This window comes from Malaclemys terrapin, chromosome 24 (assembly GCF_027887155.1).
Source record: "Malaclemys terrapin pileata isolate rMalTer1 chromosome 24, rMalTer1.hap1, whole genome shotgun sequence".
NCBI lineage: Eukaryota > Metazoa > Chordata > Testudines > Emydidae > Malaclemys > Malaclemys terrapin.
In genome coordinates this window covers 13,004,529-13,119,079 of record NC_071528.1, presented here as the reverse complement: position 1 = coordinate 13,119,079, position 114,551 = coordinate 13,004,529, and the positions used below count along the sequence as shown (strand labels likewise).

Genomic DNA, 114,551 nt, shown 5'->3' with positions numbered 1-114,551 from the left:
GGAAGAGGATGGTCAGATGGGGGGGGGAGCCCAAATCTATGGCTCCCCACTTTAAATGTTGCTCCACAGCCCCTGTGCTGGGGGCAGGCGTTCCCTAATGAGTGCCCGGGCTCGGCTCCCATGGGCTCCCCTTCCTTCTGAGCCCCTCATCACCGAACGCTGAGGGTGGGCGGGGAAGGGGCTCCCAGGGACTGGAAGGCTGCGCCCGCTCCAACTGGCTGGCAGCGCATAGTGCTTCCCTGAAGCATGGCTCCCGCAAGCCCCTGGCCAAGCAGGTCTCTTTCTCCCCAGGGCAGGGGCCTTGCTAGCAGCTTCCTGCCCACTGTCTCACACTCCCTCTGGGGCAGGATTGGCAGCCTTGCGGCGTGCTGGGGAGCAGAGCTGCAGCCAGTGGCTCTGGGCTGCACCGGGCTCCCTGGGGAAGGGAGGTGATGCAATCCGTGTGATTGGATTTAGCCACAGGGCTTCCAGTTGGCAAAGGGAGGGGAGCCTGGGTGGATGAGGATGATGCACTCATTGAGGGGGATGCTGGAGCCCTGCCCCCTCTCCAGGCTGGTCGGTTACTTGTAGGAGGAAATGTGACCTTGGGGCACGGCACCCTGGGAGTCATTCTCTTCCTCCCGGGCCGGGCTCCTCTCAGTTCAGCCCGTAATCGCCATGTCCAGACTGCCTGGGATTGCCAGTGGGGCTAGAACTGAGGGCTGTTGGACCTGAAAGCCCAGGCCTCCCAGACCTTGAGCTAAGGTAAGAGATTTTGCTTCAGCTGAGCCCCCGTCTACACTGGGTGTTTTGTGCACTGAAGTAGCGACACCCAGTGCCAACTCCCAGCATAGACAGGCTTGCACAGGTGTGACATGGGGCTGCACGGGTGTGACATGGGGCTTGCACCAACACAGTGGGCCTATGTGAGGGGTGTAATAGGGAAGGCACAGTGACGGGGTCACACCAAAGCCAGTTCTCCTAGTCTAGACAAGCTGGTTTTCCAGCAGCCAACACACCTCCCCTGGGGATGGAATCAAATGTCCCTGTGCTGTAGCTTAACCCCTGGGATGGGGCAAAGGGAAAAGCAGCCAGTTCACATTACACAATTCCAGGCTGGGATATGTTGCCAGAGCTGTGCCTAGGTTTGTGCCAATGTCATTCACTCTCCTTGATGCCCCGGCAATCCCAGGATCTGCGTCCCAGGGGAGGGTTGCCTCAGTGCCTCCTGGAGCCAGACATGTGCAACCCATGCCATTATATTTCCAGCACCCACATAGAAGAATTAAATAAAACCCTACAATCCTCTTGCTGGAAGGTTGTGATGTAACACAACTTTATTTCGTAGAATCCAGAATGATAATACAGAAGAACCTAAAACAGAGAGAGAGAAAACAGGCTGCTCCCGAAAACAGAGCGGCACAACGCACCCCCACCTTACACTAGGCTGTCTGTCTATAGACTGACTGCTGCTAGTTGAGACCCAGATCTCCCACTTCCCTACAGAGCCCCTAGCTTGTCAGCAGGACCAGGAAACTCCCTGACACTTAAAGTGATAGCTTAAAAATGTAACAGTTTCTATACTTCCCATTCCCATCTCTCTCTCTCTCTCTCTCTGTTCCTTTTGTGACTTCAGGCCTGGTCTACACCTAAAACGTAGGTCAACATAGCACTGTGGCTCAGGGGGGTGAAAATTCACACCTGTAAGAGCCATCATTAAGCTGACCTAATCCCTGGTATAGACCCCACTGGGGTGACTGAAGAATTCCTCTGTCGAGGGGGTGGATTTACTACAGCACTTGAAAAGCCATTCCTGTCTCCACAGTGAGAGTTTATACTACAATGTTCCAGCGCTCCTCCCTTACTGCAGCCCCCCAAACCCTACTTCGTGTCTGTATCCATGGTTATTAATGATCGCTGTAAGGGTTTGCCCTGCTGTCCTCTCCCTGCACATGCTGTGTGCCTGTTGGCTGCTGCACTCCTCCCTAGAGACAGCCGCATTTCCCTGGTGCTGGAGCTCCATCTAGATTAGGAAGCACTTTGGGATCCTTCTGGGTGACAGGTGCTTATAGAATATTGTCGCCCTCCTGAGAGGATCTTCTTCAGCCCCTTGCTCAGGGGATCCCTGCAGGTTATAGACATCTAACCGGTGAGATATGGTCTGGGCAAGGAAGTTTGCAATCAAGGGGAAACAGCTTCCAAACTGCCTGGCCCCTGTTGCATTTTCACCCCCGCTAGCTAGTGCAGCAACCACCCAAGCGCTGCCGTTGCCTTTGATTTATTGGGTACCTGCAATCTTCAACACCATAGCGCAAGGCTCCATCACTTGAGTTAAAGGCCAAACTCCAGGAGCAGTAGAAGGTTGTTATCCTCTGTGTAGCCCACCACACCCACTCGGTGCGGCATCTCTAGCGGTGGCTGGGATGCGTATAGAGGGTGACCAGCCTGCTACCGCCTTGGCCCACAGAGATGGCGCTTTGCTGCATGATCCTCAGGCAGCAAAGGTTCATGCGCTTAGATCCAGAGGGCCCATCTTCCATCCTTGCTACTAGTGTTACAAGCGGTGGCCTGTACGGGGACAAAGCCATGAGCTGCAGGCACCCAGCCACTAGGGACGTGACACACGCTGCCGGCGAGTCACGCCATCCGTCACGGCCCCTCGCAAGGGTGATTCTATTTTTGCAAGCGGCCCCCAAAAGGCGTCCTTCCCGCCGTGCTCTCTTGCGGCTGAGAAGTTGAAAGCTTTGGCTGCTGCTGACGTCCAGGAAGAGCCCTGGCAGCTGGCAGCCCCAGCCCAGCATCAGCAACTTGTCGCTGCTTATTTTGCAATAGAGGAACCAGAGTCAGCAAAGATTCCAATGAAACCCTGGCGGCCTATGGCCCCAGCCTAGCCAGCGCGGAACGGAAACCCGAAGCACATCTCGCCTAAAGGGTTACGTCGCGCTGGGAACACGGAGCCTGATTCTCGGTTACCGCGTCCCGCACTCGGCACAGGGGTGAGGGGGTGCCTTGAAGCCACCTGTGCACTCTATATTCAGGGGCCATGCAGAGCCCCTCCTGGCTTCGGGGCTGCCCTGGCTCCCGGTGGGCACTGCAGAGAACTATCCCAGTGCAATGCACTCCGGTCACTGGGCCCAGGCCCAGAGCAGAGCCTTTGCACCAGCTGGGGACGCCCCCATGGGCAGAATGGGCCTCAGAGGCCCTTTCCACTCGCAAGGCCTCTTGGTGCTGAGAGAATGGCATGCAGCCGAGAACAGGGTCCACGGGGGCTGAGGGCGTCTCCGAGCCGGGTCTCCTGACTCTGGCTGGCACGACAGGACTAAGAATAGCCGTGTAGACGGTCCTGCTTGCACTCCGGGCTCTAAAACCCAGCAAGGGGGTGGGGAAGGGGGGTTCCAGTGGGAATCCCCAACCCCACAAGCCAGAGTCAGATGCCCCTGGCTCTGAGACTCGCTATCATGGGGTGTTTTTTTGTAGTGTAGACGTACCCTGGGCCTCCCTTGGAGTGGAGTCATGCTGGGGTGAGGGAGAGAGGAGGACCATGGTTTATACACCTGGATTGTGAGGGGAGAGGCAGAACATCCATTATTCTAGGCAGGTTCTTTTGCAAAACGGTTGCGCTACATATTGGAGGGGGGGGTGTCTTTTATATAATATTCTCCTCCCCCCCCCTATGATGTGCAATGCTTTCAGCATCCCCCCTCCTTCACCCTCCCGCTGCTGTTGTATGAGCGTTCCATCACGTGACTCCCCCCCCTCCCCTGCTCAGAGGTGGGTGGAACCCGTTTCATTCATAAATCCTCTGGCTTTTAAATCAAAATTAAGGTGCTGGGGATCGTTGGGAGCTCATTGGTTTTCCCCGTATATGGAGCCCATGAATTGCAATTAGGTGAGTGCCTCCCTACCCCGTCCCCCAGCCGTGATTCCGACCCGCGGTCAAAGCTGAGGCGGTTGTTGCCTCTTTGCAAACAGCGATGCCTCAAGACTGTGATTTTTTCTCTCTCTCTCTTTCAACCATCGGGCGCTTTCCGTGGACGAAACAGAGTTTAAACAAATGGGAAGGCAGCAGGGTCCTCTCTTGCACGGATCAGGTGTCTGGCCGAGGAATTGCATGCCTTCTTGTGCGGGGCGTGGGGGGAGTAACCAGGCAGAAATGTTGTTTACAGAGGGAGGGTGTGTGTGTGTGGGGGGGGGGGGGGGGGGGCTGCATGCCATTCCTTCTGGCGATCGCGTTGTTTTTAAAAGCTTGATTGGACTCGCTAAAAGGGGGGAGGGGGCTGGCTCGCCCCCGTCCGAGCGATGCTGACCGGACTCAGCGCATGAACCCGATTTCCGTGCACACTAGGGAACGCGAGCAGGTGAAACTGACTCACAACGCTCAGGACGGGCTTTCTCGCCCACCGCCAGGCAGAGCAGTTTGGGAAGATCCCGGGTGACCGCGATGGGAAAAAGATCCCGAGGGAGCCGGGGTGGACAGGGAGCAACGCGGCTTGTGACAGCTTAAAGAGGGGGCGAGACAGAGCAGCCGGGGGCGAAGGTGCCGCGGAGACCCGGCTGTGTCTGTTTGGTCTGCATGCTGCAGGGCGAGTTCGCTCTGGGGGGGTTTCCCCCCCTCGGCCCGAGGGACCAGACCCAGATGCAGAAGTGTTTAGTGACACCACGACCGACCCGCCATCATCATCATCATCTTCATCATCCTCACAGGCAGCTGGCGAGACATCCCTTATACTAATACATTAAAAGAAAAGAAAAAAAACCCTCCAAGCCCCAGTGAAAAGATGGGTGGCAGAATTAATGGATTAAGATTCTGATCAGCTGATTGTATTACTACTGGTCCTCTGCGTGGGTGATGCAGTCACTTCCGTGTGTGTGGGTGAGAGAGAAAGAGATGGGAGTCGATCGCTTTTGTGTAGGGGGGGGGGGGGAGAAAAACCCTCCAGGGGTCCTGCTGGGGCTGGGGCGAGCCGGGAGGGGTGGGAGTGGGAAGCTGCCTGGCTTTCAAAAATTCCCTCTTTGAAAGGAACGGGAGTATGTGCAGCGAGAAGGCAGCCCCCCCGCCCCAGCATCTCGCAATTGATTTTTGACATCTGGCGAGAGGATGTTTAACTATCCGCTGAAATCATGAGTACAGAGGGAGCCGCGGAGCAGGGAGTCGGCTGAACGTAGGTGCTGGAACTCGGGGGGCTGCCCCCCCCCCGGCTTGACGTGGTTTCCATCCTATCCAGGGTTTTCAGTTTGGTTCAATGGCTCTCAGCCCCCCTTCCCCGCTCTGAGCGAGATGATATTTCTGAACCCTCTCCCCAGGGAGGAGAGATCGCTTTCTTTTTTGGCCATGACGCTAATAGCAGCATATTATTTGTAATGGTCTGTGACCGGAGTCTGTCCACCCTTTTCCTTATTAGCGTAATCGGTTATTTTGGTCTGGTTCAAACAAAAAAAAAACCGGCAAATACGTCTTCGCCGATATTCACCCTGTCAGCTGACCTCGATTCTTTCTCTCCCAGCTGGAGAGAAAAACGAAATGTCAAGTAAAAACCTATCAGGAATCAGAATGTTAAAAAAAAAAATACGAACACAGATTTGTATGTGTTGGATTCATTTGCTAACACAGAGAGAAACCCGCACACAGAGGAATACATACTCAGGTGCAGACACAGAGGGACATATGCACACAGATCTGCATGTGTATCACACACAATACGCAGAGTCACTACACACACACACAGAGATCTGCATGCATATGACACACACAATCTCACAGTACGCGCTGGTTCCGCATTCATGTTACACACATTAACACAATACACCCAAAGGGGGACACACAGATCTGCCTGCATTATAGACACACCATACACATGCTTACACACAGACACGCATGCATGTTATGTCCCTTTACTGCCTGTCACTCACACCACACACACGTGTCCACAGGCACACACACACTCCTCCTTGACACACCCCTCCTCTGCCTACATCCATGCTCACGTTCTCAGGAAGGAATTTTGCTCCTCTTAAGCCCTGAACTGCTCTGCTGGGAACCCCTTGCACACAGCTCTCCTACCAGACCAAGCAACCCCGGTTGCATCATGGCTGATGGCACATAGTGGCTCAGAGCTGGCAGGATCAGCCTCCTAGCATGAAGGCGTGTGCGTGGGTATGAGTGTGTGCGCATTTGCATGTCTGTGACTTTGCTCCTCCCTTTAATCTGTCCATGGTTGAGGTTATTTCACACCCCCGCGAGCGTGTGATGCCTCTGGACAGGAAGTGAGGAATCTTCCACTCTCACCAGTACGGTCTCAGAGGCAGACTGGACAGGTGAACCAGCTCCCCACACCCACCTCATAGGGGGTGTTAGTTCCCTGAGGCTGGTACAGGCCTCCCTTCTGGCCCCATTGCTGAAGGAGGGCAGGCTATGAAGTGCCCCCCCTGCTGCCAGACATGGGGAGCTTCGGGATATGAGTTGTGGCCCCTTTTGATCCCATTACAATGGAGGTACGGGGTGCATGAGCACTGAGCTGTCCAGGCTACAGGAGTAGGTAGGTGGATAGATCCACCCATGACAAGCAGACCCCAAACTCACTGGCCTTGCATCTCTCCTCTGAAGCCCCGTTGCTGGGGATTGGCCTGGGTCTGGAGACCAGTCTCATACACGCAGCACTGATACTCCCCTGAAGATGATGGGGAGTTCGGTTTGCGCCACCCATGGCCTCTTGGAAACCAGACCCCAGATGCCATGCAGTCCCCAGAGAGCCCAACTGAGCTGGCAACTGGCTTGCTACATACACGGCGCTTTGTGCGCGTAACGGGTTTTTGTAGGCCGGCAGAGGAAGCCGTCCAAGGTGCTGGCGGGGGCGGATTGTAAGGAATCAAACAGCGCCGGCTGCCTGGCTGGCAGGATGCTCCCACGGCAGATGCAGCCCACCATGGCATGTTTACTTCTGTTTATCAAAACCTGGGCTGGCCTTGGAGAGAGATGGTGGGTGTGTATGAAGGCCCCAGTGTGGGATTATTATCATCTGCACGATGGTAGCCTCTAACTGTGGCTAGGTGCTGTACAGACAATGTTTTGAGATAGTCCCTGCCCTTAAGAACTGACAAGCTCAATAGACTAGACAGAATTATCCCCATTTCATAGGTGGGGAAACTGAGGCATGGAGCCAGTAAGTGACTTTCCCACAAGTGTACAGGGTAGGAACTGAGCCCACATCTCCAGAGTCTTAGTCCAGCACCGGAGCCACAACTTTCTCTCCATGCTCAATCCTCCCCATCTCTCACCAGCTGGCCTCAGCTCTATAGGAACAACCAAAAGGCTGGAGTCATGGGCTCTGCCACTGGCCAGTTGGGTAACCTTGGGCAAGTCACAGGCCCGCTCCGTGCCTCAGTTTCCCCCACCTGTAAAATGGGCGTAGCGATACTGACGACCTTCGTAACGCACTTTGAGAGCCACTGCCAGATAAGAGATACTGGATCCTTGGCTGGAGTTCTAGACAGCCAGATTCAGGCTGGGCGTTAATGGCCAACGTGACTCCACAGCAGTTTGGGTCAGGAACTGGAAGATCCTCTATCCGAAGGATACTGGGTCTGCCCAGAGCGGGACTGAGAGGAGTAGGATTTAAGCAGGGTGCTGTCGTTAACGCTCAAGAAGCATGGGGAGGGATATTTAGTTACCACGAGTGGCCAGAGCCTTGGGGCGAGGCCCCCTTTGAAAGAGGGGTGCTGGCCACTGGTGCTGTCTTCATGGAAGCTCAGAGCTGATGGCAGTTTGCAGAGAGAGCCTGGCCCCAAATATACCCCAACCTTGCCAGCCACAGGAAACCAAGAACCCTTCCAGTCAGTAAGCACCAGGGCTCCTTGCTTATCATTGCCAGATTCCTTCATTCCTCCTACCCCCTCCTCCTCCTCACATTCCTGCAGCTCCATCTAGCCCTCCGCACGGAGAGGGGATATGCTGGAGGGACTTGGGGTTTGCTCAGCCCCAGGGCTTCCAGACAGGCAACGTATCCCCTGCCTCACCTTGAAGCCAGTCTTGGCAACCTGCCTTGCTTCAGGCTGAGGGCTGCCCATGCAGCCGCAGAAATCTGTGTGTTGGGGGGGGGGGAGAAAGTCGCTTTGATGCCCCAATACCCCGGTGATGTGCTTGTTAAACACATACAGTGAGAAGGAGATGGCCAGAGCCTGTTTTATGTATCATCCACATGGCACTGGGGTCCAGCCATACCGCACGCTGGAGTGTCTCTGAGGATCCGCGCCCACCTTGGGTTCCCCAGAGCCCAGCTTGTAGGGGGGCAGCAGCCATTCGCTCACTAAGGCATGGTGGGCCCAGCCCAGCCCCAGGCTCTGCCCTTCTTGCCCCACCAGCTCGTCCTTTCTCCCTCGGCCCCTGCAGCAGGCGGCGTCGACTGAAACCTGGGTTTCCACTTGCAAGAGTGTGAAGCGGCCTCTTGCCACGCCCCCCGCCCGGGCCCCTTTCATCTGGGGCCAAACATCTCCCGGGCGGCGCCAGCCCAGGAACCTGTCTCCTTACAGTGTCCGGGCCAAGACAATGGCGGCCTTGTTCCCCCTTTCTGTCACCATGGATACGAAATTCCTCCATGATGGGGGGGAAACAGGCCTGACATTCTTCCCATCTGCCTTCAGCTCCCTGGTCACCACAGCCCCCAGGCCCTTCCCCAGCTGCCCCCTTGCAAGGAGGAGCGGGGGGCAGGCCAGCCCAGACCCAGCTGCCACTAGGATTGGGGTGGGAGTTTGGCACCAGCTCAAGATGCCCTGGGCATGGGTGACCTCAGGCCAGTTGAGGCAGAGAGGCCCGGTCCTAGCATGCTCCACAGGGCTGGCATTGCTGTCTCCACCTCAGCCTGCCCTCTCCCTCCATTCTGCTCTCTTCCTTTCTTTCCAGCCCCTTCTCTTTCCTCTTTCGCTGGGGACCCCAGGGTTTTGGGGAGTCAGGGGGTGGGTGGGAATCTTATTCTCCAGCACAGCCTGAAAGCCCAAATCTCTCCGACCCCGCACAATACTAAGTTGACTGGAGCCCAGGGTTGGATGGGAGGGCAGCCAGCCCCTCCCCCAAGAATCTAGAGCCCTGTGCTGGGGGCGCCAAGGGAGTATGGCCAAAGGGGCACAGTGAGCGGATGCGCCCATTGGCACAAGCCCTCCACCCGGCTCTTGGAAGCTCCTGGCACCCACCAGGATGATGATCCAGGCAGTTTGAAGCAGCTTTCAGAGCTGGGAGTGGGAGGCAGCTGGGATCTCCCTCCTGGGGGCAGGGGAGGACCTTGCTTGGCTAGGCTCAGAGTGCATCTCCAGGCAGGGATGGGGCAGAAGGAGCAGCTCCCTGATCTGGGGCCTCCTGCACTGGACTCAAGAGGCTCAGAGGTGCACAGCAGCCACCCCCCAGGATGGCCCATCGCTGGCTAGTCAGTGCCTGGCTGGTGGCACCACTTGGCTAAGAGAGTGGTGCTGTTTAACTCGCTAAGCTGCTGCCACCTTTATGGCCACCCCTCCTGCATGCTCCCCCTTCCAGTATGAGTGGTCTCATCCACGCATGGGGGGAGGGAGGCAGATGGGAAAGACCCAGCCCCTTCTCTCACCCCACCCCCTGAGCAGCTAGTGGAAGAAAGGTTGGTCCAGTGGCTAGAGCAGTGGGAAGCCCAGTTCAATTCTTGGCTCTGCCACAGACGCCGCGCGTGACCCTGGACAAGTCTCATAGCCTCTTTTTGCCTCAGTTTCCCCATCTGTACAATGAGGATAATAACACCGCCCTACCTCGTGAGGGGTTGGGAAGGTACATTAGAGATGGGGAAAATGCACAGGTGTGATAGTAATAAAGACCAGATAAGTAGCAGAGACAGATACTGACATTGGGTTGGGGAGGCCTTTCCCCCCCTGTTGCTCATAGTGGTACACAAATAGGTGCATAACTCCTGAAATATCCAGGATTGTCCGTGGGACATCACCACAGCCTAGCTGGCCCAGCTGTTCCTAAACATCTGTACAATGATGGAGTCATCCTAGGGGAGGTAAAGGCCTCTGTGGCTGAGAATCCCAATCCGGCTCTACCTGAAATCAGAGATCTGTCTCTTTAACTGTTACTATTTGTATGACAGTAGCACATGGAGACCCATCCAAGAGGGGACCTTGTTGTCCCAGGTGTGTCACAGACATTCAGAGAGAGTCCGTCCCGGCAGACAGGACACACGAAAGATGTGAGGGGAAACAGTACCAGCTGCTCGATGAATATTTTATTCCTGATCTGATTTCAAATGGATTTTCAAATATCCCCAACCGTCACCAGAGGAGAGCAGAGATGGGGGGAGAACTCCCCGTGGTTTGAAAACTCCTGTGCCTGGCAACAGGCCACGTGGCTGACGAAACAGACCCATGGCCCCAGGGAGAGGGAGTTCCAAGCCTGCGCTGATTGTTAGAAGACAGTTCTCTCTAGGGAGGAAGGCTCAGGTACAGACTTCTGTATTTTAACACTCAAAATCCAATTCAATCCCCTCCCATCAAGCATCTAAATACCCCCCTCAAGTCCCACCCCCACCATACCTGCCAAATATCCCAGAGATAAAATTAACTTTGCAGCATGCTCAGGAGTTTAACAGGGCCAGGCTCCGCTTGTGCACTGAAATGCAGCCGGCTCTGGGGTAGAACGTTAACAGCACACAGCAACACTATACATCCGCTTTTAAGGAACTAAGGAAGCAGAATGTAATTGCAACCACGGAGCCAGGTTCTCTCACCCCTGTGCTTGTGGAAAGCACCAGCAAGTCTTTAATGACCCTGAGCAATCAGGACATCTTAGTTTCCAATCTGATCCTAAAGAGGGCACCAATATCCCATTGACTCAAAGAAGGGCACCGCTTATTGGCACTGAGTCACTCCCACCGCTCCCTTCCTCTGCTCCTCTCTAGGATACAAGCAACATCCACTGACAATTACAAGCTACAACAGGAGAAGAGGCTACTGCGTTTCTCCTCTACAGGTCTCCTCGTCCAGATCTGAACAGGCCTGATTCTACTTAGCTTATGAGAACTGACAAGATCACAGTCAGGTGGCAGCCGTGAAAGCTACAGTGCCCCTCTCCCTTCTGAAATGTTGTCTGGTTCTCTTCAGAAGTCACCCCCCAGCAATTAGCTGCAATGTTCTTCCTTAAGGTTGGATGCAGAGGGAGAGGCCTGTGGGGTGGTGGCTAAAACACTGCCTGTGAACCTCACCGCGGTGACAGCTAGGGCAGTGAAAGCAAGGAGACCCAATTGTGTTAGGTGCTGTACACACAGATAGCGTCTAGACAAAGGGTTCATTTTACAGGAGGGCAGCTAAGGCCCAGAGAGATTCAGTGATTCTCCCACGATCACACAGAACTGGTGGGAATCAAACCCAGTCCCGCCTAAGTTCCAAGCCAGTACCTGAAGCACACGGACAGTTTTCCTCTCCTAGCTGGGCCCCCCGAATGCCTTTCCCTTACACTGCCACCCTTGCTGAGCCGGGATGGCTGTAAACCAGGACGCCTGAGAATTAAATCTCCATGGACCATCACCAATACCCTGAGCCATCCATTTCTTTTCTCTCTGAGCCACTGACGATGGCCGGAGTGGTTCTACAATCACCCGCCGTTTCAGCTTTGCTCGTGGTAGCATTGGGGGGACCCCTACTGGGCTCTGGGGGCAGGTGGTGGGGCTTCATGCACCAGGCCGGGGTGTTTCAAATGCTGGCACCTTGTCTACTGGAGGGCTCCTCCCGAGGCTGGTGCTGTCGCAACTGGAATGGAGGCTGATTGGGGTGCAAAAAGCCAAGTGCGGACAAGGTCGGAGAGGGAGTTGGTGTTGGCGTGTGTTGCTGTGTGTGCATAAGGAGGTGACCTCACCATGTGACTCATCTTAACCTTTGATCATCCACGCCTGGTCTGTGGAGGCTGCTGTTTGTGTGCGTGGAGCAGGGACAATGTGAGGATGGAGCGTGAAAGAGAACTGGGAAACTTGGTATGCCCCATACAAAGGAGAGGAGGCCATGGGGTCTAGTGGTTAGCGCAGGGGGCTGTGTCAGGACTCCTGGGTTCTACTCCCGCCCTGGGAGGGGCGTGTGGCCCCACCCACCTGCTATCCATGGCATGTCTAGCTCCCATCCCAACAGGGAAAAGGTGGCCCCAGGACCAGTGAGTGAGAGTGGCTAAAGGAACTGCTGAGGTGTCCTGGGGCCTCACCCGTGAGATGCTGCAGCTCCACTCCCTCCACAGGGCGGATTGCTCCCGGGGAGGAGCCGGGGCAGAGTGGGAGGCAGTGAATGGGTCAGTGGGGGCCGCTTTCCCCAGATCCATTCATCCCCATATGTCCCCCACCCTCTCATCCCCATCTATACACCATCCATTCCTCCCTCCCTCTACTCATCCACCCCCATCTCTCTCTGGCTTGACCCCATCAAGCTGTCCCTGTAGCCGCCCCCCAGCCCAGACACTCCCCCTCTCTAACCCAGCACCGTGCCAGCCCAGCCCCCCGGCCTTGGCCTAGGGCCCGGGTTAACCCCTCCCCACGAGCCCCGGGGCGGGTGCCACACGCCCTGGCCAGCGATCTGAGCTGGGAGCAGCCGCCGCCCCGAGTCACTTTCACGCGTGGGCTCGAGTCGGGGCTCTCGGCGTGCAGCGGCTGGGTGGGCGGGTGAGCTCATGGAGCCGCGTGGGGAGGGGACGGCGAGGGGGAGCCGGCGTCTGCGCCGCAGCAGCCTTCAGAGCACAGGGGCTGGCGGCTTCCCTGCCGGGCAGAGGATGAGCGAAGCCCCCGGCGGACTGGAGCAGGCAAGAGGAACTGGGGGGGGGGCAGGGAACCAGAGCGAGAAAGGGGACGGGGGGGGGAACCGACCCCATCACACCCAGTGTTAGGAGCCCCCTGACTCCTACCAGCCTCCGGACGATCCGCCTTGGATCCGATTCTGCCTCCCTTTTCTAATTCGATTTACCTGGGCAGGCGTTAGCCGAGAGGAAGTGCAGGGAAGGGAGGAGACGGTGTGTGCGATGGGGCGGGGGCTGAACACAGGCAGCATCCGAGCCCACCCGCGATTGGTGCTGCCGCCCCAGCCCGTGTGAACGGGGGGCGGCGAACCGGGATCAGATCCGGAGCGAGGCGCGCAGCCCAGCCCCAGCGCGTCCCCTTCACTTCTCGCCTCCACGTGCGGGATTTTCATTCTTTTGTTCCCGGGGTGTCATTTTTGCCTCTTGCTCTTCCCGACTCCCAGGAGGATTTTCCAGCTGGGACAGACCATGAGCAATGACTTGACTGCCTGGGACAACACGACCGAGAGCACAACGGTACGTGCCCCAAGGGGGTGGGGTGGGGTGGGAGCTGGATTCCCCACATCACTCCTGGCCCCTTGCCCTCGGGTCCCGTGTCCCCCCTTTGCACTGGGGTCCCCATGTGAGGCTCTGCACCTGCCTCCTTCCCAGGCAGGAGACCCAGGTTTGAGGCTGTTTGAGATCCATGCCATACCTGGTGGGCAGGACGCCCAGAGCCCCTGGCTTAGCTAAGTCTTCCCCTCCCCAGCACCTCCTGGGAAGCTGTTCTGCTCGGGAAGCTGGAGGGGATCTTCCCCTTGTTCTCGGGAATGGGGGGAGACAGATCTTCCCGTGGGCATCCCAGCAGATTATCCGGCAGCACCTGTCTCCCATGAGCTGCACCTGCTGCTCAGAATCACTCCCTTGCTGTTCTGGCCGGCGGGATGTGGGGCCGGCTGCTCAGGGTGTGGGTCTGAGAGCAGTGGGAGAGAAAAGGCCAGGGGAAGCAGCAGGCTGGGAGCTTTGGTACCTGTCGATATTATTCTTTGAGGGTGGGGTGGGGGGAAAGGGACAGGTCATTTAACAAAGCTTCCCCATCTGTGATAGACACAGCCCTTCCTCTGGGGGTCAGTGAGTCACACACTCCGGCAGGTCACTTGGTGATCGATACGAACATCAGCAGCTAAGCCACCGAATGACGATCAAAGTTCATGCTCCAGGGCCTTGGATGGGCATTTGACCACAGGGGTCAGGAATCCCTTTAACCCCTCCACATGCAACATTGTCACAATAGGCCTAGTGCATTATGGGAAGTGAGGGCCTTTCTGTGATGCCCTGGGTACTGTCCTACCAGATGGAAGTGGCCAAGAGGTGCTAGCCAGGTGCCGTTCCCATGTCCCTCTATCCATAGAACCTAATAGCAGAACTCCCCCCAACTATACCAAGGCCCGGATTTGGCCTCATAAGAACGGCCATATTGGGTCAGACCAAAGGTCCATCTAGCCCAGTATCCTGTCTTCCGACAGTGGCCAATGCCGGGTGCCCCAGAGGGAATGAACAGAACAGGGAATCATCAAGTGATCCATCCGCTGTCGCTCATTCCCAGCTTCTGACAAACAGAGGCTAGGGACACCATCCCTCCGACCCAGAGGGAGCTCTGGGGGCAGTGAGGGGTGGAACAATCTATACCTGCTTCTGGTACCTGCTGTTAGTCTCACTTGCACCATGACCTGGTGCTTAGGTAAAGAGGAAAATAAGCTTAAAGCCCCCCACCCCTCCCCGCAGTACCTCACCCAGGGGACATTGCTGGTGCAAGGACTGCAGGGCTGGGCCTTCTACCTTCCATCCTGGGCTACGTCGGTCATCGCTCTGATGAAGGACCGGGCATGCCACCCTGATGTTTTACAGACCCCTGAGGCTGGGATCAAGGGAGGGATTGATTCTGTGCATGGTTTTGTCAGCTCTGCTGGGTTACAAAGTCACGCCGCGAATGGAAACACCCCACAGCAGGCATTCTACACCTGCTCTGTTGCTAATAATCGGTCTGTGTCACGGGGACCAGATCCTGGTCTTTGACCAGAGTAAATCCAGTTTGGCTCCGATGATTTTAGTGGGGTCACTCCGGAGTCACCCTGACGTAGCTGAGAGCAGAGCCTGTCTTACGTGAGTGTTAGTTGAGGGAGCAGCCAGGGGTCTCCAGACGAGGGGGCTATTCCAGCTTATGCTGGAATCCGGCCCCTGTTCAGATCTTGGGGGCGGCTTCAATGTTCTGTATCCAGCCGGAGCCCCTGGGGTTTTTCCACCCCTCCCTCCCCAGGGCTAGCCCACCCCCCAGGGTATTGGGCACTCCCCTGCCATGACATCAGAGCAAGCCCGAGAAAGCCAGTTGGCTGCCTGTGTCATGTCACACAGCAGCTCCCGCCCAGCACAGAGTGCCACCTGCGAGCGGGTATTTCCAGGGCAGGAAGAATTTGTGTAGCCAGATTGGGAGGCGGGTGGCGCATGGTACTGGGGTCACTGGCTGTCCTGGGAGAGAGGGAGGAGAGGCCAGACTCTGCCAGTGACAGAGAGACCAGACTCTGCCAGTGACAGAGAGACTCAGGGGGAGGAGTGAAAGACAGTGGAGCCAAGGCAGAGGAGAGAGAGCTGATGGGGGTGAAGATACCCAGGGCCAGGCGAGTGGGAGAGGGAGCCGGAGGCCGTAAGACACAAGGGGAGCCACAGCAGCGGCCACCCACTCCGCAGTGGACATCTGCTCAGTGACTGCAGTAGGGAGTTTAAGAGCTCACAAGCAAAGTCCGTGAGTCATCCACCTTCATGCTGGGCCCTGGGGAGATGACTTTGCAGGAGTCACGGAGGAGGGCTGGGCCCAGATGGGTTCCTAGAGCTTAGCTAGATAGAGGCGGGTGTATCGCAACGGGTGGGTATGTTGGGGGAGGGACAGACTGAGGGAGGGAGGGAGGGGTGGGTATGTGGGGAGATGGATGGATACACAGATGAGTGTGTGTGGAGGTAGAGGGATGGATATACAGATGGGTGTGTTGGGGAAGGGAGGGGTGGATGGATGCACAGATGGGTATGTGGGGGAGGGACGGACCGAGGGAGGGAGGGGTGGGTATGTGGGAGGACAGACCGAGGGAAGGAGGAATGGGTATGTGGGGGGGAGGAACGGACAGAGGGAGGGGTGGGTATGTGTGGGGATGGATGGATGGATGGATGGATGGGTGTGTGGCAGGAGGGAATGGTGCATGGATACACAGATGAGTGTGTGGGGAGGGATGGATAGATATACAGATGGGTGTGTGTGGAGGTAGAGGGATGGATATACAGATGGGTGTGTTGGGGAAAGAAGGGGTGGATAGATACACAGATGGGTGTGTGGGGAGGGATGGATAGGTACACAGATGGGTGTGTGAGGGAAGGGTGGGGTGGATGGATAGATGGGATGAATATCCCATCATGCCTTTGTCCGTCTCTGCCAGGGCAGGGGCTGGAGCATCAGACTGGCTGGGCAGGAGGCCGGGGTCCCCTCCCCCATACCATGTGTGATTCCTGGTACCCCCAAGATTCTCCCTTGCACCAGGGCAGCTGATTTCAAGCTACACCTGGCCCAGCTTGCTCAGAGCCCCCCCGGGCAGCAGCGAAACCCTCAAATGTCAGGGTAGGAAACAGAACAGGACTAGCCAGGGTCACCCTCAGCTGCGCTGCAGTCTGTGGCTGAGAGCACTGGGATTCAGTTACCGGTCCCCCCCGGCCTCCCCTCGCTGCTGCCACCAACTGCCCTCGGCCCAGAGGAGTGGCTCCCGGGGGCATGCGGCTCGGGCTCGCTCTGTGGCTGGTTATCATCCCATTTTCCAGCTGAATTAAAAAATAGTCACGTGACTTTGGTTTCCTCCTGACATCACGATGCGTTGCCATGGCAAAGGCTCCCCTGTCACCTGACCAATTTAATGTTACGTTCCTCTCCCCCGCCCCCTCGGCCTCACCTCCCCTGACAGCCCCAGTGCTCCCCCTTTTCCCCCCCCCCCCACCTCAGCTGTCACTTCCGTCCGGTGAGAGAAGCCCCAACTGATCCACGCAGCAGGGATGGGCTAAACTGGGGGAAGTCCAAAGGGGGAAGCCCCAGTGTCCCCCTGCCCCCTGGGTTTGGATTAAGGGTTAATGGCCTCGGTCTGGGATGCAGGACTCCTGGGTTCTATTCCCCGCTCTGGCTCTGCAGGGAGAGTGTGATCTAGTGGTTACAGCAGGGGGGCTGGGAGTCGGGACAGCTGAGTTCTAGCCTTTCCGCCCACCGTGCCCCTCCCCACCCCACTGCATGCTGCCTGCCCCCACTGCATGCTGCCTGCCCTCAGTGCATGGGCCCAGAGGATATGGGAGGGAATCTCATCCCAGGTGAGGTCCAACCAGACTCTGTTCCCAGGAGGGCACATGGGGACCAAGGGGTGAAGGGAGGTCAGTAGAGATCATTGGGGTGAAGTCAGGTCAAGTGAATGCTCCCAGGATCGTGGCTGGGGTGAGACTTCGGCCAGGGAGGAGTCACTGGCTGCAGCCCAGTGGTTGGGGGTCGGGGGAGACACTGGCACCTGGGAGCAGGGATCAGTGGATGAGCCCCCTGGGAAATAGCAGCCATCGCTCTATGGAGCAAACATGCCAGGGTCTGGGGGGAAGGTGGTGGAGCAAACTGGGCTTCTCCCAATGCAGGAGCATCAGCTTTCCGAGTGTGGGGGGGAAAAACCTCTAAACCCCTGGGGGAAGAAGAGACGCCTTCAGTGAGGAGCTCAATGCAGAATGGCCCATGCACGGCCAGCAAGGACTGGACGCTGTCAGAGATGGGCCTCTGCTCTGCCTTCCCAGCTGCCCCCGTGAGCCTCTTCCACACACACTTGCACACGGCCATCTGCTCGTGCCACAGGCGTGTTTCATGAGGACCCACTGCCACCCAGCTGGGGGGGGGGGAGCTGTCAGAGTGTGGGCCCTGCTACCCTCGCGTGCCCCAGGCCCGTGAATGCCTTTACCATGCAGCCACTGGGGAGGCGCCTGCCTGAGCCCAAGGGAAAGCCCCTGCACCGCTGGTGGGAGTGCGCCGGCCCCGTGCTCAGTCTGCTCTGCCCACAGACAGTGCCCGGCGAGGTGAACACGCAAGATGGGTATGTGCTGCTCCTCGTGCTGCTCTCCATCTTCATCGGAGGGACCCTGGTCCTGCTGTCCGGGATCCTGATTATCTGCCGCCGGTGCTGCCAGACGGACCGCAGGCACTCCAGGTAAGGGGGGGGGGGGCTCTGCCATGCACTGCACCACCCACAACCCCCGGAGCCCGTCTGCTTGGGTTGGAGTGGCCAGAGCTTCTGCCTCGGTCCCTACAGTGCCCCCTGGTGGGAGAGGCTGGGACTGGCGTAGCTGGGAGCTCGGTAGCTGGGGTCCCATTTTCTCTATAGTGACTGGTCCAGCACCAAACATCTGAGTTCAGCAACCGCATTGCCAGAAAACAGTGCGAACGAAGGGGCTTCTGATCAGGATCCATCATGGCTGCGGAGACGCCAGTGGAGCAGAAGAATTTAATTCCCTTGATTAGCAGCTCCGTTTCGCCCGGTGACAAACACCCCTGGCCTCTGAGCTGGAGAGACGGGGAAAGCACCTCTCCCAGCTGCCAACGGCTTGAAGCCAAGTCCAGGCTGAGCCGTCCATCGAGCCCGGGGCCTATCCCTGCACCCAAGCTGGCACCCTTGTGCCCCTGCACTGACCCCAACCCTCATCCCCTACACCCAGCCTAGCATCCGGGACCCGTGCCCCCGCGCCGCGTCCGCCCAGCCTGGCGTCCGGGACCCGTGCCCCCGCGCCGCGTCCGCCCAGCCTGGCGTCCGGGACCCGTGCCCCCGCGCCGCGTCCGCCCAGCCTGGCGTCCGGGACCCGTGCCCCCGCGCCGCCTCCGGCCAGCCTGGCGTCCGGGACCCGTGCCGCCGCGTCCGCCCAGCCTGGCGTCCGGGACCCGTGCCCCCGCGCCGCGTCTGCCCAGCCTGGCGTCCGGGACCCGTGCCCCTGCACTGCATCCAGTCCCCAACCCAGGTGCCCCAGCGTTTCTGCTCTGCACCCCAACCTGCTCTGTACCTGACCCAGCACCCCAGGCATGCACCCTGTACCCAGCCCAGCACCCCAGTTCCCTACATCCAACCTGAGCCTCGTGTCCCAGTCCCTGCCCGCAGCTCTGCACCGAGCCCTGTGCCAGCCCGGGTCCCATGGACCACAGCCATCCTAGAGACAAGCGGGTTTTCCTAATACAGATTAAATCCCTGAGCAAAGGCCTGAAATCTCCCACTGTCTCCTGGGATGAGAGACCCCCAGGGCTGCCAAAGTGAGATGCCCCAGAATAGCTTCCCCCTCCCCTCCCAGGGACAGCTGGACTCCAGAATCCAGTCCTAAGACCCTGTGCATGGAGATGTGTACATAATGTGTGTGTACTGTATAGACCGGAGCATGGTGTGCATGTGTGTGCCGTATGGGCTGGTGTGGGGGGGTGTTCCATATAGACCGGAATGTGTGTGCAATGTACGGACCAGCACACTGTACGGCCTGGTGTGGATCAGTTTGGGGGTGCTGTGTAGACTGGCAGTGGGGTATGTGTGCACCGTGCAGACTGGTGGTGTTTTTGCACGTGGTATGGACTAGGAGAGGTGTTGGGGTGTGCCCTGTATGGACTGGCATGGGTGTGGGAGCATGGATGTGCCCTAGAGACTGGCGTGGGAGCTGTACTGAGTGCACCAGTCTGTGAATGTGCAAAACCAGCCCGAGTGCTGCACTGCACTGACTCCCCTGCCAATGGGGTCCGTGGCCCGGTGTCTGGCTCCCTGCCTGTGTGTGCATGTGAGGGGGGGCAGTGATGGCAGCCCCTTGCACCATTGGCTTGTGGAGTGGGGGACACTGTGAATAACCCATCTCCTCTCCTTTCTGTCCATCCTTTGCCCCCTCCCCTCTCTGGGCCCTGCTCCCTCTGTCCCTCCCCATGCGTCTGTCTCTCCCCCTCCCTTTGCAGAGCCAGTGATGACCCTGAGAAAACCAATACCACGTACCTGGATGACTCTCAGCCTCCGCAAGGTGAGCGCCCCCCAGCCCGGCCAGCCCCAGCCCTGCCCATGGGATCGCTAGGGCTGGCTTTGTGTTGTCATGGAAACCGTTTCCCTACATCTCAACCCCCATCACGTGCAAATATACCTGCTGTTCACTGCGGGGGGAGGGGGTGTAGGAGGCTTTGGCTGCCCCCATGGCACTGAAGGATAGGGGTGTGGGGAGTCCCAGGAGCTGCCATCCTAAAGTCACTGGGGCCCTCCGTGCCTCCCCCCTGCAGCCCAGACGCCAAGGCCAAGCCACGGGGGCTGTTCACCCCAGTCAGCTGCCTAGAGCTATCACTAAATACCCGCCATGGGGGAGCAGTGCCTTCTGCTGGGAGGGGCCGGACCGGGCACATATATCCCCTGCTGACACCCCCTGCCCAAGCGCTGCTGGCGGGGACCTGAGTGTGCTGCCATGGGCTCCTTGAGCTCCCCTGGGTGGAGCGAGTTTGCCGAATCTCAGCCCAGGTGTCCCACAACTGTTGGCACTAGCTTGTGCTGCTTCTGCTTCACCCCCTCCTCTCTCCACATCTCGCTGCCCCTCAGCCGTGGGGCCGCCAGTCTGGCCTCCTCCCGAGGCTACTGAACCAGCCGGCCCCTGTGCCCACCAGAGGGGGTTCCCCCGCCACCCCCCTGCCCGGTGAATGGGGTCTGAACCTCCCCTCCCATCTCCACAGAGATCACCATCAAGGTGGACGACCCAGACTGCCTGTCGGCCTCCAGCTACCGGGATGTGGAGACGGAGCGTTTCCTCTCGTCCAGCTCCTCCACCGGGCGCCGCGTCTCCTTCAACGAGGCCGCGCTCTTCGAGCAGAGCAAGAAGACCCAAGAGAAGGGGAGGAGGTATGGGCGGGGAAGGCGGGGAGAGGCTGGGGGAGGGAAGAGGGGTGCAGCGGGGAGAGGGAGGGGGTAAAGGCTGTGGGGAGGGGAGGAGTGGAAGGGGTGGGTCAGGTTTGAGGGAAGGGGGTGTGGGGGTATGGGTCAGGGTTGGGGTGAGGGAAGGGTGTGGGGGATGGGATGGGGAGGAGTGGAAGGGGTGGGATATGGGTGAGGTTTGGGGTAAGGGGGTGTGGGGGTATGGGCATGGGGGAAGGGGTGTGAGGAATGGGTCAGGGTTGGGGTGAGGGAAGGGTGTGGGGGGATGGGATGGGGAGGGGAGGAGTGGAGTGGAAGGGTGGGATATGGGTGAGGTATGGGGTAAGGGGGTGTGGGGAATGAGTCAGGGTTGGGGTGAGGGAAGGGTACGTGGGGGAAGGAGTGGAAGGGGTGGGATATGGTCAGAGTTGGGGTGAGGGAAGGGTGTGGGGCATGGGATGGGGAGGGGAGGAGTGGAAGGGGTGGGATATGGGTGAGGTATGGGGTAAGGGTGTGGGGGTATGGGTCAGGGTTGGGATGAGGGAAGGATATGTGTGGGATGGGAGGGGAGGAGTGGAAGGGGTCAGATATGGGTGAGGTTTGGGGTAAGGGTGTGGGGGTATGGGTCAGGGTTGGGACGAGGGAAGGGTATGTGGGGGATGGGAGGGGAGGAGTGGAAGGGGTGGGATATGGTCAGGGTTGGGGTGAGGGGGTGGGGGACTATGGGTCAGGGGTGGGGTGAGGGAAGGGTGTGGGGGAGGTACGGGGCAGGGCAGGGGAGGAAGTGCAGGTTCCCCAGGTGGGCACTGAGCCGGTGCCCCCTGCAAGGTGGGGTTCAGTCTATCGCCCAGCCGGATGGCCCAGCCTGTGCCCCGGCTCCGTGGGGACAACGCGCTCTGAGGGGCAGGTTGAGGAGCTGGGCCAACGAGGGACTAGGCTGGGCGAGCGCCTCGGGTTGGGCCCGTCCTGGCATGTGTGGCACCGGGGCTGAGGGGAGCGTTGGGAGCAGGGGGACGGCTCCGGCGACTCCCCGTCACCCAGTGCCCGTGGCAGGTACACGCTGACCGAGGGGGATTTCCACCATCTCAAGAACGCCCGGCTGACCCACCTCCACGTCCCGCCGCCCGCCCTCAGAATCATCACCATCCACGAGTGTGAGTCGAGCGAGAACAGCCTGGCCATGTCGCCCCGCCTGCCCCCGCCCAAGCCTGGCCTCGCCATCTTCCAGGTGAGCCAGGGCTGGGGCAAGCACCCGCCCCCGGGGGGCAGGAGAGGGGGGCTCTGGAGGCAGTGAGGGCCCCTCCCAGGGGGGCAGGAGAGGGGGGCTCTGGGGGCAGTGAGGGCCCCTCCTGGTGGGGGCAGGAGAGGAGGGCTCTGGGGGCAGAGATGGTCTCTGCCGGCATGGGGTAGGAAGCACCTTGGAGGAAAAGACAGCCCAATCCCACCTCAGCTTCTGTCCTCTGACCCCCCAATGGTTTCTCTGTGTCTCCGTCCCACAGCCCCCAGGGGGCACCCTGCCCCAGACAGCCCTGACCGCCCACGCCATGTGCCCCAGTTCCGCCCTGCCTGGCGACACCTACAACTCCACCGTGGACACCAGCTTCGCCGAAGCCAGCCCATCCATCTCCTCCTCTTCTGGAGAGAGCCCTTTGGTGAGTGCCCCCTCTTCCCCCCCCCCCCCGCAGACTGGGAGAGAGATCTCAGCACCCATGGGTGCTGGGGGAGCCGAGGGAGTGGGGGCAGGAGGGTGGAAGTGGTGGGGGTGGGGACTCTCTCAGCCCCTTTGCACCCCACACAGACTCAGTGTGCCCTGGAGGGATGACTTAGCAGGCCAAGCATTGGGTGCCGCCCCCCTCGGCTGGGGATCCCAGGCAGGGCCGGCTCAGCTCTTCCCTGTCCCGGCTGGAGACCAGGGAAGCGACTGCGGAATCAGCCCAGGAAAAGCCAACGCCCCTCTGGAACCGTGAGGGGGAGCCCTTGGCCAGCTCCCCCCTCCCCCTGCCTGTTGTGCTGGGCACTGCCTGGCCCCCTCCCTCCCCAGAGGTGGCTGCATTTCTAGAGTTATGTACAGAGTTAAGCATTTTGATGGTCTTTGGGAGGCAGGGGCTTTAGTTGGGGTAGCGACCTCCCCCCGCAACCTGAAGGTTGTGGGACCGTCCCAGTCTTTATCGCAGTGTATGACCCAGGGCCGGCTCCAGGGTTTTGGCTGCCCCAAGCAGCCAAAAAAAAAAAAGCCGCGATCGTGATCTGCGGCGGCAATTCGGCGGGAGGTCCTACGCTCTGAGCGGAAGTGAGGGACCGTCCGCCGAATTGCTGCCGAATAGCTGGATGTGCCGCCCCTCTCCAGAGTGGCCGCCCCAAGCACCTGCTTGCCAGGCTGGTGCCTGGAGCCGGCCCTGTATGGACCCCCTCACACGCACTGGGGAACCCTCGCTCTGCAGCAGGGTGAGCTAAGACCCCTTTGCTGGCGCCGAGGGGAGCTGTGAATAGACCAGAGTGGGCTCTGCCTCCCACGCCCCTTTGTAGGCCCGTGGGGGGTTGGAGACTCCGGCACTCAGCGCACTCCGGGAGCGGGCCGGGGCAGGCGGGAGCTCTGAGGGCATTGTTCACGGCTGGCTGCCCAGGGGGCCCTGGCATTGTGCGTGTCCGCTGTGCCGTGCACAGCTCCCTGCCGCCCCGTCGCCTCCAATCGCTCTCTGCGGCGCCCACCCCCAGGAGTCACTCCTTCCCCCTCCCTCTGTCCCTCCCCTTCCCCGCTCCCAGTTTGAAGGGGCTGCCAGGAGTGCGAAAGGCACCGGAGCGGGCGGCGCCGGACCCGGGGAGCCCCCACCACCCCCTCCCCAGGGCACCGTGCTGCAGTTCTTCACCCGCCTGCGGCGTCACGCCAGCCTCGAGGGCGCCAGCCCCTACTTCAAGATCAAGAAGTGGAAGATTGAGAGCAACCAGCGGGCGTCCAGCCTGGACACCAGAGGTAGGTGCCCCCCCCCAATCCTCGGGGGAGTGAGGGTCAGTCCTGGACCCCGGTGGTAGGGGCCACCCATCCCCCCACCCAGTTGAATACAAACTCAGTGGCCACTCAGGGGCCCTGATGAGCCTTTGGCTTCTCCCCGCGGCTGCCAGCCACAGGGGCTGGCAGTCCCAGTGTCAGGGGTGCTCGTTTCTGTGCCTCATGCGCCCGTCTGCCCAGCTCCCATCCCCTGGCACCCCCTGGGAACGGCTCCCGGTCACTGGCCAGGTGGTTCTGTCTAAGGCCACCTCCGCTGTCGGGAGCGGATCCCACAGCCCAGCTGGGTCCCTGGCACATGACTGAAGGCGAGTGAACAAGCGGCAGGAGACCAGCCCTGTCCAGAGGGGTTAGCCTGTGCGGGGTCCGTTACCCAGCATGCCCAGGGCGCGAACCCCACATTTGCCACGGGAGGTGCTCGGGGTGACGGCTGTAGGATTAGAGCAGTGAGGTGATCCCTGGAAATGGCCAACGAACGCAGCAAAAATGACCCAGAGCCCATTTTGCCTTGTAATTACGTCCCCCCTGCTTCTGCCTCCACCCCCCCAGCCCCTCCCCTCTCCTGGTGCTCCCCCCTAAAACCCCCACTTGCCTTTGCCTGCCTTTCAGGCTCACCCAAGCGGCGTCAGTTCCAGAGGCAGCGGGCGGCGAGCGAGAGCATGGAGCAGGAGGACAGAGACGCCCATCAGACAGGCATCATCCAGTACATTGCCCGGACAGATGACATAGCCTTCCGCCCCATGGCTGGGCCCTTCCTGCCATCCCCCTCCAGCCCCCCACCCTCTCTCGGCAGGTATTTTTCAGTAGATAGAGGGGATAGGGATGGCTGGGGCAGGGGACATTAGCTCAGGGGGTGGGATGGATGGTCTCATTCCCAGATGTCAATGTCCACCCCTGGAAAACCAGGTCATAGGCGGAGAGACATTTCAGCCCCCATTCACACTTCCCTTTGGGCCCTCTCATAGGGCGCTCCTGCCCCCCCACTTCAGGCACCCTCTGGCATGACAGGAGCGCCTGCCTCCATTTCCCATAATTTCAGCTGTACCAAGCACGCAGTCTCTCAATGTCCCATGCAAAGTTGCACCCCTGGGCGTATTTTATTGACAGGCACGTACAATCGTCCGGAGAGTGCTCACAGTGAAACCGCTCTCCCAGTTCCCACAGTAAAGCAGAGGAAGATATTGCAAAAAGCGGGGGAGGGATAGCTCAGTGGTTTGAGCATTGGCCTCCTAAACCCAGGGTTGTGAGTTCAATCCTTGAGGGGGCTATTTAGGGAACTGGGGTAAAAATCTGTCTGGGAATTGGTCCTTTGAGCAAGGGGTTGGACTAGATACCTCCTGAGGTCCCTTCCAACCCTAATATTCTATGATTTTCCACACGCCCTCTCCAGGGCCATCACTTCCAGGTTCCCCCACCTGGGAGTCCCCCAGCGCTCGGTGCCTGGTTCCTCTCTGCCCTTGTTCCAGAGCTCCCTGCAGCCCATCACCCTCAGAGTGACCCATCTCATGACTCCTTGCCAGCCCCCTGGCTCTGATCCTGCAGCAGGCCAGCCCCTCTGCTGGATGCCTCCCCCTTTGCTGTGCTCCTCCCATCTGCCCATGCCTGCCTCTGGGTCTCTCCCTTTGCATGGCCCACCTGGTGCACTGCCCTCTTATTTCTTCAAGGGCCAGAGTCGCCCCATGACAGGCCCCCCCCACAGGTCTGGGGTGAGGCCCCCAGTCCACCCAGGGAGACCTGGAATTCTTCCTCAACAGCTCTGGGGCAGCAGCTGCCTGGAATGTGTCATGCTGGGTGCAGGGCAGGGGAACGGGCTTGGCAAGGAAAGGGACGCTGGCGCCGGACACCCACCCTCCCTCCGGGGTGACTGCCCCCTGGTGCTCTTAGTGCCATCAGGGCCACGCAGGGCAGAGATGGTCATTCCCTTTGCCCGGCTGTAAATGTTGGCACATGGAGCTGTGTAGCGGAGAGTCAGTCCTGCCCCAGGCGTGGGATTGGGGCTGTCTCCTGCTATACCTAAACCCCAGGGTCAGCTGGAGAGATACCCAGGGCAACCTTTATCCTCTGCCTAGGCCTGGACGGGGCAGCAGGGTCAGAGAGGGAGGGGATGCTGAGGGGGGAAGGCGGGGTGGGGGAGATGGGGGCTGGGTGTGTGGGGAACAAAAGGCGTGGGAATTTCTGGTTGCAAGGACATGCAGTTGGATTGTAAGAAATGTCCCTGTAACGTGCCAGGCTGGTGCCAGCCCAATGCTGGTCCAACGCCTGCCTGCTGCTTCCCAGGGCAGCCCCTCTGCCCTGCCCGTGCTATAACATTAGTGGGTTTTGCCCCCAGGTTAGAGCCAGCAGAGGCGGGCGGGGGCAGCGTCCCCGAGGCGCCCAGCACGGAGCAGCAGACCATCTACCACGACATCTGGAGCCTGCGGGCCTCCCTGGAGCTGTATGCCTCGTCCGAGCAGAGCAACGACCGGGACTCCGTGCGCAGCGACGGTGGTGACAGCGTCTGCTCGGCCGGGGGCGGCATCCCCGGCTTCCCTTCTTCCCTGGAGGAAGCTGAGGGCCTGGACGAGCGGCCGTGGGGCCGGCCCAGGCAGGAGAGTGCGGAAGCAGAGCCGGGCACACGCAAGCTGCTGCAGATGGACAGCGGCTATGCCTCCATCGAGGCGCCGAGCCGGGCGGGTGAGGACGGGCGCCCCAAGGACCAGACGGCCTCAGAGAAGCGCATCTGCTTCACCAGCGCTGGGCGCAAGGGCACCATCTTCGAGAGCTTTGAGGGGCATGAGCCCGAGGAAGAGGAGGAGGAAGAGGGGGCGGTGGGGGGGCCACTGCCCCACAGCCCCCTGGCCTGGTCCCCCTATGGGCAGATGTTCCCAGCTCGGGACGCGCTGCCCCGGCGGGACTACAGCATCGACGAGAAGACGGACGCCCTCTTCAACGCCTTCGTCCGTCACGACCCGCAGTTTGACGACTCGCCCCTGCGCGCCAAGCACCGCTCCCGCACTCACTTGCGCAAACAGTGGCAGCGCTCCAAGCAGTACAGCGACCCCGGCGTGCGCTACCCACCCGCCCTGGAGCGCCACCGGACCCCGCTGCGCCGGGGAGACAGCCTCAACTACCCACCGGACAGCCGCTACCATGGCACTCTGCCCCGCATCGTCAGCGCCGAGGAGGCGGGCGAGGCCGGGGACGGCTCCGCCGTGGCTGACGCCGACGCCAAGATCCAGGTGATAGAGGAGGAGCCGTCCGAACTGGCTGGGGACCCCAAGCTGGCTTCCGATCCGTATGACGAAGACTGCCCTGGCAATGGCCAGGGCCCGGGCTGCGGCCCCCAGCCCCTAGGGTCTGAGCTGATGGACAAGATCATGGGGGGGCTCGAGGACAGGCTGTACGGGCACTTGAGAAAATCGAGAGAGAGTCCGGAGTGTCTGGTGGCCGTGGCCTCTCCCGACCACAGCCCCGTCTAGGGGGCGGGGGAGCAGACCGAGCTCGCTCATCCACTGAGTCAGGCTTCAGGGCTTCAACCCCTTCCACAGCTGGCACTGCCACCACGTTCAGGGCGTTCTAAGGGTGGCAGGGGGGTGCGGATCTGCCTGGACAGACGTGCCCCGTTCGAGGGGATCGGGCTCTGCCCGGACGTTCCTGTCACCTTGGAACGGTCCAGGGCGGGGGGCAGACTCAGCCCGCCCTGTTTGTCTGGAATGGGGGGTCCACTTGGATGTACCCACTGCATTCAAGGGCTTTGAGGGGCGCAGATCTGTACAGAGGTACCCGCCACGTGGGCGGGGTCCAGGGGGGCACAGATCCACCCAGATGTACCTACCCCAGGGTCCTGGGGGGCACAGATCCACCCAGACACACCTGCAATGTGGGTGGGTTCCAGGGGGCACAGATCCTCCCAGACCCACCTGCCCCATGGGTGGGGTCCGGGGGGGGATCCCCGGTGAAGCAGCCCCTACCCCCGGGCAGGCCTGGCAGCCGGAAGGGGTTGTTACGGAGGGGAGGAATGTTTGCCAAAGCAGGCGACTCTTTTCAAGGCACCTGTATTAATAACCCCCCAAACTCTTACCTCACGCCGTAGAGCTGTGTAGCACATACGACACCCCCTCCAATCCTGGGGCACGGCCCCCTCCCCTGCACACCCCATGCCCCCCCACCCTCCTCTCTCTCTCTCTGATTTTTTACAAGCAATAACGTCTCTGTCCGGAATCGTCCTCGCACAGAAGGGACCGGGGCTGGGATCCGCGGTGCTGGGAGTGGAGGGGGAGGGGAGATGGGCCAAGCCCCCCCCCCGGAGCTGGCAACAGAGCCACCCTTGGGCTGGCGGCCTCCCCCTCCTTTTGATTTTGTCCACACTGAAGGAGGGGGAGGGCAGCTCCGAAATCGCTCCTGGAGGGAGGAGTCGCTCGGGGCAGCAAAGCATGGGGGGGGCGGGGAGTTTGAGGGCTGGGAAAGCTGCTGCCCCCCTTGTGCCAGTCACTTCCCTCCTCCCACCCTGGGGTAACCTCGAGCCAGGGCAGGGCTCATGGGCTCTAAGCTGGATGCTCTGGTACTAGGACCCACAGGAAAGGGGGCACATGGAGCTGGAGAGGGGCCCAGGCGGTGATGGTCCATAGGGGAGGAAAGGGGGAGTGAAGCTGAGGCTTCCAATGGGACAGGCCCTTCAGCAACTGCTGCTAGAAATATCTCGTTCTCCAGGTGCCAAATTGAGGGCGGGCCGGATACCCACACAGTGCCATGGGGGCAGGAACTAGAGCCTATCCCAGATGTGTCTGCTTCCTGGGGGAGGGGGGAATGCTTGCTCCCCATTCCCCCCAAAACTAACCAGCTCCCCCTTTCTCCCTCCCTAAATTACTGGGCCCAAATGGGAGAGGGGCCTGGATCGAGCATGCCTCGGTGCGGGAGGGGGTGGGGGGGGAGGGAAGGAAGTGGTGGTAAGATGGGGCAAAGGGGGAGTCAGATCTCCTAACTCCCCTTCTCCCCCCAACAACCTTATACCTGGAAAGCCAAGCCCCCCGCTCCTCCTTGAACTGCTCCCTGCCTCCAACTGGCTCCCCCCGATCTCCCCCAGGGAGCAAAGCGATGGGCTTTATTTATTATTTATTGATTTTTATAGAACTGGATGGATTTGCTGCTCCACGGGGGGCGAGTTCAGCTTTTTATTGGGTTTTGTTCATGTCTCAAAGGATGAGAAGCAAAAAGCTTTATTATCCGTAAGACTCGGTCAGCGCAGGGGCGGGGAGATGCCAGCCACATGTGTATCCCCCCCACCTTGGTGCTCTCGTCACCCCCGTTCCCGGCTGCGCTTCGACCTTTGCATGCGATCAAAGAGGCCGGGTCGTTCCTCTGCAGAGTCTGTCCAAAGCACTAACATGAAACCACAACTCAGCCTTTTTAAACCTATAAAGAAAGACCAAGTGTCGAGAGTTTGCCGCGCTCTGTTATTGCCTAAGCGCCTTCCTTCAGCCCCCCAGACGTGGCCAGGGCCAGCCCCTCGTTGGGCCAGGGGTGGGATTGGTTTTTCCAGAGTTTATTGTAAATGACATGGCCCACGCTCCAGTGGCCTCCAGGGCAGCGCGAGGGGCACCAGACGGGCTCCCAGGGCAGAGGAATTCTAGCTAGGACTACAGTGCCAGGTTTTGACAGCAAGGAGGGTGAGTCTTGCCTGGGGCAACGTCCCCAGGGCTGGGGCCCCGGGAACTTTCCAGCCTGGAGGATCCATTTGCTCTTGCTGTCATTTACCTCACTACCAAGGGGGGCAGGGGGCTATTCTGCTCTGGGCATCCCCCAGTGCCCTGGGGTGAATGATGGCACAGCAACTCTAGCCCTAAACCCAAGGGGAGGACGCCTTCCGAAAGACCCATTTTAGTCCAGCCCCAAATTCCTGGCCCAGAAGCAGGACTCTGGCCTATGCTCTGGGGTTCAGAGTGGATGAGCACCCCAGGCCCTTTCAGCCGGCAGAAACTAGGACGTGCACGTCCCCTCTCCCCTGCGACCCCTTCCAGAGCAGAAAACACCAGCATTGGAAGCAATTCCTGCAGGCAGGTAGCAGCTTCCGCTCCTGCAATGGGGGCCCGGGAGCACAAGGCCTCGGCCTGGGCTGAACCTGCCTTTCTACAGACGACCCATCCTAGCAGAGCCCGTTCTGACAGTTGGAACAGAGCCCAGTGAGGCTCAGGGGCTGACCGCTCCTTCCAGGGCTGGCGGTGAACGCTGGGCACTCCCCGGTGGGCCTAGGAGGGGTTGGGCCCAGCTCTCCGGGGCTGGGGAAGGGGCTGCCCTCTCCAAGAAGCTGGCAACTGGTGAGCACCACAGGAGGAGAGAGATGGGCAGGGCCCCCCGGCCCTAGGAGTGCAGCCGCGGAGGGAAGCTGGAGGGTAGGGCCAGGACTCAGCAAAGGCAGCGGAAGCCGAAATTCATCCAATGCATGGAGAGATCTCCTCCTCCAGGAGGATTGACGACGACACAGGCAGCCAGAACCTGCAGAGAATTGGGGGGGGGGGGGGGGCGGCGGCGTGAAGGGAGGCGAATGACGACTATTTACAATTCGCTAGACCAGGGGTCTCAAAGGTCATTGCATCACAACCCCCTTCTTACAACAAAAATTACTGCATGACCCCAGGCACGGCGAGTGGAGCCTGAGCTCACAAGTCCCGGTGAGAGGGCCAAAGGCTGCCCCAGGCAGGGGGGGCACATGAATGCCAAAGCCTGGGGCCGACGCCCCAGGGGGTGGAGCTCGGGCATCAGCCCCAATAGGTCTAAAAGCCAGCCCTGGCGACCCCCTGAAACCAGGGTTGTGACCCCCCCGTTTGAGAAGGGCTGCGTTAGACCTGGCAGCAGGCAAGGCGTGGGATAGATGAGCAGCATTCCTGCGAAGAGCAAGTACAGGGAAGGCCAGGCCCAGCTTCTGCGGCAAAGGCTGATTGCAGGGCCCAGCTGCTCTGCTACCCCGTCCCTTACATGGGGACAGCCCTAGGCCCTTAAGGATTCAGCAGCAGCACTGGCCCCTGCCCCCTACGGCTGGCTCAGGGCAGCTTTGGCATCAAGAACAGCCACAGGATGTGCCCTTTGCCTCTAAGTGTCCAGGGGTGTTCTGCTTGAGGAGCTCGGGCTGAGCTGGGGGGGCTCCCCTGCCACAGCCACCCCAGCACAGCCCCAGCCTTAGCCTTGTGCTGCAGGCTTTTCCACGAAGGAGGAAGCCAGAGAGGAGAGATTCGTCTCTACGCCGGCTCAGGCCTGGACTTTCTCGGGCCTGGCAGGAAGCAGAGAGCGCCCGAGCGGTGCGGTGCCGGAGACACCATGTGCTTTTGGGGACCAAACAAGGGCAATGCCAGAGCTTAGGGGGAAGTCAATGCTCCACCTCCTGAGACTCTGCCCATGCCACTCAAATCCCATCCATCTCTCCCCTCGGCCCCTTTGCTCAGCTCTGGTGGCAGCAAACTGGGCGCGGCTGCTGCAGTGGGAGAAGGAGCCCAGCCCAGAAGGGCACCACTATGGACTGGGGGAGGGAGCCCAGGCCAGAGGGGGAAGACAGCAGTACAACCCCCTCATGCCGAAGGCAGGAACGGGGGTGGGAGGGTTGTGCCACTGAGAAATGCCTTCCCTACCTGAGGAAACCCCAGAGCTCCCAAGCTCTCCCTGTGCTAGCCCCTCAGGCCCCCAGCCTTCCCAGCACTGGGAAGAGAATTCAGGAGACCCCCCCATTCCTCCCCCCGGAGATAGACCAGCGAGCAGTGGCCACCCCAGCCTATGCAGGCAGGACAGCTGGGACGACCAGGAGAGCCACCTCGCAAGATTTTTTTTTTTAAAAAGAAAATAAACCAAACTACTCCTACGAAAAGAAAAGCCGCCGCCGAGCGCAGTCAGTCCCCCTCCCAAGCCCTGGGCAGCATGCAGTTCTTGGATGGTCTCACTACCTGGTTGTTTTCCTCGTCCGGTTTATTTTAAACACATCACGATGTGTAGGAATCTCTAAATATACCGCAAATATAAACAAACAAAAAAAAAAAACAAAGAGGAAAATATATATATATGTATATCTAGAACAGTAGTCTAAAACATAAAGTGCACAGCCATGGCTTTACACAATTCTACTCAGCGAGGGTGGGCAGGGGGGAGACCTCCACCCAGGCCCTCCCCCACCCACCTCACCCTCCAGATCCCAAATTAAAACAGAGGTGGTGTCTTGATTGGCAACGAGTTGATGCAGAGGAGGGGCCAGCATGGGCGTAGCTGGGGGGAGAGATGGGGGGCGGTCGAGGGCTCCTGCCAGCTTCGGGGGCCTGGCGCCGCTGAGAGAGGGTTTGGGGGGGGGGGGGGGGGGCGGTTCTGTTTTCCTCCAGGGTTTCTCTTTTTGGATTGCAAGCATAGTCCGCTCCCAGGAGAGACGGAGCTGGGGCGAGGAGGACGGGGCGTAGGCTGGCCCAGGCTCCAAGACAGACTCTGGGGAAGAGAGGAGAGACGACAATGTTAGAGGTGGATGGTACATGGGCAGCAGGCGGGTGGCCCATGTCTGATTTTCCCCCAGAGCGGCTCTGGCCTGGTTCCAAGCCCAGGGGGAATGGCACTGCTGGTGACTGGGGGCTCCGGCTGACTACAGCAGGGAGCATGGTGTGGGTTACACACACAGGGGTAAAGTGCCAGGCTAAGTCAGCAGCCACCCCGAGGCCCGGGCTTCAACCTAACGCTCTCCCATCGAGAGAGGGAGGAAGGGTCTTGGGTGGGAATTCCCAACAGCAGCAGCCTCCCATCCTACACCAGCCCCTGCAGCCCCCACTTGTCCAGCACGTCTTGGCATAGGCAAAGCCCAGCTGTTAACACACAGGCACCACTGAGCCTTCAAAGGAACGCGGACACAGCAAAGAAAAAACGGTGGCGCTGGGGTCTCTGGCTCACGCCGTGTAGCTGTCTGGGCTGAAAGCCGGTGAGAGGCCTGGATCTGAGCATCCCACTGCCTATACTGCTGGGTTTAACCCAGCCAGATTCGGTGTGCAGTGAAGAGGTACCCCTAGACACTCCTTCCAGAGGCCGGCTCTCACTAAGACGCCCCCGCAGTGCCGAGGGTGAGCCCCACACCGAGCCCCAGGAACGGGTGGGTGGGTGATCAGGGGACCACAGCTAGGGCAGCCCCCTCCAGGCCAGGGCAGGAGCCCCTTCCCCCAGCCCTATAAAATATCCTGTGCGTCCATCACACCTTTCAGCCGTCAGTCTCTCCCAGCACTTCAAGGTGGTCAAGGTGGGGACACTGAGGCACAGAAAGGAGAAGTGACATGCCCAGGGTCGCCCAGCAGGCCAGTGGCAGAGTTGGGACTAGCACCCAGGCACCCTGACTCTGTGGCGTGAGCACGGGCTCTGTGCCTGTTCTGTAAAACAGGGCTAGCGGGGTTTTCTGCCTCACAGCTAGGGGGTTAAATCAGATGGGGGAGGGTCGGGTCTAATTATGACACAGAATTAGATTTTGTTAAAAAAAAAAAAAAAAAAAAAGACTATGAACCCCCCAGTGATGAGAAACATCCCTGTTCAAACCACCAGCAGAAGACACTCTTCCACCCGCCCCCGGCAGCGCCAGCCTGCAGGAGAACCAGAGCAAGGCAGGGTAGGAGCCTGACCACGTGGTTAATGAGCCCTCGGTTCGATTCTGCCACCAACTCTCCCTGTGACCACATGCACCTCCCTGGCCTCAGCTGCACAATGGGGATAACCAACCTTCCTTCCTCTCATTAGCTGCCTTGTCTATGGAGATTATAGGCAGGGAAGGGGCAATGCCTGGCACGCCAGGAGCCCCCATCCTAGAGGGGGCACTAGGCCCCTCCCCAATCACACTGATCCAACTCACTGCTCTAGTCTCCTTCTCCAACATGAGTAGCAGGAAAACGAGTTCAAACAGCTCCATTAAGGGCAAGGAACAGATGAGTTGGTTTGTTTCGTTTTTAAATGTTTCCAGGTGTTAACCGAAGGGGAAGGACAGTGGCCGCCAATCTGATTGTAACCTGCCCGAGCCCCTTTGATTAACCCTGGGGCATTATGCTTTGAGATCTGACTGCAAGGAGCTAGCCAGGCTGGAGGGTCAATCTCCAGCACGGGGGTGGAGGGAGGGAAAGGCTCCAGCACTAGGACACTGGGCAGGAGGGAGAGGAAAGCCAGCGAGATTTCTCCCCACAGTGCTAGTTCCCCGCCAGGTGACTCACTCCCAGCCATGAATTAAACATTAAAGTCGCCACATGGGCCTGGTACGTAGGCCTGCCAGCTGCAGGGGGAGGAACGGGCCTTTATTCCTGGCTTTTTTCACCCCCCAAAGCTGGTCAGGAGGCAGATACCAGCAGCCCGGCCCCATGGAGCGCGTGTGACGAGAGCAAATCAGCACTGCCTACGCTTGTGTATTGGAGCTGCCGGAGTGGGTGGAGGGCAGGCAGGGCTCCGCAGCTTTGCGAGGACCACAGCCAGGAAGCATCATCCGGTGGAGATGGGCAGTGGGATGGCACGGCCGCCGGCCCATGCGCCCACCGACTGGGATTAGAGATACAAACCCCGGTGCTAAAGCCGCTTTCCCGGAGGCATCATGCCCCGGCCGTTTCAGGGGAGCACCAGCTCCCCTTGCTCAAGCAAGTCCTGCTCCACTCTGCCCCTGACCCCTTCGAACTGCCTCAAATCCTATTCAGGAGAGGCAGCGACATGGGAACTTGTGAGCATGTGGTAATGGGAGCTGGCCTTGGGGTGGGCATAGGGGTTTAGCATGGTGGGACCTTAACCTGAGCCCAGGGGGAGGCATGGGGCAAATTCTGTGCTTATGCCAGCGGCTCTGGCCTGGCGTCTCAGCCGTAGGGCAAGGCTTCTTCTGACGCACCAGCTCTGCCGAAGCGGCCCTGTGGAACAGAGGCAAGGCCATGGGGGTGAAGGCTGAGGGTCAGGGCAACGCCCACTCCCTCCCCACAGCCACACGGCAGCAGCTGCAGCCCCTCTTGGCTCAGCCAGATGCTGCCGGGGACGTGTGCATTTGGCACGGTTTCCAGAGGGCAGCTCGGTGCTCAAGGCCCACGGAAAGCCGAGGGAAGTTGGGGACCACGTGTCTCTTTGGCATTCTGCCCCCGTCCCCTTCTGCAGCAGGTGGTGGGGCTGCAGAAAGCAGGGGATCCAACACCCACCTTGCCTGAGCAGAGGAGCAGCTGGGGGATGGAGCCCTGGGCCAGGAGGACTCAGTGGGGCCCCCTTGCTACACCAGCCACAGGGAGGGGGACTGACTTAACCCCTTCCTGGAAGGGGAACGTCCTGGAGGCAACAGGCAGACTCAGCCCGTTCTTCCGGCATCCTGAGGGCGCTGCCCATATGCCAGGGCTACACAGGGTGTGGGGACAGTGGAGGTTCTCCAGGGGTGAATACGATGGGCCTTCCACTGTCCCCCAGGGTTTCCTGTGCACCTTGGGCAGCGCCGCTCTGCAGTTGCCTTGTTGAGTCCCATTCACCCTGGGCCTGCTAATCGCAGCTAGCTGAACTGGCCACTTCCTCAGGAAGCAAGGGGGGGTGGCAGCTGGGGGTGTGCGCGTGGTTGGGATTCAGGTCACGGGAACCTGAGAGGGTGTTTTGCTCGAGTCTGACCCACTGCTCCTAGCCCAGGAGGGAGCAGGACAGGCAGGCTGGTGCAAATGGAGGCAGGTTCTCGGCCCGGTTCCATCACTGTGGGACCCGGGTGCCGGCAATGAGAGCGGAGTGGTACCATCCCTGCCCCCCACACCCGAAGGGCAATGGACGCTGCCCCTCCCTTTGGCTTCCAACAGCTGCGACCAGCCCTGCGAAGGGCAGAGCCCCCAGCGCCCTGGGCCGCCGGGACACAGCTGCAATGGCGGGGCTGGGGTGTCCCTGCCCGGGGTGCTGCTTCCCTCAGAGCTTGGCCATGGCAGATGGAGACACCCGCATAGAGGGGCCCCCCCACATCATTGGGGGAGGAAGCAAATCAGCCAGCTCCCTCCTCCCCCCAGGAGCTGCACTGCTCGTAACCCCCAGCAGGCTTGGCCGTACTCAGACAGCTCCTCCCTCCCCGACGAGGGGGAGGCTGCGGGGGGGGTTTGCCGGTCACCCCCCATTGCCTACGGGCGGCGCAGGCCGCGTACCTGTGAAGAGCGCGCACGCGTCGGGCTCACTGCTGCTTGCAGGTGGAGAGCTTGCGGATCTTGCTGCTGGCAGAGCAGGCCTTGCGCGAAGGGTTGGACGAGGCGCTCGCCCGCCGCTCCGCTTTCGATTTGGTGCTCAGCTGTCCCGGCTCCGTCCCATTCATGCACACCGGCTTGGGCAGCCCTTTGCCGCGGTTCTGCCCGTTTGGCGCGGCCTCCTCATCAGGCACCTGTCCTGGAAGGGAAGCAGGAACCAGGGTCAGGCAGGTGGGAGAGGGGCCAGAGGCGGGGAGGTGGCGTGCTTAGCTGAACACCAGCTCTGCTCTAGTTCAGGATGGGAGTTGCGCTAAGATCCACACGCTTCCTGGGATTCTCTCGACATCTGCTGTTCCTCACAGGGGCATAGGGTAGGGGTAGTGGCCCAAGCCTGGGGTCATTAGAGCAAGGGATTCCCAAGACACAGATGTTTGCAAAACTCACATTGTGGTGTTTTTTTTTTTTTGCACACACCTGGAGCTGAGCTGGTGCCTCTAACCCTCCTAAGAGCAGCTGTACTGGGTCAGCCCAAAGGTCCACCTACCCCAGCATCCTGTCTTCTGACAGCGACCAATGCCCCAGAGGGAACGAACAGGTAATCAAGTGATCCACGTGGGATTTCTTTGAGCCCGGTCCCGGTCCCCACTGCCCCCTTGGGGCAGGAACACAACGAACTTTCCCCTGAATAACGTTTGTAACTCCAGGTCGGCACAAGCTAAACCAAGGTGCCTAAGAGAGAAATGCGCATGTATAGCAAGGCTCAGGCTGTTACCAGCTGGAGGGGTTCCCCGCAGTCTGGTCTCATTGAGCCTGGATGGCTCATGGTGATCTCCTGTGGCCGCTGAACCTGGGTTACCCCCATGCCCTGCCCTCACCAGCTTTCACACATCCTGCAGCGGCTCCCTTTGGAAGCAGCATTTCGGAGCTAGGAACGCGCCCTTCACTGTGTCCCCCCTGGTGGGTCTGAGAGGAGCCGAACCCCACATCCCGGAAGCGTACGAGGCACAACCAGGCAGCCCTACCTTGCTGCAGGGGACAGACGGGTTGATGCACTAAGAGCTCCCGCAGCGGGTTCTGTCATCTAAAGTGAGCGCCACTAACATGACATCTGGGACTCGGGGAGGGAAGCTGCTGGCTCCCCATCTGGAAAAGGGGCTGAGCAACCCAGATCAGGAGAGGGTCGCAGGGGGGAACCAGTGTAAGCCCAGCAGCAGGAGAGGCAGCACGAACTCGAAGCAGGAGCGACTTCAGTGAGGATGCAATTCTCCCCCACGCAGAGGAACTCTGTGCCACTTATGACCCAAGGGTGGGCAGGCGGGGCTTGTGCTGGCCCCTCTGCACGGCCGTGAACTGCACCCCAGCTGCCTTACAGAACCCCGATCGTGGATCACCTCCCCCAGGGCCGAGCGACCCAGCAGCAGCTCAGAGGAGTGACTCAGCGCTGCAGAGAAACTGTTTCCAGTGGAATCAATTTCACAGCCTGGCCCCATTCCGGCTCAGGTAACGGGTGTTTGGCGGGGAACTGGGGGGGTGACATTAAACGAGAACAGCAAACACCCACCCAGCTCAGCGGGGCCCAGGGCGCTGAGACGCGTACAATGCCCGCTGGGCTGCTCACGCTACCCCCGTTGGATGCAGAGCTCAGGAGGAGAGGAGTTGTCAGATAGCTCGTCTCTCCCCCCTCCCTGCCTCGCCACCAGCCCCATCCAAGGTAATTTCCATCTCGCAGGAACGTCACGCTCCAGGGCCCTTCAGTTATGACTCAGAGGGTTGAGTGGAAGCGAAGGCTGGGAGGCGATTATGTGTAATTTTCTTTAAAAGGATGCGCAGATCCTTTCCCCGCCAAGGCCGTGTCACGTCAGCACTATGCTTGCGCCAACCATCACCCCACCTCAGCCGAGCCCCCCGGTAAGGAGGGGAGTGACAGATGGGGGAGGAGGGAGGAGTTGTAGTTTCCATGGGGGTGGGGGGGGGGGGGGAGAGGAATCTCAAAGGGTTCATCTGGAATGGCTTCGACTCTCCAACAGGGGGCGCTGCAATGCACATCGCTCCCAGAAGGGTGGCCCTGTCCTCACCTGGCTACAGCTCCGTCTGAGGCTGCATGTCCACACACTGGGGCAGGCTGGACAGCTCAGGAATTTTACTACGCCAGGCATAGGACACCCACCAAAGCGTCCAAACCCCAGAGAGAAGGGTTGCCCAAGGGCAGCACAGTGCATTCTGCCACACCCGGGCATGTGTCCAGCCTGTGCCAACCCCAAATTTCCCACAGGGCAGTGTATTACCTCATAAGCCCGTGAGCAGGTTGCCTCTCCCCCCAACAGGTCTGCAAATCCCCCCTCCCCCTTGACTTCGCTCTGATCTCCCCTGCCTGCCCCCCACTACTGCACAGGCTTTAACATGTATTCCAGTGGTAGGCATTTCAAATCCTCATGGCAGGTGGAAAAAAGTCATTTAGAAAAGCTGGACATGCACAAGTCCATGGAGACGGATCTAATGCATCCGAGGGTGCTGAGGGAGTTGGCTGATGTGGTTGTAGAGCCGCTGGCCATTATCTTTGAAAACTCATAGCAACTGGAAAAAGGCAAATATAGCGCCCATCCTTAGAAAAGGGAAGAAGGAGAATCTGGGGAACTACAGACCAGTCAACCTCACCTCAGGCCCTGGAAAAATCATGGAGCAGGTCCTCAAGGAATCCATTTTGAAGCACTTGGAGGAGAGGAAAGTGATCAGGAACAGTCAACATGGATTCACCAAGGGCAAGTCATGCCTGACCAACCTGATTGCCTTCTGTGATGAGATAACTGGCTCTGTGGATATGGGGAAAGCGGTGGATGTGATGTAACTTGACTTTAGCAAAGCTTTTGATACGGTCTCCCATGATATTCTTGCCAGCAAGTTAAAGAAGTATGGATTGGATGAATGGACTATAAGGTGGATAGAAAGCTGGCTAGATCGTCGGGCTCAACGGGTAGTGATCAATGGCTTGATGTCTAGTTGGCAGCCGGTATCAAGCAGAGTGCTCCAGGGGTCGGTCCTGGGGGTGGTTTTGTTCAATATCCTCATTTAAGATCTGGATGATGGGATGGATTGCATCCTCAGCAAGTTCACGGATGACACTAAGCTGGGGAGTGAGGTAGATACGCTGGAGGGTAGGGATAGGGTCCAGAGTGACCAAACCAATTGGAGGATTGGGTTAAAAGAGATCTGATGAGGTTCAACAAGGACAAGTGCAGAGTCCTGCACTTAGGACGGAAAAATCCCATCCACTGCTACAGGCTGGGGACTGACTGGCTAAGCAGCAGTTCTGCAGGAAAGGACCTGGGGATTATAGTGGACGAGAAGCTGGCTATGAGTCAGCAATGTGCCCTTGTCGCCAAAAAGGCTAACGGCATATTGGGCTGCATTAGTAGGAGCATTGCCAGCAGATCGAGGGAAGTGATTATCCCCCTCTATTCGGCATTGGTGAGGCCACATCTGGAGTATTGCGTCCAGTTTTGGGCCCCCCACTATAGAAAGGATGTGGATAAATTGGAGAGTCCAGTGGAGGGCAATGAAAATGATCAAGGCTCTGGGGCACATGATTTATGAGGAGAGGCTGAGGGAACTGGGGTTATTTAGTCTGCAGAAGAGAAGAATGAGGGGGGATTTGATAGCAGCTTTCAACTACCTGAAGGGGGGTTCCAAAGAGGATGGAGCTCGGCTGTTTTCAATGGTGGCAGATGACAGAACAAGGAGCAATGGTCTCAAGTTGCAGTGGGGGAGGTCTAGGTTAGATATTAGGAAACACTATTTCACTAGGAGGGTGCTGAAGCACTAGAATGGGTTCCCTAGGGAGGTGGTGAAATCTTCATCCTTAGGGGTTTTTAAGGTCAGGCTTGACAAAGCCCTGGCTGGGATGATTTAGTTGGGGTTGGTCCTGCTTTGAGCAGGGGGTTGGACTAGATGACCTCTTGAGGTCTCTTTCTGCCCTAGTCTTCTATGATTCTATGATCTCAGAGCATTCATTGGTAGCAATAAGCCATGAAGCGCGGGAGGGGACGCTTTGCTCCGACACACACACACACACACACACACACACACACACACTTCTTTTCTTTCCCTTGAACGTGCATGCAGATTAATCTAGTGAAACGGCCACGGGCCTGCACATTGCACTGTATTGCTCTCACTGCCATGCAGGGAATGCATCCAGCCTGCCTTCCCCCAACCCCAGCATTTGCCTTTCACATGGCACGGCATGGAGGGGGGGTGCCCACACGGCAAGGGATGGCAGAACCCACGCAGAGGCTCTGACACAGAAGAGGGAATGTGATAGCATACAAAAGCATGCCATGATCCAAGAGCTGGAAGCACAAGCTAGCCAAATCCAGGCTAGAATTAGGTGTGTGTTAACAGTGAGAGGTATTACCCACGGGAACATCTGACCTGGGAACGTGGCGGATTTGCCATCCCTTGAAGCCTTAAATCAAGATTGGACGTTTCTTTCTAAGAGAGACACTTTGAGCTCAACCCCAGGATATGGGCCTGAGGCAGGAATGACCGAATGAAGGTCCCCGGGCTCCGTTCGCCGGAGATCAGACTAGAACAGCATCATGGCCTTACAAATCTACGGCTGTCAGAAGCAGGTTTAGCTCCTTGCTATCACAGCCACAATAGCAGTTGCCAGAGAGAGTGATGTGGAAACCACGGCCTGTGGCTCTAGAAGGGACGTAAAGCAGGGAAGGCCCCAGTCACACTAGCATGGACTAGCCCTTTTGTTTTCTCTGCGGAGGGAGCACAGAGTGGAGAACACCATTCAGAGCAAAATGGTTTTTGCTCTTCCTCCTGCTGCAGTTCATTAGCTTGATTTTTTAGCAAGACAAATACCCTAGAGCAGGGCCAGTCAGGAGGTTGCAACCACTCTCCCTTTCCCTCGTATCGTCCAATGGGGTGGAGGCTCCCGGCTAGATTTTGGCTACATATGATTTGGGGGGCACAGGTGTCCTGCTCTGGAAGAGATTGAGACCCACTTCTCTACAGCAGCCCATTTAAGACTGAAGATTGGTGCTGTGGGGGGAGATCTCCTAACCTCGGGGTGATTTCTGGACAAGCATTTGCCCACTGCCTGTCTGAAGGGGTCCTTCCTGCACCAGTTTCACATCCAAGGCCATTGTCCCAATGCCCCGCCTTACCTGCTGGAGAACATCCCAGGAAGTTGGTTTTGTTTTGCATTCCGATTCTGGGCAGGCTGTGGGAGTCCGGTTTCAGGCCTATGTTGACATTTTCAGGGATAATTCACTACTTTTGGGTGCCCAACTTGACAGCCATTAGGGCCCAGCGCTGGAACTCTAGCTACCAGCTCAGCACTCCGTGACAATCAAGCCCCCAGAGGTTCAGGGTGAGCACCCAACCCGAGAGGCCAATTTTGGATCACATTGGTTTAAGCGCTTTGCATAGGAGCACACAGGGAAGACAGTGAAACCCAGCTGTCCCAGGTCACGGTTTGTGCCAAAAGCAGTGTGTGATTCTGGGAGGCCCAGCCTGACACACAACAGAAAGTGCTGGGCACCACCCCCCTCTGGCAAATGTGTCACGGTGGGAGCCCCAAAAAATCAGTAGGCTTTGGCCCACCCTGACAGACAGCGTATCACAGCCGCACCTCCCCACGGAGAGAATTCAGGATTTTAACTCACTTCTCGCCAAACCCCAATGATGTGGCTGCAGCACCTCAAATAACCCTGCTCAAAGCAGAGCTGAGCATTTAAAGCTCCCCCCTTCCCTGTTCATCTGAACTCCAGCCAAATCAATTAACGCTTCCAACTGGAAAAAAAATCTGACTCGTTCATCTGTCTTTTGTGCAACGGCTCCCTGCCCCCCAAAGGATTCCAGAAAGCGTCTCTGGATTTTGGGGGGTGGGACACACATGAACATCCCCCAAAGCTAATTTTATCTTTCCTCAATAATTGAGTGTCAGCAGCTCTCAATGAAACTAAAAATTTAACACTTGATGGAGTTCGGCATCTTTCCGCCCACACGGAAGCCTGTGACCCACTGTGCTGCGGCTGTTAGAACAAGCATTATTCTGCCTTCCCATTATCAGCAAAGCGGCGGTACAAAAAGAGAGACGACAGCCACGGAGAGCGTGCGTGTTTGTCCTTGCCACCTTTCGGGCTTGCCAATCATTCGGTCCAGCTCACAGATACAAGAGCGGTTTCAAATGAAAACGCCTCTTTCGCAAAGTACTTTCGAACCGGCTGTGCGCATGTACACAAAGGACAGAAATATACTTTTGCAAACACTTGACACTTATTTTTAGACTCTAGTCTCGGCTTCATTTTCCAGCCCCTTCCTGGATGTCAGGGCGTGAAAACAAACAAACAAACAAACACACACACACAGCGGCCATTTGTCTCTGCATGAACCACAGATTGCAGTTCAGACTGAAGAGGGTTAACAATGGGGGATGGAGGACGTAGGGCGCATCCCCTTTAACCTGAAGTTTTGAGACAAAGCCAGCAAGCAGGATCCCTAACCTCACTTAATGTCGCCCCTGGAGTTGAAAAAGGCGGACACCTCTGGAAGTGATGGTTTGTGATGTGCCAGACACCATAACATGCTCTCTCCAGCAATTTCCTCCGAGGAGACGTTTAACAGATATTGAGCGAGGGACACCATGTTTAAAGCTCTTTGCAGAGCAGCATAAATCTTTAAAGAACCCTTCAAAAATACAGCACATTGTTAAAGCCCCTTCTTCCTCTGATCAATGTAAGGTTTAATGAGGCTCCCTCCCTCCTCCCCCAACAGAGCTCCCACCCCCGCCTATGAGTCACTTCGCTCGCTCTGCTGCCCGATGGAACCACAGCTCAATTGATCAGAGTCATTTGCAAGTTTTCTATTTTAATGGAATTTCGCTCTTAAAAAGTGAAGGCTGGCAAAGCAGAGCGGAGTTCATGAGGCTGGGAAGGGAAGATAATCTGTTCTCTTTGCAAGCTGTCCCTTGATTTCGGGAACACACACACACACACAGTCCAGCTTGTCCTCTCCCTCCTGCTCCCCAAACATCCATTCCTAGGGAAGGTTTCACTCACCGGAACTGCAATCTGCATGTTACAAGTTCACAGATGCCACGGCCGGAAGGGACCAATGTGATCATCTAGTCTGACCTCCTGTGTCTGACAAAGGCCACAGAACTTCCCCAAATAAGTCCTAGGGCAGATCATTTAGAAAAAAAAAAACACCCAATCTTGATTTAAAAATTCTCAGTGATGGAGACCCTGGTGAACTGTTCCAATGGTTAATTATTCATTGTTAAAAACGTACACCAAATATCCAACCCTTTAAAGCGGCTTCCCTGTACATGCAGTTTCACCGTATCCCAGTTCACTGGTACCATTATAATTGCCTTAAGACCCTTCAAATAGGGATGGCTATGAGGGAGCCCTGTGGACTGACCATCCCTCGGAGGGACTGATCAGAAGCCACGGGATACAGTGGGAAGTAGGTCTCTTTAGTCATGTACCCAAACTTGGATCAAACCAGTTTCTGGCAGGCACACGGCGGCGGTCTGTATGTACTTTGCCTTCCAACCTTTGTAGGTCACACACACAGGAGGAGCCAAGCCATAGCTCATTTGTTTGACTTGAGAAGGGTCTGTAACATATTAATCAGGAAGGAACTGTGCCCTTTATTTCAGCAGAGGCATCTCTCCAACAGCTGAGCAGTCAGGGATGGGGCGTTTCAGGCAGACGCTCACACGGCGCTTTCCTGCGCCAGCAATCTGATTACCCCTGTACAACTGTTCTTTAGGTAACTGAGGTTCTAGGAACATCAACACCCAAGTCTTAATACAACAGAAGATGTGTTACCACACCCAGGTAATTGCAGTGAGTGCTGCTCCGTGCAGCTGCTATTAACCAGAGCACTCTATCCCTCTGAAGACGTACAAAGCATGCAAGAGAACTCCAAACATCTTTCAGTAATTTGCATGTCAGCTTGGTGAGTGACAGCTCTTATTTGGGTTTAAATGCTGTTTGCATCAGAAGCACATAATAGCAGAGATGGCTGCTCCAGCTACAATCGTCCCTTGTTACAAAGCACCTGCCTGCCGAGGGCATAACATCCGCTGAGATGAGTGGAGGAACGCTGCTGTCAGGATAGCGCTGATGGAGGCGCAGCCCTGCCCAGCGCAAGGTGCTGCACATGCAAGGTAAAGAGTGCTGAGTACGGGGACCGCAGACCTGAGTCCCTGCTGCGCAGCCACTCAGTGTACATCTACACGTCTACCAGAGATGGAACGCACACCTCCAGCTTGATGTCTGCACCCTAGATCCGATCGACCTAGCATGCTAAAAGTGCAGCCGCAGTGGCCAGGCGGACGCTGGGGCTACCTGTGCAAACACCTAGGGGCCGGGAGGGCTTGTCCTCTGGGTGGCTAGTCATGTACCCAAACTTGGATCAAACCAGCTTCTGGCAGGCACACGGCGGCGGTCTGTATGTAAGCACCAGTGCAGTTGTACCCGAAGCAACTCCTATCTTACAGCAGGTAGGAAGCCTAGGAGGACTGGCAGAACTAAGAGGCACATTAGCAGGGGGGGCTGCACTTAAGACCGCGTCTCCTCAGACATATTCTAGACTTGGGGGCTTGAGGCTTATCGCCGCTCAGTGCAGAGCCTACGCCTAGTGCTTGGCTTTACTTGCACTGAACAGAGGCAACCTTACGTGCCCTGCTGTGCACCACAGAAGGAACCACAGGGCCATGACCTCTCTTGCCTCCGTACAGAAAAGGAACTCAGCACTCCAGCCTGGCTCAGGGAGGTTCTGCAGACTTGTGCGTGACCGGAACCGGAGCACGGGCCATCCCTGTGAACATGTTAACGTGGGATTGCTCTCTACAGCCGCACACGTACGCAGAGCTGTACCTTTTACAGCACCGAACTGTAAAGGAACGAGAAATTCTTCAGTATCTCAGCTGGGGTGACAACAGGGAGGGGAACCCAGAAATACTTCAGGGTTAGGCAGTAAGAATTAGTGAGCCAGGGGGCCCAGGCGGCGTGGGGGCTGTACAGAAAGCAATCAAAGCAGCACAAGATGGAGCTGCCAGTCAGCGAGGGGCTTGGTCTCCCGCGGTGGCAACAGATACCCGGATTAAACAAACCTTTCAGCACTTGACTCCCGATAAACTTTGTTTTAAAAAAAGCTTCTGTATTAAAAATAAGACTCAAAATAGCCAACTGCAGCGTTTCACTGTAGCAACCTATCGACAGAACTAACTAAGAGGGCGCAAGGCTGGTTAGGGTATGCAGTAGTCACAGCAAGTGCCATTGGGACCTTCAATGCTGGTTCTCTCTCAGGTCACCTGCACTCTGGAACCTTATGGCTAATCTTTGTTTAACAAAAGGAGCAGACTCCCTCCTGGAACAGATGTGTGGCTTTTTTACAGTAATGGTGCCCTGTTAGTGGCAGGAAAGATCCTGCTGGGGCGCGGAGAAGTTAGGAGATTCCAAGCCAACGCTATAGTTCAAGCATAAACGCAACTATCTGTTCTCTCCGGTAGCTGTAGCAAACTAGGCTAAACTCCGAATTCCTCTTCAACGTTCCCGTCCGCCGGCAGCTCAGCTTCCTCTCCAACTGGCTCGGCAAGTTCCCTCATCTGCTCTGCTCTGGCCTCTCTAAGCCCTGCCTCAGCTGCCTCCTCTGAACCTGGGGAATGCACAGGAAAGCAACAGACCGTGGTTAGAAAGAGACGCTTATTCTCTACACTGGACCCTGGGCAGTGATGGCCCAAGGAGCTCGGCACGGTGGGCCCTTCGCTCGGCTGGTGTGAAGTACAACAGATCCATCAGGGAGAAGAAACGCTAATTTAGGGACTAAATTCACACGATTCAACTTCTCTGTCGAGGAGGAAGAGAGCTGGGTGGGAAGAGGGGAAAGTGGGGGCTCCGATTCCCACCATTCACTGCTCTAGTCCTCCAAGGGCTGCCACGGGAGCATGTGGCCCCATCAGACACAGGCAGGAGTTAGGGGGAAGAAAATATTGGCCAAGAATTTCAAACCTGGCTGCCTCAAGTCAGGCTCCTGTTGGAGCTGCTGGGTGTGTCTCAAAAATCAGGTCCCTTGTGTAGGTATCTAAATATGGCTATAGGGACCCAGCTTTAGGCTTCCAGGTTTGAAAACACTGACTGCAGCCTCATAAGGACCCTCAAAGGAACAGAGGAGGCGTCAGCAGAATCCCTGTTCCAGGTCCCAGACAGTACAGGAAATATTCTGGCAAATTCTCTTCTCTCCTCCCCACCACGCCTGCTGTTAGAAAGGCTCTAGAGAGGAGGCAGTTTCAGGAGCCTACCAAGTTTTTACATGGAACTGAAAGAGCCTCCATAAAGATACCCAAGGAAGCCCTGGCTTAGTGAATGGTCACCTTTCTAGACCCCAAACATTGGTCAATGGTACTGGTGGAGCGTGAGGACAATGGGAGAGAATGCAGCCTTCAGACTAATCAGAACTTCTCAAGGTGTTGAGAGCTCTGCGGTTTGCCCAGCTGGTACTGGTACACAAGTCCTTATTAGAAAGCCTAGTTATTAGGAATGACCGATTGTCACAGGGGAACCAGCACTTGAAAAATTTCACTCTGATGAAACTCCCTTAGTCTTGGAAAGCCAGGCTCCACCTTGCCCAAGTACACGTCCACTTGACTGGACGTTTGCATGGACACTCCTCTGGGGGGGATTTTACAAGGAGCTAAGACACTGCCGGCTTAGCTCACTTTGATCACTTGCCAAGGCAGCAGCAAACAAAGGAAAATCTTGGGTACGTAGCTGCCAGAGAGGTCAACCTAGGGCTGGGTTATTACCCTACGCCTTTAAATGCATAGGCCACTCAAAGCTAAAAGTTGCCAGGGTTGCCTTCACGGCACTCTGAGCTCCCAGGGATGAGTTCCCGGATCACACGCAGTCAGGAAGGACCCACAATCTGATCAAGGAGCCGAGGCACAGTTTGTCCTAAGGTCTAGCTTCTGCATTGAGGACACTGATCTCACCTTTATTCATACCCTACTCAGAGGAGACGTGGGAGGGGGCGCATGTGGGGTCATGTGCCCCCCGGTTTGCTGCTTGGCTTGTACTGAGCATACTCAGTAAGACTGCTGAAGCCAGCTGCCCTCCCTCTGTCTCCCCACTATCGGCAGGCACAGGTCATCTCTGACCCTACTGAAGTCCATGAGAATTTGGCTCAGTCTGGCAATCCTACACCCCAGGAGCTGGAAGTCTTCCCAAGAGCAGAGATGACCTATCCTCAGACACTTAGGATCACCTTGTCGTAGAGGAAGTCATCTCCTGTACCCTCTCCTTGCAAAGTCACTATCAGACCATCCATACCTGGATGAAGCAGAATGAAGACAAGGGGGCAACTGACAGACATTTATCGTACATAGTTTGTAATTTATTAAACAGGTAAAATAGGAGCAAGGAGGTTGAGCAACTAATTTGATCGCTGCTGGTGTTAAGAAAGAAAGTGATCAAGCCAAGCCTTTGTACTGTGCCCTCCCAGTGCCTTGGCCTGCCGGCTCTCAACATAGCCTTCGTTTCTTTCTCTCCAACCAAGTTTCAGGATTTATATGCACCCAGTCATTGACATTTCCAAAGCCAACTGGGGGTATTCAACTACACAATTCCCACTGATCAGCGGGAGTTGCATGGTTAAATTGACTATCTGGCTCTGAAGATCTCAAGCTCTTTACCGATTTTTAGAATTTGAGATTTTTTTCCTGTAAGGCAATTCTGTAACTAGACAGTTTCAGAGACGGGGGCAGGGGAAAATAAGCTGCAACAAAGCTGAAAGTTAAGCATAACTCTCTCAATGTCCCCTCCCCCACCCACAAGTACGCCATCTGCTATGAATACGGCGTCATTATACCGGGCTTCAGAATAACTTTGAGATGGTCTTGTAAAATTGGCTGTGGAATGAAGCATGCTGAACAATAAAATCCAGCGGGTAGCGGCTATTACTGGATGCAATGAAGGAAATTGGAAAGGGTATCCTATTTAAGAAATCAAGGACCGATGCATCCGGATCACTATGGCTGGCTCAAAGATCGTGCATCATCTAATAATCAACAGGCTTCTCAGCTACTGAAAGCATTTGGCCATTCAAACCATGTTTTCTCTCCGGAAGGTTTTAAAATTGGCCTGAAACGTTACCTCCCCCTCCCCCATCCCATCCCCTTCCTCTTGCTTACCTGGTACTGTGAAGTCCTGAGTGTAGATGATATCATCTTCAATGTCATACAAGTCATCATCCTCTTCCTCATTGTAGCCATGGAGATCTTCCAGATAAGGCACCACCGTCATACTCCTCCACCTATCCTTTGTCTCTGGGCTAGGAGGTATGGGGACCAGAGCCTCTGCCTGAGTATGTTTCTTACGAAACCAGCTGCAAAGAGTCCAAGGCACAGAGTTTCAATGGTCTCCCTTTCGACAGGAAGCCCCAAGAGTCTGAGGTGCCCCCTACCAATCATATCAGAGCTATGTGGGTTTTTTTAATTAATTGAAAACATCTTGCACTGTTTTTTTCCCCCTCGTAGGCTTCACCATAGGGCATAGTCTGGGGAGGCCAGTGGCAAAAAAAGGTGAATCCTGGGGCCTCTCGTCTCCGCTGCTCTGCGGCAGGAAATAAAGTACGAGGTGAGCGCGCCACTCCTGAGGGCACCCAGGCCACGGACTGCCGTTGAGCTAAGGAGAACCTCTGATGGATCTACAAAGCCATCTCCTGCGTTATTGCAGCAATGGCTATAAACCGCTAGATACACATGACCATGACAAATCCCCACAATAGGATGGCTCAGGGGACCAGAAATAGGATACGAAGCCTTTCGCCTCTCGCTCACCGATTCCAACCTGGCCTGAATGAACATAGCGAATGAATTACCGCCACTGCATATATACAGGGGGCTTCTCAACAGCAGGGGTGGCACTGAGCAGTGTGAGGGAAGCCGGCACTCACTGCTGCTCTCTGAGCTGTACCTGATCTGTGGACAGACAGATTTTTGTCTTTAGTGCTAAGAATCCAGCACTTTCTCCCAGCTTTAGAGAGTCATAAAACAGCATAACAGGAAGAAAAGTGAACTTGCAGCCTATGAGTTTAAGGGCTATGGATCTTAACCCCAATCTCCCCCTTTATGGCAATATTCAGTGGGATCATGGCAAAGTCCCTTAATATTTTATCCTTCCACCTCACCCCTGTCTTGTTGGAATTCTACCACCATTTCATCCATCACCCATAGTGCTGTTCTAACTTGCCATCTGCCCAGAGAAGAATCTCAGCGCCAAATGCCATTATTAATCAGATCAAGAGTCTAACGGTCTTGCATTACGTCAATATCTCAGGAGCCAGATGGGTGGCCTTTCCCATTTTTCACTGCCCTATAACAGACATACTCCTGTACAGCTCTCAGGGCTGTGCAGCCGAGTTAAAAAAACGTTTCCTAGAAGTATCATTGGAGTCCCTGTACACCTAATCTACAGCACAGAGTAATCCAATGCACTTGGGTTCTCAACTACATTCCAAATACCATTTGCCTAGAACAATTCATGGAGTCTTCAGCATGCAGGTTTCTCTGACATGCCTTCCCCAGCCTTCACACATTCAGCTCTCCGTAACAAGTGCCTGTTCCCCCAATCATGCACCCTGATGACCCCACCAGCCTGAAGGATCAATGCCTATGGATTAAACATTCAGAAGGTCAGGCTTTGGTCATCCAATTGCTTCGTCCAACATCCTGTGTGAATCATGCTGCTGGGCGGCTTCAAATCTGGCATGCAGAGCAGCACGTCCTCCCCGTTTCAACAGGCAGTTCTGTGGGCTTTGCCCAGGAGGGTGATCCCACACACAGGAAGTGATAGGGGAGTTCAAAGCATTCTCACCCAAGGAGTGTCGGGTGTAGAGCAGCTGGGTCCCCTGATGGGCTGCTATCCCAGCATTAAATATTAAACCCCTGCTTTTGTGCCATCAGCTGAATGGTAATTAATCCATGAAAGCCAATCCTTCCCAGCACTAGCTTGGTAAAGACAACTGTGCTGTTTATCAGGGGCTGCCTGTGAATAGCAGGGAGGTGCCCCTCACTTGCTGTGAAAGGACGCTTTGATCAATTTGTCATCGTAAGCGGATCTGGTCTAATGAAACTATACGATTTCTCCTCCAGCCTATTAGCGTCTCTTTAGGGCTCATGAAAGGTGCTGCTTTAAGTCAGAGACTATGTTCTCTACCCACAGAACGGGTATAGAATGGGCAGCACGAGCCCCCCCACCTCCACGCTACACCCCATTTTCCACCAACGTGCCTCAGTCCTGATGTGGTGGGTCCATGAGTTCTGCCTTCATCTCCCATTCAGTGCTCTGGTCTTTTTCTGAGGCTGCTGCCAGGGGCGGCTCTATGTTTTCTACCGCCCCAACACAGCAGTCAGGCGGCTTTTAGCAGCGCGCCTGCGGGAGGTCCGCTGGCATGCCGCCGAATCCGCGTTACCTGCGGGAGGTCCGCCAGTCCCACAGCTTCAGCATACCCGCCGCTGAATTGCCGCGGGACCGGCAGACCTCCCGCAGGCATGCCGCTGAAGGCAGTCTGACTGCCGCCCTCACAGCGACCGGCAGGCTGCCCCCCGTGCCTGGAGCCGCCCCAGGTGCGCGCGTGGTGCGCTGGTGCCTGGAGCCGCCCCAAGTAGTACCAGGTGCAATATGAATGCTTAGCTACTTGGTCACATATGTAGACATTAGAAACAGGTTTTGGCTACTACCAACCTGGGATGGATTTGAACTGGTCAAAGGGGACGGGAGAGCTCCAGAATGGGCTCTTGGAAACGTATGCCATCCTGTTTTGTTTTAAATCCCCCCCCACCGCCCCGACCTGGAATTAAGTTGGAACATAGATCTCCTCCACAACACAAATGCAATCATGATTGGGTTAAAGACTTAAGCTGGTTAGAGAGTAAGCCTAAAAAATGTGAGGTTTTAGCAAACCTGTCCAGTGAAAACAAGCAGTTAATTACATTTTCACACACGTCTCTCGTTCTACCGGGACGGACCAATCGGTATTCAAAGGAGGAGCAAACCTTGTTCAAAACCCAGCTTTGTGAACATGGTTGAAAATAAAGTTATGAAGCAGCCTGAAGGGGAAATGGATTCAAGTTTTAATATGATCTGTCTAGAACGATTCTCCCCCCTCCCCATGAAAAAGGGGTTTGATCTTTTCGCTCCTAAGACTGCTGTCATTTTAAATGTATGTATCACTGCTTCTTATCCAATGGTAGAATCATTTCCTAGTCCTGTTTTTTGGGGCGCGGGTGGACAAGGCAGACAAGCAGTTATACCGGAGACCGTGGAAATTGCCTCTTTGAAGTGTCTGGTGCACTGGGTCAGCATTTTAAGTAATTCGCACTGGCAGCTTTTCAGGCCAAGAGTTTGAAGATGGTTCTCAGAGGAGCAATGGCAGATGTGGGGTTTCACGGATGGGCAACGAAGTGAGCAGCGCTCCACTGCAGGAAGTACCAGCTCCATGACCTCCCAGCAGCGCTTCACGTGTGGGCTCCATGCAGTTCTGAACCAACCGCACCTTGAGGGGGATGGGAGACCAGCACTGGCTGCTTGGAAAGTTAAGTAGCAGCCTATGCTGCCGCTGCATTGTGGGAAAGATGAGATAGGAGTACCAAATGCCGCCAAAGAGGCTGAAGGGGAATTCTTGGGTGAGCGCGGATGGGAAAAGCCCAGGTTTCATCATTCTGGAATTCTAGATACTGACTAAACTAGAGAGGAATGTGGAAGAGATGCTCATGTATCGGAAGTAAAGGCTCCAAGATCTCTCAACGGCCTGGGAAATCCACACTTCTTGTGAACCTTCAGACCTCTTGCACAGTAGGAAGATTGTTTCCAGATTTCCAATGTTATATGGGAAGCTGGAATGCAAACACTCCTTCAATATATTGCCCATTATCTGCGTGGAACTCTTAGGTTTAAGATCAGTCTCTCACTCCCCCAAAGAAGAATCGCATCACCAATAATAGAAGATACTTAAATTCACTGGCTCTTTCCTGTTCCCTAAAGTGTTGCAGGCAGACTTATTTTTGTTGAGCGTTGACTTGTTCGGGGCTACGCAAGGTATAGGATTCCTGCCCTCAAAGCTTGCTATCTGAGTGGAAGAGGCCACACAATACAGACACAAACTGCCCTGGATGACTGGAAGATTAAGGTGTTCCCATTTTGTATTGATGCAGGTCTACAGGTATTTCTACCTTAGGTGGAACAAGAGTGGCAGGCTTGGTGGAAAAGGAGGGATTCGAACGCCACTTTGGTTTGTCAATTACGTTTAGTGGGCCAAATGGTTGTAACACCGCTAAAATGAACAGCGAGACTTTCGGGGTACTGGGCCACCAAAGCAGAAGTGGGCAGGTCCACCCCAATTGCATTTTAGTCAGCAGTTATGCCTAGCTCTGAGTATGGGGTCTCTTCAACGTACATGGTACACAAAACCCTGTACCGACTTGGTTGCTGGACTGTCTTTCCGTGGGAGACTGCTCTCATCAAGGAAGCGACTGTACAGATACAACTTCACTCTGGGCTGATATGTGAGGGTCATCTAGCAGAGCTACTGCAGAGCCATTGATTTTTGCTGTGGGCATTGGGGCTGGAGGGAACCAAGATATAAATGCTAGCCACTTCAGGAGAATGGAGAACAGGGGGCAGAAGTGAGAAAGTGGAAAGATGCTCAAGTTTGCCAATAACGAAGGAATTCTGAAAGAAGGGCTAGAAATTTCTAGCAGCTAGTGATGTTTGTTTTGCTGTATTTCAGCTCTGCCTCTTTCCTGCCTCCTGTCCTACTTTCCAGGAGAGTAAAAATAGGTTTTATTAACAACTGAAACCTGAATCACTGTACTGTAGTCATGTTGATTCCATCCTCTGGGAGATGAATTCAAACATTTACATATGTATCTATGCTAATCGGAATGTAAAGTGAGAGGAGAGATTCAATGAAGAACAAAAGGAAACCAAAGACCTGTTGGAAAGAGCCCCTCAAGTAATTTGACATGAAGAAACAGACAGTATTTCCTGTCAAGCCTCAGACTGGGCAGAGACAATTCTCTGATATGGCTCGAGGTTCCGCCTGTCACTCTGCATTTTCCGCATATCTCAGTATGTTGGTAGCGGGCAAAGGGTTTTCTATTGCAGGTCAGGCTACTGCTCCATCGAGTTTGAGCCTGGCTTGAGAAGTTATTGGCCACAGCTTTGTCGCGAGGCAACCACTCATTCTGTGCTAATCTAGGCGGGGTAAAAATCCCTGCCTGACCCTGCATTGATCAGCTGACACCCTGAAGTGTGAGACTGGATTCGAAAGCTTTTGAGAAGAGAAACAGGCTTTATCTCACTGCCTAATCCCAACCACCATTTTACTGCTGCTTTGTCGGGGGACTGCACCAGGACACAAAAGCATGAATTCACTCAGTGCTAAGAGGCTGATGCTTCAGTGACAGTCACATCCTCCCTTCTTGCTTCCCATTATGCGGGTGGGAAGGAGAAAAGCTTTTGTAGGTCTCAAAAGCACCACTCACAGAAAGCAGAGTCTCTGGGAGAGGCAGATTCACCTGTTGCTTCTCTTCCCCACCTCCAACAATTTGCAACCAAGTGCAGCAGCAGGAAGGGGAAGAGACCCTTTCTGGCCATTTTGCGGGCGGGGGGGAGGAGGGGGAGGTAATACATGAAGCACAAACCTGCTGGGGGAGGAGCATTAGTGACAAAGCAGCCGGTTATGCGGAATGACGTACAGCAGGGCTGCTGTAATCTACAGGGAGCTAAAGAGGGCAAAACTTGAGGACAGAGAACCAAGGCTGGAATGAAAACTAAGGCTCTGAAGGCAGACTGGTGTTTAATGAGCATGCCTGGCTTGCAATCGGAGCTCTAAACCAAGCCTCATTCTTAGCCGACTCATGATTCCCTGCTCCTTTCAAGTCACATTTTCTCTTTGCTTGCACCCAGACTTGCTAGGCATGGCTGGAGCTCTGAAAGTGCTTCCTGGCTAATACACTACTTCTGGGTCACAAATATTTTAAACTTGCTTATTTATGATAGGGAAGAGACTCTGACAACCAGATGCCTAGCTGCAGGCTATTCAACCCTTATCAAAAGGGTAGGTTACTTGCATTTCCCTACCCTCTAGTCATATGGGCCATGAACACAAAGTGGGTTACGAGAAGGTCAGCACCATTGCACAGAGCTACTAGCAGCATTCTGATTTCATCCCACAGATATTATGCAGGAGCTGGCTGGAGAAGGAAGTCATAAAATAGTTCTCTGCTAGGAATGGCAAGCTAATCAGATGTGTATTCTGATGGGGGGGCACTAGCTACTCCTACTTAACAGCCAGAAGATGTAGGGGGCAAACCCTGGTTTCTCCAGCCTCAGTTCAGTGAACACTGGAAGTAGAAAAGAAGAGGGGAGCCGTTTCCCTAGCTGATACTGGACACAGAGGTCGTACTTCAGACTCCAACACAAGAGCGGTGCAGGAGGAAGAGTGGTGCTCAGAGCACAGATGGAGGCGTTAATGCCTTTAACACGCTCGCGTTAAGAGACTCATTTGCAGAGCGTGGGTAGAAGAATTAAAAATTCCCACCTCTGCGCCACACACTGAGAAATAAGCGAGACCCAGAGGGCTGAGCAGGAGAAGAGGAGCAGGTGCTTTCCCATCAGTACCTTGCATCCAGGGGAGAATTTGGGGTTTGCATCCTCCCACACCACCACAGATGGGAAAGGCCTATTAGACCTCAAGCCCATGGCCCCCTGAGCACTGGATAGCCCCATAGGATACCTCGAATATAGGCACATGCATTATGAAGTATGCTCAGAGCCTTTGAAGGGCAGTACTGTGGCAATATGAGAACAGATTCATTAGGCTTTTAGTCCATGTATCCAAGCAGCAAGGAAAGCCTTTCCGCACACCCCCTTTGCATCTGCTGCTGAGGACGTTTTGGTGAGTGAGAGAAGAGGTGGCCCACTAGCCTCTGCGAGGTCACAGGCCCCTGCACTAGCGTAACAGGCCAGCTTCCACTTCCACCAGTAAAGAGCCAAGTGCTCCCTCTCGCTTGCTATGAACCGTTGCAATCATATCTATGGCTGAACAAATTAAGCGTGACGCTTCTGGGGAAGAAGGCAAGATGGTTGCCTTGGAAACCAGGGGCAGAGGTAGGATTCTGCAGCCACTTCATCACTTTCGATTTTCTTTGTAAGTGCTGCTGCAGGGTCATTGAATTAAAGTTACCAAATGCAGTTTATGAGCATTAAGCCCTTCAGTAACAGCGCAGGGCAGAGGGTTAGCAATCCACAGGGAACCAGAGGCTCTGCCTCCCTGGCTCTGGGCAGCGTGTCTGCACTGGGCCATGTTTCTACACCAGCACTTGTCTGAGAAGCTTACAACAAAGGCTGTTTTAAAAAAAATTCATAAAGATGCACTACCAGGCTGGTTTTCCCCAACCAGCACTGCCCTGGAGGCAGCAGGCTCCAAGGCTCTGTCGTTATTACTCGTGGGTCGACTATGGTCAGCTCAGACTGAATAATTTGCCCTGGCTGGCGGGCTAGGAGAATTTTAATTCATTCCAGTTCAGTTGATGGTTCATGAAACTGCAACGGAGAGCGGCTAGTTTTGAGAGAGCTGCTGGAGTGCGGAAAGGGCTTGGAAAGGTTAGCACGTCCCTGTTGAACTACAGATGAAACAAACCCCAACACTGTAAATACAAATGTAATGCAAGAGAATTAATTTAGTTTGGGGGAACGAGGGGAAGGCGTTTGGCAGAAACCAGAGAGTCTACGGCAGGCTCTGTTCCCATTCACAGATGTCATAGGCCTCTACTCACCCTCTCCAGGTCATGTGGTGTGAGGAAGCTGCCATGTTAAGGGGGGAAGCAATAGCCTTGGGAAGAAAGTGTGGAGGAATGGCAGTGGCTGAGAGGGTGGACAATAAGTCTGCACCAAGTGTTACCAGGCCCTTTCTACCTCCATCGGCTCTGCCGTGTTAAGAGAATAATACCAGGCACTTCCACAGCGCTTCATTCGATCCATCGTTGGTTCTCACATCTGCGCCCGCACCCAGGGGGCAAGTAACTGCCATTTTGTAGCTGGGGAAACAGTCCCAGAGAGGAGAATTGGCTTGTCCAAAGTAACAGCATATCTGCTGAAGAGCTGGGAACAGATCCCAGGTCTCCCAACTCCCAAGACTGTTTCAACCAGATTGCTAGTTCCCTTAACAGCATGCAGCTTCCGGCACCACAGAGCACAGAACAGAATGAGGACAAGGATGACTCAGGGAACATTTCTCCACTCTCACGCACTGATGGGAGCCTTGTTCTAGCTCACACCCGCCCAATTCCAAGCTGGAGAAAACACTGGCCTGGACGCCAGAGGCTATTCCTGCAGTCTTGTTGGAATGCCCAAGGACCTTTACCTTCTGCATGGGCAATCACCAGTGACATCAGTTCAGCATCTCAACCAAAGGATCAAACTTCTAGAAACAGCGTACCAGGGATAAGGAGAGACGCCAGCTATCTCAGGCTTGAGTTGGGATCTATTCCCAGCTCAGCTGTGGGGCTTTCGGGAAGTCACTTCAATTGCTCGATGCCTCAGTTTCCCACGTGTAACATGGGGATAAATATCAACTTGGTGGGCCAGGGGCCGGAGAGAGGAGGTGTAAATATCAAGCCGTTACTGATTGTGACGGAAGGTGTTGGAGAGGGCAAAGTGTTATTCTAAAGGTCTGAGAAGACAGAGGGCCAGCCCTGCCCCTGGGAATTAAAACGGATTATTTTAGGAATGCACTTGAAGAAAAGCTGTCTGCCAATCAACATATGGATGAACACCCACAGACTCGCCACTGGCTATGGTCAATTGCATTTAACTTGATTGCAGCTTATTTAGAAGTTGGGACTAAGTCCTTCCATTTAATTTGTTAAAACAAAGCCAGGAGGCGTGAATTCTTCTCCAAGCACATGCTTTGCTGCCATGCCAGCATTCGCAAGAGGGCGACGGACAGACCCGCCCTGGGCCCAAGGGTGTCAGTTTGCGGTGCCCGTTGTAATTATTGGGATTCACAGCAGGAGCAGGGAGGCATTTACTAATGGGGAGGGGGAGGTGTTGGGAAGCCTATTAAGAGGTACTGGCTAAGCCAACAGAAAACTAAGACTAATCCTTGGAAATACCAGCTACTGTATTTGCAGGAAGAGAGGCTCTTTACCCTTCCTCTCTGTCCTGGAAGGGTTAGAAGCCTCAAGAGCAGCAGTTGTGCCCAGTTAGATGAGACGACTGCCATTCGAGCATGTGAGGTTTGCCACGGCCCTTTGCGCCCAGAGCTTGCTCTACTTTCTCCTCTCTCCTGCTTGCTCTGACTATCTGCAGGGTCTCTAGAGGAACTCTCTCTTCGCTCGCAGCCTAGCGAGGCAGACTCAAAAGCTCTTTGCCACCAGGGAATCAAGTGTACAGAGAGTCGGCTAAGCAGCTCAAATACCTGGCAGCTAGCAACACATGGGAGCCAGCGGCCCAGCCCCACGTTTGAAGGGCCCCACAATCCTGCAGTACAAAGTAGCAGGGACAATGGCAAGCAGTGCATTAATCCTCTTCAACCTCTATTAGCCCATTTCACAGACAGGCCAAGACATGCTTCAATGGGGGGGAGGGATAGCTCAGTGGTTTGAGCATTGGCCTGCTAAACCCAGGGTTGTGAGTTCAATCCTTGAGGGGGCCACTTAGGGATCTGGGGCAAAATCAGTACTTGGTCCTGCTAATGAAGGCAGGGGGCTGGACTCGATGACCTTTCAAGGTCCCTTCCAGTTCTAGGAGATAGGATATCTCCATTATTTTTTTTTTTTTTTTTTTTTTAAATGCAGCACTCATTGACAAGGCGCTGGTCTGACTGCAGGAGCCTAGCACCAGCAGTGATGAACTAGCAAGAGAGTAGAACGGGAGGGGTCCTGAGAAGGGAACAGCAAAAGCATTTGACACTGAAGGAGTCAATGGTGGAAAGGGGAACCGAGTGGCTGGTGGCAATATTAGGGTGCAGCAAAAATAAACTAGCATGGACTTGCAGGAGCCACTGACCCGAGAGTCATGGTGCCATAAAGTCAGATGCTTCCTGCTCATGCAGAGTTCAAACCGTCACCCCAAAAACAGTCCCCTCTATGGCCCAGGACTAACCCGAGTCTCCTCCCCTGCAAGTGCACATTCCTCTCTCAGGCCCAGTCAGACAACCAGCATGCGCATGTCTCAAAAAGGGGACGGTCTACCCTGCTAGTAAAGGGTCAGTGTGCCTGTTAATTTAACTGACCAGGCAGCTGTCTCTTAAAGGCAGCTGCTCTTCACACTTTTGCTCTTTCTAGGCATTAGGTTGATGTAGCTGTACAGAATACAAGTTCAAATCCCTCTCTGGTTCTGAGCCAAGGTTTCTGCAAGCCCCCTGCTCCGCACTCCCTCATGACATTCACCAGGGGATCGAATGACAGCACCTGGTCTACAGCTTTAGCTTTTCCATAGAAAAGACCAGGGGACACGTGCTTCTGGCCACAGTCACTAGGAGCAGACCACGCCTAGCACCTTGCAGAATCAGATCCTGGTCTTTACAGGGTTCCCAAAAGTGTGCAGCGGCATCCTAGCCCTCAGGAACACTTCCTAGTCAAACAGGAGACAAGCTCTCACTGCCTCCTCGCTGAAGCATCCTTAGAGCACTTTTTGTTCTTGTACTTTTATCCAGCCAGGAAATCTCTGCTCAGAGGCAGCACGTTTGAACAATTTGTTAAAAAGGGCAGACAAAAGATTCCCTGTCCTGGAATCCTTCCTCAATCTCTGGATTCCATATTGAGCAACCACCACTCAGGGTCACTTCTGCCACTACGCTGAAATCCAGTTGTTCCGTCTCCTGGACGTAAAGAGACAGAAAGCATTAATCCAAATCCCTACTTCAATATCCTCAGCTTCAAGGATTCCCCCAAGCCCACCTTCCCTGCCCACGCTGCTACTATCTGGCCCGTGAAGCTCATTATTCGTGCTAGAAACACATTTTAAACACCTTCATTATTTACCAGTTAACCACTGAAATGCTCCAGCAAGACGCTTAAAGAAAAAAAGAACGCCAACTAGATTTACATGCAAGTTGCCAGAGCTCCAGCAGAGTTGGGGGAAGGATATCTAGTGACTTCCATGTGCGCTGTCAAAAGAAAAAATAAGTTCACAGCGATAGCACAGGTACATTAGCATAAGAAGCAGAAAGAGAATGACTAATAGGAAGAACTGAACACTCACTTGTGCTGCCTTATCTGCTGTATTGAAAATCTCTTGGCTGGGTCATATTCAAGCATCCCTGAAAAGGAGGGAAAAAAAAATCCAGGTGTGATTCACAGGCGCTCTCAGCCAATTTAGAGGAAGGAAGCACAAAGCCCCACCCCTCCCTTTCCCCCCATAACAGCACCCATGGTTTCCAGTCCCCCTGGCCACGGGATTTGAGTGAGGCCTTCCTCTTTAAATGAGAGACAGCAGCATGGGATGGAGAGAGGGTCAGGAAAGTCAGTGTTTAACCCCCAACTCCACTGCCGTGCGGATCTGAGCAAGGCTGTGCCCCACCTTCAACGTGGGGCTAACCCTTCCCTCCTTTGCAGTGTGAAGACTGAGGTCAAGTTCTCTCTCCCATCCCCAGCCAGTGAAGGGTTAGGGGCTCTAATTTCACAGATCAACAACGTTGGGCAAACTTTACCCAAGAGGAGCCAACGGCTTTGGAGTGGTGCATACACAACTACGCAACAAGCCAGAGGCTGCATTCTAGGCACAGATCTCCCTGAAGCCCCTCTAAGTGGGGACTCTTCAACAATGCTCTTCCCTGCTCGCCAGACCTCCTGTAGTCTGCTATCACTTATAGGAGATGTGGGCATGGGAAAAGGAGCTGGCCAATATATTCTCTCGCACCCAGACCATCCAGCAGAGAGGGGGATAGATTCCCTTCAGACACAGGTTGCCCCCCATCCCCAGAGACTCATTTATTGCAACTTCTGCCCTTCAAACTCTTTAAAAAGAGTCACAGTTCAAGGGGAAGAGAAATAAAAAGTTCTCACACTACTCCCCGGAAACTGGCCAATGAGGCATTAACCAGTCCAGTGCCCTGCACCTCCATTAGCTGCATGCAAGATACAGGCATTCCCCATGGAAACCACCACTAAGTTACTAATCCTCTGAACACCAACAACATGCTTGGTGCTGTACATAGATTACAATACAGGGACATGATAGTCTAGGAACAGAAGCCAAGGGAACTATAAATAGGGTTCCAGGCACCATATGGTGGGGGATGCAGCTGCTGCCGCATTGTGCTTTTTTGGAGTGAGGAATTCCAAGCAGTTCTGTTTTCAAATGAATCGTAACAGTTCAAAGAGCAGAGGGTTAACACCAAGAACCTTGCAGCAGTAGGGCAGGGAGGAGGGATTTCGAAAGGAGGAAAGGACTGCAGAGGGCAGTGACTTCAAGCATTAAGGAAAGGGTGGGAGAAGGCTCTGAAATGAGAGTGGAAGAAGTGATGGGAGTTAGACAAGCAGAGCAGAAAAGGTAAGAGGAGACTGAGAGTTCTGCTCTGGTCTTCTCTCCAAGGTCAGGACAAAGGGTACAGACTTGATGCAGAAGGCAAGGGAGAGTCAGAGTGGAGGGACATAGTCAAAATAACAGCAGAGAAAGCACTTCTGGCAGTAGACTGCTGGGCTGACTACAGGGGAGTTGGGCAAGCCAGAGAAGAGGCTGCTGAAGTCCAGAGAAGAGGTTGCCAGGGCCTAGATTAGAAAATGGGTTTCTGTGGTACAGGTGGACAAAGGAATGGATTTTTGTGACGAGGTACGGAGGACAAGACACAGGACTGAGCAACAGCATGTACATGTAGCATAGAATGAGAGGGCCCCGAATGACAGATTTTACTGCCAGGTTAGATAACAGGGAGAATGGTTTGGTTGTCGGCAACAACAGACAAGGGATATTCTGTTGTATCAAGTAAGGGACACAACAACTGCCTTCAGCCGTCACTTGCATGTCAGTTGATTCCCCTCACACACACTTTTAAAAAAAAATAAGACGTGTCCTGTGTGTAGGAATCATTTTTTTGCGAGGCTTAACCCAAGAAGAGAGATTTTTTCCAGCAACCAGACCAAAGGTCACCTAGAAGAGGCACTTGAAACCACAGAATGTCCAACCATGAGATACACACATTTGCACTTTGCCTTTAACGAAGAAAGAGGTATCACTGTTCTGAGTCTGAAAAGAATCAATGCCCCAGGAGCCGCCCCCACCCCCCAAAAACACCTACCTCTAGAAACACTGAGAAAGGTTAGCAAAGTATGCAATGAAAACTTAACCCACTGCTTCACAGCCAATGAGATTTTTAAACAAGGTATACACGGTGGCCAATCCCATTACAGTTTTTGCTAGGCCTAACAGGTTCTCTGAGCAAGAAGGGCACTTTATGCAGAGAGGACAAGCTAGCGGGTGGGCGGGGGAGATCCTACATTTCCCCTCAGAAATTGCAAGGTAGCATTGGGTGACCATTGTGCCAGAGCCATGCGGCCATAAAGTTTATTCCAAAAAGATGGGGGGAGATCCCTATAATTAAAAGTGCTCCTATGCGCCACCTCCTCCACTTCCCCTCCTTCACCAAAAAAACACCCAACACAACCATGAATTACAGCTAATGCCATCAGGGTTCAAGGCTCTAGACGGAGCAGAATGAGTATTTTTCATTTGCTCTGCTGAGACAATACACTGATCAGTAGTAGGCTCCCCTACATTCAGTAGAGCAGGGCTGAGGGGAAGCTATGCTAATCACGCCCCGGCATGTGGGCATGCACCCTTGGAATGGATACCTCAGATCAGTTTCTACTGGGCAGGTGTCAGCCTAAGACAGAGTTTCTCAAATGCAGCCACCGTGGTCACATGTGGCCACCTGGGACTTTTCTTGCAGTGGCAGCCTCCTGGACTGTGATGTGTGTGTGTGTGTGTGTGTGTGTGCGGGGGTGGGGAGGAAGCAGTAGCCCATCCCACTCCCTGGTGCTCCTAGATGCACAGCCTTGGTGTTGGCTGCTGGGGTTTCCAGTTGGGCCCTGCCCCGCTCTGGAGACACCTGGGGAACAATGCTGGAGGAGCAGACAGCTGGTGAGTTCCCCACCTTCCCAGGGGTGGTGCGGCTCAGGCTTTGGGCATCAGCCCAGGGGTGGCATGGACGGCAGGCTTTGGCTGCAGGGCTTTGGGCTCCAGCCCCAGGCTCTGGGTTCTGTCCCCCCACTGCCTCCCTATACAAACCCCCTGCTGCCTCCCTCAATCCCCCGTCCAGGGCTTAACTGGTCCCCAGACTTGCTAGGGCTGAGTAAGTCTGCTGTGAAAAGTGATACTTGTATGTTTGTTAATATCACTTTTCACAGCAGACTTATTAGCTAGCAATAAATAAGTTACAGTGATTTGGATGTATAGTTGTGCATATTTATTTGTTTTTCCTAAAGGTAATTAAGTATTTTAGAAAAAAGTGAGAGAGCGGTCACCTGCAAGAGTTGGTGGCCACACTCTGAGGCCACCAAATAATCGGTCCTGAGAACCCCCGGCCTAAGAGCTGGTATTTTCCGTCAGAAACAGGCTGAAGCCACGCCCCGATCCCAAGCGCATTTTGAGGAGAAGGGCTCACCTTGTTCAATTTGGCGATACCTTCAAAGCTCCATTAGCCTATTATTTCTGCCCCTCTCCAGAAGAGTCCCTGGAAATGTAACCAATTCCTTCTTTCGGTGGTACGTGCAAAGAAGTAGGTTTTACTGGCAAAGATGAAAAATCCATTCAGAACCAGTCCAATGGGCTTTTTAGCCTCACTGAGTTAGGTTCATCCCTTGTGTAATGGCACTAAACCACGGAGGAGTTTGGCTCATGCACTTAGGGCACAAGCGTAGTGATTCTAACCCATGCTCTCCCTCTCCAGGCCTAGAGGGTCTGACTAGGCTCAGACACAATTAATAGCTGCCTAATTAGAGCCAGAGTCTTAATAATGCCTACCCCTCCCTTCTCCATTGGGATATTAGCTATGTTTAAATTATTAGAGAGACAGGGAGGGTGAGGTAATATCTATTATCGGACTGACTGCTGTGGGTGAAGAGGCGAGCTTTCGAGATCCACAGAGCTCTTCTTCAGGTCTGGGAAACGTACTGAGGGCTTGTACACACTAGCACTTATTTTGGTATAACTTAAGTTGCTCGGGGGTGTGAAAAAGCCACCCCGAGCAACACAAGTTACACCGCCTTAAACGCTGGTGTGGACAGCGCTATGTCAGCAGGGAGGTGGAGTAATTATTCTGATGGGAGAGCTCTGTCCTGTTGGCATAGAGTGTCTGCACTAGCAAGTGATATATCGGCGCAGCTACATCGATACAGCTGCACCGCTATCGCGATTCTAGTGTAGACTAGCCCTCAGAGTGTCACACCTAAATCCAAGGATTTGGAACAGATTGTTTAGCACAAGTAGTTAACAGATATTTCAAGGGACCATTCAAGGTGAAGCGGCCCATTAACACCCCTCCAGTCATGGAGGGAAAGCAGCTGGGGTGGTTGTTGGTGGGTTATAGATTTTGTAATAAGCCATAAATCCATATCCTGGGGCTGACATCTTTAAGTTGTGTCACTTTCCATGATCATTTTAAAGCTGTCGTGGGGCAGTGCCAGAGATTCACAGGCTTTCTGTGCCTTGAGAAGGAGCGTCTCAGGAAGTCACCAGGTCACTTGTTTCATCTCATCACTGTTGTTCCTAGAGAACAGCTCCCCCATGATGTGAAGACAATTCCAGCTTCTTAGCTACCGTCAAACCTGTTATCAGCTCAATATTGGATACAGACTTGATCAGGGGACTCTTTTGCCAAACCAGAGCTTCTTCGGGTGGGTATTTCCCCTTTCTTCTATAATCAGACATGCATATGTTACAGCCCAGCAGCTTTCTCCCTCCCTATTCATCTTACAAAAGTAGTAATTGGAAAAGCGGTTAAAAAACCCCACACCTAAGAAAGATTATTAGATGATCACTTCACAGCTGAACTGCCCATGCTGTTTTATTTAAAAAAAAAGAGATGATGATTGGGATGAAGGCAGATTGTACGTGAGGACCAGAGACACTGAAATCTGATACTGGCTGGCTTATTTTTTTTAATGCAGTCAGAATCGGGTGACCAGAGGTCCCGATTTTATAGGGACAGTCCCGATTTTTGGGTCTTTTTCTTATATAGGCTCCTTGTACCCCCCCCACCTCCCGTCCCGATTTTTCACATTTGCTGTCTGGTCACCCTAAGTCAGAAGGGGATACGGTCAGGTAAGACTCTATTGTGGAGACTTTTTTTAAAAAAAAAAAAAGACCACCACATTTCAGGAGGGCATTTCTGGAGACCTGTCTGTCATCAATTTCAGCAGAATTTTCTGCAAGCCAAACCATGCAAAACTGCACAGGACAGCACAAAGATCCCAGAGACAGCGGGATTGTCTCAAAGCTGCGGTGCTTTTTCAGAGCAGCTACGGGTCTGAGACTATTTTGCTGGGGTGCTGTGGCTTTTGGGAGGAAGCATCTTCAATTCCAGCCTGCTCAGATCTGAATAATGCACAAGCATCAACTCAAAGACTGCTTGGAAATTGCCAAGAGATTTACAGCATTTACTAGATGGAACAGGTACAGGAGAGGATGTGGGCAGGCAAAAGAGGAAGTAAGTGTCTAAAATAGGTTATAAAAAGGGGGAATAATAGCACTCGTTACAAGCAGCTGTGGCGCAATACATTGTTCTCAGACAGGGTCCAGAAATTAAAGGAGCAATGAAGGTAACTTGAGCCAAAAAGCCTTTAGTTAAAGGGAAAGAACTGTATTTTGGGCAATGCTAGAAGAAGAAAATCAAATCAGTGGAAATTAAAACTCATGGATTAATCTATACTCATATATAGCAGTTGTGTGGCTAAAGCCCAGCACCGGAGAGAGACTCCATAAAGGCAAAACATCATGTACTATTCACCAGTCAAATCATCTAAAAGTGTCTGCCCACAATAACCACACAGCTATTCTCTACCATTTACGGTAAAGATTTCCATTTATTTGGGGGGGGAGAGATGAAACACTGGAGCAGTGAGATTCTTCGGATGGACGCCCAGCTCTCAGACCTCTGCTCCCACAGCATTTCAGATGGGTTAAGCGTGCCCATACCCAAGTCACTTCTGATCCTATGCCCAGCACAAAATACAGGTAGCATGAATCCCCTTTCCAGTAATGCCAAGGACAACCAGAGCACATAAGACCTTAAATCTGTCCTGCCTCCTTGCCACTGACAACCACCAGTGCACCTTTATATAGTCCTGGACAAGCACAAAGACACAGCAGGATATGGTTGAGTAACTTCTGACAGCCAGGAGCCTCTTCAGGTACATGTTAATGGGCAAAGGAGGCAACAGCTGTAATTCAGGAACTAGGTTCTAGCCGGGAGTGCCACTGACTCAATGCCACACCCTGGATGAGTCATCGCCCTCATCAATTCCTCCGTCTGTAAAATGGGAACAATAGTATCTCTCTCAGAGGTATTGCAAGGGTTAATACACATGCAATTCTGGTTGAAAGGGTGCCCTCTGCAGTACATGCAAAAGTATTAACCCATTAATGCTTAAAGGCCCTTTTTGTGAGGGAGCATGAAGAGAAGAGCTCTGCTCCCTCCACCTCCTGGGAACACCTCTAGAATCGCCCCTCCTCAAGCTTGGGCTCCCCTCCTGCACGCTGTGAGGCCAGCAGTCTCTCTCAAATGACAGACGCAGGGATCTAACACAAAGTGACACTGGACTAGTTTCTAGACACCAGTAGGTCAACTGTGGACTCTTATAGCCCACATTTCTATAGTATTCAAGCACCTCAACCTCTCATCACCCTTGTTAAGATCATGTCCTTTTTACATGGGGGGAATTGAGGCACAAAAACTCACCCCAAGATCACACAGCCAGTCAATGGCTGACCTAGGAATTGAACCTACGTCTTCCAAGTGCCAGGCCAGTTCCCTAACCACTGGGCCGACCTTTCTTTGGAGCCTGGCTGTAGAAGCATATTTCAAAAGAGGATTTGGCACACAGAAGATTTTTAAAACCTCATTTTTCTTGCCCAGAAATGGGACACATAAGTTATGCAATGGTGATGTCAGAGCTTAAGGTCACTTGGGGAGGCTTATACCTTGATGAGCTACCCCCACAGACAATGGGGGCCTACTAGCGCTCTAATTTCCATCAGTGAAAGTACGACAGATTCATTCCCATCTTGAAAAGCAGCATCCCAACTAACCTGTACTAAAATACTACAGTACTGCTCTTGCTAGGAGTTTGAAACAGGCCAGTGAAGGGGCTAGCAGCCCCTGAAACTCCTGGCCTTCAGCAATCTTGCTTCCTCTCTGGAAAGATAAAGGCTGGTAAAGGCAAGCTCAAGGGGTGAGGGGAAAAACCACACAACAGCTTGAGCAGCTGCAAAAAAGTAGTCAACAGAAAAACAAAGCTTTAAAAAGCATCTTCTTGAATCTGCTTCCCAACCAAGCTGGCACCCCGCTCAATGCAGCACTTCCAGCCAGAGGGGAAACAAACACTTTGTAACATACTGTAGCCTTCTTTACGATGAAAGCAGGATGAGTGCTCGTGGCTCTGCTATGTGCTAGAAGAGTCCTCTTGAGGCAATGGAAGGGGGAGTGCGCCAAGATATGGGTATCTGCTGCTCATTCCAAAAGCTATCAGACATGCACTGGCAAGCCTGCAAACAGAGCACACTTGAGTTCAATTTCACCAGCTGCAGAAGATGCAGGAGCATAGCAGGAAATGGGGATGTACTGCATAGAAAAATAAGGGCCCGTGGCAAAAATCCTCTGCCTTTGTCACCAGTGCTACCCACGAGGGGACGTGGCAATGCTGAACGCTTGGATTCCCGCAAGCTGGGTTACACTTCATGCCTTACTACTGCGGTTTGTGATGCCCACGGTATCCCCACAGCAAAAGTGGGAAAGGACACCACAGAGTGAAAATCACCTCATATCTATTTGGTACATTGATCCCTATGGAAAGGGAAGGGGCTCAGAGTAACTCAAAAGCACGTTGAGAGGCTCTAGCCAGCTCTGAAGCGAGCCTATTGCTGCAGGGAGTAAGCATGTGGAGTGGGAGGGGTGGAAGAAAATTGAAGAGCTCCCCAGGACTTCATCAAGGGGACAGAGGAAGAATGCTTGGTGCAGACAGGTAGGGCCATCTCCTGCACAGAAAGCTTATCTGCTTTAGCAGTTGCCCATTAGGTAGCGTACAGTTGCCAGTAACTGAAAACAGAAGGCAGCAGGAGAGACATCAGCTAGGACAAAGGGAGCAAAGAAAATAGGCTGCCAACTTAAACCAAATCTTTTGAGGTCATGGGACCTCAGGGATGAAGATGCCTTTGCTGTTTAAAAGTAGCATAAAGAAAGGCAGGAGATCTCCAAGAGCAATGACAGAACCGATCATTACAAGGAAAAGGCAACTCAGCTAGGACAAAGGTTTAGCAGTTATTCAAGCCACATGCTTCAGAGCACAAGCGACTGCACCTGGACTGAGGAAGAAAATGCCACACCCACCACACTGGAGTTCAATACCAAGGGCACTAGAGAGGCTTATTGCCTACCTCAGAAGCATCCAGCAGTTACTGGAGATCCAGCCGGTATCAGACCGGACACCAGTCTAGATGGGCCAGTGGGTTTGCTCCAGTTGGTCAATTTTCATGCTCCTATGAGAGGGGCTGCTTTTCTGAGTTAGCATTTGCCGACCAAAATGCCACGTATAGATCTGGACATCACTCACCAGCACATGTGAACATGACACGAGACATGCATCGGTCACTAGCTCCAAGCCTTAGACAGTCGCCACGTTAGTCTCGGCAGCATAGCCAAGATGCCAGCTGCACCAAGAGCAATCTCTAGCTATGCCTTACATAACTGTTTCTGAAGCTATTACAGCTGATTAACGCTTTGCAAAATGCAGGGAAATAAAACTTATTTCACAATCAGTATGGAGCCAGAGAAGTTAAAATCGTCTCCAGATTACTTGGATGGTGGGGGGTCAGCAACATCCTAGAAAGGAAGATAAATAGGGGCTGTTCGAAACAACAGGGAAAATCATCTCCTCAAAATGCATTAAAAGCTACAACCTATACAGATAGCACCACCTACTGCTCTACTACGGAAATGCAGCTGAGAACCGTACGCTTAGGTCGCTAAAAATGTCAACAAGATTATTTGGGAGTTTGGAACTAGAACTTTCAGGCCCCGTGAAAGGTGAATGCTCCATCATGTAAGAGATTCAAGTTTGTTTTGTAGTTGTCGCTTGCAGCAGATGACCTATCCACACCACAGACACAACCAAGTCTGGGAAACTGGTTACAACACAGTGGGGCCCCCATGACAGGTTACAATTTGTTGCATTGATGACCACAGTTATGAAATGCTTCAGAAGGCAGCTAAGAGTCCATCTAACTACAAATTGCAACAGTGTTGGAACCAGGCCAGAGGAGAAACAGTATTGTAACCCAGTGCTGTATTTGTAGCGTGGGCAGGCTTGCAGTGCTCAACCACTAACCCACCCATGCTTTCCTTCTAGGCTACTTCTGGGGCTTGCGCCAGAGGAGAGCAGATGTTCAAGTGTGATCAGAGTCGTGTCTGAAGTTCGATCACTGTTATTCTGCATCTTTCCCGTCACTGACTACTATCAGTGTCTTTTGTACGGTAAGACGGAGGAGACGACAATAAGCCCATCCTATGGAGTGAGTGGTGTCCTGAGACGTTGCTCATTGTATCGTGGTAGCACCCAGAGCCCCAGTGCCAGACCAGCACTAGGCACAGGCCACGCTGCTCCTAAGCAGACACCACTGATTCAGCTGCTATATTAACATGCAACTGCTCTCCATGTTGGCATCCTATTTTATGCAGGAGCAAAAATATCAATGATCATCCCAACCCTCAAAAGAAGAGGTTACACTTGCCTTGTGCAGTAACTGTGGTTCTTCAAAATATGTCCCCCCGACGGGTGCCCCATTTCAGGTGCACATTTGCTCCTGATCAGAGATTTTCTCTTAGCAGCGTCTGTTGGGCCTGCGGGTGCGCTCGATACAACCTTGTGGAACACGTCAAGGGGCTACTGACCTGCATGGGCACACTGCCCTCAGTTCCTTCTCTATCCAAATGTCCAACAAAGAACAGTCCAAAGCAGGGGGATGGGAGGTAGGTAGTGGAACACCCAGAGGAGGACACATCTCAAAGAGCCCCAGTTACTGACCTCTTCTATGAGTCCCTGTGGGTGCTCCACTTCAGGTGACTCCCAAGCAATATCCCCCACCGGGAGGAGGAAGCTTTGGAACGGAGTCTAAGACTGAAGACAGTAACAGCAGCACCGAGTGCTGCATCAGATCTGATGGCATGGACTGAGGCATAGTGTCTAGAAAAAGTATATGCGGAGGCCCACATAGTATCTTTGCATATCTCAGACATTGGAATGTTCTTGACTAGAGCTGTGGCAGCTGCCTGTGATCTGGTAGAGTGCTATTATCCTTTTGGGGGAGCGGAGCATCAGCTGCATCATAGCAAGCGATGATACACCCAGAGCTCCAACTCAGAAGTCTCAGAGTAGAGATCGTGGATGACGGGGATCTCTCTACGATGGAGATAAACAGTCTAGTCAATTTCCAAAATTGCTCAGTCCTATCTACGGAAAAGGCCAATGACCGTGATACGTTTAATGTACGAAAGGAGGTCTCACGCGGCGATTGATGCAGTTTGGAGATAAATATTGGTAGATGAATGGGCTGGTTAAGATGAAAATTCGACAGCACTTGAGCTAAGAATTTTAGCTGAGGCCGTAAGGAGACCCTGTCCTTGAAAAATACAGCAAATTGGGGTGCCATCCAGGCTCCGATCTCCCCAACCCTGCAAACCAATGTGATAGGCATTTGAAAGGCCATCTTCACAGATAAATGGAGCTATAGGTTCAAATGGAGGTCCCAGAAGTGGAGGTTCCCTAAACCCTTAATAAGTCTAGAGGACAGAGTGAGCAAATATTGAAAACCCTTCTAGTGGGGGATGAAATGCTAGTATCACAGCCAGATTAATCCTAACAGAGCTAATTAATACCTGTTGGATTTGAAGAACACATGGTAATTCAAGAAGGCGGAGAGTGAAGAGCTCTACATAGCCTTGGTGTGTGGCACTAGTTTGCACAGAGCGCATGTGCGGGCCAAACAGACACTGCTAACCGAAAATCTCTGATCAAGATCTCAAGAGGCACATGCGCACCTGAAGTGGGGCACTACTTGAACAACATTCTTGCATCAAATGGCTGGAGCAGTGAGACTAGGACTCCTGAGTTCTGCTCCTAGTTCTTCCGCTGATTTGCGGTGAGTATGGGCATGTTGTTTTGCCTCAGCTTCCCCACCATTACTCCTGTTTCCTGAAGGGGAAACAGGCCCAGAGAGGCAAAGGGACTTGCTCACCTTCACACAGCTAGTCAGTGGCAGAAGTGAGAAGATGAAAAAGCTTTGCACAAAGCAGAGATACTCCCCACAATAGAAGGTCAAAGTATTAATCTCAGAATTTATTTTACATAGAAGCAGTGCTTTAAGAGCAGGAATATCCCACAAGTCAGTGGATTTGAAGCCTGCACACACAACTACTGTTTAAAGTTGATTCCCACCGTTACTTTATTCTACAGTAGTGCCAGAACCCCCAAACGAGGTCAGGGCCCCATTGTGCAAGACGCTGGACACACCATATGTGACCACAAAGCTTACTGTCTAAACAGATGACAAAAGGTGGGAAGGGAAACAGAAGCTCACAGAAGGCAAATATCTTTCTCAAGGTCAACCAGCAGGTCAGTGTCAGAGCTGGGAATGGAACCCTGGTCTCCTACGTCCCAGTCAAGTCTCCTATACATTGAACAGTGCTACCTCTCCCTGGTCTCTACCACGGGAAGCTCAGCGGATGACTATACTGCTCACAAAGTTCTTCCAAAAAACTGAGCTGCAGAAGGAAGAGCAGACTCACTCCTCAGGCCTGTATGTTGAGCACCAAGCAGACCCGAGAGGAGTCTCCCTCGGTCATGAGCACAGCAGGAGGCAGCTCCTCAGAATTAGTACACTTAATACCAAGTGAAGCATTTCATATGGCAAGCCACAAAAGACAGTATCATTAACACCCTGTCTCAGGCTCCAAGGGAGGAAGTTCAGAGCAGACGTTGAAAAGAACGCGAGAGCAGAAGCTGTGTCCTCAACGGGCACCATTATGCTTATGTCCTGCTTTATAAGGCTTGGGCAAGGATCTTAACTGAATAAGCTTGCTTCAGAGAGACTAGCATTAAAGCGCTGATGCTGCTTTAAATCCACCCTTTGGTGGGTTTGCTCTCAAGGTTTTAAAATCTCTCTAAAGCATATGAAATTGGAGTACAGTATAGGACTTGCTGCTATAAAGGAGATGCTTGCAGCTCATTTCATTGGATTAGTCTATAGCACAGCAGAACATTCAAAACCTTCTCTTAAACTCTGAAAGGGGCAAAGGCTGATAAACAGACTTCTCTACATTCACAGAATGCTTTGAGTGGGGCACTTCTCCATCGGTACTATGTCTGCCGGGTATTCGTGGCATCCACAGTTTTACCCTTTTTCCTTCAGGTCATTTGAAAGAGACGCTCACCTCTAAGTAGGTCTGAGAGCGGAGGACCACAATCATCTGGAATCGTGTAGTCCCCTTTCCCGATGTTTTCAAATAACTTATAGATATTATCCCCCTCAAAGGGATAAAGACCCGTTGTAATGTTGTATCTGTAAATGCAGAAAGAACAGTGTGAGGATGAATATATGGAACACAAGTTCTAGTTCTTCAACAAGCAGATAAATCAGGAAAACAAGAGAAGCTGGATGACAGATGCTGACCCGAATGCATTCCTAACTTCTCTCTTAAGACAGCTTTCTTTCCGTAGCTTCACACACATATACGGGAACCAGAAACTTACCAAGCTACTTTTCCTACAAGCTGGAAAGGAAAAGACTTTTTTAAGCAAATACTTGGGAGGTGCTCAGATACTGCAACAACAGGAGCCCCAAACACACCTGGACAGACAGGGATTGAGAAATGGCTGGTATGGAACTACAAGCAGAGAGACTTGCTCAATTTCTCCAGCACTCTGGGCATTTGCTCCTGGATCTACCCACCATTCGAAAGGGAGTGGTAGCCCCAAATGCTCACACAGCACCCCCAGCTGCAGGTCCCAGAACAACATTGTGCCCGAAGCAAGTCACCCAGGGTTCCTGTGCAGGTACTTACAACGTGACCCCTGCTGACCAGATGTCCACTTTAAAGCCTGAAAAGGTATCCAGGCCATTGGCAATTTCCGGCGGCTGGAATGCTGGCGACCCTTGGCTCGTTCTGCACGTATCGTCCTCTGCAAACGGATGCAATGCCTGTGGCAAGAGACAGACATTTTAGTGACTCTCACGCTACTATCACAAACTCTTCAGAGATCAAGGATTATATCCACGATAAAACCTTTACCCTTGTGAGACTCCAGGCGAGTCTTTGTCCATCTTGTGGGTCTGACTACAATTTACCACAAATAGTAGTATATATTACAAGCAGAGCTGGTAGGGTCACCTATAGTTAAGATAGGCTAACACTTCCTAGTCTAAAGAGCCCATTTTCAGTTGCTTATAACCTTGCCCGACTAACCGTTTGGAACAAAGTTTTCTATGCTGTGTGTTTATCCCAGTCTGATTTTTTTAAGTTTCAGGTAAAACAGTTCAACCATTTCAGAGAATGAAATTGTTTTGCCCATGTTAAAAATGTTCTTACAACTCTTTTGTTGAGAAACTCTAGTACCTAGATTCTTGGATGTGCCTTTTGCTGTCCCTGTGAAAAGTCATCTAAACTCAGGCCAATTATCCAACTCTGAAAATCCCAGTTTTCACCTGGTCTAATGTGGGAAAAGTAGTATGCAATCATGTAATGAAAGTCTATTGTAACTATAGGTGAACTAATAATGCATAGCACAAGGGGTTGAACTAAAGTGGCACAGGCAACCTCTATTCTGGAATTTCCTAACTTTTGAGTGCTTGACTTTTGCAACCATAAAGTTCTTTTGATATACCTTTTTTGGACACACACGCGCTTGTGTCCCTCCAAGTCTCCAGTGTGTACGTCTACAGCTGGTACGCTACAGAGGGAGATGGGAATGGGGTTCACAAGCCACTCTCACATACCTCTGCCACTCCTAAATCGGATATTTTTAGTGTCCCATTGGTTGTTAGCAGGAGGTTCCCCGGTTTTATATCCTTGTGGACAATCCCTTGGCTGTGCAAGTATTCTAAGCCATCTATGAGCTGGCAAAAGTACCTAGAAAAAGTCAGGGGGGAGAAAGATACTGTAAGTGATTCCAGTGACTAAAGGTCCATATGCGCTATTGCCAATATGCATAGTGAGGAAGAAGAGCAGTGCTCCAAGACCACATAGGTTGGGCCTACATTAGTCTTTTCTGCTGGAAAACTAGAGATTTAGGTCCATTGTATGTTTAGCACAGAAGTGACTACCTGTTGCACTTAGGCATCAGGGGACCGCCCCCTGCTCTAGAGCAAAGCTCTCTTCACATTTTGTATATTGCTGCAAGTTCACTTGATTGGCAGCATAGTACAGTTGCCAAGAATTTTTTTTGCTTTGAGGCAGCTCAGCAGGTGTTTAAACACGCACAGTTCCACGTGGTGCGAGCCGTGCTGGACTCCTACCTTCCTTACAATCACTCTTAGCAAATAGCGCCCTGTAGACATTACAGGTTGCACCTCATGGGGTCTCAGAATGAGACACAGAATTGCGTTCCTTGCACTTTCATGCAGTGGGTTATCCAAAGCAGGGCACACAAGCAGGTGTCCTTTGATTTGACATCCACAGATGTCAACTCTTTTTAAAGTATATAAAGTGACAGAGCCTATTCACCTTTGCTGCTGGGGTGCACTGGGGAAAATGCACATCCAACCTCCGCAGGAACTCTGACCGGTAAGTGCTGCACCAAGGCAGTCCACTTCTGCATCTAAGCACAAACCTGAGGTGGCTTCTCTCAACACATCGCTAATTTGTTTAAAGTCAAGGTATGGGGCAGAATTACTCACTGGAAGCTACAAGGTTTGGCAGAAGCAGAACGAGAAAGAAAGGGAAGTATAGGATTGACTGTTAGGAGAGAGCCCTTAGGAGAGTTTAGGGCAACTGAATTGCGCCTCTTTTCAACCCCTACTTCGCCCCATAGCTAACGGTGCAGCAGCACCTGGCAAGCTGCAGACAAGCACTAAATACCCATTAAGTATTAAAGTTTCCTTAGCTGTGAGCTTCAAGGGAGCATGGAGTCTTAGACCTGGTCTACACTGGGGGGGGGTGGGGGTGGTTGATCTAAGATACGCAACTTCAGCTACGAGAATAGCGTAGCTGAAGTCGACATATCTTAGATCGACTTAGAATCACTTACTTCGCGTCCTCGGCTGTCGAGCTGCACCTAGTGGAAGTCTCTGTTGCATTTTGGTGGCCTGACAGAGGTCGATTCCTTCAGAATACTTTCTGGTGTGATCAAGTTTTCCTCTGAAAATGAGATTCCAATTTGGAGAAGGGAAATAAAAGTCCCATCGCTAATCAATTGGCACAGAACTAAACATAAAAACTTGCTGATAAGTTAGATCCAGATTTTGCAGCAAGTAAAATGTATCCTCCTGCTGTTTCATGGTGATTTTGTTTTATTGGGGGGGGCATGTTACGGGAGTACCACACAAAATGGAGAGCAGCAGCAGTGTGACTCCTAATATCCTGCCCTGCACGACCTGAGTGCGGCATTTGGAACCTAAGTGAAATCCTCTCTTCTCAGGCTGCTCTGCCAAGTATGGTAAACAAAAAGGAAAGACCTTTGGAGCCATTCAGCCAAGGACGAGGGAAATTGGGGCATTTTACTAATGCAACAGGGACTTCCACTACGTGCAGCTCGACAGCACCCAGCACGGCCTCAACCGTCTCTTTGTAACTGCTAAGGCGCACGCTAGGCAGAGCTTCAGAAAAGGGATTAAGGAGGCATCTCAGGCTGCTAAGGCACCAAAAACCCACAATAGAAAAAGAGGTTTTGCTTCCCAGAACCTCCCCCCCACCTCCACCCCACCCATCAGCTTTTAATTTTCTCCATGGATGGTACCTGACCTGATGTACTCTTTGCTCATAACAAGTTTTGCTTTACAGTGCAGCCAGCAGCTTAAGTGACAGAGCAGAAGAACATCCACTTGAATTCAAGAGCCTTAGCAAGGGTGGGAGAGATTGATGGACACAATGTGGGTTAAGAACTGAAGCTGCACTTACCCGTGAGCCTGAAAGACTGGAAACCTTTTTTCTGGGACACTGTCAAGCATCTCCTGCATCCCACACACACAATATTCCATCACCATATACGTGAAGGCAGAGTTAAGGAAGCACCGAGGTTAAATGCTCACCCAAGCAAGCACAGTGTTACAACCACAGTTCCGATTCTGTGCTACTGGAGAGCAGCAGTACAGGCGGTACCCTTGCATGGTACGTGCACAGTTCATTGTACCACAAAGCCCACGTTTTGTTGGGTCCTCCCATTCTGCCTTTATTAGGAGAGCGTTTAAAAGGATGCCAGGGTCCAATTTTGAAGCTGGGGAAAGTATTTCCTCCTTTTGCTGCTTGCCTGTTTAAAGGGAAGGCTCACAGTGGAGGCGGCTCCATGCAGCAGTAACGTTCCTTAGTTAGGTCTTGAGGCATTCCCAAAGAAATGGCCTCTCCTTCATTTCCCTCGTCCTCTCCCTCCAGTTCTGATCCTAGGGAAGAGGAGGTGTCATCATCTAGCCCTAATATTGTTGGCTATGTCTGATTTTTGCCTCTCTCTTTTCAGACCAGCACTTTTGATGGGGCCCCATGATTCCTAGAGCACCTTTGCCATGCTGAAAGATAGCTGGACTCAGATTAAGAGACACGGAATTTGGGGTGGGGTGGTATTGTTTTAGGAAGAAATCAAGCATCTTTGCTTTCACCTTATGGCTTTTTTCCAAACCCAATAGAGACAGGGATATCAGAAATGGGGCTGAGGAATTTTTTCCAGAGTCAAGGTCTGGGTTTCCGTGGGATGATCTTTCCTTTCATTTGTCCCACTGCTCCTTTGATCTCCAGGTCCGGGCACTCACAGGCCAGGGCTGGGGGAGATGAGGGTAATATGGGCCAGGGTTCCTCTTCAGCAATTTCTGCCCAGAATGGCAAATCCCAGGGAATCAATGAGAACTGTGGTTAGCTAGTAAGAGGGAGAGGGGCTGCCATGGGAGAACCAGTCTCCACCACCTAGTACCCCACAAATACCCTAGGCCTGATGGACAGGAACGGCTAGTAGGAAGTCCTCAGAGAGAAGCAACGGTCCTGGCCCCTTTTCAATGGGGCATAAAAGCTTGGGGGCTTTTGGGTGCTAAATGAAATGAGGCTGGGGATGGCCTTAGAGAGGAATTGCCCACACACCACTGCTTGACATGCTCCCCACCGTACGGGGAGAAGGGCACTATCCAGCTAGCTCAGCTTTCCCCGGCCCAGGAAAGGGGGGCCTTGGCTGTCTATTCTTGTGCTGGGCAGATCTCACTCTCGAGCACGAGCTGCAGGACGCGCACATTCTCTCTACCAGCCTACTAGCTATGCTAGGGTCAAGCAGGACACGTGCCACTGCAGCGCTCACGAGGAAAAAAGCCAAGAATCAAGTGGCTCAGCCCCGAAAGCCAGACAACGGGTGTCAAAGATCCAGCTAATTAAAGCCCAAAATACACTAGAAATTTCACATTGTAGGTGTTGGTTTAGAAACGGTTTTGAACCACACACCAGGGTGCTCTGCAGTGAAGAGGTCTGTCCACCCTGTCTCCAGCTGCAGAGGCAGAACAAAACTGGTAGGTCTTCACCTGAAGGTGTGTATCCCTAAAGCAGTGAATGACAGGTCTAAAAATCTGCCAGCAGGCTGAAGTCCCCAATGCAAACACTGTGGGCTTCACTATGCTGAAGAAGTTAGAGATCCCAGGACACCTTTCACAGGTCTAGGAGTGGTTATTCCCAGTGCCCTGGACAATAGTCCCTCTTGAAATAGCAGTGTATAAAAATCAGCTGTGCAACGAAGCGTGGTATTCTTCATTTCCTGCCCCAAATGCACAGGGTGTTGCCATGTGCTGTTTAAAAGCGGCAGCTTATTACCACAAAGGTCGTAGCATTTCCAGGGAGGGAGAAAGCTGCTTTGGGAGACTCTATATACACTAAAACATCAGATATTATAAGTGGCTTTTGCCACACAGACACTTTGACATTTGTTCCTCTCTCCAGCACTAGCTTTGCATTTGTGAGTTACCTAGAGGATAAACAACTGAAGCAATTTGGCTGCCAAAAGCAACAGTCACCTTTTCTTTTCTCCTCCCACTGGACTCTGAGGCAAACAGAAAACCCTATAGGTGCTTGCATTAAACCCACAGGTAGCCTGAGACATCGGGTGGCTATGCAAGGGCATAGCATCTTTGAGATGCAGACAAGGAAGCAACATAACTCTGGGAACAGGGGCTCTAGGAGTGCAGAGCATTAGTTTCCCCATTTTAATCACTCCTGGCAGATGTTTTTTGGCCTAGGCCAAAAAACAAGTTGCTGATCGCCACAGATGCCATGACAACTGTTCTGGGGCTACTGACGGCCACAGGAGAGACGGCTTGTTTTAAATGGGATCCTTATGAAGAAGTTGCACTTCTGTAGCACTTTCCATCCTGGGATCTCAAAGCACTTTGCAAGCCTATGAAATCAGCAATACTACATCTCTCATTCAGGGCTTTTTTCCAGAGAGCGAAACTGAAGTAAAGAAGATATGTGATTGACCCGCACGGCAAGTCAGTGGCAGAAGTGGGAATAGAAACCAGATCTCTCAAGTTTCACTCTCTTGTTCTAACCACTGAGGAAGCAACCGGGCTGGTTGCATCAAAGAAGGGAATAAGTGGGAAGACAGCAACTTTCCCACCTTCAAACGAGCAATGCTAAAGCTAGCTCTCACTTCCTGGGAGTCTCCCAGAGTGAACTCCAGCTATTGTTCCTTTTTAGAAAGGACAACCTACTCCCAGTTCAACTAGCTGCCAGACTGTGCCTTCTTTTCCCTGCTTCCCCCTTACCTGGAGCGGATCCTTCTCTGGCTGACTAACTAGATTAGAACCCAGACATAATTCAGGCTGGAAGGTTTTACTGAGTAGATCTATTACAGGCAACCATGAAAAGGCTGAAGCTCTCATTTCTTCCACTCAGTAGGGCTCTCCTCCCACACACAGTTGCATTTATTGATAATAGAAGCCATCAGGAGAGGGTGCCAGCCAGGAGTTTGCTTATTAAATTGGGTTTATTTTCTGCTTGAATGAGGCCCTCCACTCATCTCCAGTGCTGCCTTCCCATCAACAGCAGATCTGCTCAATGGCCTGTTAAATGCCAAAGTCTTTTTTTAATCCATTCATCATAGCTTTCCCGGTACCAAAAATCAATGAAGCCTGTGACCAGCCAAGCAACCTGTTAAACGGTGCATTGCCAAGCTTAAGCATGGCTAAAGCGCACATTTCACTTCTACCACCTTAGTGACCTCAAAGGTGGGTGACACTGGCAAAGCCATGGTGGCGCACAGGTTCAAAATAGGTCTCTGCTGCTCTTCTGGAAAGTCACTTTCTTGAAGCGAAAGCCTCAAGAGACAAAGATGGTCTTTTATAATGGGGGGGGGGGAGAGAGGGAGGAAGGAGGGAAGAGACACCAAGAGTTGCTCAAATTCTACACTAAAAAGGATGATTCGGATGGATAATGTTTGTAGGCATCACATCTAACTTAAATCATTCCCCTCCCTTCAATCCAGTTCCCCCAAACCTCCAAATCCACAATGAGGCTTTGTTCACATGAGCTTACGTTCAGACAGTTTGTGCTAGAACAACAATTTCCTTGACCGGAGAGATTCCCCCATCTGACTGCAGTCAGAGAGCCATGCTAGAACCCTGCTGGCAACAGCCATGGATAAAATCTGACTATGACCTGGTCTACACTTAAAAATTAGATCAGCCTAGCTAGGTCGCTCAGGACTGTGAAAAACTTTGCTCTCTGACCACGTGAGTTAGGTCAACCGAACCCCCCGACGTAGACACAGCTAAGTCAATAAAAGAATTCTTCCACTGACCTAGCTACTATCTCTTGGAGATGTGGATTAACTACATCGACAGAAAAAAACCCTCCCACCAGTGTAGGAAACATCTGCACTGTATCGTGCAGCTACGCTACTACAGCATTTGTAAAGCAGATCTAGCATACCTGTCATGATGCTAATTCCCTTGTGGACAGGGCATTAGTAGGTCTTGCTATAACGTGGACCTTTGGAGGCTGTCTACACTGGGGAAATTTTCTAACTGGTTTTAAAATTAGTTCAGCTACTTATCTGATTAGTTCACAGTAAAATCCTAAGTAGAGATAAGGCACATGTACTGTTTACTGCAAGGTATCTAGGAGAGGTTAGCACTATACCCCCAGCCATGGCTGACCTTGCTTAGCTTATGCCCCAGTAAAACGAAAGTGCTTTCTCTCCACTGTTTTCACAGTGGGATAGCTAACCCATGTTAATTATCCCGTGATAAACACATGCCTTTGTCAGTGGAGACATAACTTCTCCAGTGTAAAGACCCTTTCTGCAACATAAAACTTGGCCCAATGGCTGCCCTTGCTTAGTCTCTCAATGTAGCGGTCTACACATGGAGAGTAAGCAGGCATGGGAATAAACTCAGAAGCCTCACAGGAATTTAGAAATGGGAGAAAAGCAAATCCAATGGACTGAACAAAAATAAGGCAGCTGGAACTTGGAAATTAAACAGTCAATTCCAGTGTTACCCAAGAGCATAGTGCTGGTGGAGAGAAGTCTTCAAAGATTATTAGGGTACAGAGAAGAAGGAAAGCAAAGGGAGAAACAAAAAAATCACTCACTCTGCCTTTGCTTATTGACACAAGCATTTCTGAATGACAGCTATGAGTTGTCAACACCTTTTACAAACACACGAGGTCCCCCTTGGGCTCTTTTTCCCTTCTCATTCGGAATTTCAGCTTCTTATTAAATTAAATGGCAGCTTTCTATGGACAGTAATTGAATTATCCAATAGTAACTGACCAAAGAGATAAAAATTAGGGCAAAAGTTGTGATGCAGTTTTTAATACTAATGACTTGGTTGCAAAGGCTTCGATCTAATTAAGTGCAGGATTAAATTAGCTGGCCACTGATGTACTGTAAAGGGAGCACTCCGTATGCAGAAGCCATTGTTGAAAATAAAAGCAACCATTTAACATGGAAGACAACAATGGTTCAACTCAATAAGGTCAAATTGGTTTAAGCCAAAAGGCACTTTGTTGGAGTGTAGCAGCCTCATTAGGAACTGTCTGGCTGCTCACTTGGTTTTGGTCTTCTTTTCAAAGTAAAAGAACAGTATTTAATTAGTTAGTTAACGTTTGTGCAGTGCTTTGAGGATGCAGCAGGCAACAGAGGTGTCAAATATTAATTTGATGTCTTGGTGTTTCTCTTCAGAAATCACAACCCAAGGCTCGGTTTCAAAACCAGAATGGTTTGGTCTTGAAAAGTCAGGTTGCAAATTCCGTGGGAGTGGTACGCTTCCCATCTCTCATGTCTATCATCAGGTTTAGTCTGTTTAAAGCCATGTCTACACTGTGCACCTTACAGCGGCACAGCTGTGCAGCTCCAGCCATGCCACTGTAAGGTACGCAGTGTAGCTGCTCTTTGTCGGGGAGAGCTGTCCTGCCGACAAAATAAAACCATCTCCAACGAGGCGCGGTAGCTTTGTTGGCGGGAGAGCGCCTCCCGCTGACAAAGCAATGTTCACACTGGTGCTTTTTGCCGGTAAAACTTTTGTTGGTCAGTGGGGTTTTTTTTTTCCCCACACTCCTGACCGACAAAAGTGCAGTGCACAGACATAGCCGTGTCAAAGGACGCTGAAGGGATCTGCAAAAAATACAAGGTGGTTTTAATCAGTCTGGGAGCTAGTTCTGACCTGTTAAGAACGAGCAGCAGCAAACTGCCTCTAGAGAAGGACTCCAGAATTCAGTAGTACACACTCCTGCACAAGGAAGGGAGAAGTGCTGGCAGGCATCTGTACTCTAGAGAACTGGATGGTTTTAAAAAAGGAAAGAACACCACACCTGAGGCCATGAGGGAACAGCATTACAAAAAGGAATTACTCCATTTTGCTGCACACACAGTGAGGGATCTGTTTTCAAAGAGGAAGGCACTATTAGCTAGTAGTAAGGGCAGGAGGTTGGGAACTAGGTTCTATTTCCAGCTCTGATTTACTTTGTGACCGTCAACAAGTTCCAGTCTTTGTACCCCATCTTTAGACAATATTTCTACTTGACGGGAAACGTGGAGAACTTGAGGAAATGTGGTTGGATGGAAAGTGCTACCGAGATGCAGAATGTTTGTTAACACTAGAGAATAATTTCAAGCCCAGGAAATACTCAAATGGGTGTTAACCAACTAAAGCAGAATCCTTTAGAGACACAGAACATCAAAGCTATGAGGATTTAGAACTGTCACACTCTAAGTAACAAGCATTAAAACCTTCATATCAACACCTGAGTGAAAATCAAAAGGATATATTTTCTGCTTCTCTTCATTATATAACACGTCTACCAGCTGGATGACATTTTTGTGTCGTAATCGTCGCAGGAGCTGAATTTCCCTGGGGAAGAAAGAAAAATAAGTAAGTGTATTTCCCTACTATTGAGTGAAAATGATATTTTTCTAAAATAGTTTTAGACCACGCTAATCCCAGCTGCTACACTCCAGATTAGCGATAAATTCTGTTTGACAAAGAGCTTTGAGCTTGTTAACCCAGGGTTAGAACCTTAAAATGTGTGTGTTAGTTGACTAGAATCAAAGGCAGGCGTCCTTTTCAGTTACGGCTGCCTGGCCACTCAATATTCCTGGTACGGGCATTCTAGTTCACCAGTGCACAAAGGCAGAACTATTCCCAAGGAACAACTGCAGCGGCCCTGGTGCACCAAAATCCAGAAACTCCACAGGAGTGTAAGCTCCAAGGCCTAGTGTAGTGGCTGGACCTGGCGTGGCATTAAAACACCCATAATAGAATCCTGTTTAGCTGTAAATGCTATAGAAAAAACAGTCAGTTGCAGATATATGCTGCTTTCTTCTACATTTAGATAGCACAGTCGCTCGTTAGAAGCTGGGAACCCAGGTTCTAGCCCCACCTTTGGCTGTTTTTCAAAATATAGATACTCACCACCACCACCACCAGAAATGTTGCATCCCATCGCCCATCCCATGCAAAAAGAGCCACATTACATACACCTGACCACCCATAGTCCCACACCTCCTCCACAAACATTGGAGAGGAATTAAAACAAAGCCTGGGGAAACAACACAAGTAATACGTTGAAGAGCTGACCCTGCCCAGTACCTACATATTCCAAAACTTTCAGTTACAAGTCAAACGATTGATTCAATTCTGATAGACATCTAGCTTTCTTTGCAGATGTAAAAGAAAACTCTAGTCACACAACTTCACCTGCTACTAGGTCTTACAATAGATAAATCAGGTGCTTCTAGGGAGGGAATTCTGAGCTAAGGAGGGGCACTATCAAGATAAATCCTAGGTTTAAAATAAGCTCGTGTTACTAAACACCAGAGTTCATTAAAACAGATGATTTTTTTAAATCTCATTTACTTTCACCATCTATTGTTGTGTATTAACTTTCAATTTCCACACACAAAGTCCAGAATTTGGTCTAGGTAACTCCTGCACGCTGTAAAGCGACAGCAAAGTGCAAAAAAGTTAACTCGCTTAGGCAGGATCATGCGCCAGGATGGAGATCGGCATGACTGAGGGCAAGACACTCCACCTGTTTGGGCCTCAGTTATTCCTGCCCCCCTTCCGAAAAACAAAGATAATACTTTATAGAGTGCTTTAATATTTACAGACGGCGTTTTACACACAGAGAACTCTAAGTACGTGCATTGTTTCTAGGCAGTTTCTCTTGCATCACATGCATTAGTCCAATGCTGTTGTGTTTGGCTCCCAACACAGCAAGAGGATGTTTAATTGAGAGTAAGGAAACGGTGGAATTGTTCACAAGATCCAGTTGTGCTGGCACACAGCGTTGGGATGAACTGCAACATCTGTCAACCGAAAGGCTTGTTTTTCATTGCAACTTTCTTTCCAGGGTACATCTGGAAGCCAGGGTATCCATCAAGTTTGGCTAGGCTTATTTCACTCAATGTTTTATAGAGGAACACTGGGGGGGAGTCCCCTCCCCATTTGTCAAGTAAGGAACAGCTGAGCAACTGCAAACTCAATAACAGGAAGAGCAATCTAATGCTATGTCACCCCACATAGGAAGCTGACCAGAGGGTTCCACTGGCATGTCATCCAGATAGAACACTACTCGCTAGCAAAGGAAGACAGCGCACAGGGACATCCATGCCCTGCAGACTGCTTGCCTTTACAGGATATGTCTTTCTCCAGCAAGTGACTACAGATGGACTCTGCACCCTTTCCAGTCAATAGTTCAGGGCAGAAGTCATAAAACTACCCTGAATTTTACAATATGCAGGAAGCAGATTCATGAGTTTTTCCCAGATCAAGCACTCTTGCTAGAGACGCTAGAAGGCTAGAATTCACAGCTGGCCTCTGCATCTGAGCCTCTAGAGATGGACCATGAATTGTACATAACATCTACCAAACTGTTTGGATGCCCAGTTCTAAGAAACCCTTTTTCTCTGCACTTCATGATTCTGAATGTATGAACACCATCATCTGTGGTTACATGAGCTAGGATAAAATTGCTAGGGCTATCAATGCATTTATCAGCAGCAAGAGAAGCAAGAAATAGAACTGTGCTGTGTCACAGCATAGGGCAACATTGCATAATTAGGTGCATTACTCCTTTTGATGCATTCTACATCAAGCACAGTAACAAACAGGATAAGAGACTAGATGGACCATCATTCTGTTTCAGGGGGACAATTCTTATGTTCCTCATTTAAGGGAGCATCAACTTGAAATCTAGTGTTTTCCAAAAGGAGTTAAAAAACCAATGCTAAGGACTACTCTTTCCTTGTTCATCATTCACACAAGGCTTCCACAACTAATCAACTGACTGCATGATTTTAGACAGATGCCAAAAATCAACTAAAGAAATTCAGTCTCATAAAATTTAAGGCCAGAAAGGACCAATTAGATCATCTAGTCTGACCTCCTATCTAACACAAGATCAAACTGGAGTAAGATATTTCCCCCTCTAATCTGAGAGAGAGATAGATAACAGCTAAGATCACTGTAATAGTAAATAAAACAAAATTTCAAAATGCAAGGATGACTACCGAGTGTCCCATAAGGTGTCCTGACAAAACAAGAATACTCCATTAGACAGTTAAACAGTAAAGAGTGCAACATGAGGTTAATCGGTTTGCAATTAAACATTCTATACTTCAGAGCAAGGTGTCAGCACCTCCACAACACCCTTCTCAGTCACTGCCAATGGGTATCCACATGCACTGAATACGTGGGGATGGGGAAGGGACAAGGACTTGTTACTTCAACTCAAGCTTTTCTTGGTTACTATTCCATATGAGAATTAACCAAAAAGGAAGGTTAATTATGCAAAGAGAAAGCTTACATGTGCTACCGCTCTTCCTGGAGTGGTTATTCAAGGAGATACACAAGTAATCAAGGCTGCGCCTATGAAGGAAATCTACCATAATTCATTCCCCATCTCCCCCCTTGCTTTAACACAGGAGAGTTAGCTATCAAAGGTGCCTTGAGACTGAGCAACATCGTCACTGTCCAAGTGCATTACATCTCACACCGCGCATTGGATCCATAGCCATAAAAGGGAAGACAGACATCTCAGACTGCCAGGGGAGTGGTGAATCTCAACAGCATTGCAACAGCCCAGCAAGAGTTCTTCAGTGTTCAGGTTGTTCCAGAGGTCTCCACTGGACTGGAACCACATCCATCACCTGTATGTACTAAAACTGCAGATTCAAGAATTAGGTACAGGTGGATCGTGCTGAATAAAAATCTAAATTCCTCTTATGCAACAGAAAACTATCTGGGCAGCTCCATAGTGCCCTTGGCTGAAGTTCCGATTTGTTCCAAATTAATGTCAAACATTCAGATGGGTTTAAAGTGTTTGCAAAAAATACTGCCTTTTAATAGGACACTGGTATCTCAAGCCCTAATTTTAGTTTCTGAAGACAAAGATTTTTTACAAAACCATAAAATGGCTAAGTTCTTTTTTTTAAAAGTAGGTTTGTTTCCATTCAGACATATTCCTCCCCCCGGTAGCATTTGCAGCCCACACAAGGAAACTATTATGTTAACACAGGAGGGCCTGAAAAGTGAAACCAACTAGAAACAGAGTGAATCTGACTGGCCTATTTTCAGTAGCCACAGCAAGCGAAGCACAACAGAAGATATGTACGATTTTGTGTGTGTCAATATGTGGGAATTTTTTTTAGAAGTCTAAAAAAAATACACAGAGCAAGAAGAGTGCATTCAAATTCAGTTTTCACAAGCTACGGGGTTAGACAGGAAGTCGAACTTTTAGCCTCAGGCAGAATCTGACACTCCCTTCCAAGTCAAATATTTCCCCCCACGTTAGAACAGAATCCATGTGGCTGGGCTTTTGTATGCCAAGCACACAGTTAAAATAAATAAATAAAGTCGTCAACATAACCGGGAAGGCAAATACAACTTCAAGTCCTTGGGTTTCTTTTCTTTTATGCTGTAGAGTTATAGTATGTGCAGAGTTCCTATTACAAGCAATATGCTAAGATAGCAAATGCTCGACAGCCACACGCTTTGGGTGCTCCAGAACTGCATAACTATCTGCAGAGGACGGCTAGACATTTCTTAGAAGTGGGAGGTAATCCACCCCCTCTCCACAGCAGTAGCACCAGCAAAATAACCTTGGGGGCCTCCCCCTGCCCTCTTATCAAGTGGATACTACTTAGAGATGGAATCCTGAGACGGCCTCAATGACCCCCTCCACCCATTTCTAGCCCTGTTCTGTCTTTTGCTCCCTAAAACCAGCAGGGGGGAGGGGGCTTTGTGCAGGCAGCTTGCCCGTGCAAAAGGTTTAACCTCCAATCACTCAGTAGCAACACCTGCTGGCAGATTAGCTGAGGCTTTAACAGAGCTTTGAAAAGGTACAACAGCCGCAGGCCCAGAAAAAAAGGTGTTACAAGCAAAACAGACATATGGAAAGTAGGGGAAAAAAGTGAACAGTGAAGCCTATCTAAAGGGCCTCAAGGTTAGCCTGGACTCCGTCTGGAAAGAACATTTGTTTTGCTAACAAGTAGAACTAAAGCTATTATTCTATTCCACATTCCCCAGGTTCGTGGAGCATCTTCTCTGGCAGGGGGAGCCAGCCACCCATGTCTCCACTGTGCATGGGCTATTACAGTTCACAATGTGGATTTGTACACTGAACCTGTTTTCAGCACAGATGTGCCATTCAAGAAATGCCATTTAAACTAGACCCAATACTTTGAGAAGAAGAGCAGCCCACTTCTTTCTGGTGTTTTCACTGGACTACGAAGGGGACACCCAAAGTTGGACTAAGGGCTCCACAGGCAACTTGCTAGGAAGCAGAGAGCCAGATCCAAGCTGCAGTGTGACAGTTTGCAGCCTCTGTCACCCTGGAAAGAGGTGCTGCCTGAGAGGAGTAGAGAATGGAACGCCACTCTGGCCAAGCGCAGCATTGCATGCTGGGATATGGCATTGCAGACCACACCTCCATAGCCATATCAAAGGTTTCCATGGCCTCTTATTTTAAATGGGCAAGTTTTAGTTTGGCCACTTATGGTTGAGGTGAACTACCAGCTGAACAGAAGTACCACAAGTTCCACCCAATCTAACTGTATAGCTAACGTCAATGAGCCTCTTCTGGAGTGATCCAACGAAGCCAATGAGTTAAATGTAACAATTCAAGCTCCAAATAATCTACAGCATGGGCAGTTGATTTGTGTTTTTCCACCCAAACTGGATGACAGAATTATGCAAAATGAGGTTTGTCTTCTCTAGAAGAAAATAAGTTTTTCCATTTTTGGATATTCTGCTGCAATGTGCTAGTGAACATTTCTGATGAACCTGCACAAAGGCCCACAATATGCCACAAATTCTAAAAAGAAAAGCAAATCTGCAATAAATTGGAACTGACACAAAGATGACATTATCCTCCCATGCATTAGACAAGTTGCTTGAATAGCTCCAACTAAGTCACAGAGACAATATGGCCCTCAAGCTGCAGACAGAAGTTGACAATCCAGGGGATTTTCTTTAAGTAGTCTGCATTAACCTTTCCAAGTCTATACATGGTAATGCTAAAATGAGATCGCCCTTAGTCCTATTAAAAGTTTGGAAATCAGCAAGTTAAGGGTTCTCTGGACATTTAATTTCATTTGCTGTAGGGGATATTGGGTAGAGTCAATAGACATTTAAAAAGTCTTCATCATGCAATGATTTAGAAATTATAACTCAACCACCTCCTTCCCTCATTTAAGAGTCAAGCTCTTTCACCCCACTCCAATACTAGTATTCCCAATCTGTCTATTAACATGGCCTACAGCTAAATCACCCTGTGCTTTGACCCTGCCAAATGTCCCAAGTGAAGCAAGACTAGATCAATATTTGGATGAGGATAAACAAGAACAAAGAACAAACAGGGATTTGCGGGAGGTGCTTAATAGCACTGAAGTACCCTGGCCTGGTGGTCTGGGAGTGTGCACACAGGTGGGAAGGGACTCCATGCTGCTTAGGGATACGCCAACCAAAAATCTGCAGGCCCTCATGTCCAAAGTTAGGCATCCAAATCAAAATCTGGGAGCCTAAACAAGTGGCCTTATTTTCAACAGTAACTAGCACTCAACACCCAGGGACGGATTAGGGTTTTGTGGGGCCCCTGGGCCAGAGCAAGTGGGGTTCCCCGCCCTCTCCACTCCCCAGCATTCCTGCTGGGTAATTGGGATCAGGGCACAGGGGCTTGCTGGAGTGCCAGGCAGGCAGAGCGGGACAAGCCCCCGCGCCCCAGCCTCGCTCCCCAGCTGGAGCACCAAGCAGACGGAGCAGGTCGGGGCGTGGGGTCGCCCATTTTCCCAGGGCCTCCAGGCATGGGCCTTGTTGGCTTAGTGGCTAATCCACCGCTGTCAACTCCACCTCCTTTTGGATAAGGCACAACACAGATCCTGATCACCGTCACTGTAATTGCAACCGTACAGAGGTCTGTCTCTGTGGAGTCATTTGCAGACTCTGGGCCTAATCTCTCACCAATGCACTTTTAAAATAAAGTAATAATACCACCACCACCAGCAGCACCCGCTAACTCTTATAAAGCGGTTTTCCTCACTACAGAATAAAGAAATTAGTCCCAGTGTACATCCCAACATTTCTAGTTACATCCCGCCTAAAATTCCCCAAGAGACTTTTGGACACAGTATTCTTTATATCCCGCTCTAAATTGCTGTGCTCTGTCAAACAGACAATGGGTTCCACCACCCCAGCAGTGACTGCATTTCATTAGCAGAGGATGCAATTCTGTGTTTCTGTATCAGTCTGTATAGTGCTTTGGGATCTTTTCAGAAAAGCAATAAAGTTAAGATTATGAACAGAAGTTTTCCTTTTCATGACCAACCTAGCTGTAATGCAGCTCTTTCATGGACAGCACAACCCAGAATTCAACACATGGCTAAAGGACAGTTACTATGACAGCAGGATTAATTAATGGGCAGCCCGTTTAAAACAAATAAAAGGAAGTTTTTCTTCACACAGCGCACAGTCAACTTGTGGAACTCCTTATCTGAGGAGGTTGTGAAGGCTAGGACTATAACAGGGTTTAAAAGAGAACTGGATAAATTCATGGAGGTTAAATCCATTAATGGCTATTAGCCAGGATGGGTAAGGAATGGTGTCCCTAGCCTCTGTTTGTCAGGGGGTGGTGATGGATGGCAGGAGAGAGATCACTTGATCATTCCCTGTTCGGTTCACTCCCTCTGGGGCACCTGGCATTGGCCACTGTCGGCAGACAGGACACTGGGCTGGTTGGACCTTTGGTCTGACCCAGTACGGCTATTTAGTGGGTGGGATAGCTCAGTGGTTTGAGCATTGGCCTGCTAAACTCAGGGTTGTAAGTTCAATCCTTGAGGGGGCCACTTAGGGAATCTGGGGCAAAAATTGGTACTTGGTCCTGCTAGTGAAGACAGGGGGCTGGACTCGATGACCTTTCGGGGTCCCTTCCAGTTCTATGAGATAAATAAATATATGGAGATATACCTATTTTTTATTTATTCATTCTTATATTCTTTTTATGACATTTGCCACAACTTTGGAAGCTGGCAGCGCAGACCCCTAACACAAGTTTAATCAAAATGTTTTGTCAGGGTGCATTTAAGCCAGGTTCAGATTAGTACAAGTCTTCCTGATTTATGTAGCTTCCCTCCCTTCTAGAGTTCACAGTAGGTTTCTGATCTTGCTCCTCATTTCCTGGGCTCAGCATCTGAAAAGACAGACAGGACAGTTCCAGGAACAGGGGGCGAAGTGCCTTCCGGATCTCCCTATTAAGTTCTCCACAGCAAGTCTTTTGAGTGACTTAGCAAGTTAATTGCAAACCTTTATTTTCTACAGCATCCATTAACTTGCCATGTTTATCATCTAGTTTTATTTCTTTATACTGTACAATGGCCCAAAGACTGCCTAACTTATATAAAGCTACAGCCACATAATAATAAAGATGATAAAGAATCAGGTTATGTATTAATGCTTAAAGTCAAGACAAGACTAGTAGCTACTAATATTCCATAAAAAAACATCTAGTAATCCAATGTATGCTACCTGCAACTGACAGGCTTTAGGGCTAGTCTGTACTGGCATCATTAAACCACGTCCATGAGGGGCGTGGCTCCCAGCGCTGGTGCACGGTCTACACTGGTGCTTTCCAGCGCTGAAACTTGCTGCGCTCAGGGGGATGTTTTTTCACATCCCTGAGCAAGAAAGTTGCAGTGCTTGTGTAAAGTAAAGTGCCAGTGTAGACAAGAAAGTAAAGTGCCAGTGTAGACAAGCCCTTAGAAAGGAAACCTAAAGTACCCCCTTCCCCTCCCTACTGCTATCCAGAGATAACAATCTCAATGCTAATGTCCCAGAACAATCCTGAAACTCCCTCAAGGGTTCACAAGAACGGAGTTGCATGACGGGCATGGAGATCCTCAAGTGGAAGGTGCTAAGAAAGGGAAGACAGTTTACCACCTTGAAAGGGTTATAGCACACAGTGCCTAGCAGACCTCAGATTCTCTCTTTCAGGAAAATATGTAAACATTGCAAGATGCCCGACTGATGCAAGCATGCAGAGAGCAATGCATAACGTCAGAGCCAGCTGCATTTTTTACATTCCAGCCACCTAGGGATTGCTCACTGAGATCAAAAGCCAATAAGAAAAAAATTCTTCTTCTTCCATCAGATAAGACAGGTAATAGCACTGAAGACTTGAACTCTGCTTCAGATGGCTGCACTGATCCAGACAAAGCACCAGAGAGGCATGAAGAGAGATATTGCCAAGGCAGTTTCAACAGCTGGGGGGGGGCAGACTTTCTTTGCTCAAATTTAAACCCCAACCGCACAATACCCGAAAGGAGTCTAGCAGTGGCTCACCCGCTCTCCTCCCAAAAGCACAACTGCACAGTGGAGGATCATATCTTGGGGCCCATGCTGCTGCCATGCAGACAAGCAGTGCAACAATGGAGGAGACTTGTCCTGGATGTCCTTCAACACGATAAAGTAATCGCAGTGCAAACCTTGGGAGTCACATTCCGTTCGGGTTGATTACTAGTGATGTGTTAAGCAAGAACACAAGAAGGACAAGCGAGGGCACTGGCAGCCAGTAGTTACTTCATCCACTATACCAACCCCCTCAGTTACGAGTCATTAACCTCGGGCTAACGTGCAACACAGGTTAAAGAGTGGTTTGTGTCTTAAAAAAAAAAAGACACCAAGGAACCTTGCAAACAGAATATTTTGAAATAAGTCACTTTTATTCCAAAATAGTGTTCACAGGGGGGAATTATACTGGAATAATTACAGTGCAATAGTTATTCAGCTACAGTGACATCAGTCAATTTCCCCATGCAGAAAAACCCTAAGATTTTATCCTCTCTCACCTTCCAAACTTCTGTGCATGGTTACAGTAAATGGGTCCTGTTTTTGGGACACAAACAGACTATTGCTTGCTACAAAGCCAGCTACAGAGAGAAGGCATCTTCAGAACAACATTGTGTACTGTAGCTTTGTTGAAACTAGAAAAGTGAGTAATTTGTAAAAATCAAAATGTTGCACTGGTTTCCTAATCATTTTCCAGTATCAGAATTTGCCTGTATAAGCCTTAGGTAGACTCCAATGAAGCACACAAAGGTGCATCAGTACTACTCGCTGAGAAGAAGTGGGAACAAGCTAGCCTTACACTTCAACTTTTGGGGTTGGATATGAGAAAGAGCCCTGGTTTTGTTATCTGGGCAGTGTCTAGGCCAGGCTTGAGTGATCAGAGCTGTAGGCCACATCCCAACTCCAGTTGCTCTGAGATTTAGCTTTGCTAAAACAGTATATCCAGTAACGTACTTTTTTAAATTGTGTGCACTGCCAAGAGCAAACCAAAGTCAAGTATCATAGGGCACGTCTTCAATGGGAGAAAAGGTCTGTTCTTAGGTAGATGTAAAACACACAAGGTAAGACTTGTAAAAACTACAAACTGCCTTGGCTTCACTAGGTTTTTACCTCACACTAGCTAATGCATGATAACTAACGTGAGGAAAAATAACCCCCATACCATCATCCCTGTCCCCAGTGATGATGCACCCTTACTTGCGACAGTGATTTCACATTTTTGCTTCGATCTTACGGTTTATACTGCTGTCCAGCACTGTAGTGTGAGAGCACTTTCCACATTAAAAAAAAAAATCAGAAGCAACAGCCAAGGCCCTAGTGAACTTTCAGAGTCTCTCCTCAGTTCCCTCATTTTCCTCCTTCTCACGGAGAGGTGGTGTCTGGTTAATGCTTGCAAAGCACAGATCTCCTCTGACAGAAGTCATTCAAAGGCAGGAAAGAGTTTGTGATTGTTGTGGAAAAAGCTATACAAAATACCTTCTGTACCCTTTCTGTAGCCTCTACCAAACTGTGGTATGTTTCTCCTCATCACCAGCCACCTGGAACTGTTAAAAATGTCGTTATATTTCAAGTGTCATGATTCTGGAGGATCAGCATTGTAAGGTACCCAAGCAACCAACCTCAAAAGCCATAATCTTCTGCCTGAATGCTACACCTGCACTAAAATACATAACTCACCAAGAACTTAGGCAGCCACTCTCACTCCTTATTTGCAATTAGCCAGCTAGTAATAGCAATGACCCATCTACAGTGCAAACGAACCACTTAGACCTATTAATGACTCAGATTCTATTAAGGTACACCAATAACTGCCCCTAACAGATCTTTCCAAAAAACCCTAAGAATCAGAAGTGCAATCAGCTCTGCTTAAGCAGTGCTTCTTCTCAAAATCATGTCATTAACCGAGACATTTCCCTGCAATTCCAGGGCAGTTATGGGAATTCCATCTGGGCCCTCTGTCTTTTACCACCATTACTTTAAAAAAAACCAACCCAAACAACTAACCCATGACCGCAAGATAACAAGGTGAAGCTCAGAAGAGTCTGTTTAGTTTACATGTAGATAGATTTGCAAAGCGATTTAGCAGCTCTAATTATAGTCATGACCAAAAGGCTGAAGTAGATTAAATTAGCATGGAAACTGCTGTCAGCATTAGTGTAGGTCTAACAAGGTTCTTCATAATGAAGGGAGACAGGTTGAGAGCTTAGAATAAACAAGTGGAGAAGAGGGAGCGAAGCCACATTTAAAAGACTGCTCGCTGGAAAGGTTAGAGAAAACTATCAATATTGAAGAGGCTCTTAAATGCCTGACCCATGCGATTCACTCTCTCATACTTTCAAGTACTGCTACAAGTATTAAATAAGTCTGCCTCGATCAGGTTAATAAATATGGTACATTCCTACAGTGCCTTGCAGCCTGAAGCACTCCATGAACTGCACAATAAGGGCATGTCTATACTGCATCTGCGAGAGTCTCTTCTTGCTTGGGTCCATAGACTTGTATTGGACGGGCTCAAGCTAGTGCTCTAAAAATAACTGTGGAGACATTGTGGTTCAGGAAGGGACGTGGGGAGGGAGAGAGAGAGAAGGGGGGGACTTGAGAACCTATGTTCCAGCCCAAGCAGCAACGTCTATGCAGCTATTTCCTTTAAAAGGTACTGAAATGCAGCCATCTCTGGAGTGGAGACCAATCAAACAGGCCACTTCCCAGAGGAATAGTTATTCTTAAATGTAGCTAGTGGTGTGATCCAAAGTAGTAAGAAGAGACAATTGCCAGACTCTGATCCCCTCCAAATCCACTTCTGTTTCCCAACTTCACATGGGAGAACTGTCGGTAAGGCATTTGATCCATCCTAGCAATGCTTGCACACTTCATAGAAACAGTTAATGGCAATGGGAAAGAACTTTAGGGAACTGCAAGATCTCTGTACCTGGAACTCCCACCGACAGGATGGGCCGAGCTCATTCTGTCCTGCCCCTCAGCCAGGGCAGCAGAGTTCCCTACTCTAGGATCTCCTTGTGCTTTTACATTAGTTTTAAAGTTTCCAAGCTTCCCTTTCAGTTGCTCTGGCTCCATGTCTCCCTCACTTGCTACCATTAAAAAAATATTTTAACATGCAACTTAAATGCATCACATAAGTTTTAAGTTGAGGCCAGAGACCATAAAACTATTTCACTAGGAGGGTGGTGAAACACTGGAATGCGTTACCTAGGGAGGTGGTGGAGTCTCCTTCCTTGGAGGTTTTTAAGGCCCAGCTTGACAAAGCCCTGGCTGGGATGATTTAGCTGGGAATTGGTCCTGCTTTGAGCAGGGGGTTGGACTAGATGACCTCTTGAGGTCCCTTCCAACTCTGATATTCTATGATTCTATGACCACCACCAATGTTATCTGAAGTATGTGCATGTGGGGAGGGATTCCCCTCCTCTATGGATACTAGGCCAATCTGTCCCAGGCTTATGAAGAAGAGAGAGGGTGAATTTTTGCTTTTGGATTGAACCAGTGGCATTTTTTATTTAAAAAAAAAAGGCATGAGGATATAACCAGACCATCTTAAGAAGAATTTACACACCCCTTTTCCTCCATCCCCGGACACCAATCAATGGGGCTGGGCTATGTTTAAATCGTAATACAGAGGTCCCTTCTGTACGCATCCTATTTATCACTACTGCCTGGGAACAGTGGTTTAGGTCACGGAATTTCCTCTTTAGTGTCAGATTTCCTGAAACCCGTAGATTTGAAATAGGTCCCTCAAGCTGTGAATTTGCTTTGTTTTTGAAGAAGTCACACATGCAATATCCTTATACCTAGCAAGTTCATGTGGGGGTAACCTCTGCTTACTGTCACCATGACAAGGCAGACTGCAAGAATATGGGTTCATGCCAAAATATAACCAGGGAAGGGAAAAGACACTGTCTCTTCTAAAGGGAAGGTTTATGCTATCCCCAGTCAGACTTATTAGACTTGCCCAAATGGATAAGAACACTGACCCATCTGTCCAGTATCTTGCTTCCAGCTGTAGCAAGTATTTGATACTTCAGACAAAGGGAAAAACCCTGTAATGCAGCTAGCTAATTGTCTAGTGTACATGATGGGAGGGGAAGGGGCAAGAAGGTGGTGGGAAGGGCAAATTCCCTCCTGACCCCATGCTAGTGAACAGCATGAGATGTTAAGGTCCACTCTACAGCTAATCACAAGCAGCTAATGTGTTTTTAAACCCTAATATCCCTGACCACACCAAGAGCAAAAATCGTGCTTAACACTTTAAAAACATGACATTTTCCCAGCATAGACAAGGTCCTAGGCAGACACCAATCTAGGTGGAATGTTTACCAATGCAACCAGGGCCATTCCACCTTCTTAGGAAGAAGTTTGCAGAAAGTCTTGAATTCAAATCCTGCTACCTTCTAGGGTATAATTTAACTTAACCTCCAAGTAATGAAATTCCACAGATGAGGACCTTCCACTGAGGATGCCCTACCCTTAATGAGTTCTGTTGGGCATCCCTGAACACAGGGACAGGTGCTGTTTTCCAGATAACTAGGTCCTACCCAATATAGGGTTTTAAAGGTAAGGGGCAGGACCCTGAAATGGACCTGTTGGATGGGGAAGCACACAGAGAGTGTGGCATATCAGTGTGATGTACTCCTCCACTTAGCCTTATCTGCTGACTCGGTCAATTTCTAGGTGATCTTCAGGGGCACCCCAACACAGAGCACATTGCAATACTACATCATTCATAATAAGCGATAATGAGCCCACATATAGACTGACTGACTGCTGCTAGCAGACAACTATCTTCTTTCGCTTGCCCCTAGAGAGGTGGGAGGCCACTTCTGCGCAGTTTAACACTAGCTTATCAAGCTGGAACTACAGGCAAGAATTGCCTTCAGATATAACAGAAAGCAGAGGCAAATTACGCCTTTCCGCTATCTGGTCCACAAGGTTTTTCCGTTAGTTTATAAATAGGTTTAAGCTTGTTAGGATTTTGTTGTAAGGGGTTGCCAGTATTGATGGAGAATGATGAATCATACATTTGTTTTTTTCACGAGGGCACAGCTACAGATGGTATTTATCCACATGGCTTTTGTGAGCCAATGAGGTCCCAGCAGATTTTGCTTTGAAGTACAAGTTAACTTTTCTTTTTCCTCTTGGCAAAACGAACTAAAGTTTATTGGCAACTAACCCAAAAGTTAACTAAAATCAGTTTGTAAAAAAAAGATCTTGCTGTGGTTTTAAAAATCTATCTACAAGGACACAAGAAGATTATATATTTTAACATTTCACTCAGTTGAGACAATAATAGACTGGTCAGTGTTAATATGATTAAAAACAAAAGTCAATTTTCGATTTTCATGCACTAGTCTAGTGCTATAGCTTTCAGCCAGCAAACATGGGAGTGGAACATTTACAAATGTGCAAAGCTTCATTTTTCCCCTCTCAAATACATGTACTATCAATATTGAGTTTTCCGAGTACAGGAAAAGATTCTGACGTAAGCTGATAATTGTTATGATTCAAGGTTCTTTTGACCTCCTCTTTGAAGTTTTATTTCAGTATTATCCTTGGAATGAACATACACCTGCTAAAACACGGTAATCAAATATATGAAACATCCTTGCAGCCACAGTTTAGACTAGCCCCCTGAGCCAAAGTCCACTGAAGTCAATGGAGTTTGGGTCAGCCCACATAAGCATTACTGAGCATTGCCATGTCCTAGAGGAATAAAGAGTGAATTGCTCCATAAAGTTGCAAAACCATCCTCAGAATCAGGAAAAAAGACAGACCGCACTAAACCAGAAGTGTCTAGATGTAAACATATAGGAATAATTTCTTAAATTAAAGATGAAAACAAGTAAAGAACCAAAACTAAATTTCTAATCTATTCTCCATTTTCCTTTACAGATCTACCTTTATATTTTTTCTGGCTACTATTAAGTTTTTCTTGTCAGCGGAGTAAGAAATGGACTTTTAGCAAACATGAACAATCTTATGCAGAAGATGAGTGGAGGATCATACATGTTAGAGATGTAAGAGACTTCTGATCTCTAAATCCATATTCCTGAAAATGCAGGTATTCAGATACTTCACTTGATCTTAGTCAAGCAATATTGAAGGGTCACAGCAGAGCTGCACACTGCAGAGCTTGGTAGACTGAGGGTCTATCTACATTCTAAAATTTTATCGTGTTTGAACACGATTGTGAACAATCCAGCTAGTGGTCAGCTTAGACCAGAACAAATCATGTTCAGCATCGCATTCTCTCTCGATCAGAAAGAAATGTTTTTGAATGCAATACAACTTTTGTAATCTAGACAGGTCCAAAGAACACATTTCCACTAGATTTAGAATGGCTTTGCATGTGACTGTAGTGATAGAAAAACATGTCAGCCTCAGAAACTCAAATTCTCCATTTATCCGAGGAAGAAATACAGCTTGAAGGGGCAGTGCAAACTTTCTCACACTGCCAGCTGCATGCCTCAACCTGATCTCAAGGTGAGCCTGTGAATGAGAGGAGAGTTCAGACTCATTAATCCTTGGTTTCTCCCAAAAAAAAAAAATCACTAACAAGAGGAGTGGAGGGGACAATTAATGACAATTGTGGAGATAGTTCATGAGACATGGGACGTTTGCTTTCTAGACAGCCATTTGGCAAGTGTTTACATCATAAATACAAAAAAGAACACATTTTCCCTCCTGTTACAGGAGCTTCCAGATAAGATTCAATGTGACTAACCAGGCTGCACACCATCAGCAGAGCAGGATCAGTCACTTCACAAAAACTGTTTTTTTTTTTAAAAAACAGTTACCATCATACACAATCAGTTACACCATGAAGGATTTCCCCTCCAACCAAAGCAAAGTGCATCTGCAGCAAACTGCTTTTACCTGTCCCCAGTGAAAGCCTCACCACTGAGAAAAGCTAAGCCTTGCAAATGTTGGCATTAGCCCCCCTTTTTGGCTGCTGCAGATGTGGTTAATGCAGGAAGCCTTGAGACTTCTTTTCCAACCCCCCAATTCATCACTGCAGCTCACCACCCTTTGCTTTATTGTTTTTCTGCCCATTTTTTATGCTTCTAACATTTGGATAGGACCGATCTAAAGGCATGATAGTTCAATATACAAGGAGCCCAAGCTTTGGGACAACTGCAGGAATATTACTGCCTGTCACAGCGGGGGCTCAGAGCCCTGCAGAAACAGAAGCCCTCATCCTTGAGGAAGTGCACATCAGCGCCTGCTCGATGACCAGTTTGAAGCTGCAGAGACCTCAGAAGCAGCTGTCGGCCTTCTAGGCCCCGGGCCACACTGCAGTACAACTGCGGATTCATTTTGGGAGGAGGCAAGAATAGAAGAGGCAGCTCAGGAACAAGGCCACTGACCTAAAAAACTTTGCTCTGGTTGAATAGGTTTGACTGATTAGCCCCCTTTTGGAGAGGGAAGCCCTTATCACACAGGTTCTCATGAGAGAGAGGGGATAGGCCAGGCTCTATTAATATGAACAGATTTAGCACAGGGGGATACTGTTTTGTATTGCACGATCAATATCCTCTTCCCAAGCTTTAGTCCCTCGCATGCTCCCTCTCCCCCAGCAGCCCAGGCCATGTTGTTAGTATAGCACTATTGCCACCATCTCCACCCTCAACTGGGATATCAAGAAATACCCAAGGCTGTTTCTGGGCCTCTGTACTCAGCTGTATTTGGAGGCCTCTGAGGGGATAACACTGAAATACAGGTACGAAGTGTTCTGACAGCCACTGCTAAACACAGCGATCTGATCCCGACAGCTCTCATCTTCCCAGAAGTTTAAAGCACCAGAAACGCACTAGCACATAAGCCTGCACAAACAGATCAGCTCTTCAGAGCTCGACAGATTTCTCCCAGCTCTAACTTGCATGCGCATCTCTGGGAGGAATCCTAGAGAAGGGTTAAGACAGTGGGATTTTTTTTCCTTACTAGCTGCAGGCACTGAATCACCCCATACCCTCTGTCAGTGTTAAGTGTCTGATGTTACAGACACATGTTCATGGAGCAACCACCCCCATGAGTTCTTCTATAGACACACTAGCCAAAGGTCCCACTACTTCACAGCTGAATCCAGGCATCTGGCTTCACACAGGTTGACAGAGTAACACATGCAGGCCAGGCACCAAAGCCTTTTCTGACTTACCTAAAGAACGAAACTTGCAATTTGACGGTGCATCACAAGCCAGCTTTAGACAGCCACTAAGCGCAGAATGCATGACCTACTGCAGGACGCTAACAGGTGCCCAGCCCCATTATAGGCTGCTGCCCACAAGACAGGGTTGACAGGCTCTTGATTTGTCAATCAAAGCAGCAAGTGGTCACATTGCTTGCTGACCTACCCATTTCAAACCCCGAGGGGTTTGTAACGAGCAAGGTATTCAAACCAGAACGTGATTGCTGAGAATGGTAAGTACCGTACAGGACGCCTGGGATATGCACAGAAAGTCCCAAGCACTTAATTAAGTGAGAGACTATTAACATTTAGTTTTATTAAACTTGTGCTGCTGGAGACAAGTAAGCATCTGGTTTTCTTTCACCTATTTTAGCATCCCTCCTAAGCTCACCTTTTGTATTAGCTGGGGTAGCAGCTAACCACAACACTGTCTGGCAGAAGAGGCCACACCAAACCTTTCCCCACACAAAATGGGATGCCCACTATTACCCAGAGAGACAACCATTACACACAGAGGAGTTTAGACCCTCAAGATCCCCACCAGGATCTATAGGAACCTTAAAAGATCATTTGCCACGAGCAGAATGATGAACAAGAGCAGGGGAAGGGCAAATCGCTCAAAAGACTCAAATCAACATCTGAGGTCACAACTTCTGGGCCCATGAAGCTCCTGTGGTAGGAGACAAAATTAAAAGAGTTATTCTTGCCACGTAAATGAATCAGGAACATGTATTAACCATGCTAGAGCCTTGGACGTTAGCCAGGAACCAAGAAAAAAACAAAACAAAACAGGGTGTAGACAGGATTAAACTGTGTGTTAACAGTCGGGGACTCGCATGTTGTAACCAGGTCCCTCTGCATCATTGTTTTATGATGGGATTTCAGAAATGGCTCTAACTTCACCGCAATTGCAGCCATGCTAGGGCACCAGGTTACAATATAATTGTGCCCAACTATAATAACATGGTTTGATTAGGAGTATCATGGCTCCAATCATATTAGAGGACAGAGCTATGGCTAGCAAGAAATCAGGGCTGGAGCATGGTCGGCTTACTCTTCACTGTGAGGACGGTGCCTATATTGCAACTTGGTGCCCAGACAGAATATGTAGGACAGATGGGCCCTTAAGACTCAAGCAAGTGAGGGTCTCTTAGCGCTGACAAGTCAACCGTACTGCAGGAGTGTTCTGTACAGGGTCCCCAGACACCATGCCAAGGCACTTTCACCCTCACTCGCAACATCAGACATTTAGAGCCCTTGTTGTAGCTGGAGCAAAGACCAATAACTGTGCCATCATGCAGCGATTCTGTGCTGGGGATAAACACCCAGCAGAGAGTCAACTGGGAGCACTACGCTCATTGACACTTCACCTCCAGTAAACACAAGAACGTCTGGACAAACGCAAGGTTTCTACAGTTCCAAATCTCCAACTTACTGCTTGTGTCACTCAGCTGTTACTTTGTCATCCAAACTCAGCTATGCTTGAATTTGAAAGTCCAGTTGCAAAGGGCCATCTTATCTGCTAAATGTAATGCATCCATGTCAACCCCTATCTTGCTTGGAGGAGCCCTCTGTCTGCATGCACCACTGGGGGAATGGAAAGGGAGAGAGTAGTGTGTGGTGGTCTGGTCCTGATGGCAGAGAAAGAGAGATTTTGCTCTCGAATGGCATTAGCTAAAAACCAGGCTGCTTTAAGGTTAGATAACTAAAGTCACAGCCAGATCAAACTTTTGCCCAGCAGCAGACTGCCCTATGGTTAAAGAGACAAATCAGGAACCTCACCATGTACATTCGCAATAAAATCTGCGAGCCACTCACAACCCTTTGACCCCTCCTCCCCAAAATAGAAACCAGTGATGTAGGGGTGAGGTTGGAAATACAATCCCTGCGCTCTATGAACACCGCATGTCTCTCATTATGACGAACACACGAGAAATCTCAAGGCAAGTTAATTTTAGACCTCCCCAGGATTAACAAATCACAATCTCCTTGATCTTATGGGGTCACACACTACAGCCACCTTTGACAACAGATGTTGAAGGACTATTTCTGATATCCTTTGACATTTTGGGAATCTGATCCACTATGCAGAGAGAGGCAGTGATCTCCACTGGGATCGGTTGATTACAAAAAAAGTTGTAAGGAATTTTAAGTATTAACTTTTTAATGACTGTTGTGCTGGTGAATGGTGTTAGATCAACATTTATCCCCACAACCGGTAAAGTACAAGAGAAAGTACACCAAGCCTCCCTCCTCCACCCCCCCAGTTATGTGCCTCAACCTCATCTGGAGGGCGCCATATCTCCAGGGAGAAGGGAGCTCAGTCCCTGTAGCCCATTCAATCTTGGGCCTCTCTGGTGAGGCCAAGGAGATCAGCTAATGCTAGTCACAGACGTGACTTTCGTGATGTGGATGCCTGCCTAATGGGAATTAGGCCAAGACCAAACTTAGGTCAAATCGGCCACTGAGCAGCAATCAGGCAGCAGCAAGTTTCAGGACATACCAAACTGAACCACATGCAAACTGTTAATCAGGAGGTTAGAGGCTCTGTATCCTAGGCTAACTGCTCAGAGCGATTCAGTCCTTTTTAAGCATTGTTGGCACATATCCAAAGGGACAATTACTCCTCAACTCAGAGCAATAAGGGGGAAGCCTGACTATTAACTATGGGCCGAATCACAAAGGGTCTGCAGAGCAAACAACTGCAAGTGTGCCAACAACACTGTGCCAATTGTGTTCCCACTGAAGTAAACCGTGCGGGATTAGGAGTAGGCCCCAATATATTTAAAGTTACAACTCAGACTATAGACAGCAGACTCATTCATTCTGATAATCTTGGAGTAAGGAAGTGGAATCTTGTCAGGTCGTGTCAGAAGTTAGTTTTAGTTCAGAACGGGTAGTAGTCCACTTTCTATAGCATGTGAACAGCTCACTGGGGTAATGAGTTTAAATCACATTTAAGTAAGGCTGCTCAAATCTGACTGCAGCAGATTGAAGTTTTAATGGCGTTTGGCTGGACAGCACGACTGGAACCAAGCCACATTAGAACAGTGTTCAGATGCAGTGCTATCTGGGGTTAGGTCACTACTGGGATTTGGTCCCCACCCATGCTGCCCAGCCAGACCACCCCATATCTCAATAGGCTGCCACAACAAGCCTTGAGCACAACGGTTAAATAGGTGGAGACTTATCACTTATATTGCAGTAGTGCCTAGAAGCTTCCACTAGGGCAGGGCCCCATGGAAAGCCATGCCACTGACTCAAAGTTTGATCTAAAAGACAAGATGCAACAAGCCGATGAAATAAACGAGTGGGGGAGGGAAGAAAAGGTGATAAAAACAGGCCATTTTAGTACAGTTATAGAGCTAAAAGAGAACCTGGCTAGAAGACTGAAGTGAAAGCCTGACTCCGATAGAGTGCTTTGGAACTATGGCTAGTAATAGCCAGCTGCAACTGAATGGACAGCGCATGCTGATCTCAGAAATTAAACTATCTTCTGGCTAGACTGCTCTGGTAACTAAACCAGCTAGATGAAACTGAACAAAAACATCCACAGAAAAGCTAAAAACAAACAGAACACAGGAGATTTCTACATCGAAGTTCCTTTCAGAACAAGACCTCTTCCACAGTCCCCCCCACACACACACCCCATTAAGCTGATAGGTTAATTCAAGGAATTCTTATGAACTTGGAGGGAGGAGCTTTTAAAATAAGTTTTAATTAAGGAGAAGGCAGCCTGTCTGTTTTTTTGGAGATGTTCTTGATGTAACTGGAGAACTTGGGGGGGGGGGGGAGAGAGAGAGAAGGGGACAAAGGGGGAGGGGGGGGAGACAAGAAACACACTGCAGGAAACATTTTATTACACATTAACCAGCAGTTTACTTTTATAATGAACTGGAGCCAACACAGCAAAGTCCCCTGTTTGATTTCATTATTATGCTGTAGCTGAGCCGGTTCACCCTGTACTCTCAAGGTTAGAAGGTAAACCTGGAGAGCTAATTGACAGAAGGCCTAATACACCATGAAGTATCATCCAGCTAATCTTAAAAAAAAGAACACAAAACACACACCCCTCCAAACCAAAACATGAAGAGTTCACTAGGTCAGGGCTCGACACACAGCATGCAGAGGTAACACCAGAAACATCACAAGAGACTTCTAAAATATCTTGCAAGTGTTCCTCCTGCTTCAAGATAAGCTGTTGCAATGAATTAATTCTTTTTGGCAGCAGAAGAGTCCTGGTCACTCCAGATAAACAATCATATCTTGCATGGCTATACTGAGCAGTTTGTTGCAGAAAATGCAGTGGTCTCTGAAGGGTCATTGCACATTAAGTGTAACATCAAGAAATGGTAAGAAAAATGAACAATGCTTGCTAATGAACAGAACGGGTTTATCCCTACAACGTACTTTAACTGCTTTGCTGGACTGAGCTGTTTGTGCACAAACATCTATCAACACATAACTTCGCTCTTGCTTAAAGTGCTTTAACCATAAATCTTGAGTGACATTTAAAAAAAAAAAAAAATGGTGGGCAAGTATCATCCCCATTTTACAGATGGAGAGACTGACTGAGACAGAGATAAGTGACTTCCCAAGGTCATACTTATCAATACCAGATCCAGGACTAGACCCCAGGTCCCCTGATGCACACTAGGTGCAAATGCACTGGACCAAGCTGCCACCTATATAACAGGTACCTAGAATGCACAGTCCCTAGGGCACGGGCTATTAAGTGCAACACACATTGATAATACTGCATATGTACATGACTATGCAGAGTTTGTTTTAATTATACAACCTTGGTTAGATCAAGTGAGCACAATGCAATTAGCCATGTGCCTCTTTTGTATAAGACTTTAGAAACTGAGGTTCTTTCTGCTCTGTGACATTAGGGAACCCGTAACATGCCAAGTTTTACACAAGTAGAAACATTTGCTTCACCATGCCTCTGAGATGAAGTTTTCTTTCCCTGTTCCCCACTGTGTGGTATTTGAGAGCACTCTTCATCCCAGAGTTGGTTGCATTTCAAGGGGAAGCAACTCTCACATGTATATAGTTCGTAAATGTCTTTCAAAACACAAGACTATACAGTGTTGTACAAAATACAGAATGCCAGCTGGAAAATACTGACCAAAGTTAACCTTTTGATTATTACCTATAGGAATCTCATACTCACTTTTTAACATTTGCCTCCCCATTGGGGATCCTGCGGAGTTTCTTCTTCTTCAGGATTTTGACAGCTCTCCTACAGAGGGTTTCAGAGTCCAACATCTCCTTGACTTTGCCATAAGACCCTTCTCCAAGTAAGTCCCCCATTAGGTATTTGCCAATGAGCTTGGCCCTTTTGCGCCGTGGCTGGTAGATGACTTCCGTGGAGTCAATGCGATGGATGAACGTGTCCATCCCCACAGACATCAGTTCACTCTCTGCAAACATACTCAACTCCTGAGGCTCCTGCACATCCATCCTGGATTAAGTTCCTTAACCGGTTTTCCTTAAGTGCTCAAGGTTTTAATCCAGTTCTTTAATTTCCAACGCTCCCTTTTACTCCTTCTTGAAATAAAAGTTTTCCAGAAGATTGTACGAACGTTAATTAAAAAAAAAAAAAAAAAAACACTATGAGCTGCTTCCAGCCAAGGAGGGTCCTACAAATTCCAGTGCCTGGTTCCAACAACTCAATGTCTCGTTAATAAAAACGAAAAAGTCTCACCAGGTACTTTCTCAGTTTGGGATTTGTTTTACTATTGACCTGATCCTACCACTTGGGTTCTTTCAGGTCAGCTTGCTCTCGCTTGACCTTCTACTGGGTTGCAAATTGGTTCGTAAGTGCTAGGTCATCCTCTAGGGCTTTAGAACCACAGATAAACAAAAAGATGGTCAAGTCTTTTTCATGACTTTCCATTACTAGCAGATCACGGTTCCCAATTCCAAACTGCGAATTGCAGGGTCATTTACTCTCCCCTGCCACCCTCACCTCCCAGGTATGAGCTCGGATAATTTTCTCAGCCGTTGGGTAGCTGGAACGAAGTTTCTTGGAAGGTGATTTCAACACCTATTCTAATTTCTTCTCTTCCCCCCCCTATGAAAGTTTGAGGCCTTGTGCGCCTATCAATATCTCCCAGGGGCATCCTTCAACCACTTGGATTGTGCCTGACACATGATGTGTCACCACCACTGGTCCAGGTGTCAGGTAGGCAGACAACACAAATCCTACTAAAACTTCACCCAGCCTGTCCTCCCCTCCTTAAAGTGTGATTGGAGGAGCGGGCTCTTTCCCCCTTACAAGACCCCGAAACACACCCTTAGAGAGGGGTCACTCAGGAAATGCTAATGCCGCGGAGGCTTTTCTTCCCATTTACAACCCCCCAAGCCGCCCCCCAGGTGTCAATCAGGAAGAACTGATCCAGCTAATTTCTCCCCCCCCCCACTGTCACCACACAGCAAACGCCCCTAAAAGGGGCAAAAAATGAACTCCCCCAGTATACCCCACCCAACAGGAGTCCAAGGGAGCTGACCTCCCCCAGCCAACCCCAAGAAGAAGGTGGCCCTTACCCCTCCCAAACGCACCCAGCCTCCCCCCTTAACAGGGGATCAGTTGGGGGGAGCGCACCGTCCCCCCCCCCCCCCGCAGGAGATCAGTTAAAGGGGGAGCTGGCCCTACCCTCACCCAGAGGTCGGAGAGAAGCTGCGGTCACTTGTTCTCTCCCTCAACGGCCTCCCCTGAACGGGGGCCCCGCTCCCCCTACCCAAGCCGGAGCTCTGCCGGGGGGGGGGCGATCCCCCTACACGGCCCAAGGGGACCCCCCTCAGGGGGCACCCCGCAGCCGCCCTGTCCCTGTGGAGGGGCCCCGCTCTCCCCACTCCCGCCTCACTTCCGAGCGCTCCGGGCCGCCTCGCCCCCGCCTCCTCCAGCCGCCGCAGCTAACACGCCGCCGCCATTTTGTTTACCTCCCTCCCCCCCCTCTAGCTCCCGTCCCGCGGCCTCCCCTCCCCACTCCGGGGCCTCACGCCTCCCTAGCGACCGACGTGCCCGCCCATTGGCTACGGCCTCAGCCCCGCCTCCGCCCTCTCCTCCTCTGATTGGCCAGTGCGGGTCGACCGGGTTTCCTTGCTTCCGATTGGATGGTTTCATTTAGCGTTCGCTCCCCACTCCGCCTCCGGCTGCAGCGGAGGGTTTTAATAGGCTGGGAGCGGCCTTCAGTCATACGCGTAGGGTGGGGCTCGCGCGGTGGACCTGTGGGGCGGGGGGAGGTGAAATAACAGAGCGCAGAGGGCAAGGGTCAAAGGGCAAAGGGCAGAGGGCAAAGGGGAGAAGGATTGGGGTATTATCTAGAGAGACAGGTGGCCCTAACTAGGTGGGCTGCCCTGTAGGCCTCTGGGCTGGGCTTTGCTAGAGCCCTGGCCCTGGGCTGCTGGCTCTCCCCATCCTGCCGCGCACAGGCCTGCCCCACCTCCAGCCAGCTCGCCTGGTCGGCTCTGCGTGCGGGGACGGAACCTGAGCAGGGCCGAGGTGATGCTGGCGGGCAGAGGGAAGCCCTTGGAAGCATTGGCGGCCTCTGAAGAGGCACACCCTCGGTTGGGAAACTCAGCACCTGGGCGAGGTGCGCTGCTGGATTCCCCGCTGTCCTGTCGCGTAGCAGCATCTGCACATAACACTTTCTACCATCTTTAGTCGGCTCGGAGGGTCTGTCCCAGCCTGGTGGATGATGACCAGGCCTTTGGTATCCCGTCTACCTCTGTCTGGCTCTGGACTATAGCAATACAACACTTGGCATGAAGCTATCAGCCCTTAGGAACTGCTGGTTAGTGCAAAACACTGCAGCACATCTGATCAACATGGGGTACTGCAAGCACATCAGACTTGTTCTCTGCTTTCTATGCTGGCTTCTTATAGAATATCGAGTGAGCTTCAAGGCACTCTGTGGTCTGGGCACAGGGTAATTAAAAGGGCCTAACGCTCTGGAGTGAAAACCGTGGTAACACCTCCGCTCCTGTGGCACAATAGAACTTTCCACAATAAGGGTAAAGCACATCTGTGCAGGAGACAGAGCTTTCTCAGGGCCCAATCCAAGACTAAATTGTAGAACAAATTCCACCAGGAATTAATAATCATCCCAAACATCACCACCTTCTGTTCCAAGGGCAAAGTGCACTTTTCCAACCTGCCTTCTTGAACATAAACCCAGAGCAGTGCGTATGTTAAAAAAAATCAAAACCCTACCAAAACAAAACCCTGGATTGCACACACAGTTGTCTCACTGAGAAGAAAGCAAGAACAACTCGCACGTCAGATATTAGTCGTACCGCTTAATGCATGACTAAAAAGTACTCAGGTACTATGGTGATGAAGGTGGTATGAGAACCTATGTAGAATAGATAGCTTGTCTAAGGGCATTCCTGTGGACTGCGTAAGGCACTTGGATATGTACATCCATTTAGGTGATTTGGCAGGAGTCTGGAACCCACACCTTAATCCCCGTTAAATAAAGAACGTGTCAGTAGCCAACCTCAACTTTGATACAGCGGGGACAACAGGTCCCAGCGTGAAATGTAGCATCTGCACAGAACAAGATACAGAGTTACCAACTCTTGGCATTTGGGTGCTTTTCTCAAAGCCCCTGCTCCAGGAGTCCTATGATTACATGAGAATCTCAGCTTTCATTTTTTTAAAGTAAGTTTGTAGCCAGAAAAAGTCTGACAACATGACCTCTAAAGGCTACGACACCAGAAGAAAAATAACAAGAACCCCACAATTGTTAATTTACAAGATCTCTATTTTTCAGGCCTAGCTGATGATTTTTTAACACTTGGGATTGCAATACTGAAGATATAGCCCTTCCTGCTGGGATGTGCATTGCCTCCATGCTATAGATGAACATCGTTCTCTTCTTATCCCGACTACTCTCCTGTGACTCCATCCTCTATGGTCTCCCTGAGTCCTAGCTTCCCAGGCTATGCAGGATGCTACATCTTACCTTCTTAGATGCACCAAAAACAATAATTCCATCATCCCCAAACTCAAGCCAACTCTACTGGGATCACTGCAGCACTTAGTGCCTTACTTGTTTTTAAAACCCTCCACGGAGTTGCTCCAGCCAACCTTACGAAGGTTGTCTCTCTATATTTCCTCCCCTTTTCCTGCTGGCTGGCTAAGATTGAACTCATCTGTTCCTCCAAACAATCTGGCCACTGTTGGCATGAGAGCCTTCTCCTCTGCAGATCTCACCACCTGAAACACCCCATATGCTGTTGCGGTAATTATGCATATGAACATAGGTGCACAATGGAACGCACTTTCTTTTTAACATGTTGTCCTATAAACATCCTAAAATGTCTTTGGGACCAATGTGATGACATCAAGGTACAGTATGTAAATAGGATGGCCGACCAGCCAGCCAGCAAGTCTTTCAGTAGCACAGTCAGTGTTGGTATTCTCAGGCCAGGGCTGAAAGCCTTGTGGCCTTCAGCTCAGGGAGAGCTTTGTTTAAGTAAGGACTAAAGGCCTGATTCTGCTCTCACACTGCTGTAGGTTAGGAGTAACTCCAGTGAAGTCAGTAGAATTACATTGGCATGACAGGGGAATCAGGCCCTTAGGATTCAGCCAATAAAATGCATGGTGCTGCTGGGATTTTTGTCCTTTATCATGTGCCTGATTTATAGAGGCACATGTAATTAAAATAATAGACTGGCGCTGTAGACCAGAACCCCTCCATGGACAACCTAGGGACCTCCGCTCTTCTGACTGCTGTGCCCTGGCTCAGTGGCCTGTAGATTGGTCTATGCCCTGCCAAGAGGGAGAGCCAGGCACTCTGGCTTCACAAGCTATGAGAAGGTGGGGAGGGCGAGAGCGCTGGTACTGAGTCATCTGGGGTGGAAGGGTGCTTTGAGTGGCTCGGAAAACATCACTTGCTGGCTACGAGCAGGACGAGGTCCTCCAGTACTCCCAGGTGAGGGACAGGCATGCTGAGGAGAGGGTTTTATACAGGCAGCAGGAGGGCGGAGGAAGATCATCTTCAGGCAGGGCAGATTTGACTCTGACCCCAGATTTCATAGTGTGACCAGCATCCCAGCCTCCATGGAGTCCATCAGTACATCCTCTAGCTACCAGGCATTCAAGTAAGAACATCTGACCAGGTAAGTACAGAATCGGGGTGAGAGAAGGAAAAAGTTGAAATGCCCTCCCCATACTCTTTCTCCCACTGACAAACCCCTCTAATCCTTTCCCTTTGCCAACCCCTCTTTGACCCCCTCCCTGGTGAAGAGGGAGCTCACCTCCCTCCTCCCCGCTCCAACAGCCAAAACCATCCTAACTCTGCCCACCCCAAGGCACCCCTGCCCCTCTCTTTTCTTTGCCTGTGGTCATTGACAGTATGACGCACACAAAAATACCCTCTACTGGCAGACGTCGCATGTCTCTGCTCAGGAGCAGTTGGCATCAGCCGCACCACACGAGTCCCAGCTAGAAGGACTGTTAGCGTGTCCTGATGTGGCAGTTTCCTTGTTCAGCACCAGTTGGTACTTCTCAGTGCTGGGGTATCGCCTGGCCCACTTCCCTTCCTTCCTGAGGCATTGTACTGGTTGGTCCTCGGCCCATCCGCCTGCAGGGAAGCTGCCCTCCGGGGCGCGGGGTCCAGCTCTTCCAACACCCTAGAAGGGAAGAGCAGGTGAGAAGGCTGCTCCCCCAACCCCACCCCTGTTAGGAATGGCTAGTGGCTTGGCACTGCCTGTTTTAAGCATGATGCAAACTCCTTCGAGTCCAACTACATCTTCCCCAGGAACCTGTTCTGCTGAGCTGTACGTTTGGTACTAAATTTAACCTGTGTAAAACCTCAGCAATGCATGCAGGGGATCTGGTTACAGCGGCTCACTCAAGCAGGATACACTTTCCCTCCTCTTCTTTCTAATTCCTGGCCTGCCCTGGTCTTCCTGCTTTTCACCAGCTTGATCCCTCTTTTCCGTCTCTCCCTGCTTCACTTCACACCTCCGCCCATCCCCTGTACTCTGCTGTCTCTACTCTCTGCCAAATACTCCTGATGTGGCTGCTTCAGTTCCAGCTCACTCAACCTAGTATTTTGCTCAGGGCACTGTCTTTTCACAGCGTCTAACTGTCTCCCTTCCCCCTTCGGGGTAATCTTGGATGGTAAATAATTAAAGTATAATAATAATAATGACAACAGCGCAACACCTTTCGACACAACGCCCTCCATAGATTGCATGCACGCAGGGAATGCTTCATCAGCATCTGAAATGCAGCCATGTTTGCGGTAGAAGGCAGCAGCTTGTTAACAGCATACAATGCTACACAACAGGAAGTGAAGAAGAATTCTGTATCTGATTTTAAATGCAAATGGGGAAGGATTTAGGTCAGCAGAAGTTAGTTACCTAAGTTGGAAACTACCCCGGGACACGAGAGCTCATGAATCATAACCTTACAGTTCCTAAAATCTTCTGGTGATCTTTATTACCTTCACATGCTTGGGACCTTGGTTTTACATATCATTCAAAACCAAGCGCCTCCTAGCCCTGTACAGTGGCATTGATTCAGCACAGACAGCGGGAAGAGCGTCCCAGGCTGAATCCCCCACACCACTTCCTACAGCACCTTCTTTAATCCATGGAGGTCTCCTGTCTTCATACTGTCCTGGCCTGACCCTTCTCAGCATGGGAGAGCTATAGTGATCTCAACATATGGTGTTACCTCTGCTGGCTCTGGTGGGTGGGCTAGTTTTGTTAGGAAAGTTTGAGGGTCACGGGGCAGCACAAAGAGCCAGCCAACGTGCATGATTTTTACCATGAATCGCACCATTTTGGGGTTTTTCTTAAAGCCGTTAGCTGCTGGAATTGGGTGGTCTTTAGAGCCATCAGTATCATTGTAGGACTGGGATGATGGGCCGGGAGCAAGATGACTAGGGTTACCATACGTCCGGATTTTCCCGGACATGTCCGGCTTTTGGGGGCTCAAATCCCCGTCCGGGGGGAAATCCCCAAAAGCCGGGCATGTCCGGGAAAATCGGGAGGGCTCGGTGGTGCTCGGCCGGGCCGGCGGTGCGGGTCCGGGGGCATGGTGCCGGGCCGGGAACCAGGGTCACAGTGCCGGGCCGGGCGCGGGGCCGGAGGGAGAGATGGGGGCGCGGTGCCGGGCCGGGAGCCGGTCAGCCAGGCCGGCGGGGAGCCGGTCAGCCGGGCCGGCGGGGAGCCGGGCCCGGGGGGAGCCGGTCAGCCGGGCCGGCGGGGCCGGGGAGCCGGTCAGCCGGGCCGGCGGGGCTGGGGAGCCGGTCAGCTGGGCCCGCGGGGAGCCGAGCCCGCGGGGAGCCGGTCAGCCGGGCCGGCGGGGAGCCGGTCAGCCGGGCCGGCGGGGAGCCCGGTCAGCCGGGCCGGCGGGGAGCCGGGCCCGCGGGGAGCCCGGTCAGCCGGGCCGGCGGGGAGCCGGGCCCGCGGGGAGCCCGGTCAGCCGGGGAGCTGGGGGGTGCGCCGGGCCGCCGGGGGCCGGCAGTGCTGGGCAGGCCGGGGGTGGTCGGCCGGGGGCCGGGGCCGGCACCCCAGGACCCGAGCCGACCCAGGCTGGAGCCGCCGGGGGGCCAGCCTGGGCCGCGCCTCCTCCCCCCCACATCCTCCTTACCTGCTTCAGGCTTCCCGCGAATTAAATGTTCGCGGGAAGCAGGGGAGGGGGCGGAGACTTTGGGGAGGGGGCGGGGTTGGGGCGGGGGTATGGGCGGGGCTGGGGGCGGGGCCGTGGGCCGTGGAGTGTCCTCCATTTGGAGGCACAGAATATGGTAACCCTAAAGATGACCGCTTAAAGTGCCACTACTTTATAAAGACCTTTGGTGGTAAGCTCTTTGGGGAAAGGACCACCTCTCTGTTCTGTGCCTGAACAGCACCTAGTGCTGGGGTCTTGGGCCATGTTACCGCAATAATGTAAGACAAAAGCCCTGCAGATGGAAAACAAAGCACTTACTTCCTTATCTTTATCCTGATGTCCACAACAATGAACATCTGGATTAACCCTGGCTCAGAGACTGATGCCAAGTGATGGACGTTATTTAGCAATCAGAAGAGACTGGTGGTGGGGGATTGGATGTCTCAAGGATGCGGACACTAGGCTACAGAGCACTTCACCTCTAAGTCACTACTTCAACTCCAGCCCTATCAGCAGTGATCAAAAGTTACTGTCATCTGAAGGCTGCCTTGGGAAATTCCAAGGGATTGTCAGTATCTCTTTGATATTGATTAGCTGCTTTTAATACAGGGGCAACAGCTCGGATGTCGTTGGGATCTCCTTAGCTATTTCTATTTGGGTCAGTGTGGATCAATGTTTTTGGAGTCCAGTCTGGACAATGACTATGAAACTACATTTCACACGTCTAACAGCTGCAAAATGCAGAGAGAATCTGAAATGATGTTAACTTACCATCTTGAGACATGGATTCGAAGTTATATCATTTAGAAGATACATGGATTTTGCTTTAAGATTATTTACAGCTACCATTATTTCAGTATTTTTGAGTCCCACTGAGTGCCCCTTCACTAAGAAAATCTCTCATTCAGCAGGATCTTCAAATGTGTGGATTTTCTTCTTTCTGTTGTAATTGACAACCTGCCATCATTGTAGGTGAAAGGGATTTGTGGAGACAAACGCAGTTATTAGCCATGTTACTAATAACACTGCGCTTATTTATACAGACATTTTAAAGAATCACATTTACTTTTCATTCTGAATGCCGTTTGTTTATTATTTGTATAATGTTCCCAGCCTCCTCACCCATTTGTCAGCCTCTCTTGCAATCTCCAACTTATCTTGTCATTAATCATGTTTATGGTGTGTCGAGGGGTCAGCCAAGATCAGCACCTGGTGCATTAGGTGCTGGACAAACACAGAATAATAGCTCGTCCCTGCCACAAAGTGTTGACAATCGAAATCTTGTTCAGTGTTTGTACAGGCCCGGCACAAGAGGGCCTAGTCCAGAGCCAAGGCTCCTAGGCAGTATGATAATACAAATAATAAATAATAATTAATATTCAAAACAGACACAGGGTTGGGGAAGGGATAGAGCATACAAGCAGAGTGGTCAGTGGGATGGCAGCAAATGCCAGGTTAGTTCCACGATTTTTTAAAATATTTATTCCATACAGCCCCCCATGCATGGCCTGACCTTCCTGACCTCTCCCACAAGGCTCCACTTCATTCACATTTAAGCCCTCTTAAAGACACACTTTAGCCAGTCATGTTGACATATTTAAATTGCCTATTGTTTTTCCCTTTCCCCCTAACCCCTGTCTGTTTGTCCTTAGATTGTGAGATCCTTAACTCAGGAGTCAGCCATCCCTTCTGGAGGGTTTGGAAAGTGCCTGGCACACCCTGGATGCAACTGTAAGTAATAGTATTAATACCTAGCTCTTAACTAGCACTTTTCATCCATTGATCTCTAGGCACTATACAAAGGAGGTCAGTATCATTCTTCCCCATTGTGCAGATAGTGAAACTGAGGCATAGGGAGATGAAATAACTTGCCCAGTTTCTCTCACTGCACTCAGCACAGGCAACTAAAGTATACAGTTCAGTTTAATTTTCTGTTCCTAGTCAGTTTCACAGCCCCCCACCTCTTCTGTACTAGCCTGATGGTGGATTCCTAGTCAGTTACAGACACGTATATATCCTGGTTCTCCCATAGTGCCCAGGTGGTAGTGTATTTGAGTTCACAACACAAGGGGGAAGGTTTCAATAACAAAAAGAGGGATTTAAATGTAAGCAAAACATCCTGAAAACATTTCTGTCCCTACTGGGTTTTTGTAAAACACTGCCCCCCTTCTAATCCCCCTAAGCCAAATGAAGAGTGGTCCGTTCATTTGGATGCTGACTGAGGCCGGATTGGAACAAAGCACTTGGGCGTGTGCTTAAAGATAAGTATTGAAGTCAGTAGGACATATGCAGCTGCTTAAGTGCTTTGGTGAACTGGAGCCTAAGTGGACAGTATCCCATGAATTTGGGTGCTGGTGAAGTCAAGCTCAGGAAGAGAGAGTGTTTGTATGGGAATTGGATGGTCCCTAGCCTTTGTTTGCCAGAAGCTGGGAATGGGCAACAGGGGATGGATCACTTGATGATTACTTGTTCTGTTCATTCCCTCTGGGGCACCTGGTATTGGCCACTGTCAGAAGACAGGGCTAGATGGACTTTTGGTCTGACCCAGTATCGTTGTTCTTATGTTCTTGTGTAGCTTGCTTACTACCGTATTGCTGACAGCTAACCACGTTAGAATAGGGGTAAAATTTTCATAAACACCTACGTGATACAGGGCCAGATTTTTAAAGATATTTATACAGTTGGGCACTTAGTGGGGTTTACAAAAGCATCTGCGTGCCTGACTCCCAGAGAAATCAATCTTTACAAATCTGGCCCCTTCTGCTTATATTTTAATGGGGGGATTTGCACCCAGGAAGAACATTCGTTCAAAGTGGGGTATAGAATAAATATCATCAGGGACAAATCCTTCCATAGTGTAACTCTTTAGTGGAGTTACACCAGGGATGAATGTAACTTATGTGGTTCTTTTAAGGATGTGTTGCTTATTCCACATTCTTTCCAGATGCTATCATTTGCTTCTGGTCAGTGGTTTACAAAACGCAAGAAAAAAATGTTGAAGTCTTCCCTACTTTGACACGCACAATAGTTTCATTTGACGAAGTGAAAAACTATTTTAGGCTTTTAAGAG

The 114,551-nt window shown here is 51.4% G+C and overlaps 2 protein-coding genes across 2 annotated transcripts; one reads left to right on the top strand and one right to left on the bottom strand.

Annotated features, from left to right (window-relative positions):
* The first annotated feature begins 3,807 nt into the window (after positions 1–3,807).
* CBARP (CACN subunit beta associated regulatory protein) lies at positions 3,808–29,121 on the top strand. The gene is made up of 10 exons (XM_054013298.1): positions 3,808–3,868; positions 13,204–13,276; positions 17,855–18,000; positions 19,767–19,828; positions 20,520–20,685; positions 21,751–21,925; positions 22,197–22,349; positions 23,461–23,668; positions 24,311–24,494; positions 26,031–29,121. The coding sequence occupies exons 2-10, from the start codon at positions 13,229–13,231 to the stop codon at positions 27,157–27,159; spliced, it is 2,271 nt and encodes a 756-aa protein (XP_053869273.1). The 5' UTR covers positions 3,808–3,868; positions 13,204–13,228; the 3' UTR covers positions 27,160–29,121.
* Positions 29,122–31,695: 2,574 nt separating this feature from the next.
* STK11 (serine/threonine kinase 11) lies at positions 31,696–105,757 on the bottom strand. Its single transcript, XM_054013620.1, has 11 exons — positions 105,717–105,757; positions 104,021–104,397; positions 81,576–81,659; positions 75,244–75,333; positions 73,125–73,257; positions 72,193–72,329; positions 71,563–71,690; positions 59,124–59,181; positions 48,044–48,237; positions 35,797–36,031; positions 31,696–32,134 (listed from the first exon to the last, which is right to left on the bottom strand). The coding sequence occupies exons 2-10, from the start codon at positions 104,308–104,310 to the stop codon at positions 35,823–35,825; spliced, it is 1,323 nt and encodes a 440-aa protein (XP_053869595.1). The 5' UTR covers positions 104,311–104,397; positions 105,717–105,757; the 3' UTR covers positions 31,696–32,134; positions 35,797–35,822.
* Positions 105,758–114,551: the final 8,794 nt, after the last annotated feature.

What these genes read in the sequence shown, in the direction of transcription:
- CBARP (XM_054013298.1), top strand. Translation starts at nt 13,229, where the DNA reads ATGAGCAATGACTTGACTGCCTGGGACAACACGACCGAGAGCACAACG. An exon ending in ACACGACCGAGAGCACAACG is followed by an intron (nt 13,277 to 17,854) that starts GTACGTGCCCCA and finishes CTCTGCCCACAG; the next exon opens with ACAGTGCCCGGCGAGGTGAA. An exon ending in CTGGCCTCGCCATCTTCCAG is followed by an intron (nt 21,926 to 22,196) that starts GTGAGCCAGGGC and finishes TCCGTCCCACAG; the next exon opens with CCCCCAGGGGGCACCCTGCC.
- STK11 (XM_054013620.1), bottom strand. Translation starts at nt 104,310, where the DNA reads ATGGATGTGCAGGAGCCTCAGGAGTTGAGTATGTTTGCAGAGAGTGAA. An exon ending in CCAGTCTTTCAGGCTCACGG is followed by an intron (nt 73,258 to 75,243) that starts GTAAGTGCAGCT and finishes GACTTTTTCTAG; the next exon opens with GTACTTTTGCCAGCTCATAG. An exon ending in CCGATTTAGGAGTGGCAGAG is followed by an intron (nt 72,330 to 73,124) that starts GTATGTGAGAGT and finishes CTCTTGCCACAG; the next exon opens with GCATTGCATCCGTTTGCAGA.